The sequence below is a fragment of the Dermacentor andersoni genome, chromosome 9, assembly GCF_023375885.2.
Source record: "Dermacentor andersoni chromosome 9, qqDerAnde1_hic_scaffold, whole genome shotgun sequence".
NCBI lineage: Eukaryota > Metazoa > Arthropoda > Arachnida > Ixodida > Ixodidae > Dermacentor > Dermacentor andersoni.
Window position 1 is genome coordinate 136,101,452 of NC_092822.1, and position 144,179 is coordinate 136,245,630.

The following is a 144,179-nucleotide window of genomic DNA, read 5'->3' on the forward strand; positions in this document are numbered from 1 at the left end:
GTTCTATTTTCATGAAATAAAGGGTATTATTATTATTATTATTATTATTATTATTATTATTATTAATAATATTATTATTATTACGAATGATGTTTATTTACAGGGTGAAACGGTGAAACGAGGTCGGAGAAGGAAGCTACAGGCCAGGCCCAGCCGGCGCAGAGTACCGCGAGATCACGCGCGCACACTCTACTTCTTCTTTCTCTGCCTCAGCCGCGCAGTGCTGCGACATTTTCCCCGGGGGCAGACGAAGCTCGCTGAGCGAGTTAAAGGGACCTGTGATGGCACTGCTTGAGTCTGGCCACGTGAACAACTTGCGTCGCCCGTGAACGCCGATTACTTGCCGTCACTTTGGCGACGACATAGTTCACATCACTCAAGCGGCTGAGTATAACGAATGGTCCGGTGTAAGTGGCGAGAAACTTGCGGTACAATCCCTTTTTGCGAACAGGTGTCCACAACCAAACATAATCACCGGGAGTAAAGCTGACGGGGATATGCCGCGCATCATAGCGAATCTTGCTGTTGCCTTGTGAGGACAACGTCCTAAGATGCGCCAGTCGACGTGCTTCCTCAGCACGACACAGAGTTTGGGCGATGGAAGGATCTTCTTGGCACGATAAAGGTAGAATAGTGTCCAGAAAGCTGTGGGCAGCGCGTGCGTGCAGCAAAAAGAACGGCGCGTATCCAGTAACTTCATGCTTGGCACTAGTGTACGCCTACGTTAAAAAAGGTAAGACGGCGTCCCAATTCTTGTGGTCAGCAGCGACATACATTGATAACATGTTGGTAAGCGTTCGATTCGTCCGCTCCGTGAGGCCATTGGTTTGCGGGTGGTAAGGAGTGGAATGCCGATATGCAGAACCACAAAGCCGTAAAAGTTCTTCAACGACGTCGGCGGTGAATTGCCGTCCACGGTCACTGATGACCACCCGGGGAGCGCCGTGACGGAGTATGACGGGGTGCAACAAAAATGAAGAGTCATCTGCTGCAGTGGCAGATGGAAGTGCCGCCGATTCCGTGTAGCGAGCAAGATAATCTACGCATACTATAATCCAGCGGTAGCCAGCTGACGTCTTTGGGAGCGGGCCAAGCAAGTCGATGCCGACTTTTTCAAAGGGTAACGTCGGTGGCTTAACTGGTTGTAAATGACCTGCTGGGGCCATCGTCGTTTGCTTGTGGCGCTGGCAAACAGTACAGCTGGCGACATACTGTTTCGTCGTTTTCCAGAGCTTGGGCCAGAAAAATCTGTCTAAGTCGGTGTAGTGGGCGTGTAAAGCCAAGGTGCCCGGACGTGATATCGTCATGCATGGAACGAAGGACAGCAGGGCGCAGGTTTTCGGACACAACTAGATGCAATGGGGGACCATCAGCCGAGTAATTTTTTTTGTACAGCAAACCATTACGAAAAGTAAACGGTGTTGTTCCTGCTGGCTCACGTGCAGCTGCCCGTAGGGATCTCAAAGTAGGGTCGCAACGTTGCTCGCTCTCGAAGGTACGCAGGTCTGGAAAGTCGGAAGAGATGGAAACTAGGTAGTCGTCGAAGTCATCATCCTCAGCTTTAGTGTGCGGCGAAGGGAGACGGGATAGGCAATCAGCATCCGTGTGACAGCGTCCGCTCTTGTAGTTAACGGAGAAGCTGTTTTCTTGAAGGCGCAAAGCCCAGCGGGCCAACCGGCCAGACGGGTCACGCAGCCCAACCAGCCAACAGAGTGAATGATGGTCAGTCACTATCGTGAATGCGCGGCCATGTAGATACGGACGAAACTTCTGAATGGCGAAGACGACTGCTAAGCACTCGAGTTCAGTAACGGTGTAGTTTGTCTCCGCTTTTGTAAGTGTCCGACTAGCGTAGGCAATCACATGCTCACGGCCATCGCAGAGTTGAACAAGCACAGCGCCAACACCCACACTGTTGGCGTCAGTGTGCAGCTCAGTTGACGCCTCCGGATCAAAATGCCGCAGTACCGGTCCAGAAGTCAACAAAAATTTCAGCTGTTGAAACGCCGACTCGCAGTCAGCAGTCCACAAGTATGGGGTGTCTTTGTGAAGGAGAGACGTGAGGGGAGAGGCAAGCTGTGCGAAATTCTTGATAAGGCGCCGGAAATAGGAGCAAAGGCCCAAAAAGCTTCGCAGATCTTTCACCGTTTGTGGCTCTTGGAAGTCGCGAACCGCTGCTATCTTTTCAGGGTCTGGTCGTATGCCGTCTTTGTCGACCAGAAAGCCTAGTACGAGGGCTTGACGCTCACCGAAATGACATTTCTTCGAGTTTAAAATAAGGCCAGCTTGCTGGATACAGTCAAGAACGATCGACAGGCGCTGAATGTGCTCGTGAAATGTCCGGCCGTAGATAATGACGTCGTCTAAATAGCACATGCAAATTTCACATTTGAGTCCGCGGAGCACGGTATCCATAAATCGCTCGAATGTCGCTGGTGCGTTGCATAAGCCAAAGGGCATAACGTTGAACTCAAAGAGACCGTCAGGTGTCACGAAGGCTGTCTTCTTCTTGTCTGAGGGGTGCATGGGGATTTGCCAATATCCTGACCGTAAATCAACAGAAGAGAAATACGACGTGGAGTGGAGGCAGTCGACGGCGTCATCTATTCGTGGTAGGGGGCACACGTCTTTCTTTGTGACGGTGTTTAGGCGGCGATAGTCCACACAGAATCTCCATGAGTTGTCTTTTTTCTTCACTAGAATCACAGGAGCAGCCCAAGGGCTACATGATTCCTGGATCACTGCTTTCTGTAACATTTCTTCCACCTGCTCGGCGATGACTTTTCTCTCTGAAGGTGAAACGCGGTAGGGCTTCTGACGAATTGGCATTGCTTGCCCTGTATCGATGCGGTGTTGCATACGAGACGCCGGTGGTATATGGGAAGCTCGTTGGCCTTGAGCAAAATCAAACACTGTGGCGCAGCGAGCGAGCACAGCTTCCAGCAGACACTGATCACTAGAAGACAGCGACTTGTTAATCATGCGCTTAAAGTCAGCAGAGTTATCATGGTTGGAATTGGGGTTGGCTTTCTTTTCGGCAGTTGACATTTCGACCGTTCCGACTCTGACAATGGCTTGTTCATCAAAACTTGCCAGTTTAAGTCCTAGCGGCAATGTTATGGATTGGGTTGAAACGTTCACTGTCCACAAACAAGTACAACCATCAGTGGTGACAACAAGGGAACGAGGGATTATCGCATTTTTCTTGAGCGCATTGTTATAGTCGGGCTCGACTAAACCACAACAAGAACTTCTACGAGGGCGAGAAGTATTCACAGGTGCAAACATTGCAGTCTGAGGGGGCAAGCACACATCTTGTGACACGGAGAGAACGTCGGCGGCATCACTGGTGCTATCTGTCATTGAAGTTCGCGCGTCGCGGCGAAGAGAAATCGCGCAACTTCCACAATCCAAGGTTGCCCCCCACTCACGCAAGAAATCAATTCGTAAAATAATGCCATGCGTTGTACGTGCAAGCACAGTAAATTCACTTCTAAATGTCTGCTCCCCTATCCTAACTGAAACAGAACAGACCCCAAGTGGGCGTAACATTTCCCCGCCAACTCCACGAAAGGTAACATTCCGATCCCAAGAAAACATAACTTTTGGTCCAAGACGATTTTTGAAGGACAGGCTCATAACAGAAACTGCCGCCCCAGTGTCAACTAAAGCAAAAGCACTCACATTGTCAACTAAAACACACACTTTGTTTTTAAACAATTTTACACAAGGGGGTCTTGATGAAGATGAACATATTGTGGCCTCACCCCCGTCGGTCGCACCAGCTAGTTTCCCAGCGGCGGCGGTGATAACGAGCGACGACGAGGTGATGGAGAGCGTCGTTGTCGTGTCGGTGGTGGTGTGAGGCTGCGATCGGAAACGGGGGAGTCACTGCGGTTCGCGCGTCCCTGCTGCAGCCGCTGGAAGGAACTGAGATACAGCCAAGGCTCGTCAGCGGGTACGCGGGGTGTGTAGGAATTAAACCGTGGAGCACGCTGCTGGCGGCGGTGGCAATACCTAGCTAGCAATGTGTCCAGCCACACCGCAGCTGTAGCAAATGCGGGAGTCGCGGCTTGTAGCGGGTGACACCGGTGACATGTGTGTCATGGGTAGAAACGTACTCTCAGGCTGGTTGTAGGAGGGAAGAGCCCGCGGAACAAATCGTTGTGGTGCATCTTGTCGGCGTTTTAGACTTGTCGGTTGCGGTGGCAAATTGCTGCTCTCCGTACGATCAGCATAGGTCCTGCGAGGTTCTCGGAAACTCTGAGGTGCCCGGGTGGACGGTGGCACACGAGAACGATGATCAAATGCACACTGATGGCACGTATGAGCGTCGTCAACAACTTTAAGGCGTTCAAGCTCTTCTTTAACCACTTGCCGAATCACCGAGGAGATGTCGTCCTGGGTTGGGACGGACACACTTGCAATAGTAGTAACATTGTCCAATCGTCCAAACTTTGGCCCAATCCTTCTCATTTTCAGCGCTTCAAACGCCCGGCAGTGTTTCTTCAGATCAGACGGAGTGCTAAGATCTTCCTTCGTTATAAGAAAATTATAAACATCTTCAGCGATTCCTTTAAGCAGATGGCCTACTTTGTCTTCGTCTGTCATGGTAGCGCTGACGATTGCGCATAATTTCAGAACAGCCTCTATGTACGTTGTACACGTTTCGCCAGGTAATTGAGCTCGTCGGGAAAGCGTCTGCTCAGCCTTCTTTTTCTTAGAGATTGGGTCCCCGAAGCACTTGGTGAATTCTTCTACAAAATTATCCCAGCTCGTTAGAACGCTCTCGTGGTTTTCAAACCAGAGGAGCGCGGTTCCAGCGAGAAAAAAAACCACGTTATCGAGCTGCTTCGTAGGGCTCCAGTGGTTGTGGCGACTCACTCTGTTGTAGTGTTTGAGCCAGTCGTCGACGTCTTCGTTGGCCTTCCCCGAAAAGGTGGGTGGCTCTCGCAGCGGTGTCCAGTAGCCAGCCTGACCTGCTTGATTGCTGTCTGGTCCGCCGCAGGTGGGGTCGTCATTGCCTTCTCCGGAATCGGCCATGCCCGCTGCTTGTGGTCGTAAACCAGCCAAGCGTCTACTCCGTCGGACAGTTGGTAGAGCTGGGTCGTCCAGGATCGTCCAAGATTTACCCCGCACGTCCACCAAAGATATTACGAATGATGTTTATTTACAGGGTGAAACAGTGAAACGAGGTCCGAGAGAAAAGCTACAGGCCAGGCCCAGCCGGCGCAGAGTACCGCGAGATCACGCGCGCACACTATACTTCTTCTTTCTCTGCCTCAGCCGCGCAGTGCTGCGACATTATTATTATTATTATTATTATTATTATTATTATTATTATTATTATCATTATCATTATTATTATTATTAAGGCCGCGTTTAGGCAGCGAAGGTTATCTCACCCCGCACTGCACGTAGCTTCTCTGCTAGTGGATTGCCCTTCGGGGAACATGTGGAACGCTCACAGCCATCTAACAGACCTCAAAGACGTAGCAAAGTCCCTCATCATCTAAAATCATCATTTTTAAGTACGCTCGGTTCACTCTAGACATGCAACTCAGCTCTAATACGAAAAACTCGCACAAACACCGTGATTATGCAAAACGGTTCTGGGCGGCCATCTGTTGCACTGAGGCCTTCAGTAACTCAGATCAGTGCATCCGTTCACTTGGTACACATACGCACTCATAGAACGAGCATAACACTGCGAGAGACACCAACAGCGGTCGAAGAAGGCTCCTTTGCTGGCAATGGCGGCCGCTTCCAGCGCGCGCTTGCGCGCTCCGAAGTCCTCCGCGCCTAGTTTCGGCTTTCAGCAACCCCTGCAGCACGAAGGCGTGGCTACTCCGAACAGGAAAACAGCGCGGAAACAGATTACGCGAGATATTTCGAGTCTGACTGCAGAAATAATTGCACTGACATTGCCGCTCAATCGTGACGAATAGCCATGTTGGTGACGGCTGAGTTATTGTTTTCGCTGCTCAGCTCATGTCAGATATGGGCGTATTTCAACACTTGTTATCTACCTTAGGCCGCAGTTATTTTTTGAAAACCCCCATTTCACAAACGCAATGCCACTTAATGTTCCGCTAAATGAGGTCGGGCGTGAAGTAATCGTTCTAACTTATTTTACTTATTCTCGTGGGAGTACTTATCTTGAGCTGAGGGGAGGGGGCATGTCTGCTGTTAAAACGCCCATACGGGCTAATTTGGGTTTACAGTGTTGACTTTTCTGATCTTGGTGCTTGTGGCTTCAAGCATTATTGTGGCTTCGTTTATTACACTCTACATGCCTTCATCGGCATAAATTTCGAAGCAATCTATCGATTTCTGTAGCCTGTGTGCCGGTGCGCTTCGAGATCTTTAAACGAGAACGTTAACCAACTGGCCCGACTCGCCACTTGGTTGCATTGGAAATGGTATTATTGGAAATAATATAATTGGAAAAAATATCGCATATATCACTGTCATTGGGAATGTACTGCGAAGAAAATGTTGTCAATTAGGATGAATTTGATCAACGAACTCATACAACTAAGGTTTTATAAATTCGTTTAAAAACTGTGCGACGATAGAAATTCTAAAATTTAGTGTAGTTTCATATTGAGCAACTATGTTTGTAGCAGCTTGATTTTAATCAACCAGCCAGTAACAGCGGTGTTATAGGCACTTAGTTCTGTCGCGCCGCATAATCACGTGTGTTCGAAATGTACCGAGGCAGCTCGCAGTAATCCAGCTGAAGGAATAGCTGAGTCACGAGGGTTCCGAATCAGTTTTGTTGTTTGTTGAAGCCGAAGGTTGCCATATTGCCATGCTTGGTCATATAACAACATTATACAGGGCGCAAAAGCGGAATTAGGAGGAAGAAACCAAGCACAGTTTTACAACTAATGTTTATTAAACGGTGTTACAACGCATAGGTGACAAAATTACGAAAAAGCATGACACACTCATATAAAAGCGAATGCGATCGTGACACTGGGATCCTTAGCGCACATGCGGAGGAGGCCAGTCATTTAAGTCGTCGAGTAATTCAATGGAAGACTACAGAACCACGTTGCACAATCGTTAAAGCATCGACGACCTTGATAGCTGTGCGTGCATGCACGCGAGCGGCATTGCAAGGCCAGGCCATATACTTCTGTTTTACATTGTTGTCGTGCTCCCGGAGGCAAAAATTGAGGCACTGGCCTCAACTGATTGCCTCGCTTATCATACATGTTTCTCAACCAGCAAAATCGCAAGTGACCGCTTTTGGTGTCACTGCAGGTGGCAGCGTTCGCGGGCCCCAAGGAAATTCGGGTGCGCTTAAATCGCGCCTACGACTTTAATTTAGGTGATACGCCGATCGTCGTCTACGATATTGACCTGGATGACTTCGAAGGAAAGTGTCCCGGTGGTGTCAAGTCTCCACAAATCGAGGCGTACGCCACGGCTCTCTACGATGGCTGACCATATCCTCGGTTCACCGCAGGCACAACTTCGTCGACCTTGTATATGGCAGAACGTGACACCTCGGTATTGCGTACTATTCCACAATAGTTTGTGGCACTTAATTGGTGCTTTACGAATTGTTTGGGATGTTTCCAGAGCGGTTATTTGTATTCTGAAAGTCAAGCATAAAAATGTGCGAGTGTAAAATTTGTATTAAGCTTATAGTTGCGCCAAATACGCGTATAAAAGAGACATCCTTTTCGTAGCGTAGAATGTGTATGGCATAGCATGCTTAGCGTAGGATACTTGACCCGCGTAGCGTAGAGTGCAAGAAACCTGCTGAAAATTCATTGCAAGCCCGTTTTCTGTGCAGCTCCACTGCACCAATTGCCAGAGGAAAAGGTTGTTGAGAAAATTTTATTTATGGCAGCACGACAAAATGAGAAATTCTGAGAGCCTCACCAACAAACATCTTATGAACGGCTTGACCACTGGTGCATTCTCGAACTCTCCGACGAGTGCTGAAACATGTATAAACGATTATAAATGACTGGCTCATTGTGAAAAAGGGACCTGTGCAGATCCAGAAACGTCAAACTTTGTGTCTTTTATTATTGGTTTGAGTTCTGTTGTGCTAATAATGTTTTTACCAGGCCAGATGGTTTTGCGTCGAACTGTTGATTAGACTGGTATGCGAAATCAACATAGCGGCGATGGTGTTGCACTTCTATACACGAGGTCGCGAGATCAAATGCCGACCGCGGCGGCCGCATTTCGATGGAGGCAAAATTCAAAAACGTCTTTGTCACATGCATTGGAGGTGCGTTAATGGTCCCCTGGTGGTCAAAATTAATCCCGAGTCCTCCATTACCGTGTGCCTTATAATCAACTCGCCTTACGTAAAACGACAGAATTAAATTCACCAACCGTTACGAAGATTGCACTGTTCGTAAGAGCGTATTCCCTACTGGTCGCCTTCAGTGCGCACGAGAAATTGGGCTCGACTCGAAGCTTCTGATTTAAAAACCTCTGCGCCTAGGGCCACTGGTAAAGTCTTCCTTTACCATGAAGTTACCTAAGGAGCCAAGCGGCCGCTTCTCCATGCACCCATCGAAGAATGCAAACACAACGTAAAGCGTCTACGGCATCCTTGGGCTATATGTTTGTCCACTGCAGCTCAAAAACGTCTCCCTGCGATCTCTAATTGGCCCCGTCTTGCGCTAGCTAGTTCCAACTTAACCGGCAAATTTCCTAATTTCTTCACCCCATCAAATTTTAGGTCATATTCGACGGCGCTTTTCTTGCCTTGGTACACATAACTGTACTGATACACCAGTTATGTTGTGTCTCGTCCGTGTTACTTTGTGGATGCATGTGTAAGCGCTGTTGCAATTTTCAAACCAAGTTTGCACCAACTCGCCCAGAAAGAAGTTTTAATGAAGTACCCTATGCACTTCATGGCCTGCCACCCTCCATTTCTTTTTCTTAATGTCAACCAAAATATCGGTTATTCCCGATTGCTCTCTGATACATTTCTCTCGTTTCCTGTCTATTAACGTTGCGCCTAACATGCCTCGCTTCATCAGTCGTTGCGCGGTCCTTAACTTGTTTTTGTGCTCCTTAGTTAATCTCCAAGTTTTGGCACCGGTAGAATGCTTTTATTGAACCCTTTTCTCTTCAACGACAGTGGCAACCTCTGAGTCAAGATTAGGTAACACCTGCCGCATGCACTTACAACACAGAATTCAGGAATTTTCCTCCTCATCATCAGGACCTGCTCTGACTAATTGACCTAAATAAACGTACTCCTGCACAGACTCTATAGGCTCAATGGAGATCATGAATTCTTGTTTCCTTGCCAAGCTGCTAAACATTACCTTTCTCTTCTGCATATTAACCTTCGGTCAACTTTCTTGGTTAAGGTCTTCAATTATTCGTTGTAATTCGTCCATAGTGTTCTTGAACAGGACAATGTCATACACAAACCGAAGGATACTGAGAAATTGGCCGTTGATCTTCACTCCTAAGCTTTCCCAGCTTCAGTACTTCTGCTAAGTATGCAGTGAATAGCAGTCGAGAGACTGTGTCTCCTTTCCTGACCCTTTCGTTGATAGGTAATTTTCAACTTTTCTTGTTGAGAACCAAAGCAGCTGTGCAATCTTTGTACATACTTCTCAAGATATTCACGTATGCCTTTTGTACTCCTTCATAACGCAATGACTCTAAACTGATAGTACCTCTACTGAATCAAATGCCTTTTCACATTTTATGAAAGTCATAGAGCGAGGATGATTGCACTCGGAAGATTTCTGAATCACCTGAGCAACGACATTTATGTGATCTATTGTAGGATATCCTTTCCGGGAGCCAGCCTGTTCATTTGGTTTATCGAAGTCAAGTGTTGCCCTGATTATATTGCAAGTTCTCTTGGCGCATATTTTATACACTACTAAAAGCCAGCTAATAGTCCTATAATTCTTTAGCGTGACCCTTCTTATGAATTGGTACACTGTTGGCATTCTTCCAGCTCGCTGGTAAGTGGCGAGGCATCGCGTATGAAGGGTCGTAAGCTTTTCAGGCACGATATCTCCTCCATCTCTGAATAAATGTCTTGGCCATGTGTTTCGAGGCAATTCTAACTCCATCGCGAGTTATAGAACGAGACTGTGTATCCTGTTCATAACATTTCGTGTTCATACTTCGGATGAAGATAGCGTGGCTGCTTTCGGTACTGTGCATGTCGGTATAACATACTTTTGCTGCTTCTATTAGGTCATCGAAACTGTTGATGGCGTATCTTTTAGCGCATGCATGTTGCATTTTCCTACGCCAAGTTTGGTTTGCTCACTCCAGAACGCTGGAGTGAGCAATCGTGTCAGCAGCAGCAGCCGAATTTACCTTCGTGCATCTGTCGGTTCGACACGAACGGAACGTCGAAAGCACAGCGCATATGAAGCTACCGCCACTATGTGCACTCTGCAAACATCGCCTTGAAAATGACGCCCACGCGGGTGGGCACTTTGGCCACGTCGCAGATCGCTTTCGAGATAGGTCGCCCGCAAGGCCGGAGAACGCCCCCCTGCCTCCCCTCCGTGCCTTGCGCGCCCGAGGAGTGGGCGCGCTTCGTCGCTCGCACACGCGAGATTGAGCCGCGTTCGCCGGCTCGCCCTCGCACGCTTTCGCTCGCGCATGTAGCATACGGCGCGCGGCGACAATTTTATCGCCCTTGGACTTTATACGGAACCTTACGGCCATGGTGACGGCGACGACAGAATTGCACCTCGAGAGTCCATATAGCTGCTATCGCAATAAATACCCGCCTAGCAACTGACTTCATTTATGTTCATTTATGACGTCAATATGCACAACGCCTTCGTTCTCAGGCTAGGGAGGATGCAGCGGTTCCTCTTTAATGCAGGAGCCATCGAGCATTCCAGAGTAATCGCTGGGGCCCGCCTGTTTTCAAGAAAGTTCTGCACAATTCGCTTCGCGCATACGTGCAATGGCATTACACAAAGTTCGGCGACAACACACAGCAGATAGAACCATCGCTAACATTCCAGAAACTTCCGATACATGCAGGCGCGTCCTGCACCTAGCTATAACATTTGTGAGACGATGAAACGCGATTTTCGATAGACAAGTACAAGTGTCAATGCCCCGCTCTTAAAACGAAGCATCGTCCCGATGCCGCAAACATAAAGGGCAAGCGAAATGCAAGAGCGCACTTACTGAGAAAAAGGAACAACATAACAAAGTCCAAAGGAATTAAAAAGATCAGCTAGCCAAAATCCCAAAGTCCGTTAGCTCTGATAGAATGGCTTAAGGCGCACAACATGGACTACATCAGGTCGTTATAGAACGATCGTGAGCGGCGCCGCTGTCATGGCGACGTACCGCCTGGCCCGACCTCAGAATCGAGTCGCCAATGCGCCGGATGATCCTGTAGGCTCCGAAATAGCGGCTTAAAAGCTTCTCGCTAAGTCCTCGTCGGCGTATGGAGGTACAAACTCGAACACGGTCGTACCCGACGTGGCGTCGTCGAAGGTTGTAGTGTCGGCTGTCGGTCCTCTGCTGGTTCTTGATCCGCAGGCGGATGAGCCGTCGGGCTTCCTCGGCGCGCTGGAGATAAGTGGTAACGTCAAGATTCGCTTCGGCGCCGACGTGCGGCAGCATGGCGTTGAGAGTAGTCGTTGGTTTCCTGCCATAAACCAGCTTGAACGGCGTGACCTGTATTGTTTCTGGCACCGCCGTGTTGTAAGCAAATGTTACGTACGGCAGGACCGCGTCCCACGTCTTGTGCAGGGCGTCGACGCACATTGCTAGCATGACGGTGACAGACTTGTTCAGGCACTCCGTGAGACCATTCGTCTGCGGGTGGTAGGCAGTTGTCCTTCCGAGGTTTGCCTGGCTGTATTACAGAATGGCTTTGGTAAGCCCTGCTGTAAACGCTGTTCCTCTGTCCGTGAGGAGGATTCTGGGGCACCATGTCACAGCAGGATGTTCTCAACGAAAAATTTCGCCACTTCGGCTGCGCTGCCTCTCAGTAGATCTTTAGTTTCAGCAAAGAGGATGAGATAATCCGTCGCCACGACAATCCACTTATTTCCGGATGTTGACGTCGGAAACGGTTCCAACAAATCCATCCCGATCTGCTGAAATGGTCGCAAGGAAGTTCGATTGGCTGTAGTAATCCGGCTGGCCTTGTCGGTAGTGTCTTGCGTCGCTGACAGTCTCGGCATGTCATGACGTAACGGACGTCGTTGGTGGTCACGCGCAGTCAGTAATACCTTTCCTGTATCCTGTATAGCGTCCGCGAGAATCCGAGGTGCCCAGCGGTCGGATCGTCATGTAGGGTGTGCAGTACTTCTGGACGCAGCGCTGACAGAACAACAAGAAGGTAGTTGGCGCGGACTGGTGAGGAATTCTACTTCACGAGCAGGTTGTTTTGTAGCGGGAACGAAGAAAATCTGCGCTTAAACGCCCTAGGGACAACGTTGGTGTTCCCTTGCAAATACTCGACGAGGCCTTTTAGCTCCGGTTCTGCTCGTTGCTGTTTAGTGGAGTCTTTCGCACTTATTATTCCAAGGAAGGCGTCATCGTCCTCGTCGTCTTGCGGCGGGGGATCGATGGGGACGTGTGATAGGCAGTCAGCATCAGTGTGTTTTCGTAGCCCAAATAATGGCGAGGCATTCCTTTTCAGTCGTAGAATAATTGCCTGCGCTTTTGACAGCGACCGGCTAGCAAAGATATCACTCATTCAAGTCCGCCTTTCATCTGAACTAGGACGGCACCGAGGCCTAGGCTACCGGCGTCAGTGTGCATTTCGGTATCGGCGTCCTCGTCGAAGTCCGCAAGTACCGGCGGCGACTGCATGCTTTGTTTGAGTTCTTGAAATGCGTCGGCCTGCGGTGTTTCCCACTTGAACTCGACATCACATTTGGTTAGATGTGTAAGCGGCTCCGCGATGCGTGAAAAGTCCTTGAAAAAGCGCCTGTAGTAGGCACACATGCCAAGGAATGTACGCACTGCCTTCTTGTCGATGGGCTGTGGGAACAATGGGATGGCAACTGTCTTCTGCGGGTTGGGCCGGGCTCCAGATTTGCTGATGACATTGCTTAGAAAAAGAAGCTCATCGTAAGCCAAACGCCACTTTTCCGGCTTCAGCCGTGATGACTTGTTGGCCTCTAATACAGTTGCAAGCCGCCTAGGGTGATCGCAGAAATTTCCCGCGTCCATGAAGCACTGAAACGTTGCAGGCCCCGAGCGCAGTCCGAATGGCATGACCTTGAACTCGTGAGGCCGTCTGGCGTGATGAAGGTGGCCTTTTCGCGGTCTCTCTCGTCGACATCTATTCGGCAGTAGTCAGACTTGAGGTCCATCAACCAGAAGTTTTTAGCGCTGTAGAGCTGATCCAATGAGCCATCTATCCGTGGACGGGGTATACGTACTTCTTCGAAATCTTGTTCAGCCGACGATAATCAACGCAGAAACACGTAGGGTTCCGTAGGCGCCCACGGGCTTTTCGACGACTGGATGATGTCGCCGCGCAGCATTTCGTCGCCTTGTTGCCTAATAGCGTCACTTTCTGGCGTCGAAACTCGGTAAGGGCTCTGGCGCAGCAGTCGAGCGCAGTCTTCGGTTCTTATGGGATGCTTTGCGACTGGTCTTGTAGAATCCTCGATGGCGTCGAAAAAGCAGTCTTTGTATCGTCGGAGAAGACTTCTGAGCTATAGCTGCTTATTCATGGGGAAACATGGATTTATGTCGAAGTCTGGTCCGGGTACTAGCGTTGTTGGGGTAGATGCGGCAGAATCCAAGAGGACAAACGCATTGCTGGTTTCCACAATTTCCTCGATTTACGTGATTGTCGTGCCCATATTGATGTGCTTGAACTCCAGGCTGATGTTGGTTAGCATCACTTCCGCTTTCCCTGCGTGCAGTGGAGCGATCCCTCTTGCGACGCAAATTTCACGGTCGGGTAGTAGAAGCTGATCGCCCTCGATGAGGCCTTCTACGGCTGCGGGTGCTTCGGTGCCGACTGAAATAACTATGCTGGAAAGGAGCGGGATGCTGACTTGACTTTCAAGCACACTTAAGGCGTGGTGACTACGAGATCTCTCCGGTGGTATCGCTCGATATTGCGACAGCGTTATCGACTTCGACTTCAGGTCGATGATTGCGGCGTGTTGGTTAAGGAAGTCCAATGCCGTGACTGACGTCTCGTGAACACTGTTGGAGGATAACGAAGGTAGCAAGGTAAGTCCGGTCATGAGCCGTGATTCTCGCCGTCCATATTCCAGTCGGCGTTATGAGGTGTCCTCCAGCGGTCCGAATTTGAGGGCCTTTCCATGCGGTCTTAACTTTATTCAACTGGGCGGCGTTGGGTCCACTCATGACGGAGTAATCGGTTCTTGTGTCCACTAAGGCAGTGACTGCGTGGCTGTCGAGAAGCACGTCGAGGTCGCTGGTTCTTTGTCTTGCGTTACAGTTGGGTTTTGGCTTCAGATTACAGCTGCGTCGCTTTGACCTTTGGCCGGTACGAGGCGTCGTCAGGTCGTCTTTCATCGGCGTATTTGTTTGTTTTCGGACTTCATAGGGATTGCGGCGTCTCGTTGGTATGTCGTCGAAACAGGCTCTTCGGCGCCTTCGTCGGCGGTGGAGGATCTTCGTCAGTTTCACGAACAGCAACCGCACCTCCATCGGTTGCTGCTTTTAGTTTTCCAGATATGGGCTTGCAGACCGGCCCCGGGCTGGGCAAGTGTATAGTCGGCGTTTGCAGGGTCAGGTAGCGGCCGGGTGAAGGCGAACGGAACAGTCGTCGTGAGCTCCACTGAGCGGCGGCGAGGTAGTCGGCGACACCGCGAGGGTGTTAACCTTGCTGCGGGCACGGAGCGCTGACAGCGAACCCTCGTAGTCCCATTTCAGGGTATGGGCATCGGTGGTAGACATATCCAGCTTCCCCGTAGTGGTAGCAGAGCGGGTGGTGGTTGGGGGCGCGCCAAATATGTGTCTTCCTCGGGGCGTTTTGCTGGCGGACAGGTCAGCGAGGAGGCGGCGATGGCGGTGTCTGGCGACGGTATCGCGGCGTCATAAAGCACTGGCCCGGGCGGGGAATCTGTCGGCTGGCGACGGCGGCGTATGTCTCTACTTCCGGCTGGGGCGGTTGCACTTCAATAACCCCAAGTGATCCTCTCCTTTCACGATGTCGGCGATCGAGGCCACTTGAGGCTGCACCTTCGTGCGCAATCGCCCTGATGGTCCCTTGAAGGTCGTCGGAATCCAGTCCATGGATGGCGCACTGCGGCGTGAGCACTTCGCGCTTATATTGCCGAGTGCGCATGTCCAGAGTTTTGTCGATCGTCAATACCTCTGTAGAAAACTCAGCTACGGCGGGTTCCGAATCGATCCGGCGAAAAGCGCTTGCTTGACACCGCGCATCAGAAAGCGTACCTTTTTCTCCTCCATCTATCATCATCATATGTACTTTATTTCTCGTCCGAGCGAGGGGAGACTGGGACTAAAGGCACGAAGGCCTGACAGATGTCCCAGACCCCACGGTTACAACAGCGGATAAAATCAGAACAAATGAATACACATATAACGTACATACATTTCGCACAAGAGATCATAATTTCAGTAACAAAAATGTTTAAAATATTTGTTCGTTAGAACCAGTAAGCCGCATAATCATTAGCACAAATTCTATCAGCATGCATTCTTTGTTAGGTCGTACATGCCTACACACAGATGCAATAAAAAGAAAATGTTAATAATTAGCGAAAGCAAATGTCATCGGCGAGTAATAATGCATTAAGCTGTCTTTTGTTGCAGCTTTCTGAAGCACTAAAGTTTAACAGTTCTCCTACCTTGTTTACTATTTCTGTCGACTCATATATGAATGTTTGTTTACCATAATTTGTTCTTGTTTTCGGTAATTGTCTGGTATTCCGGTGCAGTGAATAACGAGGTATTTTATCATTGTCTATTTTGGTGAGTAATTTTTGTTTGTGTATGGTTATCAGAAGTTTCTTATAATATATTCTGTCTGCTCGGAGAAGGGAGTAGCGTTGAAATAATGGAGCTGTTTCAAGGTCTACACAACGGCCATGGTAATTGCAGTATATACGAATGATTCGTTTCTGTAAAAGAATTAATTTGTTGTAGATGGTTTTTGAAGATGTACCCTAAACCAGCACCCCGTAGCAGAGTTTAGAATAAAGGAGAGTATTGTATAACTGTTGTTTGAGCCAAAGCGGAATCAGCTGGGCTATCCTGTTAATGATACCGACAGATTTAGAAAGGTCATTGCATAGCATCCTTATATGCGAACTCCAAGATAAATGTTCGTCAAAGCAAAGGCCTAAGAATTTTTGTTCTTGGACATGGTTAACTGATGTACCATTGTAATTAATGTTAATGTCATTAGGTATGTTCTTGTTACGAGCCCTGAATAAAATCTATGTTGTTTTTGCGGTATTTAATTCAAGACGATTTGCACTCAACCAAACTGATAAGCGATTTAGATACGCATTGACACTGCAGAAATTTCAGAAGTGTCACTGGATGTAAAAAACACGTTGGTATCATCGGCATACATTGCCAAGTCAGGTGAGTCGGGTATTCGTACAATATCATTTACATAAATTAAGAACAATAGTGGGCCAAGTTTTGAGCCCTGAGTTACACCCTGTTTTGTAGGCAAAATGTCAGAGGTAATAGAATTTATCTGAACAAATTGGCTTCGATTCGTTAGGTAACTTCTTATTAAATCATTAGCGACGCCGCGTATTCCGTAGATTTCTAGTTTATGGTATAATATTTTATGATCGATCGAGTCCAAAGCATTCCGCAAATCTAGAAAAAGGCCAAGTGTAACCTTCTGTTTTTCAATGTTCTCAATTATTTTATCCTTGATATCTAGAAGGGCTTGCTCTGCTGGCTTATTCTTTTGGAAACCATATTGGTACTTTGAGATTACACTGTGTTTAGTCAAGAAAGACCACAGCCTGTCAACAGGTCGGCGCGGCGGAAATGACGCGCCATCTCCTCCGAGAAGATCGCTATGGTCTCATTTGGCAGTGTTCTGTCATACTACGAGCACCACGTGGCGACCACGAGGCGACGGGGCATACCATACTACATGCACAACGTGGCTACCACGAGGCGACGAGAGCTCCCACTCCTCCGGGTCGAATGAAAAATTCGACACGGGAGGCGACTTCAAGAAGCGCCTAGCCGTCTCCGCGACGAATCAAGAATTCGACGCGGGCGAGGCCATCACCCTGCCCCGCCTGGTTCCTGCCGAAGAGAACTCGCCCAAACCGGTTCCTGCCGACGAGGGGTCGCCAAAGGGATTTAAGGGAGAACCGGCCCATTGTGAGAAGAGAGAGTCGCTTGCAGCCGCCCAGTCGGTCTGATGTGCACCTACGGCTACCTGTACGCTGTCATCCACTATCTGTAAATATAGTACGAAGTTTCTCGTTTCTTCTTCGTCTGCGAAAAAAGTCCGCCTTTCGTCCTTCACCCCAAAGTCACACGAGCAGCTGTACTCGGGTTTCTAGCATAGCTTCGGCCCTTTTTTTGCGCACGACGCTCATAAATGTCCGCAGGAAGCCGCTACGGAACAGGTCCCCGTAGTCAGGGCCGACTACCTGTCTAAACTAGTTAACTCACAAATGAGCCCTGCAAATCTGTAGCTGCCGGCCGGGAAAGACTCGGTCGTTTGGTCACTGACCTGCTCTTTCATGGGCACTTCACCTGAGTAGCCTGCATCTAAACCCGCCGTGGTTGCTCAGTGGCTATGGTGTTGGGCTGCTAAGCACGAGGTCGCGGGATCGAATCCTGGCCACGGCGGCCGCATCTCGATGGGGGCGAAATGCGAAAACACCCGTGTACTTAGATTTAGGTGCACGTTAAAGAACCCCAGGTGGTCGAAATTTCCGGAGTCCTCCACTACGGCCTGCCTCATAATCAGAAAGTGGTTTTGGCACGTTAAACCCCATAATCTGCATCTAAAAACTGTCCTAAATCTAAATTCTCAAAATAATAAAGCAATCATCATCATCGTTAGCCTGGTTACGCCCACTGCAGGGCAAAGGGCTCTCCTATACTTCTCCAACTACCCGGGTCATGCACTAATTGTGGCCATGTTGTCCCTGCAAACTTCATCTCACCCGCCCACCTAACTTTCTGCCGCCCCCTGCTACACTTCCCTTCCCTTGGAATCCAGTCCGTAACCGTTAATGACCATCTTCCCTCCTCATTACATGTCCTGCCCACGTCCATTTCTTTTTCTTGATTTCAACTAAGATGTCATTAACTCGCGTTCGTTCCCTCACCCAATCTGCTCTTTTCTTATACCTTAACGTTACACCCATCAATCTTTCCATAGCTCGTTGCGTCGTCCTCAATTTAAGTAGAGCTCTTTTCGTAAGCCTCCAGGTTTCTGCCCCGTACGTGAGTACTGGTAACACACAGGTGTTATACACTTTTCTCTTGAGGGATAATGGCAACCTGCTGTTCATGATCTGAGAATGCCTGCCAAACGCACCCCAGCCTATTCTAATTCTTCTGATCATTTCAGCCTCATGATCCGGATCCGCGGTCACTACCTGCCCTAAGTAGATGTATTCCCTTACCACTTCCAGTGCCTCGCTACCTATCGTAAGCTGCTGTTCTCTTCCAAGATTGTTTAACATTACTTTAGTTTTCTGCACATTAATTTTTAGACCCACCCTTCTGCTTTGCCTCTCCAGGTCGGTGAGCATGCGTTGCAATTGGTCCCCTGAGATACTAAGCAAGGCATCAGTGAATCGCAACTTGACAAACTGTTGGCAAAGCCTGGGTTCTCTTTCGTCTTGATTATAATCCAGTTTAGAACGCCATTTCGATTTTGGAAATCGCGGGGCTCCAACTTCCGCCGCACCTGCACGTTGATTCAATGAAGTTGCCTCTCCTTAAGTGCTCTCCATAGTGAAGACTTTGACACTGCAGCTTCAGCACCCACACTACGCTTGCATGTCGCTATGAAGAAAACTGGCTGAATACCTGTCCCCACGTCCTCGCCCAGGATTAAAGATTTACGCCGTTTCTTCGTAAAAGTCCCAGTCTGTCTCGGCGTTTCATATGCACCCACAATCGTCATTGAGCTCGGACGCGTACCTGGATGCCAGCGTTGATAAAGCACAACTGCGCGCCTTCTATGTCCACTTGAAGTACCTAGAGCCAAAACCATATCCGATCTTTGCTCATTGCAGTAAGCCATATCTGCTGCTCAACGTTGGTCACAGCCAAATAGTGTTGCTGTAGAGAACACGCAGGGATACGGGCGCCTGAGGAGCACTGGATATATTACAGTTCGCTGGGATTGGTTCAAACGAGGTACCACATAAGTTAAGATCTACAACCAGTAAATTGGAACAGCCTGCGGGCGCACTCGCTCATGGACTAACACGTAGCGCTGGATTAAGTGGGGCGGGGGGGCTAAGGCGGCTGCAGCCCAGGGCCTCACCGCGGACAGTAGCAGAAGGGGGCCCATTTACTCTAACCTGCTTAGTGTATGGAACCATGGACAACGGAACTTCGAGCAACCTCAGCCTCCATAATATCGCTCTGGCGGGGTGACACCCGGTACGCCTTGGATCGTACTGGCTCTGGGGAGGTAAGTTCTATGTCATGAGTAAGGACAGAAGTCCTACCAGGCCTCTCAGAGAACAGACCTTGAAACTCTTGTAAGAGCTGGTGTAGTTCGGTTTTCTGCTCAGGCGACAGCGATGCTTTACTTATTAAGTCACTAATGACTTGATCGGTGTCTTTCCTGTTCGTCACTGAGCCTAGTCCCGGAAGCTCGACCGGAAGCTCTTCTAACTTTCCCGCATCGGGAATTTCCTCTCCAGTATCTGGTGCCTTTAACGCTACAGGCTCAATTTTATCCCGTTCGGGCGTGCTCTGAATACTAGCTTGCTGCGCCTCTGACCCTTTCTCATCGTTCAACAACGTCGGCCCCGCAACTACCGCCTTTGCAGCGAGCTCCCGAACCTTCGATCTGGTTAAGGCCTGAACGCTAGCCTCACCAAACAAAAGCCCCTTCTCGCGCAGGAGGTGATCGGACCTGTTCGAAAATAGGTACGGGTACTGGGGGGGCAGCATAGATGACACTGCGGCCTCCGTCTCAAGTGCTCCGAAAGGTCCTTCAATAAGCACTTTTGCTACCGGCAGACACACGCTATGAGCTTCCACTGCTTGCTTGATCCATGCGCACTCGCCCGTGAACATATCGGGTTCTACGTAAGAGGGGTGAACTACATCCATTGTAGCTGCGGAATCGCGAAGCACTCGGCACTCTTTCCCGTTCACGAGGAGGTCTCGCATGTAAGGCTCGAGAAGCTTCATGTTCTCGTCAGTGCTGCATATAGACAAAAACACGGCTTGTGTTTTTGTTTCTGGACACTGCGCCGAAAAGTGACCCGGCTTCTGGCACGTATAACAAACGCGCGCTTGCCTCGTCTCGAACCGCTTTCTGCGTTCGGCTTCGGTTGCCGCCGTCTCCTTACGTTCGGTCGGACTGCTTTCACTCGCATCCGCGCTACGTGTATCCCCCTTTGCTCTCATGGGTGTGAACTTCGGCCTCTCAAACTTGGAGCCAAATTCACCCTTTTGACCGTCCTTAGCTCCGCGAGCCCGACGCGTCACAAACTCCTCGGCTAACTCAGCGGCTCTAGCCACCGTACTAACGTCTGGCCTATCCAAGACCCAGTACCGCACGTTCTCAGGTAACCGACTATAAAACTGTTCTAGCCCGAAACACTGCAGAACTTTCTCGTGGTCACCAAACGCTTTCTCTTCTTTGAGCCACTCCTGCATGTTTGACATAAGCCTGTACGCAAACTCTGTATATGACTCACTTCTGCCTTTCTCATTTTCCCGAAACTTCCGACGGAACGCCTCCGCTGACAGCCGGTACTTTTTTAGCAGACTCGATTTCACTTTGTCGAAATCCTCTGCCTCCTCTCTCTTCAAGCGAGCGACTACGTCGGCCGCCTCGCCGGGTAGCAAAGTGAGCAAGCGCTGTGGCCACGTTTCCCGAGAGAACCCCTGCTTCTCGCACGTTCGCTCAAAGTTAACCAGGAACAAACCAATGTCCTCTCCAAGCTTAAACGGCCGCATCAGGTCAGTCATTTTGAACAATACTCGTTCTCCTGCACCGTGTGCCTGACTTCCATTACGAGCGCGTTCCATCTCTACCTCGAGACGCTTCATTTCCAAAGCGTGTTCGCGCTCTTCTTTTTCTTTCTGTTCTTTTCGTTCACGCTCATCTTTCTCTTTCTGTTCTTTAAGTTCACGCTCCCTCTCCTCAATGGTCTCAAGGCATTCCGACAGCTCGTCATCCTCAGCTTCTAACTCAAGAATAGCCCTTAGCAGTTCTGGTTTTCTGAGTTTGTCTGAGACATCCAGACCCAACTCTCTTGCAAGCTCCAGCAATATCGGTTTGCGCAACGACTTCAAATCCATGGCTGCTCTGAATGCTGCTTTCTCTACTGTCTACTATTGTCTTGCCGCAACTAACCCGGTAGCAACGACAACCACAATTACCAGCTCTGTTTCTAACACTAACAAAAGCCTGGCAAAACTCAGAAGAAGAAAGTCCCGCACTCACCAAACCTTGCAGCCAAGACTTCAGCGCAGTCGTTCCGCTGCAGGCAACCAGTCATCACACAGGGCTCGTTGCGCTGCTCCCGGATGGTCGTTGTGCTGCTCAGCATACAGTCAACCGCATCTCTTCGCTGCTGGCCTCCGTTGTCGCGATCTCACCGCTGGCAACCAGATGTTGTAATCGCACCGATGGCACGAGTTGTTGGGGTCTCGGTGCTGACGCCCGTTATTGCCAATGGGTCGCAAGCCCCAAGGGTAGCGTTGGCCTGGCGGCCTGGGGCACTGGAAGCATCCGAAGGTCCCGGCAAAGCATGAGAAGACTGGTAACAGAACAACTTGTTTATTCTAACATAGCAAAAGAGCGGCCGGTCAGTTCGACCGAAGTGGAGAGACGGGAGAGCACGTAACTCAACAGTACAAATCGGAGCCTCTCTCCTGGCGTCCGGGGGCAGCTGCTCTTATACTCCCGGCGTCGCGGTCCAAAAGGGAAGGAGGGAAGGTCACGGGATGAAGGTCACGGGACGGCGCAGCAGGAGCCCACGACGGCGCGAACTGTCGGGCCGAGAGACCTGCTGAACCGAGAGTAGTGACGCATCGCCAACCCTCACCCACACGACGGCGCGAACAGTTGAGCCGAGAGACCTCCAGGCTCCTCATTCGGGGAACTCCGCTCCCCGGCTGCCGCGCTTTGACAAGCGAGGGCACACACACACACACGCACACACGAAGACACGTGGCACTGAAACACGCCTGGGCACGCTTGGCGGGTAGGCGTTGCGGCGGCGTCGGACGGGCCAAAATGTCCGCCGCTTTGAACAAAGCCCCGGCGTCCGTTGTATCCGCGCCGGCATTACCGCGCGTTGTAGGCGAAACGTAACAGAATCCAGTCCGTAACCGTTAATGACCATCTTCCCTCCTCATTACATGTCCTGCCCACGTCCATTTCTTTTTCTTGATTTCAACTAAGATGTCATTAACTCGCGTTCGTTCCCTCACCCAATCTGCTCTTTTCTTATACCTTAACGTTACACCCATCAATCTTTCCATAGCTCGTTGCGTCGTCCTCAATTTAAGTAGAGCTCTTTTCGTAAGCCTCCAGGTTTCTGCCCCGTACGTGAGTACTGGTAACACACAGGTGTTATACACTTTTCTCTTGAGGGATAATGGCAACCTGCTGTTCATGATCTGAGAATGCCTGCCAAACGCACCCCAGCCTATTCTAATTCTTCTGATCATTTCAGCCTCATGATCCGGATCCGCGGTCACTACCTGCCCTAAGTAGATGTATTCCCTTACCACTTCCAGTGCCTCGCTACCTATCGTAAGCTGCTGTTCTCTTCCAAGATTGTTTAACATTACTTTAGTTTTCTGCACATTAATTTTTAGACCCACCCTTCTGCTTTGCCTCTCCAGGTCGGTGAGCATGCGTTGCAATTGGTCCCCTGAGATACTAAGCAAGGCATCAGTGAATCGCAACTTGACAAACTGTTGGCAAAGCCTGGGTTCTCTTTCGTCTTGATTATAATCCAGTTTAGAACGCCATTTCGATTTTGGAAATCGCGGGGCTCCAACTTCCGCCGCACCTGCACGTTGATTCAATGAAGTTGCCTCTCCTTAAGTGCTCTCCATAGTGAAGACTTTGACACTGCAGCTTCAGCACCCACACTACGCTTGCATGTCGCTATGAAGAAAACTGGCTGAATACCTGTCCCCACGTCCTCGCCCAGGATTAAAGATTTACGCCGTTTCTTCGTAAAAGTCCCAGTCTGTCTCGGCGTTTCATATGCACCCACAATCGTCATTGAGCTCGGACGCGTACCTGGATGCCAGCGTTGATAAAGCACAACTGCGCGCCTTCTATGTCCACTTGAAGTACCTAGAGCCAAAACCATATCCGATCTTTGCTCATTGCAGTAAGCCATATCTGCTGCTCAACGTTGGTCACAGCCAAATAGTGTTGCTGTAGAGAACACGCAGGGATACGGGCGCCTGAGGAGCACTGGATATATTACAGTTCGCTGGGATTGGTTCAAACGAGGTACCACATAAGTTAAGATCTACAACCAGTAAATTGGAACAGCCTGCGGGCGCACTCGCTCATGGACTAACACGTAGCGCTGGATTAAGTGGGGCGGGGGGGCTAAGGCGGCTGCAGCCCAGGGCCTCACCGCGGACAGTAGCAGAAGGGGGCCCATTTACTCTAACCTGCTTAGTGTATGGAACCATGGACAACGGAACTTCGAGCAACATGAATGAAGCGAGAAAACCAGAATGAGCAGCGGGGCCCCCCGCCTAATGTAACAGCATGCGTTTAGCCTGATCATTTGGGGAGAGCTTGTCGAGCTGCAATAACAGGAAATCCCCCGCCACGCCGGCGGGGCTCTTTCTTAGGAAGCGAGGTGCGTTTGCTTGGCAGAGTTTTCGTGGTTTCCTGTCAGTCCGACTGTCCACTGCTCTCTGGAGAGCAGGGGCAAGAGGGAAACACCAAAAACATGTAATGTGGGATGAGGACATAAATCTCCCTTGCCCCTCGACACCACCACGCCACCCTCCACCTCTCAAATAGTTCCGCCGCTGTCCTTCTCATAGAAAGGATGTGCTGCAGTACCTAACATTGCCTCCCATTCGACTTTGCTTTACCGTGATGGTAATTTTGGCGGGGGAGGATTAGTCCGATATCAGATGATGATGAGTCTGATGGTAGAGTCTAGGCAGGAAAGGACAGAAGAAGTCACACGTGCTTTTACCCGCGTGCCGTGAGGCATGGAATGCTCACTGTTCGGGCTAGAGTTGTAGAAGAATGAAAGGGGAAGTTGGAGAGCTGGACACAAAGGCCTGTCTCCAGGGCCCATTCCTACCTAGTGGCTGCGCACCCTCGCACGCGCTCGACGGAAAAAGTAGGTCAGACTGGCCGCTGAACTTTCCAGAAAGAAGTAGAAAAAGATGACTCAGAGGCGACGGAGGGCGCGTAACTTCGCCCGCGCTATAAGTCGTCCTCTCCCCTTCGTTCTCGCACTCGGCGTCGATGGGGCGAAAGAAAAATCGAGAACCTCCCAGAACAGACGATTGCTCCTGGCCAATAGGAAGGCGAGACCGGAACAGGATAAGGAGTGAGATCCGTATGAAGAAGGAGGGAATTTGTACAAGGAACTCTATGTGTATGCGAACGCCTGCTTTGGCGCTAGTAAGACAGACGCGGCACGCGTTTATAAAAGGAAGTTGATCGCGGGCTGCGATTCAGCCCCGAGACGCCGGTTAAGCTTGCATAAGCCCGCCTGCTGAGGAGCTCCCGGGGGACACACCACTCTCGGCCAGCCACGGACCATCCAGGCACCGTGCGCCAGTCATCGGGCCGGCCACCATTGGACACCTGCGGTCGCGTCGGACTGACAAAGTGCCCGATTAACAATTAGCGTCCATTCATGTGAAAATGCTCGGTCGAAAGCATCAAAGTGGCACGTCTAAAAGAAGGGCAAAGTAGCAAGGTTTGAGTGATCTTGGTTGTCTGGATCCTGTGAAAACGGTGTCAACCTCGGTCATCCATATTTCTGAGCAACCGACGCTAACCGAGCTCTGTCCTGTTCATGAGTCAGCAACGTCTATGCTACGGCCGGGCCCCTGCCACAGAGCTCCAGGTGTCCGGTTCGCCACGCCCGATTTCTACTACTGCTGATCCACAGGTGCCAAACCTCCCCGATGAGCCTCCTTCTACTGACGATCGCCTGGAAACAACACTCCAAGAACCGACTCATTTGTTTCCTGTTAGTTTGGCTTCAAATAATCATGTTCCCACCCACAAAGTGTGCCTCGAGAGGACGAATGAAACAGCTTCTCGTTGCGGCGACATAGAAGTACAGACACCCTCGCAGCAAGAGGTACGCTGCGACATTCTCCGAAGTGACCCTGCTAAGTGGCCGGACGTTATTACTGACAGCTTTCGGAGTGTATGCCTCGAGATAGGGCCATAGTATTTTCAAAATGGGGCAGAAAGTTTTCCGTCTTCCGAAAGGCAATAGAATACTCAGAAACGCTATATGTGACCTCATCTTTTCGTGAGAAAGGCTGTAAATTGGAGGGCATACGAGCGACACTGGTTAATGTACTCGGAGTACAAAAGTTCCGTTTACTGTTTCATGTGCAAACTATTTTCGATTTCAAGCAACCCCAGTGTTTTCCCCACGCACGACTTTTCTGATTGGAAAAGAGCAGGTTTGCGCACATGAAAATAGCGTCGAGCACTGGAACTACGTGGCAGCATGGCTCGCCCGCTCTAGCTCGAGCAGCACAATTGACAAGGAGCTGGTTAAGCATCTTGTCAATGAGACCGCTTACTGGACAGAGGTGTTTAAGCGCGTAGTCGTTGTAGTTAAGCTTCTAGCTGAGCGCAACCTAGCGTTTAGGGGCAGTGAGGAGATTTTTGGTTCACAGAGAAATGGCAATTATATGGGAGTGCTTGAGGCCATTGCCAAGTTTGATCCCTTTCTAGAGGAGCACATCAAACGCTACGGGAACAAAGGAAAAGGTCAGCCATCGTATCTGTCAAAAACCATTTGTGATAAATTTGTCGAGCAAATGGCAAAGGCTGTCAAGGAACGTCTCGTTGACGAAGTGAAACGCGCAAAATACTTCTCTTTAATTGTTGATTCGACTCCAAACCATACTCACGTTCATCAGCTGTCAGTTGTTTTACGATACTATTGAAATGGGAAAGTGTACGAACGCTTTCTTGGATTTCTTCCAATTGAATCGCATACCGGCTTTTATCTTTTCGATACCGTGATGTCCCTCTTGACGTCCAATGGCATCTCAATTGATGATTGTAGGGGCCAAGCTTATGATAATGCGAGTAATATGTCAGGAGAATACAAAGGGCTGCAAGCTCAAATCAAACACCTGAACGAATAGGCAGTCTACGTCCCGTGTGCTGGTCATTCACTGAACTTAGTTGGCGCGTGTAGCGTTGACAGTTGCCTTGGGCAGTCAAGCGGGCACGTCCTGTGCTACCGGGGCTTAGCGGAGAGGCGAGAACTAGGAGTCGGATTCCTGATTAATAAGAATATAGCTGGTAACATACAGGAATTCTATAGCATTAACGAGAGGGTGGCAGGTCTTGTTGTGAAACTTAATAAGAGGTACAAAATGATGGTTGTACAGGTCTACGCCCCTACATCCAGTAATGATGACCAGGAAATCGAAAGCTTCTATGAAGACGTGGAATCGGCGATAGGTAAAGTCAAAACAAAATACACTATACTGATGGGCGACTTCAATGCCAAGGTAGGCAAGAAGCAGTCTGGAGACAAGGCAGTGGCGGAATATGGCATAGGCACTAGGAATAGTAGGGGAGAGTTATTAGTAGAGTTTGCAGAACAAAATAATATGCGGATAATGAATACCTTCTTCCGCAAGTGGGATAGCCGAAAGTGGACGTGGTGGAAATAGACTTCATACTCTGCGCTAACCCTGGCATCATAGAAGATGCGGACGTGCTCAGCAAGCTGCGCTGCAGTGACCATAGGATGGTAAGAACTCGAATTAGCCTAGACCTGAAGAGAGAACGGAAGAAACTGGTACATAAGAAGCCGATCAATGAGTTGGCGGTAAGAGGGAAAATAGAGGAATTCCAGATCAAGCTACAGAGCAGGTATACGGCTTTAACTCAGGAAGAGGACCTTAGTGTTGAAGCAATGAACGACAATTGTGTGGGCATCATTAAGAAGTGTGCAATAGAAGTCGGTGGTAACTCCGTTAGACAGGATACCAGTAAGCTATCGCAGGAGACGAAAGATCTGATCAAGAAACGCCAATGTATGAAAGCCTCTAACCCTACAGCTAGAATAGAACTGGCAGAACATTCGAAGTTAATCAACAAGAGTAAGACAGCTGACATAAGGAAGTATAATATAGATAGAATTGAACGTGCTCTCAGGAACAAAGGAAGCCTAAATGCAATGAAGAAAAAACTAGGAATTGGCAAGAATCAGATGTCTGCGTTAAGAGACAAAGCCGGCACTATCAATACTAATATAGATGAGATAGTTCAAGTGGCTGAGGAGTTCTATAGAGATTTATACAGTACCAGTGGCACCCACGGCGATAATAGAAGAGAGAATAGTCTAGAGGAATTCGAAATCCCACAGGTAACGCCGGAAGAAGTAAAGAAAGCCTTAAGAGCTATGCAAAGGGGGAAGGCAGCTGGGGAGGATCAGGTAACAGCAGATTTGTTGAAGGATGGTAGGCAGATTGTTCTAGAGAAACTGGCCACCCTGTATACGCAATGCCCCATGACTTCGAGCGTACGGGAATCTTGGAAAAACGCTAACATAATTCTAATCCATAAGAAAGGGGACGCCAAAGACTTGAAAAATTATAGACCGATCAGCTTACTGTCCGTTGCCTACAAAGTATTTACTAAGATAATTGCAAATAGAATCAGGAACACCTTAGACTTCCGTCAACCAAAGGACCAGGCAGGATTCCCTAAAGGCTGCTCAACAATAGACCATATTCACACTATCAATCAGGTGATAGAAAAATGTGCGGAATATAACCAACCTTTATATATAGCTTTCATTGATTACGAGAAAGCGTTTCATTAAGTCGAAACCTCCGCAGTCATGGAGGCATTGCGGAATCAGGGTGTAGACGAGCCGTATGTAAATATACTGAAAGATATCTATAGCGGCTCCACAACCACCGTAGTCCTCCATAAAGAAAGCAACAAAATCCCAATAAAGAAAGGCGTCACGCAGGGAGATACGATCTCTCCAATGCTATTCACAGCGTGTTTACAGGAGGTATTCAGAGACCTGGATTGGGAAGAATTGGGGATAAGAGTTAATGGAGAATACCTTAGTAACTTGAGATTCACTGATGATATTGCCTTGCTTAGTAACTCAGGGGACCAGCTGCAATGCATGCTCACTGACCTGGAAAGTAATGTTGAATAGTCTCGTAAGAGAACAGCAGTTTACGATAGGTAGCGAGGCACTGGAAGTGGTAAGGGAATACATCTACTTAGGACAGGTAGTGACTGCGGATCCGGATCATGCGACTGAAATAATCAGAAGAATTAGAATGGGCTGGGGCGCGTTTGGCAGGCATTCTCAGATCATGAACAGCAGGTTGCCATTATCCCTTAAGAGAAAAGTTTATAAGAGCTGTGTCTTACCAGTACTCACGTAAGGGGCAGAAACCTGGAGGCTTACGAAAAGGGTTCTACTTAAATTGAGGACGACGCAACGAGCTATGGAAAGAAGAATGATGGGTGTAACGTTAAGGGATAAGAAAAGAGCAGATTGGATGAGGGAACAAACGCGAGTTAATGATATCTTAGTTGAAATCAAGAAAAAGAAATGGGCATGGGCAGGACACGTAATGAGGAGGGAAGATAAACGATGGTCATTAAGAGTTACGGAATGGATTCCAAGGGAAGGGAAGCGTACCAGAGGGCGGCAGAAAGTTAGGAGGGCGGATGAGATTAAGAAGTTTGCAAGGACAACATGGCCACAATTAGTACATGACCGGGGTAGTTGGAGAAGTATGGGAGAGGCCTTTGCCCTGCAGTGGGCGTAACCAGGCTGATGATGATGATAATGCTGTCTACTATAATATTCGTACACCGTGGTCCGTAGAGCTAGCAGCGTGAAACCAAATAACCTATCTCAATAAGTACGACAGAATGTACCTAAAGATTTGACCTCAACTCAAATGAGATTTAGCGATGACGGATTTTGGTTTCTCGCTGACAGGGCGGAGCAACGCGCGCGAATTCGGTTCGAAGGTCGGCGTTGCACGGGTGCTGCCACGGTTAGAGCGGCCACTGTGGTTACCGGCGGTAATTGCCGCTGTAATTTTCGGTATATGACGTGCATGCGCAAATGTACCAACATGTCACTAAAGCCGTACGTAGCGAGCGAAAACATATTCATAGATGTCCTTAGCTATCGCCTAAGAAACGCGAAAGCCTTGTAAAGCCAACTGTAGTCCAACTTAATCCACCCTAATCCTCCCCCATCCACCTTAATCGGTCTTAATGAACCTTAATCCTCCTTAATACAATCCACCCTTTTGCTTCATTATATTTATTAATTTACTTGTACATACTGCAGCCCGATCGGGCTATTGAAGGAGTGGGTGTGGAAAGCAAAGCAATGACAAATAATAAATAATACAGGCAATACGTACAATACAAACCAATACAAGCCAAAACTATTCAATGGTCGTTAAGAATAAGTTTAAAGGAAGAGAACGACGACCAGGCAAACAATTCCAGTATTCGTTACACAGGGAAATAAACTGTATTTAAAAGTGTCCGTACGGGCAAAATGAGGTGCGATGTTTAGGTGATGGTGACTTCTAGTATTAGATGTATTAGAACCCTAATGGGTCTTAATTCACCTTAATCCTCCCTAATCCTCCTTCATCCACCCTAATCAGTCTTAGTGCACCTTAATCCACCCTAATCCTCCTAATTAAACCTTAATTCACCTTATTCCACCTCAATCCTTCGTAAGACATCTGAATGCACCTTATTCCACCCTAATCTATCTTATTGCACCTTAATCCAGCCTAATTCACCTTTATTCTCCTTCACCTTAATTCCTCCTAATTCAATCATTATTCAATCAATAATTAACTTTACTAATCATTAATCATCTCTTACACAAGGCTGGACATGCTTTCGTTCTCTTCTGCCCTTCCTTGGGTAACGTGATATTTTCTATGCCTCGCAACGCGACCTCGAAACAGAGATCTAAGGCTTTCGCCTTAAAACAAAAATCTCTAGTGCAGCCTATAATCAGCCACTTACGCGCGGAACTATATACCGCTGCGCAAGAATATTACCTGTGTACGCCTCGTACCCTCGGCAGTGCTATAACCAGCTTGTAAGATGGAGTATAGAAAGTAAATAAATAAATAAATAAATAAATAAATATTGCCTGCATACAGCCTCTAGATGCCAGCCCACCACATCAGGTTTGAGTGTTGACATACTGATATCGGATACTAGATTTTCATTTTATCTCACGGTATTTGAAACGCACATCATGGTTGCTTTACTTCGTCTAGGATGACACGGCGTTCTAGATCAAATTAAGCATCATGTTCTCTGCAGCTCGCGTCAAGAATATGTTTAAATCATTTCCGTATAGAGTGGCATGCGTCTCATTTCATATCCTGAATGAATATCTTACGTAATCGCCTCCGCGTTAGCGTTAGAAATGGTTACAGGTAAGTGCAACTTAACCTAAAGTTGGTCATAATACGATATTTGAAGAAGTTCGTGAAAAGAAGCGGTAATCATGCGTGAAGACCTACGTCGTTTCTGGTCGCAGTTTCTGTATTGCTCTTTGTACAACACCTGACTGAATTATCAAGCAAATTTTACACATGTGATGGTAAGAAACATTTATTAGTTTCAGAATGTAGTCGCAAGCAGCAAGAAACTTCGTGCGAGCCAGAGGTGCGGTCTTCGACCTGGCGGGTTGGTTCATCGTCCGTATGGCTGGAGAGCAAGTAAAAACAGAAATGGTCACCACATTAAAGGCCAACAGCAAAGAAATTCTAGACCGCGGAACAAGCCCGTTTCAAATAATTTAGACCTACACACTCTTAAGCAAAATTACACCCTTTTGCGACACAACGATAATCGCCGTCTGTCGTGTCCGCATTTCCTTTCTTTAACGCGGCGAGCCAGGTACTTTCCAGCAACGAACGACATGCGCGTTATCATCATGACATAGCATTCCCGACAGGAAAGTAGCGGGCGCGGCGTTTTCAAGAAAGGAAACGCAAGCAAGGCAGATGACGATTATCGTTGTGTGACAGAAATACACCCCAAAGGGTGTCACTTTGCCTAAGAGTGCAGCAGCCTCTGCGGAAAAATTTACGCTTGCAATGCAGCTGGATGCTTCCAAAAACGCTCGCAAAAATCAATGTTTTTCACATTGAAAAGGAAGAAAAACGCCGTCATTACAACTCGCCGGATGTGACGTGCTATTCACATTGTAGAGAACCAGCGCCCGAATCCTAAACACACTATTAAAGAGTTTACACCTTTTGGGGCTTGTCCCAGAATGATAATCGTCATCTGCCTTGCTTGCGTTTCCTCTATTGAAAACTCGGCGATCGCTTCTTTCCTGTCGAGAATGCTGTGTCAAGCTGATGGCGCGCGAGCCGTTCGTGACTAGGAAATACCGAGCTCGCAGCGTCAAAAATAGGAAATGGGGGCAAGACAGATGACGATTATCCTTGTGGGAAAAAATACAACCCAAAGGGTGTAAACTTTTTCAACAGTGTATTCCCCGAATAAAAGCCTGTTTTCTATATCTGGTCGTCTGCGTTTAGCAAGCAAAGCCTCGATAGGTTCTGTCTCCGCACGGAGCATTTACGCTACGTCGGCGAAAATGGCTGGCGCGCGAATAGAGCGCGTGCAATCTCACGCCACTAGTGCATCGCGTGCTTGCTCGGCCGGCCAGTTGGTGCGGCCGGCCGCGGTTTCGCCCATCCAGGCGGCGTTCGTGACGAATGCAGCTTGCGATTCCTGGTGGCAGCGGTTCTGGCTCCATGTCAGAAAGGCGTTCGCCTACTTCGATACGTCCGGTGTGGAGTCGCTACAAGTGTCTCGAAGATGATCGACCACCGGATCGCTAAATACAACTTTGCCTTAAGTGCGTCATCGCGGGATATGGTTATAGTCATCCCGAGAAAGCGTTCGCCAGAGAGAGAGAGAATGAACATTTTTACTGGGTGCAAGCAATCTTGCACGAGTAAGTGAATGTGCTGGTCAAATGTAGCTCGTGCATCCGGTGCAGTTTACGTGCGCGCGTTGGCTGGTCTGCGTCGCACTTGCTTGCTGCGCCGCGCTGCACCCATTCAAACGCACAAAGAAATTACGCAATTACCAGCCCTACGGCCCTGTCAAGATTAATAGTATATGCAAAGCAGGGAGCACAGACGTTTTGGTGTTGGTGACCTAGAGTGCGGATCTAGCTGGCTCGGGGTCCTTTTCTTCTTTTCAGTTTTTTTTTTTCGAATCCCGGTTACAGCGGCGGCATTTCAACAACGCAAAATACAAAAGCCCCCGTACATTGGGTGCACATTAGGAACCCGTGCTCAGAATTAATCCGGAGCCCCCCTCTATGGTGTTCCTCATAATCACGTCGTGGTTTTTTTTTTTTTTTTTTCGCGTAAGACACCAGAATTCAATTTTGTTTAATAGCAAAAAGCGCATGCATGCTTCGTTCACAGCTAAAGCAAAAGCAACTGCGGCTTGAAATAGTTGCGAAAAGTAATACGCAGTCACGTAAGGCGAACTTCTGTTGGGAAAGAAACCAAACAGAAAAGAATTAATACTACCATCTAAATTACTTGCCTTTGTTTGGAGGAGAAAAAAAAAGAAAAGTAAATGAGCGCGTGGCAATCTCGTCCTTAAATCAAGTCAACCAGTCCCTGTATTTGCGTCTCTTACAAAGCTGGCGCTATTTTAGTTATTCAGCGGAGTGTAATCTACACATCTACTTCCTTTTATTGCAAAAAGAAAAAAAAGGAAAATGCATACTCACTCTGGGCTCTGTGAGGAAAAAGAAAAAGAAAGAAAACAGGCAAGCGGTGCGTCAGTTGGAAGCCGCATGGGATAACCACAGCCAAATTAGCTACATGCGTACTGGCGATTGCACAACGCCATGAATCCTGCACGAGATCTCATTCGCTCTAAATGTTACAAAAAAGCTCACGCATCCCGTCTACACTCTGATAAAACGAAAGCGAAAGAATTCAAGTCTTACTGACAAATCAACTAGGCTGATTCCCTATAACGAAGATGTTGGGCACATAATGTGACTAAGGGAAACAGCGCTAATAAAACGCAACGTGGACCCGTCATTTTAGACAGGCTGCACACTGACGACGAGACACCGCCTCTTCCAACGAGCCGCACCCACACGGTAGCTGCACGCAGGCGCACCTCGGCCACACACGGTGCGTGCCCAGGGTGCCAGTCCTCTGGGCGTCAGTTGCCGTGAGGAATGGCAGGTCGATGCGGTCAAGCGGGTCGCGGCTGCTGCTTGCGTTTCTTGGCGTTGTGTCGAGATCCGAACCACTGAATGCGAAATTAGCTGACCCGGTGTCATTTTTGACGATGAATATCTCGGAAGAGAAGCACTCGGCAAATTCAAAGTTGTGTTCAAATACGACCCCGTTAGCCTTTCGAACACTAACACGAGTTTACAGGCTCTAATGCGTCGCGATAACTATGCCCGCCAAAGCCCATAAGCTATCAGTGCAGGCAAATGTTGTGTAGATACCACAGCGTTCTTATTAAAATTACCGTTACTTTAACGTTGAAGATGCTGTCTATCGACACATGTACTTAATTATCCTTTTGTGGAGGATTCAATTTCTCCAGCTAACAGCTTAAATTTATCGCGCAGTGCAAGACGCACCTGCGTAATTTGGAACTTACGCTAATGCTACCGTTGCTTCTATGTGTTATCTATGTTCTCGCCGAACCTAATGTAATTCGATTGTATGCACGACATGACTTGTGTAGTATTTTCTTGAAGGCACGCGGGCACGATAGATTAGCCTTGAACCTTCGACGAGACCGGCATACAAAAAGCCCACGCTTTTGAACCGCAGATCAGATTGTCGACGATCGCTCACTGCGCTCGCCACTGTCATTGTTCTCGACTGTTGCTGGTGCTTTTATTTTTTTTCTCGGGACAGATTCGCCCAATAAATGGCTACTTTCGTGATTCAGTTTTAGCGAGCTGTGTTCTTCACGGTCACTGCAACGTGGCAATATACAGGGTGTCCCAGTTAACTTGGACCAAGATTTAAAAAAAAAAACTAATCAAACGAGCTTGAGAAATTCTACCGGCTGCATAATAGCGGCAGTCGTGCGTACTTACCGGCAGTATTTTTTTTTTTCGTCACGAAGTATTAATTTATATATTGCTTTTAATTAGTTAACTTTCTAACTATTGCTTGAATTGCAAACATGTCGATTACGAAGTTGTCGTGCACCTTAACCTCCGAATCAAGCATTTATTTCGTGCTGAAGTTTCCACGAGCCCGCGAAATACGAGACCGACGCGCGCTAACGCCACGCTACTCGAGCGCCTGTGAAGGATGCACGGCGTTGATCGACGTAGAAGGCCGTGTAGGATGGCTCGAGAGGTGTCGCGGCTCAACTGGCGTGATGCGATAAGCTTCGGCATCTGCGGACGCACGAATGCTGTGCGCCTTCATGAGGCCCTCGGGATCGCGTTAACCTTCGCGTATCATGAAACAAAGCAACGAAACAAATTCAACCAAAGTTAAAAAAAACAGTGAGCAAAGGAGCACGAGAATAAAAAAAAAGGCAGCTGTCGGAAGAGCCACTTAGTAGTTCATTTCAATAAAAAATAAACGAAAAGCACGTAAGGCGTCTCAGCCACCCACAAAGAAACATGCAAACGTGAAACTGGTTTACCATTTACCCCTTCTGTTTCTTCAACTCCCGAAAAGACGCAAAAGAAAGCAGCTTTTTTTACCTATTTCTATCTTTGTAGCAAGCTTTTTCTATGTAAGAATAGGGTTACATCATGAAGGTGCGTTAAACAGTCACGTTCCACACCAGTTTGGAGCGGTTACTTTCCGCTGCCACTTGTAGCACGTGCTCACACGGTCACCGTCTGAATCAATACAGCATTTCCTTCTTTCCAACATTTGTGCTGGTGCGGCTTTGACCAACAACGGTGGAATCTCGCGTTAGACCGTTTATTTTTGCCGTTAGGGCGCTAGCGTAAAACTGTGAATCATTTTACTCTAATGAGAACCAATGATTACTTACGATGGTAAACGGGTCTCGGTTGATCTATGTGCAGAAGGAACAAGAAAATAGTTTTGAACATAATTTATTACGAGCAAGAAATCACGCGGGCTTGCATGATGATCTGTCGACAGAATTTGAAAAGAACAGTGTTACGTTTCGCCTACAACGCGCGGTAATGCCGGCGCGGATGCAACGGACGCCGGGGCTTTGTTCAAAGCGGCGGACATTTTGGCCCGTCCGACGCCGCCGCAACGCCTGCCCGCCAAGCGTGTCCAGGCGTGTTTCAGTGCCACGTGTCTTCGTGTGTGCGTGTGTGTGTGTGTGCCCTCGCTTGTCAAAGCGCGGCAGCCGGGGAGCGGAGTTCCCCGAATGAGGAGCCTGGACGTCTCTCGGCTCAACTGTTCGCGCCGTCGTGTGGGTGAGGGTTGGCGATGCGTCACTACACTCGGTTCAGCAGGTCTCTCGGCCCGACAGTTCGCGCCGTCGTGGGCTCATGCTCCGCCGTCCCGTGACCTTCATCCCGTGACCTTCCCTCCTTCCCTTTTGGACCGCGACGCCGGGAGTATAAGAGCAGCTGCCCCCGGACGCCAGGAGAGAGGCTCCGATTTGTACTGTTGAGTTACGTGCTCTCCCGTCTCTCCACTTCGGTCGAACTGACCGGCCGCTCTTTTGCTATGTTAGAATAAACAAGTTGTTCTGTTACCAGTCTTCTCATGCTTTGCCGGGACCTTCGGATGCTTCCAGTGCCCCAGGCCGCCAGGCCAACGCTACCCTTGGGGCTTGCGACCCATTGGCAATAACGGGCGTCAGCACCGAGACCCCAACAACTCGGGCCAGCGGTGCGATTCCAACATCTGGTTGCCAGCGGTGAGATCGCGACAACGGAGGCCAGCAGCGAAGAGATGCCGTTGACAGTATGCTGAGCAGCACAACGACCATCCGGGAGCAGTGCAACGAGCCCTGTGTGACGACTGGTTGCCTGCAGCGGAACGACTGCGCTGAAGTCTTGGCTGCAAGGTTTGGTGAGTGCGGGACTTTCTTCTTCTGAGTTTTGCCAGGCTTTTGTTAGTGTTAGAAACAGAGCTGGTAATTGTGGTTGTCGTTGCTGCCGGGTTAGTTTGCGGCAAGACAATAGTGGACAGTAGAGAAAGCAGCATTCAGAGCAGCCATGGATTTGAAGTCGTTGCGCAAACCGAAATTGCTGGAGCTTGCAAGAGAGTTGGGTCTGGATGTCTCAGACAAACTCAGAAAACCAGAACTGCTAAGGGCTATTCTTGAGTTAGAAGCTGAGGATGACGAGCTGTCGGAATGCCTTGAGACCATTGAGGAGAGGGAGCGTGAACTTAAAGAGCAAAAAGAGAAACAGGAGCGCGAACTAAAAGAACAAAAAGAGAAAGAAAAAGAAGAGCGCGACCGTCAACACGCTTTGGAAATGAAGCGTCTCGAGTTAGAGATGGAACGCGCTCGTAATGGAAGTCAGGCACACGGTGCAGGAGAACGAGTATTGTTCAAAATGACTGACCTGATGCGGCCGTTTAAGCTTGGAGAGGACATTGGTTTGTTCCTGGTTAACTTTGAGCGAACGTGCGAGAAGCAGGGGTTCTCTCGGGAAACGTGGCCACAGCGCTTGCTCACTTTGCTACCCGGCGAGGCGGCCGACGTAGTCGCTCGCTTGAAGAGAGAGGAGGCAGAGGATTTCGACAAAGTGAAATCGAGTCTGCTAAAAAAGTACCGGCTGTCAGCGGAGGCGTTCCGTCGGAAGTTTCGGGAAAATGAGAAAGGCAGAAGTGAGTCATATACAGAGTTTGCGTACAGGCTTATGTCAAACATGCAGGAGTGGCTCAAAGAAGAGAAAGCGTTTGGTGACCACGAGAAAGTTCTGCAGTGTTTCGGGCTAGAACAGTTTTATAGTCGGTTACCTGAGAACGTGCGGTACTGGGTCTTGGATAGGCCAGACGTTAGTACGGTGGCTAGAGCCGCTGAGTTAGCCGAGGAGTTTGTGACGCGTCGGGCTCGTGGAGCTAAGGACGGTCAAAAGGGTGAATTTGGCTCCAAGTTTGAGAGGCCAAAGTTCACGCCCATGAGAGCAAAGGGGGACACACGTAGTTCGGATGCGAGTGAAAGCAGTCCGACCGAACGTACGGAGACGGCGGCAACCGAAGCCGAACGCAGAAAGCGGTTCGAGATGAGGCAAGCGCGCGTTTGTTATACGTGCCAGAAGCCGGGTCACTTTTCGGCGCAGTGTCCGACCGAACGTAAGGAGACGGCGGCAACCGAAGCCGAACGCAGAAAGCGGTTCGAGACGAGGCGAGCGCGCCTGTGTTATACGTGCCAGAAGCCGGGTCACTTTTCGGCGCAGTGCCCAGAAACAAAACCAAAAGTCGTGTTTTTTTCATTAGGCAGCACTGACGAGAACATCAAGCTTCTCGAGCCTTACATGCGAGACCTCCTCGTGAACGGGAAAGAGTGCCGAGTGCTTCGCGATACCGCAGCTACGATGGATGTCGTTCACCCCTCTTACGTAGAACCCGATATGTTCACGGGCGAGTGCGCATGGATCAAGCAAGCAGTAGAAGCTCATAGCGTGTGTCTGCCGGTAGCAAAAGTGCTTATTGAAGGACCTTTCGGAGCACTTGAGACGGAGGCCGCAGTGTCATCTATGCTGCCCCCCCAGTACCCGTACCTATTTTCGAACAGGTCCGATCACCTCCTGCACGAGAAGGGGCTTTTGTTTGGTGAAGCTAGCGTTCAGGCCTTAACCAGATCGAAGGTTCGGGAGCTCGCTGCAAAGGCGGTAGTTGTGGGGTCGACGTTGTTAAACGATGAAAAAGGGTCAGAGGCGCAGCAAGCTAGTATTCAGAGCACGCCCGAACGGGATAAAATTGAGCCTGTAGCGTTAAAGGCACCAGATACTGGAGAGGAAAATCCCGATGCGGGAAAGTTAGAAGAGCTTCCGGTCGAGCTTCCGGGACTAGGCTCAGTGACGAACAGGAAAGACACCGATCAAGTCATTAGTGACTTAATAAGTAAAGCATCGCTGTCGCCTGAGCAGAAAACCGAACTACACCAGCTCTTACAAGAGTTTCAAGGTCTGTTCTCGGAGAGGCCTGGTAGGACTTCTGTCCTTACTCATGACATAGAACTTACCTCCCCAGAGCCAGTACGATCTAAGGCGTACCGGGTGTCACCCCGCCAGAGCGATATTATGGAGGCTGAGGTAACGAAAATGCTACAGCTCGGTGTTATTGAAGCGGGTGAGAGTGATTATACCTCCCCTTTGATTTTAGTTGAGGTACCGGGCAAGGAACCTCGTCCTTGCGTCGACTACCGCAGGCTTAATTCCATCACTAAGGATCAAATTTATCCGATCCCTAACATCGAGGAGCGCCTTGAGAGAGTGAGTAGCGCTCAGTTTATTTCCACCCTAGATCTTGTCAGGGGTTATTGGCAGGTTCCACTTACAGAAGAGGCTAGTAGGTATGCGGCATTCATTTCACCAATGGGGACATTCCGTCCTAAAGTTTTGAGTTTTGGTTTGAAGAACGCGCCATACTGCTTTTCAAGCCTCATGGATAAAGTGTTGCGGGGACAGCAAGAATTCGCTTTACCGTATCTAGACGACGTAGCGATATTCTCCGCATCCTGGCCGGAACATATGGCGCACTTGCGGGCAGTGCTAACCCGCCTGCGCGATGCGGGCTTGACAGTCAAGGCTCCCAAGTGCCAGTTAGCACAGGCCGAGGTTGTCTACCTCGGACACGTGATTGGTCGGGGTCGTCGCCGCCCCTCTGAAATAAAAGTGGCCGCTGTGCGAGACTTCCCGCAACCGCGCACGAAGACCGATATTCGGTCGTTCTTAGGTGTCGCCGGCTACTATCAGAGGTACATCCCCAGGTACTCTGATATCGCGGCTCCCTTGACGGATGCTCTGAGAAAGACAGAGCCGCAAACAGTAGTCTGGGACGAGACAAAGGAAAGAGCTTTTAGCGCCCTAAAGAGCGCCCTAACAAGCCAGCCTGTGCTACGATCGCCCGACTACTCAAAAGGGTTCGTTGTTCAGTGTGATGCTAGTGAGCGAGGCATGGGCGTTGTACTGTGCCAACGGGAAAATGGAGAAGTAGAACACCCCGTCCTGTATGCTAGTCGTAAGCTGACGAGTCGTGAGCAGGCGTATAGCGCCACCGAGAAAGAGTGTGCGTGTATCGTGTGGGCCGTTCAGAAATTGTCATGTTACCTAGCCGGCTCGAGGTTTATCATTGAAACGGATCACTGCCCTCTCCAATGGCTGCAGACCATCTCTCCCAAAAATGGCCGCCTCCTGCGCTGGAGCCTCGCTTTGCAACAATATTCCTTTGAGGTGCGTTACAAAAAGGGGAGTCTCAACGGTAACGCCGATGGCTTAAGTCGAAGCCCCTAACGTGGGAATCAGCCTCAAAATTGCTTGTTACTGATGTTTTTCTTCCTGAGGCAGGATTTTTTTTTAACTTATTGCTTTTGTGTAGTGTTTCAAAGTGATGATGTGCTTTTTAGTGCAATTTTTCCGATTTGTGGACGCGTTCTGAGTGCTGCTAAACTACTGTAAGGAACTAGGCAGCAGTATAAAAGGGGAAAGAGCCTGGCAGGGCTTAGTGAGGGTTGTGCCGTGCTTGCTAACTGAGCGGTTGACTTTTGGCGTGGTTCTAACGCTTGCCGGAAACGAGAACAAAAATGTCACCTCTCCCGAAGTCACTTTGCAGTGTCCTGTGTGCACCTGAACGTGAGAACGAGGCCTTCTCTGTGCGCTGCGCTCAAGAAACGCCCAAGGACGCCCAACTTCGGTTATGAGCATCATCGAGCGACATCCCTCCGGACAGCGGATGCAGTCCCCTGACCATCGGGATCTCCTTCCCCCGGCGGGGCGGTCTGTTACGTTTCGCCTACAACGCGCGGTAATGCCGGCGCGGATGCAACGGACGCCGGGGCTTTGTTCAAAGCGGCGGACATTTTGGCCCGTCCGACGCCGCCGCAACGCCTGCCCGCCAAGCGTGTCCAGGCGTGTTTCAGTGCCACGTGTCTTCGTGTGTGCGTGTGTGTGTGTGTGCCCTCGCTTGTCAAAGCGCGGCAGCCGGGGAGCGGAGTTCCCCGAATGAGGAGCCTGGACGTCTCTCGGCTCAACTGTTCGCGCCGTCGTGTGGGTGAGGGTTGGCGATGCGTCACTACACTCGGTTCAGCAGGTCTCTCGGCCCGACAGTTCGCGCCGTCGTGGGCTCATGCTCCGCCGTCCCGTGACCTTCATCCCGTGACCTTCCCTCCTTCCCTTTTGGACCGCGACGCCGGGAGTATAAGAGCAGCTGCCCCCGGACGCCAGGAGAGAGGCTCCGATTTGTACTGTTGAGTTACGTGCTCTCCCGTCTCTCCACTTCGGTCGAACTGACCGGCCGCTCTTTTGCTATGTTAGAATAAACAAGTTGTTCTGTTACCAGTCTTCTCATGCTTTGCCGGGACCTTCGGATGCTTCAAGTGCCCCAGGCCGCCAGGCCAACGCTACCCTTGGGGCTTGCGACCCATTGGCAATAACGGGCGTCAGCACCGAGACCCCAACAACTCGGGCCAGCGGTGCGATTCCAACAACAGGATTCCATGAACTGGTCCACAGTGCAAGAGAGTGCAAAGTAAAATCTGGCCCACAAAAGACCTCCTGACTTTTGTTGAAATGTAATTACGACGCGGCTGGCGTACAATTTTATGTTCTACATCGGTCACAGAAAATAATTACTTACGGTGGAAAACTTGCTTGGGTGGGTCTATATGACCAAAAGAATAAGAAAATGATTTCAATTAGAATTTACTAAAACATACAAGCACTATCAAACGGTGTCAAAATGTATTTGGCAATATCTAAAATAATGTTTCTATGCTCTTTCTAATCAACGTGCAGAATTCAAAGAAAGTGCACAAATAAAAATTTTGTAGCTAAAGAATCGGTATTTTTTTTTTTTTACTCGTCCACCGTTTCTCCCAAAATAAGGGTACTACATGGGACAACGTTAGCTATTTTTGGCTGAGCAGCACACAATTTTTTTTATTATCAATAAATACCAGCACGTCACTCCATTAATTCTAGAGTTGATTCTCAACAAAAAGGCATTTGCATTATTTCCTACTAAAGCTCGTTTCTGACAAGTGAGAACTGTTCGGGCATTCTTGTTCTTGCGGAATTAACATTAGCTAATCCGCACAAAATTATAGAAGTCATAGTTTGCTTCACTCGGCACAGTTTTATTGAGATGCGCATAAATGTAATGCAAGGAAAGTTTCCTATCGGAACTTATTTCAAAAAGCTATTTCATATACGAAACCACTCTGAACAAGTTGACATTCAACACGACACCCTCAAAACGCAGCATCAAGCGCGCGTTCAGTGTTTCTACTTACGGTGGTAGACAGGCTCTGCAAAATAATAATAACAACAAGGGTGAAGTGGCATGTGCAACAAGTCCCTCCCCCCATAGGCACAGACGATATATTCTCAAAGTCCTAAATTCCTTAAACCGTTCAACCACACATGATAATACTTTGTCGATCAATTTCTTCAGCAACTTACGAGGTGGAGCGTATTGTCTCTGAGGCTCTGGAAAAGAAAAAGAAAGCGACAAATCATGACGCAATTTACGAGCGTCAAACGAACACCTGCACCTGAGCTGTGTATCGCAGACTGCGCCAGCCGCTGAGCCTGCTGGCGCCAATAGCGTGCACGAAGCGGCGTGTCCAGTCGCGGCCCTGCGTCGGTCTGCACATGCAGCCGTGTAATTACTAGAGAGGACTCTGGCGCTGCAAGGGGAATTACGTGCATGGATTTGTCTGGTATTTCTGCTTGTGGATTCAGAAGTTCTTGTGGCGCTGTTTATTGCGCTTTATCTGCCGTAATTGTCCTACATTTCTTAGCAGTCTGTGTTTTACAAAGTGCAGAAGACTGCGAACACACACAATCGCTACTAATTGCAAGGCTTGTCGAGGTGGCAAATGGAAATGCGCCACGGCTGGCTCGCGAGAAATTCACGAGGGCGTTCTGTGCCGCTTGTCGATGCGTGCGCGCGTGGCGTAATCGCTTCTATATCGGGCCTCTCTGCTAGGGGTACAGCGTTCGAATCCTGCCCTGGGACAATTTTAATAATGTTTATCCAATTATTCGTTACTCTGCTGAAAGTGACGAGCTTATAAGGTCACGAAGCCGTTCGAGGTGCATAGGCTGAACCGCCCGCAGACACGAGTGACCAGAGCTCCTTCTCCCGTGCATGCAGCGAGCAAAGCGATAGGCCGGTTCAGTTGGGGAACCGTTCGTTTGGCCTCACCTGATTGGCCAAAATTTTGGTTACGTCAGAGGCCGCGGGGCGGTATCGCAATTTATGAATACGTCACGCATCTGTCAATCATCTTCAAAGCGAACCGGTCGTAGGAACCGGCGAAGGGGTAGTCCGCTTTGGGTTCCGTTGCTGGGGCTTGGCTGTGGGCTTGCGACCCTGGCCACGCGCGCCGGTCGCACGACCCCGGAGACAGGCGGGCGTTGGTTTCTTCGGAGGCTATATACACTTGCCTTCGTTGTCTGCTTGGCGTTGCTGTTTCGGTGTCGACCACGGATGGAAGTGCGGTACGCGTTGGAAGAAGTGACGGATAATGAGTTGCACCGCCCTTGCCGGCTTTCTAAGTAGACTGTTTGCTGGCTGCGCTATCAAATGGACGAGACTCGGGTGCAAGCGTATCAGTGGTCATTCCACGCAGAGGAAGGAATATATTGCGCGCTGCGGTTCATCGCCACCGGCCTGCAGCTCCCAAGGTCGGTCGGCCGCGAAGCATTCATCGTAATGGCCTAGATCTCTGCTGCCGACACTGTCCACGAAGTTGCTCTCGCAATTACAGTGTTGGCCGGTAGAAGGACTGGGTCAGCTCTCGCGTGACCTCCGCTTCAAAGCCAATGCCAAGGAGATATTTGTATGGTGAGATCGAATTCCCAGTGCTATCACCGGCGTGAATAGCTCGCAGATCACCGTTCAGCAATCAGAAGAGTTCAACTAGGCTGGCTCAGCGCTTCTTTCGTTCGGCTGATAAAACTATGGAGTCAGGATGGGAAGATATTGTGGAGACCTCTTATTTGACTGCCCTTCTTTCTCCAGTTCGGGAGTGCCGCACTTTGTTCCTCAATTTCACGGCACAGCGCGCACCGTCAGCGCGGCACTCTTCAATTTTGCTTCGCGCAGGCAATGCAGGGCCCGTGTATCGTAATGCTCGATTTCAAGTCCCATTGTTTTTATCAAGCGACGCGCCGTGGGGCAGATCGCAGTGATAGCGGCAGCGCGGCGGCGAGCGAGTCATGTACGAGCCGATGACGAAGGGCGAAAAAAGAAGGAAAAGTGATATAGTCGGCTAGTAAAGGTGTCCCTAAGAACCAGTTCACGGTTTCGTCGCGCTCGCTACTTAAGAAGTGCTGGCAGTGCGTTCCTGTTGCGTGCATCGTGCCAGCTACTAGTAGCAGACGACATAGCGCTGCGCTCTGCCAACTCATTTACGCTTGCGACACCGCCTGTCGGCTGAGAGTGAAAAATAATGATATTAATAAATTACTTCTGCATTGCTTAAACGCCCGGCGCCACACGTTTATACTTCAGAACTAGGCCTATAATATTTAGTTTATATTTTACATTGATTTAGCAAGCAGAAACATTCTGCAGTTCCTCGATTAGCTCGTCATATAATGACGTACACTTCAGAGGTGGCACCCTCTCATCTATTGGTCGCGTCCACCCTTCTACCACCACCAACTTGGGAGTGGCACATTTAGTGACGTAAGTGGCGAAGCGAACGGTTCGTATTCCGAACCGTAATAAGATTCGGCCCCTGGTCGCCAGTGCTCGCGTGAAGATGGCCGACAAGTGGGCACGCCGTGCGCACGCTCCGGGCCAACAGGTCGCAGTAGCTCGGCAGGCCGCTCAACTACTCCACACATGTGAAACTCGCACTGTGCCGCACATTTTATTTATTTATTCATTTACTTACGTACCTACATGTCTCCCGGGAGGCATTGCAGTTGGCGGGTGCGGAAACATCACGAGGTAGAGCATTTACGCACACAAAGCAAAAGAGCGAGACAAAAGAAAACATTTAAAAAGTTGGGCAGAACTCACCTCACGATGACCGTCGACTGCAATGTGTCTAGCCACAATACAGCGACAAAGGGCACCGTGGAAACAAGTTATGTACGAGCTGTGCACAGCAACGGGATTTCGCGTTTACGTAGGAACACGCGGCGACGCGCACGGCGCGACGCTGCACGGCTGAGAAGCGCCGGGCTCGCGCTTCTCGCAGGGAACGCCGCCGAGTGACGCCGCAGCTGCGAACGCCGAGACTCGCTTGCCGGCACGTAGTCAGCGACCCAAGTTGACGTCACTGAAGAGCGGCCCCGGTGCATTTGTGTATCCTAGCAGATCGGGTTGCTGTCCTTGAGGAACCCTTGCGACGTGGGTTCAATTCCGCTAATCATCGCAGAAATTTAAGGGACCTTTTTCGTCCTTGCAGAGCGACACCATCTCTCAGTGGCACATACCCAGCGCTCCAAGTGGGCCTCAAAGAGTTTCTTCGAGTAGTGGTACTCAGTACCGCATCGTGGCGTGAAAGAGGTTCGCTGAAGAGCGGCACACACTGACACACACTCTGCGACCCAAGTTGGCCTGATGGCTGGTCTCGAGCGCTGTTACCCCACTGCAGCAGCCCGACTCCACCACCGACTTCCCGGTGACCCAGGTAGGTGGAAAAAGACGGTTAGACTCAAACACAGATAGATATGAACATACATTGATAGATAGATAGCCCCCGTAAAGTACGTCGTGTATCCTACGAATGCTAGCACATTAAAATGTAACGGTAGCAGAACCAGGACGACATCGGCTGGCAACAAAAAGGCTGTCAAGTATACAAGTACGTAACAGCACAGACGCCCAGTCTACCCCATTAGCAAAAGCACGCAGATCTCACATACGATTGTTCCAACAGACATTATCGGGCAATTAAATAAAGATGTATAAATGTACAAAAGCTGTATATGAGCTCTATTCTTTTTTTTTTTTTTTACTCTCGACGAGTCTATCCTGCGAGTGAGTGATCGAATGCATTTCTCAGATGGAAGAAGGAACATTACAGGCAAAGAGGGGAAAGCTAGTTAGCGTTAGGACCGTGCGGAGGTTAAGGGTTGGTAGTACTGGCTAAAATGCTCTTCTGTCGTACTACTTCAACGAACGCAAAGACGACCTCAATACACAACAAGAAAGCCCAACTTCGGCATCGGAATAAATACAGCGGCTTTTCATGATTGCTGACGGGATGGCATGCAATAAAATCCTTGTCCCGACATCCAAGGTGTTTCACACCAGGCTCTAAACGTGCATGCGGTTCACAACTATCTTTGGCAAGTAAAATTGAGCGATTATTCTATTAACCACGCGTTTGTGGGTGAAACCTTTACGCGAGCAGACAAGTCATGGCCGCTCACAGCAGTAGTAGTTTCGCACACTTATATATTATAATGACAGTGTGTCTTAATCCCCACACCAGCCATGCACGCATATTGGTTCACATTCGCCCAGCCGCAGAGCCATGGAAACATCCTGAAATATAGGCGCGCACTTGCGCTGCCGAGGGCGCGGAATCGAATCCCGGCCGCCGCGTCTCGATGGGGGCGAAAGCAGTGACGCCCGTGTCCCGTGCATGTTAACCCCAGGTCGTCAAAATTAATCCAGAGTCGCCCACTACGGACTCCCGACACATAAGCATGTCGCGGTTTCGGCATGTAAAATCCCAGAATTTAATTTGGTAGGCGCACAAGACCAATGGTGCGAACGCGTGAATATTGGCAGTCGGTCGTAGACGTCCCTGCATTGCTGCCAGCGCTCTTACAGCTCTGTGACTTGGGGTATTCTGGGAACAAGTGAACCTTTTACTTGCAGGTTGCAGGTAAACGTACCGTGCCGGCAAGTATACGATCCCGTTTTTCCAAAGAACCTTGTCGGTAGAAAGAATTGCTTTCATGAATTGTTGTCATGACTAATCGTACATTCCAGCATAATCACTGATGCTCGCGAATGTAGGCCACTATTCGCGTCGCAATCTGGTTGTATATATATATATATGTGCAGTGAAAGAGAGAAACTTTATTGGACAGGAAGCGAATTTCGGGAGGCGTTGTCGGAGCCCCCACTGGCCTCTACCGCCTGCCTGGCCCGGCTTAAGGACTTTTGTCCTGCGAAATCGCAACGGGCGAGCTGTGCCTCCCACTGCTCCATTTTATCATTGCTATTTGGCCTATGAGTAGTGCACTCCCAGGTTACATGTATTCGGGTGAGTATGGCGCGGCACCAAGGGCCCTATAACGAGTGGGATACAGGGCGTTTAGAAACTTTAGATGGAGGAATACCCCGCTCTGTATTTTGCGCCAATCCGCCACCTATTCCCCGCTAAGGTGTAGGAGAGGCGGCGGGCATTTTCTGCGGACTTCGCACTGAAGAGCAAGGATGTCTTCTGCATTTAAATTGATGGGATTTTGAGAGGGACAGTGCGAGTGGTTGGGGTTTGAACAGGATGCCGTCACTCAGTTGGTACAGCCTCGAGCTAACGCCTGTTCATTCCCTTGTACTCCCGCGTGTCCCGGGCACCAGAGAAGGTGATGATGGTGGTTAAAAGATTTGGGAATTATCGCGAAGCTAGCCGCAGTCACGTGCCCCTTGAGAAATATGCGACATGTCTCCCGGGAGTCCGTGACCACAACCGAGTCCCTTTGCGAACGCTCCGCCTGAGCGAGGGCGATCGCCACTGCTAATATTTCGTCCGAGGTGGGGGATCCCGTCGTGGCCGACGCGGTTATTTGATGATGGCAGAACGCGTTCACCACTGATGGGACGCATTGGTGGTGCTGCCCGGTCGCCTCTGCATACGCAGCTGCGTCCGTGTAGTACGTATATTGCTTAGGGTTATTAGAGCACATCCATTGAATATGGTGTCTGCGTGCTTTGCGCCTTTCCTTGTACTGCATGTTCTCGGGAATTGAAGCTACTGTATGTTCAGGGATCGCCGAAGCGCAAAGTGCCGCTCACTTGGAAAGACTGCCATCAACAGAGGCCGCCAGAAAGATCCTGTGCAATCTAGACATCGGTTATCACGAACAGCAAGGACCAAAATCCCCCGACCACGTACGATGGAACGCGCGGGTTGACCCCTTGCCGAGGAACATGCACCCGGAATTCAACGAAAGGCAGAAGACGCGCTAGAGCCAAGGTACTGCACGTGGAAGACCCCGGCGCCAGATACGTGGACGTGCGGGCGACCGCCATCGTGCGGGCGACCGCCAGCACATCGAGCAAGCAAGTGGAGGAAGCAGAAGAAATAGCCATCGCCCTGGCCATCGTAGACCGAGAATGCAACGTAGAATCACTGGAAAAAATTTCAGAGTACCGCATTCGTTTTCCCAGCGCCACCGACGCGTTCATTGGCCGAACAGTACCACGTGACTTCGGGGTGCCTTCCAAGCGCCGGGCGGGCCGGCTGAGTTAGAGCGCAGGCAGCGCAGGTTCCCTACGTTTTTTGTGTTCCGATTGTCGCGCTCGCATTTGACTGCAAGGAAATCATGCCTGGCTGCTGGTCCTTCCGATGTAGCAACCGAACTGAGTCTGGAAATACTTTTTTCTAGATTCCGACCGAGAAAAATGACCGAGAGCGTCGTTCTGCGTGGTTACACAGAATCGGCCGGGAGAACTTCAAGCCTACAAAAAACACCCGCATGTGAGAGGTCTAAGTGCACCTTGCTTGTGCTTTTCGGCACTGTTTTAGAAGATATTTAAGCGAAGTGCACGCGATGTTAGCGATGCTACGAAAATAGGAGTTCATTGCAGGGATCGTTCGTCTCTTGCACGCTTGACGCGGGTACACGTGTACGCGTTTGTTGCTCAACACACGCGGTTATTCCGTGCTCGTGGCACGCGAAGGCGCACTTGTCGCGCGAGAATTCCGCGTCCTTACGCGCACCAGATACTCGCATGATTTCTCCGTGCACGTGAGCGCGCTCTCGCCTTGAGTCGCTCGGCCCATATGGCACTTGTTTTTCGCAGATCGTGACGATCGCAGTCAATAAAAACATAGTCAATACGAGGCCCATGACACTTTCTTTTTTCCACTTATCCTTTGCTCATTTATACATACGCATTTCGAGTTTGAAACCAACGGCCAAGTGATATTCACAACACATGCTTCAAATTTTGAGCGTGTAAGCCGAGCACATGCAATGAAGCCAGCATACATATTATGTTTTATGTTGGAATGCTACGGTGCATACCCAAATAATGTTGCGCTTGATGCACAACAAGAAATACAAAACAGAACACCCAGTAGCTTTAGTTTTACTCTGTCACTATGCATGTTACATAAACCGCTCTAAAAGCCCAAGATTTTTATACATCGCCTATGTAACTTAGAAAAAAAAGTGCTGCGCCACCAGTGGGCGTTCCTGCTTTTCTTTTTTACACAGGCAGCAAATCTTGGCAGTCTAAAAAAACAGTCATAAATAAGTTCAGAAGAGTAGCCGCTCATGAACGCCCTAGACAGCCGCGTTCATAAATCGCAATGTAGCAAACTCTCGCTCATTATCAGTGTACAGAAGTACATATACGTTGCTGTAATCACGCAAATGGCTCATATTGGCCTTCCACAAGATTTAGTGCGCAAAATGGTCATCGAAGTTGGTTTTCACGCCTGCTGTGCACTGGTCGTCTTACGATCACGGCCAAACCCCGGTGCGCACACGGCAGTGTGTCGCGCGTATACGGCAGACGAAGTAGCCCGGCAGAATCGAGAACGCGCGGTATCCGTTTACAAACTAAATTAAATGTACCCGATTTAGCTTGTGAAATTATACAATGAACGTACGTGCCTGTGATACTGTCAGGTGTTAGTTTCGTCCTGCTTGGAAACATTCAATAGAAGCCGACGGCGGTCCACGTTGTTCATGCCCAAAAGCACAAGCTTGCCTCATTTAGGCTCAAAGTAACGAAATGTTTCCTTCGTAGCTCGCTCCGCGGAAGGGAAAAAAAAGCGTGCATAAGCTCCCGATAGCAGCAAACAATCGTCGCACAGTTCCAGCAGTAAACACAATAGGCGTGCACAACAACCACCGGCTGCATTACTTCGCATAAAATAACGTTTTATTTTCGTTCTTAGCAACCATTATCGCCGAGCACAAAGTATTTGTACTTCAGTAAACACTCAACCCGATGTGTCACCGAATATCAAGCACTTCCAACACGGCGGCCTTCCCGCGACGCAGTCGGCTTGGAAGGTATATGGCGGTGGCCGCTCAGTGTTGTCAGTCAAATCCCGACGTTTGCGGTACTCTGAAATTTTTTCCAGTGACTAATGCCACGCGATCCTCAGCGACTCGAGACAGGCGGTGAGCAACTACGCCAAAACAAGAATTGCCCCAACGGCGGCACGCATCCTGCTCCGACAGGCAGACCGCGACAAGAGGGCTCGCATCAAGTGGTTCCCGGCGCACGCAGGTCAAGCGTCGGAGAAGATTGCCAATCGCAACGGAACGGCACACGCCCGAGTGCGAGGACTAACCGACCGCGCCCAAGGCAACCCCGCTGTGGTTCAGCGCCAAAGACAGGAGGACCAGCTATAACGAACTGACCAAGGCCTTTCGGCTGGACTTCTCCCGCCGCCCTGCAAAGGGCTGAGCAGGTCGGAGGCCGTGCTGTTCAGGCAACTACAAACGAGAACGCTTCCAAGCCCGGGGCTATTGCATAGGATGTACCCAGAATCGCACCCCGATGACAAGTGCAGAGCGTGCTGCAGGGAGACGGCCACTTTCGAGCACATGCTATGGGATTGCTCCAAACATCCAAGCGAAGCTAACTCAGGACGTATACCGCCGCAACTCGAGAAAGCAACGCGGAGCGACGACCAAGAAAAACAACTCCAGGCCGTCCAGCCGGTCATCGAGGCGCTGGCTAGGTCTGGCGAGCCGGTAACGGCGAGTGGGGATCCTCGCAGAGCACCCGCCACGATGACGACGTAGGCCACGTCCTTAGCGCGCCTGCACGCTTTACTGCAGGCTCAACAAATCCCAATCCAATCTTCCGTTCATGTTCGTTGTCTGCAGCTCAGATCTGATGACCCGCGTCCGTACCGGATGACATCGCCTACAAGCCTATAAGCTCTTAGATGTAAAGCTTGCTGCATTAAATATAAACGAAAACGTTCAAAATTGGATACGAAACTACCTAAACGGAAGAACCCAGTCTGTCGTCCTAAACAACGCCGCATCTTCACCAATAACTGTTTCTTCGGGCGTTCCTCAGGGAAGCGTACTGGGCGCCTTGTTATTTTTAATCTACGTAAATGACATTGTGGAACTAATTACATCACCCATAGAACTATTTGCTGATGACTGTGTGATTTACAGGGTAATTACCACTGAAGATGACATAGATACATTGCAAACAGATTTAGATAAGGTAGCGATCTGGCGTAAAAAATGGAACAGGAATTTACATATAAAAAAGTGCAGTAGTGTGAGTTTTTCCAGAATATTATCCAAATTTCAGCACCGATATAACATCAATGGCACGTTTATCGACATACAGTCGGAATATAAGTATTTAGGAGTCTATTTTACCAGTCACTCACTTGGCATAAACAGTTTGACACTGTCATAGCAAAAGCTAGTAGGATGTTACATTTTATTCGCAGAAATTTTAAGCAGGCAACACGCAAAGTTAGAAACTTTATATTTCTTACATGTCAGAAGAATACTTGATTATGCTTGTGTAATATGGGATCCCTATCAAGATTACCTCATTGATAGACTGGAAGAACTACAGAACCAGGCAGTAAGGTTTGTTTGCAATAATTACAGCCCGTACTCTAGCGTTTCCGAAATGAAGGCCACTTTAGGAGGGGATCTACTACATATGCGTAGGCAGAAGTTAAGGCTTAAACTATTGCACCGAATATATAATAATCAGACAGGTATTAATCGCTATAACTATCTCCTGGAACCAGATTACATATCGACTCGCTGTGATAACAAAAAGATCTCAGCCTATAACCTCAGAACAAACACTTTTTACTACTCTTTATTCCCCAAATCAATTAGACAATGGAACAGTTTATCAAATGATATAGTAAATGTGTCAAATAACGAACCATTCTATTCTATGCTGTGAAGGCGCTCTTGTAAAACGAATCTATGTGTTATATATCTTGAAACCTGTTTGTTTCACATTACTTGTATGCCTTTCTGTAAAAGCTATTGCAGTGCTTCTGTTTGTGAGAATATCTTTCCAAAAGCTTTTCTGTATTACTGGTTATATTTTGTTCCCCCCTAAGTAATGCCTTTATGGCGATGTAGGTACTCTGTAAATAAATAAAAACTATTATCACAATAGTGCCGCTTGCGGGCGACTGCCCGAGTAGAACTAGTGCGTACGTGGCGTATACGTCCTTGGCTGCTGCTCGGTTCGTTAAAGGGCAACACCTGCGATTTTTTGACCTTGTCAAGGTAATGGAATATTTAGGTTCCCGAGACTGTCACGCGTCTGATAGCAGAATTGTTCTGCAAATTCGCAAGCAATTCTCAAACAACCATAAAGGCACAAAACCGAAACGTGACTGAGAAGCCGAGTGAACCGTTTTGTGGGACGTCATAAACAGCACACGAGCGAGGAAGACGCGCAAGGCATGCTGGTCTCACCAGCGGCAAGAGTGAAAGCGGCGAAGAGCCGAGGCTGAGCTGATTCGTGGCCACGCCGGACCTTCGGGTGACAATGTCAGTTGCAGCAGCTCTCGGCGTCTGTCAAGCATTGACAGCTACGATATTGGCGAATAGCCGCAATTCGCCGTTCGAATTCGAACGCCACCACGAGAACTGGCACCCATGCACAACATGCTGCGCTCCAGCAGGAAGACCAAGATTGACCACCGATTTGATATCTTCCAATTTAACGAGGGACACGGCTCACGAAAGTGAACTTTTGGACGCTGACTTGATTTTGACAAACATTAGAGGATGTGTTCAGGGCAATATTATAAGGCCACGTGCTAAAATTACTATACTAGAAGGCTTTTCCAAAGAGTTACTAATCTTTAAATGTTGAAATGGCTATGGTTAGTTGCAAGAACAATCATTCAAAAATGACGAAAATTTGGAATACTTCTTACTAATATCTTATTAAAAAGACCCAACCTATGGTACTGTGGAGCTGCTTTCTTCAATTTGCGCAGTTTTTACTGAGAAAGACATCGCATAATTCGCGCCACTAAGAAATGAACTTCCAGCTTGCGGCCAAAATTTTGATTTTCATATAAGAGAATCGCGTAATCTGAAAATTTCAGTCAAACAGTTGCACTCTCTATAAAATTCTACCCCTGTTATCAGCCTACGGATAAGTCTCCCTTTTCTTATGCAAGAACGGTGTATTTTGCAATCACGAACTGAGAAAAAGGGTACCAAAAGTTCTGAAGTGCGTCAGCTTATTCAAATTTCATCTGTCGTAACCAAAATTCTCCTGCAGCATACGTTCGGCCTTCTTCAATTCGGCTTTGCTCTGTTGCAATAGCTGCAAGAGCTCTTTTTGTCCGAGCCACTTTTGAACTGTCAGGTAAGTACCCTGGCTTTTGCACGTGGCAAGCAGTGTCTGGTGTTTCCAAGCAATGCCTGGCGAGAATTGCGCAGCAATCGGATAACGAGCACAAAGCAAAGCCAAATCCAAAAGCGGAGCTTCGAGCGGAATGAGCGCCGAAAGAAATGGCGCGACATGGGCTCTGGGCGAAGAGGAGCGAAAATAGCCGTCGCGGCCTTCATTTTGCGTGATTCTTCTTATCGCTGCGACCTTCAGTTTGCGTGCGATATTCCTCCTCGCCCACTGCAGCTACGTACGAGTGAACAGCGGTGATTCCGCGACATTCGGGACGTTCTCTTTTGCTCGGAGTCACCGGATTCCGAAAAAAAACGCTATTTTGAGCCCTTCTACTGCGCTCATGAGGACAAATTTTTATTGCGATAGCAATTGTATGCAAACTCCAGGCGCATTTTTGCCGTCGGCGTGATGTCCCGCATAGAGTCCAAGGGCGATAACGCCGCTCGTCGTGTGCGAGTGGAAGCACGCGAGGAAAGGAACTTTCGAGAAAGCGGAACTTCGTCGCGGGATAAGGCCGTGGGAGAAAGGGTTGCGGGGCTCTGGCAGCGAGTGGCGTTTCGCGACCGCACGCAGACTCCGCCAACAAGGGCGCGCGGCCGTGTGCGCCGTATCTCGAAAGGGCCTCGTGCGCACTGTGTTTTCGCCGCTCTTGCGTTGAAGCGATGTACCGAACGAAGGTCACTTCGCCCGCTGCTGCGGCCGCGCTTGCTCAAACCATAGTTTTGACAGCGAGTGTCCGCGCTCATCGATTCTGGTATGTACATATTTTCTTTTGCGCGCTGACGCCATGCTTGTCAATTCAGTTAGTAAGCCAATTATTACAAAATTATACGGCCGATAAAGCTAGTATCTTTACTTGGTATAGTTACCTACTAATTTGCTATTGCAATCGGTGCTTCGGCTTTCGGACGGAACTGCAACTTTTTTTTGCACATTCTCGGACAGTAGAGGAACTTGAAACCGCTATAGTATGTAAACACCTTTCTTTCGGCGAAAATCCCCGTGTCCCCCCTTAAGTGCTTTAAACCATTTCAGGGAAGCGCTTCGCACACTCACTACAATATGTTATGAAGCACTTCTTTCCGCATTTGTATCCCGGAATAACACCACTGACAGTCCAAAGCACTGACCGGTGCTGGCATCGGCAGCTGTAAACCGACCGTTCATTGTTGGCTTGCAATATGATATGGTACAATACAATATGGCTTGCAATAGTCGGGCGCGCATCAGTGACATCAAATAATGTCAGAAAAGAGCGAAACACGCAGGTTATATGCACGTAAGCGCCGTTGCATCACTCCCGGTGATATGAGCGACCACACGCATTCGAAAACAGCGAGCGGGGCACGGTAGTGCGTGAGCGTAGTTGTGCTGCCTAATTATTATTCGTACTCGTTTCGTGCATACAATTAATTTCTACCGTAATGTAGACAGATTAGGACCTTACGCGTGCGATCGTTTATTCGGCGAAGGCGTGGTTTTCTTTCACGCATTCACTGGCAGCTCAACGAGGCGGATGTTTACGCTAGCCTGTAAAGAACAGGCCTCCGCTTGCTGCCCATTTGGGATGCAATGCAGTGTAGCTTGGACACTATATAGTAAGACAGCATACCAATACGTAAATACATACATCCATATACGTAGCCACATTTTATTTAGGGTAGTGCGCCCGAATGCGACTGGCCGCCTTGGAGAACGCACCGATGTTGATAGTGCGCCGTTTCGTCGCTTCTGGCGTTTTGTGCATGCATTGTATGAAATGAAGAATGGCTTATTTGAAATAGGTATGGTCGAAGCTCATCTACAAAAGCAGTTCGCTTCATCCTAACGGCTTCACTAGCTTCAGGCCAGTCGCTCGAGCTCCGCTGGTAGTAGACGCATGAACTGGGCAACTGCGATAGGCCTAATGTCGGCTGAACACGGTCGACATCGGCTCAAACTGTAGTGAGGGCTGAAGTTCATAAATCCAACGCAAGACCGATTGCCAACCATGTCTCAATTTACCGCCCACACAGAACGTAACTTTTCGCGACGGCCACTTAATTCTCGGGCCATACACTATAGTTCACTATCACTAGCTCACCCCTTAACCCTGTCGTCTGCCATTAATTCCCAGCATGCTCTGAGCATGCCACCTATTACGTCATAACACAACGGGGCCAGTAGATGAGGAGAAGGCAAAACAGGTGGTTCGAAGAAATTAACGAAATTAATTTGTAAGAAATCTGCCCAACTGTCAAGCCTGATATTTCCAAGAAATTATGGTAGTGTGAAGAACGCGCTTAGCTAATTTCATCGAGATCCGTTTACCTCGAAAAATCGCTGCAGTTGCTCTTTACATCCATGGGCACACGGTAGCCACAAGAAATCGCTCACTCTAAGCACGGATCCGGATTTCGCAGCCCAGTTTCTTTCTTTGAAAGCAAAACTGCAGGCCTCTCACTCATGTCATTTGGCCCAAATAACGACAATCTATGGTCCACAGAACGTTCAATATAACTTGCCTCATGGTGTCTGTGCCTGGGTTACTGCTCTTCTTTTTCGATTACCGGGTAATTACTGACAGATTTAGCTACTCAATTGTTAATATGAAAAATGGCGTTGTGAATAAGCAGATTCTTTACAAATACTACCTCTATAGTTCCCGCCACAAAAACAAGCTCTAGTTCTTTTTTCTACACATGCATACAAATACTAAAACGTTGCGCGCCATTTCAGGACCTCATTTGTCTAAGTCCTTTGCTAAGAAGTACGATGTTATACTTACGGATATATACGGGGTAAGGCACTGTAAAACAAAAACAAAAATAAAAGTAAATGCGAGAAAACAATCCAACTCTCAACGCTAACATGCTGACATGCTCTGGCGGACCCCGCATTACGGGCCGACGAAGATGTTACGTCGTCAAAGTGGGAGGCTGCCCTACGCCGTCACAATCTTGAAGCCCAACTATGGGCACTCCAACGGGCCCGCGGCGTGGCGGATCTGTCCCGACGTGGGAGCGGTCCACTACGTGCGGGTTGCAGTGGACCTCAATAACGCTTTTCCATCCATCCATCCATCCATTCATAGGCGCACAGAAGATTATTCTTCAATGCTTTCTAATAACGCGTTGAAAACGAGACAACACATCCTAGCCTAGGCGAGAAGGAACTACATATGCATGCTAGTCACTGGCAGCTTGAAAACGGATGAGCAGAGGGCCTCTGTTTGAAAAGCAGCCGTTTTAGAAAAAGGTGCCTTAGCGTTCCGCGTGAAAGAGATCACGTGATGCCTGCGGCAGAAAGGATGTTCCACATCAGCCGCCAAGGTTTGTGAATGGTGGCGCTGGCTAACACTCCCGGCGTCAGTTCTAGTAGTGATACACAAATACCCCCGAAAGTGGACAGGAAGACGTGGCCACGTCTTATTATATAATTTATAATTTCCTTAATTCAATTAGTAAGTACAAGTAATCTCCCTTGTGTTTTCCTTGGTGTCTATGTTCGTTGGCTTCTTATGATATTGTTACGGTGAAGGGAACGAAGAAGTTGAATTGGACTAGACGAAGACGAAGTCTGGCAGTTGCCTGAACGCGATATACGCCAGTTGTACATATACGTTATTTTACAATCGTGGGCCTGCTTTCTTCCTGCAACATTTTGGTGGAAGGTGCGGAGTACAATCACGGAACTTCGCAGCGCATGTCATTTACCTGCCGCCACAATCGCAAATCAACCTACACAAGCGACAACGCCTCAGCAGCTCGTGCCAATGGTCATCCTCACTCATCCGCAGGACCCAGGGACATTTTGTGGCACGGACAACGCCGACGTCGATGACTGACTTACGATGTACGAACGAGTGTGCGACAAGAACAGGTGGGATCCAACAATGATGCTGGCAAACGTGATATTTTACCTAAGAGGAACTGCGAGGCAATGGGGCGACACACACGAAGCTGACCTAACAAGCTGGGATGTCTGCAAAGAAAAAATGCGAGACCTGTTTGGCAGACCTGCCGGTCGTCAGCTGGCGGCAAAAAAAGAACTTGCGTGTCGCGCTCAAATGTCCACAGAATCCTATGTCGTATACAAACAGGATGTGCTGGCCCTCTGTCGCAAGGCTGGTAACAACATGACCGAGGCAGACAAGATTGGTCACATATTGAAAGGTATTGCAGACGATGCCTTCAATCTCCTGATGTGCAAGGATTGTGCCACTGTGGATGCAGTTATAAAGGAGTGCCGGCACTTCGAACACGCGAAGGGCCGCCGCGTTGCTCAATACCACCGCGACATCTTCTTGCGAAGACCCGCCTCGCTTCGTTCAGCCCACAGGACCGGAAGAAATCACGCGCATCGTTCGCCGTGAGCTTGAGGCCATGGCTCCGGCTCCAGTTCTTTCTGACTGTCGGGAAAGCGTGCCCACTATCTCCCTTATACAAGCGGTCGTTCGGGAGGAAATAGCAAGTTTGGGCATTCCATCTCTCTGCTCGGTCCGCCATACAAACACCTACCAGATTTCCCCGGCCGCTCGCTCCCAGACGCAAAGCTTCCGCCCCCTCGTCGCAACCCAGCTGACTGGCGCACAGCGGATGATAAACCTATCTGTTTTAATTGTTCCGGTATTGGATACATCACCCGTCATTGCCGCAACCATCGGTCGTCGCCTCCTCGGTGGTCGTCTCCGAGTCACTACCGCCAAATACCAGACAATCGTACTTTCTCGCCCTATACGCCGACTAGGAACATCAACGCCGACAGTGCTCCACCAAGATCCAGCCGCTCCCCGTCTCCGCAAGGTCGTAGGTCCCGTTCGCCTCTCGTTCACCGCTCTTCGTCCCCTTCTGCAACCGATCGCTTCGTTTCGGGAAACTAGGCGGTGCAGCTCCCGGAGGTGAAGCTGCAACTCCGACCCGGACCAGAAATCCTCTGTTGACCTTGCCTACATGTGGAAACCTACTGGACATTGAAGTTGATGGCGTTCCTGTTAGATCTCTCGTTGACACAGGAGCGCAGCTTTCAGTTATGAGCGCTGCTCTCCGCCGAAGGCTCAAAAAGGTTCTGACACCCGCCGTACCGTGCACTGTGCGAGTCGCCGGTGGGAGTACTTCACCTGTCCTTGGAATGTGCACAGCACGTGTGACCATTGGGGGCCTTTATACCGTTCTTCTATTTATCGTCCTTGAACGCTTTCCACACGACCTAATTCTCTGCCTCGACTTCCTTTCGAAACACTCTGCCCAAATTGACTGCTCCGCAGGTGTTGTACAGTTGGATCTGCCGCTTCCTACCGACGCAAAAACTTGTGCTTCGCACCGCTTATGTTCTGCTGAGTTTGCAAGGCTGTCTCCACAGGCGGCTACAAATGTCCTCCTGACGCCCTGTCCTCCCGTACCTGATGGCTAGTACGTCGTGTCGCCGCTTACTGACGTGGTTTTGTCGCGCAATATTGCCCTACCGAGCACCTTAATTCGGATCCGTGAAAACTGCGCTCGCGTGCCCATCCTTAATTTTGTATTTTCGTCGCATGTGCTGCCACACTGTATCGCCATAGCGCATATCACTCCTTTGGAAGAATTTGAGATTTCTTCTTTGACCTCTGAATCCTTCGTCAGTACCAACGGACCTTTGTCACCCACTCCTCCGTCTTCGACGCCTGCGGACGATGTTTCTAAGATGATCGCCCCTGACCTTCCTTCTGAGCAAACAACAGCTCTTTGTCACCTTCTGTCATCTTTTCGGGACATCTTTGATTTGGACGATCGTCCACTTGGCCAGACATCTGTTGTCACGCATCGCATCAACACCGGTGACGCCAGCCCCATTCATAGGCGGCCATATCGTGTCTCCGCAACAGAAAGGGTCATCATACAGAAAGAAGTAGACAGGATGATGGACAAGGACATCATTCAACCTTCCAGTCACCCGTGGGCATCACCGGTTGTCTTAGTAAAGAAGAAAGAGCTCGTGGCGCTTCTGCGTTGACTACCGTCACCTCAACAGGATAACAAAGAAAGATGTTTATCCCCTGCCGCGCATTAATGATGCTCTTGACTGCCCTCCCGGATCACAATACTTTTCATCAATTGACCTCCGCTCCGGCTATTCGCAGATTAGCGTCGATGAGATGGACCGCGAGAAAACCGCCTTCGTCACACCGGACGGTCTGTACCAATTTAAAGTCATGCCCTTTGGATTATGCAATGCGCCAGCTACATTCGAGCGCATGATGGACTCTCTCTTGCGCGGCTTGAAGTGGTCTACATGCCTCTGTTACCTCGACGATGTGATTGTGTTTTCGCCGAACTTTGAGAGCCACCTGCGGCGCCTCACTTCTATACTGTCACGTGGTAGTGACGCCAAAGAACACAGTAGCAGTACTGTGAAAGACAAAACTAGCTTTTATTGGGCGAACCTGTGCCCACAAAACAGGCTAGACTTAAAGCACAACGATAGCGGCGAACACAGTCGGCGATCGTCGAAAATCTGATCAGCGGGTCAAGCGCGTCGGCTTTTATAGAGCAGTCGTCGAATGTTCCAGACTAATCATTTGGACCCGCGTGCCTTCCACAAAGTTCTACACCATTCGCGTTACGCGATGAAATCAGATAACAAGGTTCGGCGACAACAGACAGCCGGGTAGAAGCATCGATAACTTTCCAGAAACATCGGATACATGCAGGCGCGTCCCTCGCTGTGCGATTTAAGCGGCGAAACGTGGTCGGCCGATAAAGATAAGCACACGTGTCAATACCCCCCTCTTAAAAAGCATCGACCCGATGCTGCAAACAAACGAAGGTAATAAACAAAAGCACTCGTAGCAAAGAAAAGAACAAAAATGACGAAGTTCGTCAGCGTCCGTAAAAGGGTTTAAGGCGCACCACGTGGACCACTTCAGATCGTGCGCGGCGCCGCTGTGAATGCGAAATGCCGTCTGGCACGACCTCATAGTCCAGAGCGCCAATACGTCGGATCACCTTGTAGGGTCCGAAATAGCGTCGGAGTAGTTTCTCACTGAGTCCTCGTCGGCGTATCGGGGTCCAGACCCAAACACGGTCGCCAGGCTGGTACTCGACGAAGCGTCGTCGGAGGTTGTAGTGCCGGCTGTCGGTCCTCTGCTGGCTCTTGATTCGCAGGCGGGCGAGCTGTCGGGCTTCTTCGGCGCGCTGGAGATAGCTAGCGACGTCAACATTCTCTTCGTCAGTTACGTGCGGCAGCATGGCGTCAAGCGTCGTCGTCGGGTTCCTGCCGTAGACCAGCTTGAACGGCGTGATCTGTGTTGTTTCTTGCACCGCCGTGTTGTACGCAAAGGTTACGTACGGCAGGACCGCGTCCCACGTCTTGTGTTCGACGTCGACGTACATTGCAAGCATGTCGGCGAGGGTCTTGTTCAGGCGCTCCGTGAGACCATTCGTCTGCGGATGGTAGGCAGTTGTCCTCCTGTGGCTTGTCTGGCTGTACTGCAGTATGGCTTGGGTGAGCTCTGCTGTAAAAGCCGTTCCTCTGTCGGTGATGAGGACTTCTGGGGCACCATGTCGCAGCAGGATGTTTTCGACGAAAAATTTCGCCACTTCGGCTGCGCTGCCTTTTGGTAGAGCTTTAGTTTCAGCAAAGCGGGTGAGATAGTCCGTCGCCACGACGATCCACTTATTCCCGGATGTTGACATCGGAAACGGCCCCAACAAATCCATCCCAATCTGCTGGAATGGTCGGCGAGGAGGTTCGATCGGCTGTAGTAATCCTGCTGGCCTTGTCGGTGGTGTCTTGCGTCGTTGACAATCTCGGCATGTCTTGACGTAACGGGCGACGTCGGCGATCAGACGCGGCCAGTAATACCTTTCCTGTATTCTCGACAGCGTCCGGGAGAATCCGAGGTGCCCAGCGGTTGGATCGTCGTGTAGGGCGTGCAGTATCTCTGGACGCAGCGCTGACGGTACAACAAGAAGGTAGCTGGCGCGGACTGGTGAGAAGTTCTTCTTCACGAGTAGACTGTTTTGAAGCGTGAAGGAAGATAATCCGCGCTCAAATGCCCTGGGGACAACGTCGGTGTGCCCTTCCAAATAATCGACGAGGCCTTTGAGCTCCGGGTCCGCTCGTTGTTGTTCGGCGAAGTCTTCCGCGCTTATTATTCCAAGGAAGGCGTCGTCATCCTCGTCATCTTGCGGCGGCGGGTCAATGGGGGCGCGTGATAGGCAATCGGCGTCTGAGTGTTTTCGTCCGGACTTGTATGTTACAGTGATGTCGTATTCTTGTAGTCTGAGGCTCCACCGTGCCAGCCGTCCTGAGGGATCCTTTAAATTCGCTAGCCAACACAAGGCGTGATGGTCGCTGACGACTTTGAATGGCCTGCCATATAGGTAAGGGCGAAATTTCGCTGTAGCCCAAACGATGGCGAGGCATTCCTTTTCGGTTGTAGAATAATTGCCTTCCGCTTTTGACAACGACCGGCTAGCGTAAGCTATCACGTGTTCATGTCCATCTTTTCTCTGGACTAGGACGGCACCGAGGCCTAGGCTACTGGCGTCAGTGTGGATTTCGGTATCGGCGTGCTCGTCGAAGTGCGCAAGTACGGGCGGCGACTGCATGCGTCGTTTGAGTTCTTGAAATGCGTCGGCCTGCGGCGTCTCCCACTTGAACTCGACGTCACATTTAGTTAGCTGCGTCAGCGGCTCTGCGATGCGTGAAAAGTTCTTGACAAATCGCCTGTAGTAGGCACACATGCCAAGAAATCTACGCACTGCCTTCTTGTCGATGGGCTGTGGGAACTTTGCTATGGCAGCTGTCTTCTGCGGGTCGGGGCGGACTCCAGATTTGCTGATGACGTGGCCTAAAAATAGAAGCTCCTCGTAAGCGAAGCGGCACTTTTCCGGCTTCAGAGTAAGTCCTGATGACCTGATGGCCTCTAGTACTGTTTCAAGCCGCCTAAGGTGAACGTCGAAATTTCCGGCGAAGACGACGACGTCATCCAAGTATACGAGACAGGTCTGCCACTTCAATCCTGCTAAAACCGTGTCCATCACGCGCTGGAACGTTGCAGGCGCCGAGCACAGTCCGAATGGCATAACCTTGAACTCGTAGAGGCCGTCTGGGGTGATGAAGGCGGTCTTTTCGCGATCTCTTTCGTCGACTTCTATTTGCCAATAACCAGACTTGAGGTCCATCGACGAGAAGTATTTAGCGTTGCAGAGCCGATCCAATGCGTCGTCTATCCGTGGGAGGGGGTATACGTCCTTCTTCGTGATCTTGTTCAGACGACGATAATCGACGCAGAAACGTAGGGTTCCGTCCTTTTTCTTCACCAGGACAACCGGGGATGCCCACGGGCTTTTCGACGGCTGGATGATGTCGTCGCGCAGCATTTCGTCGACTTGTTCTCTTATAGCTTCACGTTCTCGCGGCGAAACTCGGTAAGGGCTCTGACGGAGTGGTCGAGCGCACTCCTCGGTGATTATGCGATGCTTGGCGACTGGTGTTTGTCGAATCCTCGATGACGTCGAAAAGCAGCCTTTGTATCGTCGGAGCAGACTTCTGAGCATCTGTTGCTTAATCATAGGGAGATTTGGATTAATGTCGTGGTCTGGTTCGGGAATCATGGTCGTCGGGGTAGATGCGGCGGAATCCGAGAGGACAAACGCATTACTTGTTTCCAGAATTTCCTCGATGTACGCGATCTTCGTGCCCTTGTTGATGTGCTTGAACTCCTGGCTGAAGTTTGTCAGGAACACTTCAGTTTTCCCTCCATGCAGTCGAGCGATCCCTCTTGCGACGCAAATTTCACGGTCTAGCAGTAGACGTTGGTCGCCTTCGATGACGCCTTCTACGTCAGCGGGTGTTTCGGTGCGGACCGAAATAACAATGCTCGAGCGAGGCGGGATGCTCACTTGATCTTCGAGCACACTCAAGGCGTGGTGACTACGAGGGCTCTCCGGCGGCATTGCTTTATCTTCCGACAGCGTTATTGACTTCGACTTCAGGTTGATGATTGCGCCGTGTTGGTCCAGGAAGTCCATACCGAGAATGACGTCTCGTGAACACTGTTGGAGGATAACGAAGGTGGCAGGGTAAGTCCGGTCATGAATGGTTATTCTTGCCGTGCAGATCCCAGTCGGCGTGATGAGGTGTCCTCCAGCGGTGCGAATCTGAGGGCCTTCCCACGCGGTCTTAACTTTCTTCAACTGCGCGGCGATGTGTCCACTCATTACGGAGTAATCGGCCCCTGTGTCGACTAAGGCAGTGACTGCGTGGCCGTCGAGAAGCACGTCGAGGTCGGTTGTTCTTTGTCTGGCATTGCAGTTAGGTCTTGGCGTTGGATCACGGCCGCGTCGTGTTGAACTGAAGTTGGAACGTCGCGTCGTCAAGTCGTCTTTCGTCGGTGTAGTCTTGGCTTCCTGATTTCGGCGGGACGGCGGCGTGTCATTATGTCGTCGAGATGGACTCTTTGTCGTCTTCGTCGGCGGCGGAGGATCTTCGTCAGTTCGACGAACAGCAACCGCACCTCCATCGGTTGCTGCTTTTAGTTTTCCGGATATGGGCTCGCAGAGCGGCCCCGGGCTGGGCCGGTGTATGGTCGGTGCTGCGGCGGCAGGTAGCGGCCTGGTGACGGCGAACGGGACGGTCGTCGAGGGTTCCACTGAGTGGCGGCGAGGTAGTCCGCGATATCGCGAGGTCGTTCGCCAATCTGTGGTCGCGGCGCGTTAACGGCGAACCCTCGGAGTCCCATCTCCCGGTATTGGCATCGGCGGTAGATGTGCCCGGCTTCTCCGCAGTGATAGCAAAGCGGGCGGTGGTCGGGGGCGCGCCAAACGTCAGTCTTCCTCGCGTAGGTGCGCTGGGCGACGGGTGGGCGTGCTGGCGGCGGCGGCGGTGGACGACGGAATTGCGGCGTTACAGGGCCCTGGCGTTGTCGCGGAGGGGGACCTTGACGGCGGGCGACGGCGGCGTATGTCATCGCTTGCGGCTGAGGCTGCGGCGATTCAGGGGCTACTCCGAGTTGCTGTTGGAGCTCTTCACGTACGACGTCGGCAATCGAAGCCACTTGAGGCTGTGATGACGGGAACAGCTTCTGTAGCTCCTCCCGCACGACCGCTCGGATAGTCTCGCGCAGGTCGTCGGTGGCCAGTGACTGAACTCCGGCGTAGCTTGTTGAATTCGTGCGCCGGTTGAATTGCCGGTTCCGCATTTCCAGTGTCTTCTCGATGCTAGTGGCCTCGCGAAGAAACTCGTCGACAGTCTTCGGTGGGCTTCGTACCATACCGGCGAAAAGTTCCTCCTTTACACCGCGCATCAGGAGCCGGACTTTCTTTTCCTCTGACATTTCCGGGTCAGCGTGGCGGAATAGACGGCTCATTTCCTCCGTGAAGATCGCGGTTGTCTCATTAGGTAGCTGCACCCGGGATTCTAATAGCGCTTGGGCTCGTTCTCGGCGTACGACGTTTGCGAATGTCTGCAGGAAGCCGCTTCGGAACAGGTCCCAGGTCGTCAAGGTGGCTTCGCGGTTCTCGAACCACGTCCTGGCAGCGTCTTCCAATGCGAAGAAGACATATCGCAGTTTGTCGTCATTGTTCCAGCTATTTAACGTAGCGACCCTCTCATATGTTTCCAGCCAGCTTTCCGGGTCCTCAAATGTGGAACCGCGGAACGTCGGTGGTTCCCTGGGCTGCTGCAGCACGATGGGGGACGCTGGGGCTGCCATTGGGGTTGCTTTGGCCACAATCTTCTTGGTCTTCTCAAGTAGAAGTCCGTGCTCCGGGGGTAGCTGTTGAAGACGGCGGCTTGCTCGATGGTCCGGGACTACGTTGGTGTCCTTTTTGCAGTCCGGGCTTGGATCACGGCTTGTCGGGGGCGTCCGGTACATGGACAAAAAGCACCTCCACCAGATGTCACGTGGTAGTGACGCCAAAGAACACAGTAGCAGTACTGTGAAAGACAAAACTAGCTTTTATTGGGCGAACCTGTGCCCACAAAACAGGCTAGACTTAAAGCACAACGATAGCGGCGAACACAGTCGGCGATCGTCGAAAATCTGATTAGCGGGTCAAGCGCGTCGGCTTTTATAGAGCAGTCGTCGAATGTTCCAGACTAATCATTTGGACCCGCGTGCCTTCCACAAAGTTCCACACCATTCGCGTTACGCGATGAAATCAGATAACAAGGTTCGGCGACAACAGACAGCCGGGTAGAAGCATCGATAACTTTCCAGAAACATCGGATACATGCAGGCGCGTCCCTCGCTGTGCGATTTAAGCGGCGAAACGTGGTCGGCCGATAAAGATAAGCACACGTGTCAATACTCTCCGTGTTTCACAGGGCTGGCCTTCAGCTAAACTCCAAGTGCCATTTCGGTCGCCGTGAAATTAACATGATCGACCATCTCGTAAACGCCGCCGGAATCCAACCTGATCCACAGAAAGTTCACGCTGCGCGAAATTTTCCTGTACCTTGTTCAACAAACGATGTCCGTAGTTTTCTGGGCTTATGCTTTTATTTCCGGCGATTTGTGAAAAATTTTGCCGACGTCGCTCACCCTCTCACTGACCTTCTTAAGAAAGACGTCTCTTTCTCTTGGGGACCACTGCAGGAGAAAGCCTTTTCTACCCTGATTGAGCGGCTTACAACTTCCCCAATTCTGTCACACTTTGACCCTTCTGCGCCCACTGAAGTACGAACTGACGCGAGTGGTCATGGCATCGGCGCTGTCCTCGCTCAGCGTCAGCAGGGCCAAGACCGTGTCATCGCTTACGCTAGCCGCCTTCTTTCCAAGCCCGAGCGAAATTACTCCATTACTGAGAGAGAATGTCTCGCGCTCGTATGGGCGGTCGCGAAATTCCGGCCGTACCTTTTCGTTCGGAGCTTCTGCGTCGTAACCGATCATCACGCCCTCTGCTGGCTGTCCTCTTTGAAGGACCCAACTGGACGACTTGCACGTTGGGCATTGCGTCTACACCAGCAGTAGAGCAACCGAACGGTACACTAGAAATTTATCAAGCGTGACAAGGCTCCGCGTGAGAGTGACGGCGAAGTCTGGCGTCACCCGGTGCACTCTCGCCGTCAGCGCGCGGAGCGAGATAGCAGCGCCCCGGTGTGGCCCCGCAGCCGCTCCGGCCACCTAAGCTGTGGTCCGTTTACTTTTTTGGCCGATAGTACGTTTCCGACGATCACCGTGACTGGGACGTCGCTTTACCATACATCACTTTCGCATACAACTCGTCCCGTCACGACACTGCCGGATTTTCACCATTTTACCTTTTGTATGGCCGCGACCCCACCTTGGCCTTTGACACGTTGCTACCTTCCGCAGTACAATCACCCAGCACTGGTTACGCTCGCGATGCTATTGACCAGGCCCGAGATGTCGCCCGTCATCGCCTCACAGTCTCGCAAGCTTCTCAAAAGCGACGCTACGACCTTCGGCACCGAGACTATCATTTTTCACCTGATTCCCTTGTCCTTCTCTGGACGCCTTCACGTCGCGTAGGCTTGTCGGAAAAACTACTTTCCCGGTATTCTGGTCTGTACCAGATCTTACGCCAACTGTCTGACGTGACATACGAGATCGCCCCAGTTGGTCAGCCTTCAGTGCATCGCAACGTCACCAGCGATGTTGTTCATGTCGCCAGGCTTAAGCCCTATGTCCCCTCGTTAAGTGAGGCTCTATAACTTGCACCGGGAGGAGCTACTCCACCGGGAGGGTGATGTTACGGTGAAGCGAACGAAGAAGTTGAATTGGACTAGACGAAGACGAAGTCTGGCAGTTGCCTGAACGCCATATACGCCAGTTGTAAATATACGTTATTTTACAATCGTGGGCCTGCTTTCTTCCTGCAACATTATGGTTAATAAAGCTTGGGTCCCTCGGTTATTGGGTTCCTCGGTATATATATATATATATATATATATATATATATATATATATATATATATATATATATATATATGTAATGGGTAGAGAGGGAGACATGAAGCGACGCTGCACAGTACACAGAACCAGTGTTCCATTTCCAGAGTTTCGGTAGACCGGTCTTCTCTCTCTCTCTCTCTCTCTCTCTCTCTCTCTCTCTCTCTCTCTGTGTGTGTGTGCGTGTGTGTGTGCGTGCGTGTGCGTGTGTGTGCATGCGTGCGTGCGTGTGCGTGTGTGTGCGTGTGTGTGCGTGCGTGTGTGTCATATATACCTGCTAAAAGCTGTTGCGAACACTTTGACTAGGACGACAATCCATTACAAGGCGCGCATGGCGGCACAGTAGGATGCAGCACTGTTCGGACACTTGAAATAATGATCAATACCAATCACAACAATTAATTCAAGAAAATAAGCAGGATTAATATAAATATTCGAATACGCCTTCAAGACATAAGCATGTAAACAGAAGAAAAATGCAACACTCTTGGCTCTTCAAAACGAGAGGAAAAAAATCCAGAAGATAGAAAGCGCTAAAAGAGTTCAAGGACTACAAAGCAGTTAGGAACAAACGAAATTCGATGGTTACCTCATCTTTACAATATGCGTGTGAAGCTCTTCGAAGGAAGAAGCAGTTATATATTTTGATGCTCACTTAAAATGTATGGTGTTGCGATGGCTGTAACTTATACTTACTACTAAACCTCGGGACGCACGATATATCACGTGTAGGTAGAACTATGTTTCTGCGCCGCGGAGGCAGTAGCCACTAGAAAACTTCGGAAGGCAGCGCTCGAAAAAGTAACATGAACCCAGAAGACAAAGTGCATAAGCTTTGCTTAATTAATGACGTTGTACTTTAAGAAGGCTGGCCGTCTTGTCTCTAGAAAACCCATGTTATTGATATGCCGAGCCATTTAAATATTTTCACAATATTCGTTTTACCTGTAGCTTCCCACACTAAGGTACAAATAGCGGCACTGAAACCCTATTTTTGAGCAACACAGGCATTCACAAGCCCAGAATTAATTCTTTCAAATGGAGTGCGTCTAAACGGAACTCATGCGCTCTAATGGTTAATGGTACTTTCATAGCGAGGATACTAGCAAGCTGAAGGCTTTCTTGCCAGGCTTTTGTCACTTCGCTTTTTTTTTCTATTTGAAGTACGGCAAGCGTTTACTAGATGTAGGATATATATGTCATGCTGCTATTAATATGTATCAATAACCCTTGCCCTCCTCCATCCCAAAATGAGACAGAAAGTTGCCTTGAATACATACCGTTTTGATAAACTGGCACTTTCTCTGCGAATGAAGCATAAAAGAAGGAAGATTATTAACCTCATTCCGGTAAACCGTCCTGTGTAACAGCACTTGGGGTGTCTTTTCTTTCCCTGATGGGTATTATCGGGTGGTCAGCCTGACACCATTCGAGTTGCGGTACAAATAACCTAGCTGCCACAATGTCACAGCGACTGCGAGTGCCGAAGATATGCCTAACCGCATTTTTAGGAAAACGTATATTTATTTTATCGTGCACCAAACCGCGAGAATCTGACCATAATTATACAGGATGCTTCTCTCGATGTCCGAAGATATATGCAGTCATCCATATTATTATACTTTAACAAATCCGAGCGCCTTCAATTGGCATAAAATGCACGACAGCTAGAGAGAGACATGAAATAGCGTTTGCCTCAGTTTAATAAAGATGCACATCAACTCGCGCCTAACAGCAGCCGTGCGAGGGGAAGCTTAGTACGCGGACACATTTTTTTACAAGCTGAGAGTTTTAGTTTGCAAACATTTTTATTATAAAGCTCAACTGGGAATGTTACGTCATACATGTCAAGCTTGACGACTGGGCGTGTTGGTATAGCATACCAGAGGCTTAGAGGTCAGCGCTCTGTGGTGTGCGCTTCTCTTCTGTGTGTCTCGTCAAAATGTTGCGCAATCCAACCTCTATTACGTCATACGCTGTACATTACCTAACGTCGAATACTGCTTCACAAGAAGCATAGAATGGAGTCCGATTCTAGTTCGTGATTTCGTCGTCCAGAAGCAACAGGTTTACTCGGTGCGGATTTATTCTGCTGCGTCCCGTCTAACACACGCTCCAATGGCTGATCGACGTCAAGAGGCGTCGCTTATACCTGTGCAGTTTAACCAGCACAACACAACAGTTACAAAGGATAGTCGCATTCGATTGGTATAGCCTTGGCAGTAAGGAAGCTTCAATTATATTAGGACCAAGAGCGACAATTAGAAATAGGTTGCACGCTGTTGAATATTGCTTTCTAGCGTACTCATCGCAGCGTAATCCCTGGCTGTATCCCAAATTGCCACATTTGTTTAAGTGAAACATTGTACATTAGGAATAATTTCATGTAGGTGCATGCGCAAACGCTATATAGCCTAAATCAAACTTCCAGCTGCTTCGCTGCAAGCAGATAGCACGTTTATTTTACTTTTTCTGAACTCGAGGGGCGACATCTGTCGTAATGCTCCTCCTCCTCCGTGATAGCCACCTCGCTGATATCTATTAAACAAAGTACACGGTGTATTCCATTCCAGTATCCATCAAACAAAGTACAACGTGTAATCCCCTCGCCCCTCCTCGATAACTAGATCATAATAATTAGAGGAAACAGTATACGGCCGCAACAACTGGACCCGACATTGCGTTAGCACCAGTTCGCTTGAGATGCGCATCAAATTCCGCTGAGCTGCATTCAGAGAAGCAAGTACACTTACGTATGCGGTCCCTGTACACCGCTGAAAAGAAGAAGTACGTTCGCGTTAATCCGGTGCATGAAGATCGCAGCCCTTACACATCGCAACGAACTCCGAGCTTCAACTGCGAACTATTGCAGGCGTCTTGATCCCAGCTTATGAAACGTAAAGTTAACTTCTGCAGGTACACTTTCACACATCATTACAGCGCCAACGTGTGCAGTTAGTTTCAGTCAGAGAGAAATAATATGGCGTCGAAAGACACAGTGTAATTTTTTTTTTCGCAACGCCACGTCTGTGCACTGTGCATACAAAAGTGCCTCCCCGGTTACGTGCTGTCAGGTCACAAAAGTGTCACGAAAGAGTTGTTCGCGACTGATGCTCCTACGTCACGATGAACTCGAAGCTAAGCACAGAGAAAAAAAAAGTATTGATTTGTAAATATGCCCACACTTGCGCTGCACATTCGTCCCCCCTGTTCACGCAAGAAACGCTCTCGCTTTTCGTCCACTCGTTTATCATCCGTCCCATCATGGTCCCTTTATCGCCTCGGCGATAAAGGGACCAAAGGATCACCAAAGGCAAACAGATCGGAAAATGAAAAAAAGAAAGAAATGGCGCCCCAAGTTTGGCGCCTCCTTCGCACACCGCGTGCATCGCGCAGCCGTCGCAGTGAACGCTGCTCCGCACTGAGGTACCCGGACCCAGCGCGCCCACATTTGCGTACCACGCGTCTTTCCAACCGACAGTCTGCAAGTTACGATACGCTGACTGCGAGAGAGCTACGTACTTCTGTAGCTTTTACAGGCTTCTTCGCTATTTGCTCGCGTGTTGCCCTGTGCGCGTAGATCGTTTTCATTTGAGGCGGCGTTAGCTTTCTTATATTATTTACTTAAGCAAGACTGCGAGTCGGCCTAGTTGGAACAAATTCATCTTAAAACTTATTGTGCGCAACGAACAGGGACGAAGAAACACAAGGAAAGCGCTCGTCCTTGTGTTTCTTCTATTCTTCGTCCCTGTTTGTTGGGCACAATAAGTTTTAAGATGATTTATTTACTTCTTTCACTTCTATGAAGGCCCCGGGGTAATACATGCGGGAGTCAATGGCTGTCGAAGACATTTTTATTGCGATTTGCATGGGCTCAGAACTAGCGTTCAGCTTCTGCAAGAATCCCGCCTCATCCCGACCGTCTTCACACGCCCCGCTACTTTGCGACAGTTCCATTGCGTCGGCGAAAGTGAGACAACGAGGTACTCTACCCAAACACGTAACCAAATAAGCCTAGAAAGTGAAGAAACTGACTTACGGACTTCCACCGGCACTGCGCAAAGCAAAACGAAAATCGCCCGTCAGTAAGGAGGTGCAGAAAGCGAGAGAAGCGATTATATTGGAACAAAAAAGTCCAGCAGCGCTCACCTGGGTAGCCTTCTTTCACTGCAGATGAGCATACAGAAGCATACGTTAGTTTGCGAGTGTGTCCATTGATTCGAGCTCACTGAGTGTATTGATTCAAGACGCACGCGAGTGCATTGCTTAGTTCAAAGACCAAGAGCTTATGGCCTCTGGAAACAGTAATGTGGTACCTTTGGCAGGAAACCCGGCTTTAAAAAGATACGGCAGACTACACCTTTCAGAGCGAACGAGATGCAATAGTGATAGCTAACGGGAACCCACGTTTTCTCTCGTGAATGGTGTTACACGAGTACATACACTTCACAACGTATTTATGTTACATGCAACGCCCCGTTACAATGTGCAGAAACGTCTTACTGACATCACCTGTAACTTGTTTATTTTGGGGGGCTTGTAATATTCATCACACGCATAGTATGGCTGACATACAAAAACATTTGAGCTTCTTATGCCCCGCGATGACCATGTTGAAATGTTTGCAACACAAAGTGCTACACTCTGAAAAAAAATGTGCACCCTTTGGCGCTTATCTTGTGTCCCAACAGTAACGGTAATCAATTACAAACACTTCCATTAGCGTTAACCCAGCGTTCACTGCTTCTCTACTAAAAACGCTGTGTCACGCCACTACGTGCATTTAATTCGTGGCCTCAAAGACCGAGCACTAAAGGAAGGGAACGCACGGCACAGTAGATTATTGTTAGGGGACAAGATAAGCCACAAAGCGCGTGTTTGTTCTTTTCTTCATTATTATTATTTTTTTTTTTGCATACAGACTTCGGCAAAGCAAGCGCAAAGTGGCGCGTCTCACAATCTTGCCGCACGCACGTGCAAATTAGCAGCATTCTGCGACATTTTAGCGTAACTGACAGCTGTCGGAAAGGCGACGAGTTCGAAGCGCGCCCGTACACGAATGATAACTCTCTCGATCAGGGGCATTCTTTTGCGATAGCAGACAGAACGATTGACCGACCGGCGCAAGGAAGGGATTAAAGAAAGCAGTTTGCGATGCGCGCGCGCACACACACACACACACACACACACACACACACACACACACACACACACACACACACACACACACACACACACACACACACACACACATATATATATATATATATATATATATATATATATATATATATATATATATATATATATATATATATATATATATATATATATATATATATATATATATATTCTTACGTGTAGCTGATGTCCAACGCTATTTACAATTTATTAACAGGGGAGCTAACGGAGGGCAAAATGGCGACGCTATATCCAGCGGGCACACCTCGTCTTCTTCCTCCTCACTGCAGCCACACTGTGGCGGCTTTTCCGTATCATCCCCGCCGGCAGTAGAGGCACCGTCCCGGTGCTTAATCTACACATCCGCGGTGAAAGGTGTGTGGTATGGCTTTAGTCTCGCCACGTGAACGATGTCACTTGCAGCTGACGATGACGCTGAGAGGTCGGCGGGGGTGATTTCATACGTGACATCGGTCACTTGTCGCACCACACGGCATGGGCCAGCGTAGCGCGACAGCAGCTTTTCGGAAAGGTCTACGCGTCGAATGGGTGACCAGAGAAGCACCAGAGAACCGGCAGAAAAGTGCACGTCGCGATGGTGGCAATCATAGAGGCGTCTATGATGCTCCTGTGAAGCCTCGAGACGGGTGCGGGCGAGCTGGTATGCGTGGTCGGCGTGTGCGATCGCGTCGCGGGCGTATTCAGTGGCTGAACGTGGGACCGAGGGCAGCGAAGTGTCCAAGGGCAACGCGGGTTCTCGGCCATATAGGAAATAGAATGGTGAATAGCTGGCGGTGTCGTGACGCGATATACGCGAACGTCACATATGGTAGATCCCAGTCGTGGGGGTCGGTCGCAACGTACTTCGAAAGCACGTCGGTGATGGCCCGGTTGAGGCGAGGCCGCTGGTGGTAAACCACACTGTGGCGGCTGTTTCGTGTCAATATTGATCGACAGGAACAGGAATTGCTTGTCGTATTGGCGTACGTTTGTGACAGGCTGCCCAGTGAACGGAACTACGAGAAAGAGATTGGTTTTTGAGACGAACGCATGGCTCGAGACTTACGGGAAAACGAGGGCTCTTCGGAGTAAGCTATATAAAGACCACGCATCGAGAGATGCGGCGATAAACGATGAACGTATCGACATACAGGAAGGAAGACGGCAGTGCGGATCGCAGATTAAACCTGGTTTTCCAGTTGACATGAAGCGGGAATGGAGTTGCACAAGTCTCGTAATCTGGGGCGCCCTGTTTGAACAGCGCTGCGAGTGATGATAGCGAGCGAAGTGAACCTATGCGGCGGAAAAGCATTACAAGTGCTCAACTTAGACTTGCCTAACCAGAATCGGTTTGGACAAAGCAAGGAGTGTATTTACCTATTAACCTTAGAACACTCTCAATCACCCGAAAACTTTAGAGAGGAAGGGTGAAGTCAGATACGAGTATTAGCGCCTGTTTAAAAGTATATTAGCTTCCTAATGAATTCTGAATAAAACAGGGAGATATCAGAAGGAGACGGGAAAAGAAGCTATCGTACGCATTGCGTATTTGACGACAGAGTTATTCACCGGCAGCTAACTTAAATACCCTACGGCAAATGCGAATCTGCAAATGGTTTTCGAAGCGTTATTCGGCATTTTTTTCAACGAGAGCAGAAAAAGGCTGCTTTCCTGCCGGACACGAGCGTCGCTTGCGCCACGTTCCCGGCAATTCGTCGATCGGCATAACGAACGCCCTCTTATCTCAAACCACAAAGGGATAGAAACCTGTAGTAAAGAAACATCTGGAATATTTTTATAGCATTTGTAACAATGAGTGATTATATTCAAGGGCACCAGAAAAAAATAAAGTCACAGTGTCTGTGAAAGTAACGTGCTCATAAATAAAAAACACGAAAGGATGGCTTACCTTTTTCTGCCTTTTCGTTTATTACTGCAACGATTGAAGATACAGAATTACCAAAGTGATATATTGCAGCTATTATCGATGCAGACATATCGATGCAGAACTCAAGTTTTCCCTTTACCTTTGATGTGAAGATCTGTAAGCAAAACAAGAAGCACGCCTTTAATTTCGGAATTTTAGCAAAACCTTGCTTTGTTTGCACACAAGAAAAAAACTCAAAAGATAACTCACTGATTGGCCGCTCTGCAGTTGAGAAAGAAAAAAATTGGAATGATTACAGCATTTGTTTAACGCAGATAGTAGCTGCATGATGAAAGCGTACAGCTATCAAGAACTTGGAAAATTAGCTTTATGTAACAGAAGCACTGTGCAGTTTTTCGAAACCATTTTGTCCACAATCTTCCTGCACCCGCACTAAAATTATAGCACTGACGACAATTTTACGTCCACTGATAATGGCGGTAATGCTCCAAAGGGACACGTGCTGGCTTCGAAATTTTTTCATAATAAACAGAAACATGCGTTGCATTAAGTGCATTGCAATGAAATACCACATTCAATCATTACTCAGGCACTCACAAATGTCAAAACTATCACAGCGCCTACGCAACGGTACTGGAAAAATGCCAGGAAACCGACCCTAATAAAGGCAGTGCTTGACTTTTTTTTTTTTTTGTCGTAGGCTATGTTCAAGGTTGCATTTGATATCTAATATTCAGATGTACGGGAGTTATGGTACTATAGTATAGACTGCGGCGAGGAGGGCAATATGTCGCCTTGCAGAAAAGTACACTTGTCGATACGTTGGCTCCTGCTTTCATCTCGTTCTCGTTTTGCTTATCGTGTTGAATTTTCATCCCCCTTCCCCCTGTTGTCCCCTGTCAGTAAAATACAGGCATTCAACAGCTGCAGATGGGAGGCAATCGAGTCTGAGCGCTGCCAAAATTTATCTAATCAGTATTAAATTTATCCTTTCATGTAGCAGTAACATTTCTTGCAATTACGAAATACGAAAAGATGTCCCTCGGTCAACAACTGCATCGAGGCAAGACGTTTTACTGGATTAGTTGTTTTTCATTGCTTGCAAATGGCACTAGTAAACAGGAAATCAATAAACGAGAGTGTGCTTGTCTCGTTGTCGCCTTTTTCTTTTTGTCCTCCTTACTAGCTATCGCCGTTCGCAAGCCCTTTATTGGGAACGCCTGCCAAGGAGGTTCTGGCGGAAGTACAAGCGGAGGCGACAGGACAGAGCGCTATTATGCAGGTATATAGCCAAGGAAGTTACTGGAATGTTGTCGGAATGCGCAAAGTAAATTCTATTCTTGGGCACGATGTATATTTGCCGTTGAAATTCTACATATGCGGCAAAAATGACCTCGATCCGCAAAACTTGAAGCAATATCCCTGTTCTTGGCTCATTGGTATCGCCATTGACGTTTTCGTGCCGCATAGCTCACCTTTCTTGGGCTCATCGTAGTAGACAGGCTCCCGGTATTGCCGGTAGGTCTTCTTGACGTGTTTGGCTAGAGACAAGAAATGACTGTTACTTCTCCGGGTCACTTTTATGCGAGTGCAGCAGATCTCCAATGGAGAACCACGGCTACATTCAGCGACGCAAGCACGAAGCGTTGCTGGACGCATTCGTCGAGCAGGGGTGCGCTCGTGCGCGCGCTGCGGCTCGGGCTTGCGCAGCCATCAACGTGCGCTTTCATCCTAATGCTTTAAACGCTCACTATTCTTCAAAGTCAGTGTTGTGCATCCAGGGCTCTTCACAGTTACCTCTTACAGTACTCTACACGTGTTTGCTCCACCTGCCGTGGTCGCTTTCTGGAGCCACGCATTGCAATTCTTAGTGAGCACGATCAGTTCGATTGGCGCACGAGGCAGCCGCATTACATTGCGAGCGAAAAAAAGAAGGCGCGCGTGTACCTAGGCGCACCTTTTAAAAAAAGCGAGTGCACCATGTTAATCTGGAAAATAGCTGCTTCACCGTCAATTATAGCTCTCTCATCACATCCTAAATGTACAGCGACCCATTCGTACAATAACTCCGCGTGCCTCGTTTTCTGCCTCGCACCAACTACACGGATACTGGTCATTGCGAGAGTGATCACCATTCATCGCGCCATTTTATAGCTTTACAAACTGGGAGCTCTTTCAGGCCGCCGATTTACGTCGTTCGAGCTCCGTCATCGGAGTCGCGCCTTATAAGCGGTAATCATTTCTTCGTTAACATTGATGCTTAACGCGGCCGCAGCCACGATCTTGGTTGCACGCGCGTCGACACTTCAAAACAGAACAACGTGCGAAGGCTGAAGCATCTCACGATTACACCACAGCAGTCACGGAATAAATGGAATCAGTGCAGACTCAGCGATTCAGTATTCTCTTTATATATATATATATATATATATATATATATATATATATATATATATATATATATATATATATATATATATATATATATATACACACACACACACACACGGGCACAACTTCCTTTCTTTTTTTTTACGAAACAATGCGGCACCCAGCAACATTTTCGGTTATGGGTACATTAATTTAAATAAATTGTTCGGTTTCGCGTGCCAGCACCCCCATTGGTCACGAGGGCGACTCCGCCGCCGGAACGCGGCCGGGAGCGAAGCCGGGCAGCGGAACGCGGTGGTTGCGCCGATCGGAAGAACACTCGGGAACGAAACAAAGCTTTCTAGCCTTACGATAGCGGGTTTAATTCCTGCGCTTGCCTGTTACTGCTATATCATTCTTTTATTACCAGGCGATCTGCTTGCTGGTACCACCACCCCTTTCTATGTGAATGCACGGCTTCGCGTTAAGGAATCAAGCTGCCGATGCAACCTGAAGAAGCATCCCCCCAGAAACCGCCTCATGCCCCTATAACGCAGGAGGCATTCTTTGCCTCGAAGGTTCCGTGGGGCGTACACGGAACGTGCGGCTAGGAATTAAAAGTTTCCAGCATTGCTTACAACGTGTGGCTACTTATGGGGAAAGTAAGTGCGGCAGTGACCTTCAAAAAACAATTGCAACGCCAATTTATGCAGCCTTGTCTATACAACCACACGCAGCTTGTGTCCAACTGTAGCGTGTCGCTATCAACATTCTTTAGGGCCTCCTGTCAGTGCGTACCTAAAACAATGAGTGAATGATCTACACTGGAACCATGTGTCCACAGAAGGACGACGCAAAATCCGTAGCAAAAGATGCGTTTTGCACAGCAGGCAGCAAGCTATGCCGAAGCGAAGAAAACACACGTATCTAGCACTTGCAGCGTATCTTTAATGTACTAGAAATGCCCATTTGTAAATGGCTCTGAATTTTGCAAACCCCTATAGAAAGTTAGGCTCACTTTGACATCTGCTCGCTGTTTGTAGTCGTTATCGCACTTACTGGACAATATCTTCGTTTTGATTAACTATATTCTGCTCCCCCATGGACGGCCCAAGTAAACCATTCCGTATGAAACGTTATTAACCGGTATGTGATAAATGCGTGAAAGTGTTAAACGATTTGCAACCCCGAATACTGCGCTGAAGCTGAATCGCTAAACACAGACGCTTACATGAGATAGAAATCTTCTAACAGCAGGTATTTGCTGTCAAAATAGAAGATCGATCATCTACTCACTCTTCTTGATTTTAGGCACAACTTCGTAGTCATCTGCGACAATGAGTTAAAAAGTCGGAATCGAAGTATTAGCATGATTGTCACCATTTCCTTTTCTTAAGTAAAAAGAAAAATCTGAAAAGGGAAAGTTGCAAACTGCTTCGGCAAGTCAGCGCTCCGTCACCATTCTAGCGCCTCCAATTCGTACATGGAGCAGCCGCGGCATTTTCGCTCGTTGCAGAAAAGCTCACGAACCTCGTCTAGTATTTCTGACCACGTGTGCGTTAGTGCGCGCACATTATCCAGCTACCGATCTTTTTCCGAAGCACTTTCATTCTTTTTTTATTATTGCACTATCCCGCGCTTTGACGTAACCTGTCCCAGTAAGATATATTCCTGATGATGCGCCACTATGGAGTAATTCTTTCTTTAAATGCGGTACGTCGGAAAATATAGCTTTACTCGCAAAAAATACATCAAGACCATCAAAACCGGAATAATTAGCAGCGACAGTTTCTAAGCACGAACTGCGCTGCACAGAATAAGAAGGGACGCGCTTATTAAGTATGTTTTTCTCAAGCGAAGTAAAGCAAATAATCCAGACACACAACACTGTTGTCAAACCTCGATTAAATTAATAGGCCCGCGATATCCCATAATATTATGCATGATTCTCACCGTAGTTATTATAGGAATTTCCGTAGTCGTAGTAGTCATACGCCGGTCTTGCTTGGACAATGGTAACTGCATGTACGCGCAAGAAAAAAGTATACCTGTATGCTTGCACAGCAAGCATAGACTTTTCCGTCAGCTATAATAAACTTTGGACACTAACCTTTTTGCTTCTTTGCCTTCTTGGGCTCTGCAAATCACAGTAAAGGCTGTCAGCAACGCCGCGCTTTCGTGCGCAGGCTGACGCAAAGAGGGCAGCTTCAAATGTCTCACTGCTTTTAGTTTGCGCATTTTCCGTTCTAAGGTGCTATGTAAGTTATTAAAAATTAGTAGGGATAGCTGACAGAGTTGTAATAGATGAGTTCGCATAGCAAGATACGAACCAACCAGCGCTATCATTGTGTTGTAACTGCATGACAGCCTAAAAGTATAATATACTAGCACTGACACTAGTACATGGACAATCTTATCTCCACATCTATGCAAATGACATGTTGTACAGTATTATCCGTTAGAAAGGTTATAAAGACTTTGTCTCAGACAGTTATGCCTCGGAGTAAGCACCAGCTAGGCGAACAAAATGTCCTTCCATGGGTATAAAGTAAGAAAAGGCGAAAACCTCAGTGCCACGAAGAGTGGGACCAAGGAAGCTAGCGTACAAACGTCGCCGAACCTACATGTGAATAGGAAGTAGCTGATAGTATAACACGCTGATATCCGATGCGACAATGCGATTGGTACTCACTTTTTTTTTTTACCTTCAGAGGGACCTCCACATATTCGGCTGTAACACAAGAGAGCAGTTATCGATCTGATCGTGACAAGTAGCACCAAATGGCTTTCCCAGATAGCTGACACCACCAGGATTTCACCTTAAAAGCGCTGTTCTTACAAGGCTTCACTTACACGCAGAAGTAAACAATGTTCGATGTCGTAGCAGTGCCTGTAGACTAGTCATACACGGTAATTTTACCGAAGCTGATTTAGCGCCCACAAATTAAATATAGCTCTTCGCACAAGCACGGAGTTCTGGTCGACACCCGAAATTTGTGAACATCTGATTGCAATATACGGGGTGTTCCATCTGACTTTTGTCAATAAGATTTAGAAGCGCTTTAAAACACCTTTGCCTCACACATGAAGGGCATGATGGAATGACTGCGCTGCAATTAAAAAAAACATGTCCTCGACAACCTTTTCAGTGTTTTATATTACCGTAGATATTGGAAGTTTTGCTGTGTGCATACCTCCTCAGTTCGTCTGTTCTCTTTCGATTGCGTCACCTAGCTCATTGTTTTGGGTGCGCCAATGGCGACTCCCAGTGCAGGCAGTAAATAGCTGCCACCGATCGCCGTGTACGCAGTCCTTGCTCGGCTCTCGCTGGCCGGGGAGGATCTATCGCTCACTTCAGGGAGGCTGGCAGGAAATTTCATCTTTCTTGAGTGTTTTGTCAGCATCAGTACACCAGTTTGTTAGACTCACATTGTGCTAATACGCCTTCTTTTTTGTGCGTATATGCGATATACGAATCGTTTTTATATGTCTTCTCAAAAGCTGGAAGGTTTATTTGTTGTAGAAGACCTATATTTAAAGTGATATAAATATGCGCGTAACAAAAAGGTTTTTCGACCAATTATAGAAAACCTAGAGAAACAAGGTCTACCGTTATACTGAAGTTCTTGCGCTATTATCTTCGCATGTCAAGTTCACTACGCTAAGTCAAGGGGCAAGTGCGCAACTATAAAGTAAACACTGGCATCCTTTGCACAACAAAGAATGTTACTTCAAACACAAATAAATAATTATACAGGTTTAAAGAAGTACTACCACATTTATCATTCAAAGGAAATATTCATGCCCTAAAACACGCCAGAAACAAGAATTATCCTATAGCACAGTCATGAAAACCAGTATGCAGAGTTGCTATAATCTCTCAGAATTCGTTAATATAATGCAGAATGTAGAGACATCGACGGAACCACCCTCCGGCGCTACAGGGTCCGACCAGTGGAAGAATGACGCAGGTGTGATTTTTGGGGAAGCATATTCCAAAAATACATATTTAAGCATACATTCCAAGTTTAAGCGTTCGTACAGCGGTTTCATAATCCCGCCATTGTATAAGCATCCCCAAAACGCTTTCCATTTTAAAGCTTCTCCTGCTCAAACCACTCGGGATGAATTCTTAGCTGGTATGATGTCAGAATTCATCTCACTGAATTATACTATCGTCCACCGTTCCCAGCCCCCGGCGAACGCCGCTCGCACCACTGACGACACATGAACAAAAGAACGAGCACTGGAATTGACGCTACCATGTCTTGAGCAAGATCGCTACCTTCTCGGTATTAATTTAGACGACCTAGCCGTGTACGTATCCCAACATAAATTCACTTGACGCCACAACCGCGGCTGAAAGAAGGCGAAACCCACATTTACATGGACGCACAATGGCATCTACGCTTCGGCAGAGTGCTTCCCGTGGCGGTTCAGTTGCACTGTTTGTTGAAGATTTATTTTCACCTTCTTTCGAGGAGCTTCTAGCTGATGCACTCTGATGAGGTGTGGCGTCACAGTGGGTGGCCATCCGCTCTCTTCGTGTGTTGGTGCTTTCCGCTACACTATGGAATTTCTCATGTTATCTCTAACAGCTTCCTTTGATTCCATGTAGTAGAAATAATAATAATATATGTAAATATAGGTCAGATTTGTATTTTCTTGAGCCACCTAACCTTAAAAATGGTATTTCCACTGCAACCCTAACCACTCAGAATAAATTATTGACCTCATGCTATTTAACAACGAGGGGGAAGTATGTGCAGGGGTTTATGAAGTGAGCGTAACTCATCACAATCCAATATTTCTATTTTTCCGTAAATACCTACAACTAACCAGCATCAAACGCTCAGTCTTTTACCGCGACTGCTGCAGCTGGGTGCTGTCGTCTGGCGGAATAACTCACGCGCACAAAAAACAAGTCAATATAGCTCCTCCTGTACTACGCCCGCAGAAATGGCTGGCTATCTTCACTCTGTATTTACGCAGTGAAACAGCAAAGCGTACCTGAATATCATAAGTGCGACAAGCATACGACTTGAAGCGCGTAGTTACCTAACTGATGATGATGATGTGTGGTGTTTTGTGGCGCAAGGGCCAGGTTTGGCCAAAGAGCGCCATTGAAAGTGGTAATGTTGAAGATGTTTTATGGAAGATGTGACTTGGCTGTAAAGTAGCCTAAAAATAGTCGCTGTAAAGTGCGTAAAATCTACGTGCTATAAAATTATGGCGATGATTAATGACGAATACTATGAACATTAAAATCCATCGTAGGAGAATGATGCAAAATAGAAAATATATAAGATAGTAAAATTACTTGGAGCACTGCTGCCTCGCCAGAGCCCTTGAAACACAAGGGCCTAGAGGCACGTGCTATACCAAAGAACTATCACAGCGCCATCCTCTGAAGAGAGCAGGCGCTACGAACATGTGGGGCTAACAACATGCAAAACAACATCTTTCAGATAACTTAGGACTGCGTTGGTGTCAAATAGCGGTTCTGGGCCGAGTAACATTACTGGATGAAGGGGAATGTGCTGCCGGTATGCTAAGGGAAAATGTTTCTTTCTTTCAAATTCGGCTTTCCGGCACTCCAGGAGGACGTGGAGGACGGTAAGCCTCTCCTCGCATCTACCGCAGGTTGGAGGGTCATTTCCGGTGAGTAGAAAATTATGGGTGCCGAATGTGTGTCCTATTCTGAGACGACAGAATAGAACATCTGTTCGGTGTGATTTTGTTACAGAGGGCCAGAATCCTAACTGTGGCTTTATCACGTGGAGCTTATTACTTGTTTCCGCGTCCCATAGGCGTTGCCAATGGTTCCGTAGTTTCCTCCGTAACAAGGGCTTCAAATCTGTGACAGGAACTGCAGCGGTGGGATTAGCAGAATGCGATGCAACTGACGTGGCCATCTGGTCCGCCAGAACATTACCTTCGATGCCCCTATGACCTGGCACCCAGCATATGATGACATGCTGGTTGGACATATACGCTCTACAGAGAATGGAATAGAGCTCAGTAATTACGGGGTTTCTGTGTTTACAGTGTGATTTCAAGGCTCTCACGACGCTTAGGGAGTCTGTATATAAAATTGTTTTTTTAATATTTCATTTTCTGATATGTTTCACAGCCGACAATAGCGCATGGGCCTCAGCCGCAAATATACTTGTTTCAGGGTGCAGTACACCGGATTCCGAGGAGGATGGACCAATGGCTGCGTAGGACACCCCGGCATGCGACTTAGAAGCGTCTGTGTAATACTCTGTGCACGAGTACTTGTACTGGAGCTCCAAGAAATGCATTTTGATATGTGTCTCTGGAGCATGTTTAGTGACCTCTACAGAGGATGTGTCACACTCTGTCAGCTGCCACTCCCAGGGTGGTACTAGCTTAGCTGGAGGCATTAGGCGTTGTTCGAGAACTGGGACATCCATTTCCGCGCAAAGTTCTCTTGCACGCAGTGAGAAAGGAAGTCTCATAGAGGGTCTGTTACGAAAAAGTGTTTCACACGTCAAGTCGTTAGCGGTTGCGAAACACGGATGTTCCTTGTTAGAGCGAACCTTGAGAAAATACGTGAAGCTGATGTTTGTTCTCCGAAGATGGAGTGGCCACTCATCTGACTCTACATATAGGCTTTCAACAGGGCTTGTCCTAAATGCGCCAGTGGCCAGACGGATACCCAGATGGTGAACGGGGTCTAACATCTTAAGTGCGCTCGGTGCGGCAGAGTGATATACTACGGCACCATAATCTAACCGTGATTGAACAAGGCTCTTGTAAATATTCAATAAACACTGTCTGTCGCTACCCCACGTTGTGTGGGATAGGATTTTAAGTAAGTTCATTGTTCTAAGACATTTTTCTTTAAGATGTTTTATGTGAGGAATGAAAGTAAGCCTGGAGTCAAGTATAACACCAAGAAATTTGTGATCTTTGTTTACAGCAATTTGTTGTCCGCCCAGTTCTACGCAAGGATCTGGGACTAGGCCTCTCTTTCTTGTGAAGAGAACACAAGAACTTTTGTGGGGATTGACCTTAAATCCGTTTTCGTCTGGCCACTTGGAAACCTTGTTCAAACCCTGCTGTACCTGTCTTTCGCATACTGTGAGGTTGCAGGATTTGAAGCCTATTTGTATATTGTCTACGTATACGGACTAAAAGATGGCAGGCGGTAGTGAAGCACGTAGTGTGTTCATCTTAACGATAAAGAGAGTGCAGCTGAGCACGCCTCCCTGGGGTACACCAGTTTCCTGCGTAAAGGGACGTGACAGGGCATTGCCGACTTTTACACGGAAGGTACGATTGGACAAATAGCTTTCAATTATTTTCAACGTATTTCCACACATGCCCATTCCCGACAAGTCTCGCAGGATCCCGTAACGCCATGTTGTATCATATGCCTTCTCCATATCGAGGAATATGGAGAGGAAATACTGTTTGTGTACAAAGGCATCGCGAATACATCCTTCAATGCGCACAAGATGATCTGTTGTTGACCGCCCTTGTCTGAGGCCACACTGATAGGGATCGAGTATATTGTTGAATTCAAGGAAGTGTACGAGTCTGTGATTAATCATTTTTTCAAAGAGCTTACACAGACAATTCGTAAGAGCTATCGGACGATAACTTGCTTCCAAGGAGGGGTCTTTTCCCTGCTTCAGGACAGGAACCACAATCGCCTCTTTCCATGTAGATGGGAGGTATCCCGCAGCCCACAGAGTGTTAAAAAGTGTAAGTAGTGTAAATTGCGTGTCAGTATGTAAGTTTCTGATCATGTCATACATGACTGTCAGGTCCCGGCGCAGTGTTTTTGCATGTATTCAAGGCAGCTCTCAACTCGGCAATACTGAAAGGCCGGTTATAGGGTTCATCCTGTCTGGATTTTCTAATTATTGGCTTACATTCTTCTGTTTGTTTATATTTGAGAAAGGACTGAGAATAATGGGTTGAGCTCGAGACGCTCTCAAAGTGCTCCCCAAGTGAGTCTGCCTGATCTTGCAGGGTATCGCCTCGTGTGTTTACCAGAGGGAGTGATTGTCCTATTATCCTAATAACCCTGTTCCAGACTTTGGCCTCATCTGTGTACGAGTTGATGCCCGATAAAAACTTCTGCCAGCTTTCTCTTCTGGCCTGTCGGCGGGTTCGCCTGCCTTTGGATTTTACTTTTTTTAAAGTTAATAAGATTCTCCGCAGTGGGAGAGGCGCGTAGCAACCCCCATGCTTTGTTTTGTTTCTTACGGGCGGTCCTACATTCGTCGTTCCACCACGGGACGCGTCGTTTGCATGCGAGACCACTTACTTCAGATATGCATTTAGATGCTGCATCTATAATGAAGGCTGTAAAATACTGCACAGCAGCATCAATTCCTAAAGAAGACATGTCATTCCATGAGATCCTAGTGAGAGTTCGGAATTTCTGCCAGTCGGCTGTATCGATTTTTCACCTAGGAGCCTGTGGTAGATATTCGCATTCTTTATATGTTCTTAGGAGTATGGGGAAGTGGTCGCTCCCTTAAGGATTGTCGTTAACTTCCCATTCAAGTTCGGCCAGTAATGACGGGGAGACTATACTAAGATCAATTGAAGAAAAGGTTCTGTTTGCGAGACAGTAATAAGTGGGTTCCTTCTTATTCAGCAGACACGCACCGGACGAAAAAAGGAATTGTTCAACGAGGCGACCTCGCGCATCAATACGAGAGTCGTCCCACAGGGAGCTGTGCGCATTGAAATCGCCCATAACAACATAAGGTTCTCGCAATTGATCTATATAGGATTGAAATTCATGTTTCGCTAATTTGTAATGTGGGGGTATGTAAAGAGAGCTAATGGTGATCAGTTTGTTTAGGAGAACAGCTCGAACCGCCACTGCTTCGAGAGGCGTTTGTAGCTGTAAAAGTTGACACGCAATGCTCTTATGGATAACAATGGCGACACCGCCCGATGATGCGAGAGCATCATCGCGATCTTTGCGAAAAGTTATGTACTGTCGGAGAAAGTTTGTGTGTTTGGATCTTATGTGTGTTTCCTGTAAACACAGCACTTTTGGATTGTGTTGGTGGATGAGTTCCTGCACATCAAGGTTCCTAAGAAGACCTCTGACGTTCCATTGTATGATTTGTGTATCCATATTGGAGGTCAGTAGGTACTGTGTGTACAGAAACAGAAGTAGTGATTATGTAAATTACAGAGATTAAATTACAGAGCCCTTTCGAGGTCCTGTAACGGGAGTTCTGCCCTTTCTGGAGCGTTAGAGAGAGCCTCGGCGCTCCTTAGGCGCTTGGTGCGCCTTGAGGATAGGTGCTGTGTCCATTGCCTCTAGTGAGGCTCCGGACTCGTGCTCTTGCGAGCGAGAGGTTTTCAGGGGGAGTCCCGCCTTGGAGGGCAAGACCCCTGCGCCCACCAGCCCGGAGGTCGATGGGGCTCCCTGAGGGATTTGGCTGCGCCGGCTGTTGCCAGCGCTGGAAGGGGCTGAGGGGGTTGGAGCAGCCTCGGCTGCGCCCACCTTCGGGGTCGATGGTCCCTTCTCGGTTGACGGAGCAGCGCTAGCTGCAACCGCCGCGGGAGCAGATGGCGTAACTGCCCACTCACGGCTTGTGGGTCGGACAGCCGCCGGAGGCCGGCGTGACGCTGCCCCCTGACGCGCCACTTCGGCAAAGCTGGCCTTAGGAAGGTATGCAACCCGCCTGCGTGCCTCTTTGAAGGTGATATTTTCTTTTACTTTGATTGTGACTATTTCTTTTTCTTTCTTCCAAGACGGGCATGACCACGAGTATGCGGCATGCTCGCCATCACAGTTGGCACAGCGTGGGGTATCCTGGCATGTTTCAGAGGAGTGTTCGTTTTCACTACACTTGGCACAAGTCATCCGGCCTCGACAGTTCTGTGAGCTGTGGCCGAACCTTTGGCACTTAAAGCATCTAAGAGGATTGGGCACGTATGGCCTAACACGAAGTTTGATATAACCGGCCTCGATGGACTCGGGGAGGACACTTGAACCGAAAGTGAGTATAAGGTGTTTCGTCTTGATCTCTTTACCGTCTCGCCTCATCTTAATTCGCTTAACATTTATGACATTCTGTTCACTGAAGCCCTCCAAGAGTTCAGCTTCAGTGAGCTCTAGCAAGTCATCGTCCGAAACGACGCCGCGGGTGGTGTTCATGGTACGGTGCGGGGTTACTGTCACTTGGGTCTCCCCAAATGACACAAGTTTCGGCAGTTTCTCGTACTGCTTCTGATCGTGGAGCTCCAAGAGGAGATCACCACTTGTCATTCTCGACGCCTTATATCCTGTTCCAAAAACATCAGTCAAACACTTCGAAACAAGGAACGGTGAAATGTTACGCACTAGTTTGTGTGGCTTTTCTGAGTGAATAACGTGGAATCCGGGAAAGTTATGGACTTGTCGTCCGAAAAATTGAGAGATCTTCGGTGCGCCCTCGTTTCTGACGGCGATCAGGAAGTTTGGGGAAAGAAGTTTCCATGAAAATATATCAAAATTCGGCAACAGCGCCGACCGCCCACCAGGGAGCCCAACGAGGGGACGCGGCAGAGCTTGCATGCAAGTCTGCACGACGCCAGCCGTACGCCGCCGCTATAACCAAATATGGTGTAGCCAAGGTTGGATAGCCACACAGGGTTAACCCTTGCCGCCAGGAGAAAGGAAGTAAATAGAAGAGAGAAGGAGACAGGAAAGGTCAAAAAGTGAGAGATAAAGACGAAGATTTGAGGAGGGAGAGACAGGAAAAGGCGACTGCCGATGTCCTCCAGGTGGGTCAGTCTGGAGGTGCCGTCTATGTGAAGCAGAGGCCAAAGGGGTGTGTTGCCTCCGCAGGGGGGCCTTAAAGGTCCAAACACCCAGCATCGGCTCAACCCCCAGGATCCCCTTTTCCCCAGACACGGCTAAGCCGCGCACGGCTACACGCGGGAGGGTCCAACCCTCGTGTGCGCGGGTACGTGGTGTCGCAACACACCAAACGCCTGCTTGCGCAGACGCCCCTGCGGGGAGTTACCTAACTAAAACGTACCTTCCTATGCCCCCGGGATCGCCGCATCTGCTCGGTCGTTTTCCCGCCGAGTGTGCCGACGCTAGAAGCAGAGCGATAGCAAAGTGGGCCGATCCCGGAGACAGTTCATCCGCGGTGACGCGGCAGACGCATAATCGCTGTTTCCGAAAACGAGCAGTTGTACAGCGTTTGATTACCCGCTTCGCGAGATCATCGCGTCACACCGATTCCGATGTATGCGCTGGATCTGCATGGTTTCCTTATATATGTTAGTTTTACACGCACTAGAGTATAAACAGAGCTATTCCTTTTTCTAGCGTAGAGTTTGCATGCCTCGATATAAATACGTCGCACGTGTCAATTGTTCCCAAGCTCCACGCAACGCACGAACGGTGCCTTCAACTCTAAATTCTCTAATGCCAATATCATGTGTAAAATGCTCTACCGTTGGTTGGCGATTGTCTAGAATTGGTGAGATAACATTCCTAAGTAATGATTTATTGCGAATCTCTTACTTCTAAAGTGGAGAAGCACAAGACCTCTGAAAAGAAAGGACAGCCATTGTAAAGGTCCGCTTAGTCCCAAGACAACGCTTCGGCCAAATGCTTGTGTTCGCCTTCCCTCGATAATTGAGTCCAACCGAGACGAAAGGAACGCGATAGCAAAAGAACGGACCTGCTTTCATCAAGTCGTAAGGCTTAGTATTCTTCCGAGCGGTAATCGTTCTTGGGAAATACTATTGAGTTCATTCTACTTTTCTACTGGAATAGCAAGCCCTATCGCCTCTGGAATCTCCACGCGTTGTTTTTGTTTTACCTCTGCATGTACTATAATCATGCTCTTACGCAATTTATACGTACGGACAGAAGAGAAGAGTGAGCGCTGACTGACAAGCGACACGTCTACTGAAACCGGGTGAAATATATACATAGGTTCTCACAGATGAGAAATTCGTAAGCATATGCACAAGATACTTCGGTATGCGAGTGTGAATAAAGACGATGATGATGATGTATGGGGTTTTGTGGCGCAAGGGCCAGGTGTGGCCAAAGAGCGCCATGTCTGTGGTAGTGGGTGTGCAGTGTAACTATGATTACTATGAAATTGGTGTGACGTGGCTGTAAAGAGGCCTTAAAATATACGCTCTAAAGTGCGTAAAATATGTGTAATAAAATTATGGCGATGACGTATGACTTGTACTATGAACATATAGATGCATATAAAAAGAATGATGCGATAGGTAAAATATATCAGTATATAAGAAATGCTAGAGCACTACTACCTCCTTAGAGCCCTTGAAGCACAAGGGCCTGGAGGCATGTGCTATTCAAAACAATTATCGCAGCGGCATCCTCTGGAGTGAGGATGCTCTACGAATTTAATGGGCTTATAACGTGTAGAACTACATCCTTTAAGAAGTCGAGGACTGCCTTGGTGTTAAAAAGCGGTTCCTTACCAATAAACATAGCCGGGTGTAGAGGGATGTAATTACGGTATGCAAGCGGAAAATGTTTCATTCTTTCAGGTTCGGCTTTCCGACACTCCAAGAGGACATGGAGGACGGTCAGCCTCTCACCGCATCTACCACAGGTTGGAGGTTCAATTCCAGTAAGTAGAAAATGATGGGTCCCAAATGTGTGTCCTATTCTGAGGCGACAGAATAGGACATCTGTTCGCCGACATTTCGTTGGGGAGGGCCAAAAACCTAACTGGGGCTTTATGACGTGCAGTTTGTTATTTGTTTGCGCGTCCCACGTGCACTGCCAGTGATTTCGCAGTTTATTTCGTAAGAAAGGCCTCAGGTCTGTGACAGGCACATCAGCGGTAGGGTTAACAGCTTGCGATGTGATAGACGTGGCCATCTCGTCCGCGAGAACGTTACCTTCGATTCCCCTATGGCCAGGGACCCAGCATATTATGATATTCTGGTTAGATGAGTAGGCTTTACATAATACCGAGTACAGTTCATTGCATACGGGATTTTTATGTTTGTAGAGTGACATTAAGGCCTTCACGACGCTTAGAGAGTCTGTATAGATCGCTGCTTTTGAGAGTTTTGATCTTCTTATGTGCTTCACGGCAGAGAGTACTGCGTAGGCCTCAGCCGTAAAGATGCTTGTTTCCGGATGTAGTACATCGGATTCCGAGAAGGATGGGCCGACGGCTGCATAAGATACCCCGGTATTTGACTTTGAAGCGTCTGTGTAGAAATCTGCGCAGGAGTGTTTGTACTGAAGTTCTAGGAAATGCATTCTGATTTCGTCCTCAGGAGCGTGCTTTGTAACTTTTATGAAGGATATGTCACATTGTATCACCTGCCACTCCCAAGGAGGTAAGAGCTTGATTTTGTGCATTAAGCGATGCTCGAGGAGTGGGACATGCATTTCATTGCTAAGCTCCTTCACACGCAGCGAGAAAGGCTGTCTTATAGAGGGGCGATTGCTGAAAAGTGTAGCGCACGTCATATCGGTAACGGTATCAAAACATGGATGTTCAGGATCTGAGCGTACTTTAAGGAAATACGTAAAGCTGTTGTATGATCTCTGTAGGTGGAGAGACCATTCATTTGATTCGGCATATAGACTTTCAATCGGGCTTGTTCTAAAGGCGCCCGTGGCTAAACGGATGCCTAGATGGTGAACCGGGTCTAGCATCTTTAGCGCGCTTGGGGCGGCAGAGTTATATACCACGGCACCATAATCTAATCGTGACCGGATGAGGCTCTTATACAGATTCATTAGGCACTTCCTGTCACTACCCCACGTAGTCTGGGATAGAAGTTTCATTAGGTTCATTGTTTTCAGACACTTTTGTTTGAGGTGTTTAATGTGTGGGGCGAACGTGAGTCTATTGTCAAGTATAACACCTAGAAATTTGTGCTCTTTGTTTACAGGTATCTGTTGTCCACACATTTGTAAGCAAGGATCCGGAACAAGGCCTCTCTTCCTTGTAAACAGCACACAAGAACTCTTTTGAGGATTGATTTTAAAACCATTTTTCTCTGCCCACCCTGACACCTTGTTCAAACCATGCTGTACCTGTCTCTTACATACTGTGAGGTTACAGGATTTGAAGCCTATTTGAATGTCATCCACATAGACGGAATACAAAATGGCTGGTGGTAAGGAAGCACGAAGCGTTGTCATTTTAACAATAAAAAGTGTGCAACTGAGCACGCCTCCCTGGGGTACACCTGTTTCTTGTGTAAAAGGACGTGACAGCACATTGCCGACTTTCACCCGGAAGGTACGATTGGACAAGTAGTTTTTTATTATGTTTAGCATATTACCATGAATGTCCATTTCCGATAAGTCTCGCAAGATCCCGTATCGCCACGTCGTGTCATAGGCCTTTTCCATATCGAGAAATATCGAGAGGAAGAACTGTTTATGTATAAATGCGTCCCGGATATTTCCTTCAATACGTACAAGATGGTCGGTTGTGGAGCGCCCTTCTCGGAAGCCACACTGATAAGGATCAAGCATTTTGTTCTGTTCAAGGAAATGGATCAATCGCCGATTTATCATTTTTTCAAATACCTTACACATGCAACTTGTGAGGGCTATCGGGCGGTAGCTTGCCACTGAGGAAGGATCTTTCCCTTGTTTTAAAACAGGGACCACAATGGCTTCTTTCCATGCGGTCGGAAGGTACCCTGCGTCCCAGAGAGTGTTGAAAAGTGTAAGTAGTGTCACTTGCGTGTCATTGTGTAAGTTTTTCAGCATTTCGTACATGATTCTGTCAGATCCTGCTGCAGAGCTCTTGCATGAGCTCAAGGCAGCTCTCAACTCTGCAATAGTAAAGGGGCGGTTGTACGGTTCATCCTGCCGACACTTTCTTATGAGTGGCTTGCATTCTTCTATTTGTTTATATTTGAGAAAGGGGTTTGAATAATTGGTGGAACTTGACACGCTCTGAAAGTGCTCCCCAAGTGAGTCTGCTTGTTCAAGCAGGGTATCGCCTTGAGTGTTTACCAGGGGGAGTGAATAAGTTTGTCGTCCTTTTATCCTGTTAACCCTGTTCCAGACTTTCCCCTCCTCTGTATAAGAGTTGATACCCGATAAGAACTTCTGCCAACTCTCTCTTCTGGCCTGTCGGCGCGTTCTCCTTCCTTCGGATTTTGCTTTTTTAAAGTTAATGAGATTCTCCGCAGTGGGAGAGGTGCGTAGCAACCCCCACGCTTTGTTTTGTTTCTTACGGGCGGTCCTACATTTGTCGTTCCACCACGGGACGCGCCGTTTGCATGCGAAACCGTTTACTTCAGATATGCATTTAGATGCGGCATCTATAATGAAGGCTGTAAAGTACTGAACGGCAGCATCAATTTCTAAAGAGGACATGTCATTCCATGAGATCCTGGTGAGAGTTCGGAATTTCTCCCAGTCGGCTGTATCGATTTTCCACCTGGGAGCCTGTGGTAGAGATTCGTTTTCTTTATATGTTCTTAGTAGTATAGGGAAGTGGTCGCTCCCGTAAGGATTGTCGTTGACTTCCCATTCAAGTTCAGACAGTAGTGACGGGGAGACTAAGCTAAGATCTATTGAAGAAAATGTTCTGTTTGCAAGAGAATAGTATGTCGCTTCCTTCTTATTCAGAAGACAAGCACCAGAAGAGAAAAGGAACTGTTCGATAAGACGTCCTCGCGCATCTATACGAGGGTCGCCCCACAGGTAGTTGTGTGCATTGAAGTCGCCAAGAACAACATAGGGTTCTGGCAATTCATCTATAATGGACTGAAATTCATGTTTAGTTAACTTGTAATGTGGGGGTATATAAAGCGAGCAAATAGTGATGAGTTTGTTTAGCAGAACAACTCGCACCGCCACTGCTTCAAGGGGCGTTCGAAGCTGTAAAGGCTGACATGCTATATTTTTATGAGTGAGAATCGCAACACCACCCGATGATGCGACGGCATCATCGCGATCTTTGCGAAACGTGACATACGTACGGAGAAAGTTTGTGTGTCTGGATTTTAAATGTGTTTCCTGTAAACACAGCACTTTTGGATTATGTTTGTGGATGAGTTCTTGCAAATCATCAAGGTTTGTAAGGAGACCTCTAATGTTCCATTGAATAATTTGTGTATCCATTTTTAATGTAAATAAGTGCTGTGTGTACGGAAAGGGAGGTGATGCCTTAGGTTACAGGGCTCTTTCGAGGCCCTGTAACGGGGGTTCTGCTCTTTCTGGAGCGTTCGAGGGAGCCTCGCCGCTCCTTAGGCGCTTGGTGCGCCTTGAGGATAGGTGTTGTGTCCATTGCCTCTTGTGAGGCGCCGGACACGTGCTCTTGCGAGCGAGAACTTACAAGAGAGAGTCCTGCCTTGGAGGGCAAGACCCCTGCGCCCACCAGCCCAGAGGTCGATGGGGCTCCCCGAGGGATTTGGCTGCGCCGGCTGTTGCCAGCGCTTGAAGGGGCCGGGGAGCTTGAGGCAGCCTCGGCTGCGCCCACCTTCGGGGTCGATGGCCCCGTCTGCTGTGTTGGCGTAGCAGCGTCAGCTGCAGCCGCCGGGGGGGCGGATGGCGTCGCTGCCGCCTCACTGGGTGTGGGTCGGACAGCCGCCGGAAACCGTTGTGGCGCTGCCCCCTGACGCGCCACATCGGCAAAGGTGTGCTTTGGCAGGAAGGATACCCGCCTGCGTGCTTCTTTGAAACTTATGTTTTCTTTTACTTTGATCGTTACAATCTCTTTCTCTTTTTTCCAAGATGGGCACGACCGCGAGTACGCGGCGTGCTCCCCATCACAGTTCACACAGTGGAGAGTGTTTTCACACGATTCAGCGGAGTGCTCATGAGCACTGCATTTTGCACAGGTTTGGCGGCCGCGGCAGTTCGATGAGCTGTGGCCAAATCGCTGGCATTTAAAACATCTCAGAGGGTTTGGAACATATGGTCTGACCCGGAGCTTCACATATCCTGTCTCAATACTCTCAGGGAGCACACTTGTACCAAAGGTGAGAATTAGATTTTTTGTTTTAATCTCTTTTCCATCGCGCCTTAGCAGAATTCTCTTAACATTGATTACATTTTGGTCGCTCCAGCCTTCTAATAGTTCAGCGTCCGTAAGTTCCATCAGGTCATCATCCGAAACTACACCACGGGTGGTGTTCATCGTGCGGTGCGGGGTAACTGTGACTGGGATATCTCCAAATGATAGAAGGTTAGGCAGTTTCTCGTGTTGTTTTTTGTCGCGGAGCTCCAAAAGGAGATCACCGCTAGCCATCTTTGATGCTTTATATCCTGGTCCAAATGCCTGAGTTAGAGTTTTTGAAACAACAAAAGGTGAGATTGTTCGAGCTTGTTTTCCTTGTTTTTCAGAATGGATTACATGGAATCGCGGGAAAGTTTCTTTTTGGCGTCCAAAAAATTCAAAGATTTCTTCGGTGCGCCCCCTTTTCAGGGAGCGATCAGATAGTGGAGGGAAAGAACTAGCCATAAGTGGGAGTGTATTTTTCAGCAGTAGCGCCAGCCACCCACCATGGAGCCCAACAAGGGGACGCTGCAGGGCCTGTAAAACAGGGCCTACAAGCGCCAGCTGTACGCTACCGCTATAACCAAATATGATATAACCAAGGTTGGCTACTCACACAAGGTTAACCCTTGCTGCCTGGAAAAATGGAAGTAAACGGAAGCTAGGAGGAGACAGGAAAGATGAAAAAGTAAGAGAAAGACGAAGATTAGAGGAAGAGAGAGACAGGAAGAGGCAACTACCGATTTCCCCCGGGTGGGTCAGTCCGGGGGTGCCGTCTACGTGAAGCCGAGGCCAAAGGGGTGTGTTGCCGCCGCCGAGGGGCCGTAAAGGTCCAAACACCCGGCATTGGCTCAACCCCCAGGATCCCCTTTTCCCCGGACACGGCTAAGCCGCGCACGGCTACACGCGGGAGGGTCCAACCCTCGTGTGCTCGGGTACGTGGTGTCGCAACGCACCAAACGCCTGCTTGCGCAGACGCCCCTGCGGGGTGAATAAAGACGTAACGCAGGGTTAAGTGTGCTCTGCCTATAAATAAGACTATAGATACGACTCAAGTATAGAATATCATGGAGATCTTACGCACGGCGCGAATGAAATTAATTTATTTGAAGTACTCGAATAAACATTCTGCAAAAGTTACGTAGAGAATATCACGAAGTCTATAACATGTAACGCGGTGCTGCATATAGCGGGCCATGAATAAGCCCTGCGAAGAAGGTTCCACCAAAGACCACAGCGACAGATGCAGTTGGAACAAGCGAAGAATGTCTCAGCCAACGTCATCCGCCCGAAGAATGCTTACCGTAGGTCGGCCCGTAGTCGTACGACGGCCGAGGAGCTGGGTAGTCGTACACAGGTCGCCTTTCCGGGTACGCATCCACAATCACCACTGCATCAACAGAATTTTCCGTTCAACAGCTGCATGCAAACCGCACCGTTACAGAGTGCCGCCGAGGACACTTCCTTTTGACGCAGTTTTGTAAACAGCTCAGCATGCAAGTGTTCAAGTGGATTCCCGCAGTGTGACTAACTGCTGTGACCTTTACCGTAAGAGTAGGAATAAGCTGCATCGCATTCGTCGTGGCTACGACGCCGTGGTGGTGTTGGCTTAGCCGCAACGCCGCCCCAGTGGCAGCGCTCTGCTGAGGCTCGCACGTTCGATTGGGCTGCATGGTTCGCTGGACTCCACACAACGCCTCATCATCAGATCGTGGTTGTTTTGGTAGGTAAAACCAGACAATTCAATTGATTTTACGTGTGATGTAGATGTTAAGCCCTTGTCAAAGGGAAGGATTGTGAATATTGTGCAGTCCTGGCTGCTTCTTGTGGCACCCGTTGAAGTTCGTGAGCTGCAAGTCACTGGCTGATAAAGGGAACAGCTTTCCGCCCTCTCCGTATCTTTCGAGCAGGGAAAATGCTCCACGACACCGACTCCACATCCTAATTAATTTATGGCCCCATGTATAGTGTAGAGCCTTTCGATTAGTAGCCTCCAAACTGGAGGCACTGGCAGCGGTTTCGCCAGATTTATCGGGAAACGCATACAGGCTGCAATCCTACCGCCAGATATGGCCTCTCTCTCAATGTTGTTGCAACAACTGTAACTAACAACAATAACACCGCGTGTTGTCATGGATGTCATGTCACCGCGTGATGTCATGGATATCCATGACATGTGGATTCTATGGATGACTCATTCCGCATATACTTGTCTTTTCTGTCTCTTTTTGCTTTGTCGCATCGATCTCGTTTATGCAGGTTTTCATCCGCTGCCCCCAAAGCAGTTGCGCTGGTTGGGTGGTTTCGCCGCCGACATTGGCGAAGTCATCCGTCCCTGCTTGTCGGACATCGAGAGAACGATTGCGCTCGCAAGGCAGCTGCGCGCCTTCTTTTTTTGCGTTTCTCACATACCCCGATCTGTTCTACACGCGGCAGTCACCCGTCACACTGCAAGAAACACGGAGCATTTGCCGGCCTCGATCGCCAGGCTGAACCCACCTGCGGCTACAACGCGCAGCACCACCTACACCACCACTAAACAGACGTCTCTCATAACACATTTATTTTGGACTCGAACTGTTCACTGTCGCATGACCTCCACCAGAAAAACAATATAACATGGCAAAAACATAGCAATAATATTACTTCGGCGAATAAAACGTTGCGCCCCATTACCTCTCTAAACTGCACAATCCCCGGTACAAAATCCGTACCCGTTATTAAGGTAAATCGCAGGTTCCTAATAAAAACTCAGGGGCGTGCTAAGTGCACTGGACAACATGAAGTGATGTTGCAATCTGAGCACATCACTACCGGCGTTCTCTCTCTTCTCTTCAGTGTTACTTTTACCTGAAACCCAACTTGCTTGCACGTTCAGAGAGGCCCACGCTTCGCGTTTCTTAAAGCAATGTGAATGAGTTGCCGATCACATTAATGAAGTCAATGACAATCAACCATTGTACCCACCTTTTGCTTTTCCCTTGCCGTGTTTTGCCTCTGAAAAAAAGAAGAGTGCCAAATACTTTATTTTCACAACAGCAAACCCAACAGTACACTTTTCCACGGAACGATTCACGGCGCCGGAATAGTTGTACTCGATCATTCTTTAATTGGCGTGACTATCCGAGAAACTGCTATTGGTGATATAAAAGTTATCTTACGCTTATTTTACGCAACAATGGCGTCTGGCAGAGTACAAGTTGCTCGCAAGTCTCTAAAGTAAACAAATTTTGTTGGATTGGTTCATTTTCATTGCCCAGTGCCGTTGTTTTACATTGCGCGAGGTGGCAGCATTTCTTGAAAACTATTTTGACGTACAGTAACTTCAGATGTCCTGTTCATTGAAGTTTTCTGACGTAATATGAACTTTTGCGAGATTTCTGTCCTTTCTTGCTTTCTTAAGCAAAACCAGACCAAATTATATGGCTGGACGATCTCTTAGTACTAGAATAAACCTCAGCGCATGACTACGGCAATAAACATTTCTCTTAATTATTGTAACTACTCCTTGTAGCAACAGTTATCTGTGATCACTGTTTTCTACTACTACTGTTTTCCTTTGCTGCTACTTTACATCTTTGTGTATTCTACCATTGTCTAGATTCATTTCGACATAGTAGTCAACCTGCTTCGGTGTAGCTTTTTCTCCTATAATCTCTCACGTATCACACGCATGACGTAAACACAGATTTGAATTCAAAATTCAGAAACAAATAATAGCGGGCTTCTGCGGTTTCTGAATTCATTTCTGCTACACCAGCAGGCTGCTCTGGCGGCAGACACCGTCACACGTTCTAGGGGACAACTTTACGGCGGACGCAATGTCGTCGCTTGCAGCACGGCCTGTGTTTCGCATCCGGAATATGCACGCACGGGCGTCAGCGCTGTGACGGCACGCGTGGCGCTCAACACTTCGGGCGCAAATTCCCTAGCGCAGTGATTACTGCGTCCAACTGCAGGTGTTGGCGCAGTCGGCAAAATTTTGTTTTTGCCGCATTGTTGTTTGTGTTTTCTCAACATGGCTATGAGAGCGAAGCAGAGGATTCGAATATCGCCTGGCGACGAAGTCGCTGGCGGTGAATGGAGGGACACATGAAACTCATTTTCCATCTGATACTTGCAGTCATAGTAAGCAGAACAGTATTCTAAAACGATAAGCAACGTCTTTGAGGGTGAAACGTAACAAAGCAAAGCAAGTCATTGTTAGGCAGCAGTAACAGGGATGGCTAGTAGCAGTACGTGCTTCAGCGAAACGGAAAATTTGCCGAGTAGGTACTTGTTCACCCTGCAGGGCAACAAGACTGAGCACAAGACATGAAAGACACACACACACAGCGAGTAACATAGCATTAACTATGTGCTGCCTGATTTTTCGAATGCCATAGAATACGATTACCCCGCACAACTAGAAAGACACCTGCCTGCCCATTTCTTTTTCTGTAAATTTTTTCGTCACCCTCCTCCAAGGCAAAGGCTACAGAAATATTACATCGCAAACGGAATACATTTTCCCTTCCAAATTGTAAACATCGAAAAGCAAACACGGAAGAAAAAATGCGACGAACATTGTTCTTACACGTTGGCGGGCTAGTTGGTTAGAATCCCTGATAGAGTGTATAAGCGCTACTGAACGCGCTAATATATCCTTCACCCTGCCTTGCACACGTGTAGGTTCATGGTTATATTGCGCTCAGTTTTACACAGACGATATTAAGGAAGGACAGGACGTGGACGGACGTAGCGCAAACTACCAACTGTTTATTACTGTTACATAACGCGCTTATATACAATGAGATATGGCGGGGGGGGGGGTATGAAAGATATGACAAGTTCACGAAATGTGATCATAGTTCGGGTCAGGCATACATCGTTCACTTGCACCCGTTCGCCCTGGCAAACTCGACCTCAGCTTTGATAAGCGCGATGGACGGAGTGCTTACGCACATTTCTTTTTCTTTAGCTATCGCAAGCGCCTCCCATATTTCTCCCTCCGTTTTTGTTTTTGATGTGCGTAAGCACTCCGTCCATCGCGCTTATCAAAGCTGAGGTCGAGTTTGCCAGGGCGAACGGGTGCAAGTGAACGATGTATGCCTGACCCGAACTATGATCACATTTCGTGAACTTGTCACATCTTTTATACCCCCCCCCCCCCCACGCCATATCTCCTTGTATATAAGCGCGTTATTTAACAGTAATAAACAGTTGGTAGTTTGCGCTACGTCCGTCCACGTCCTGTCCTTCCTTAATATCGTCTGTGTAAAACTGAGCGCAAAACAACCATGAACGTTCACCAACTAACCCCCTTCATTGCTTTACTAAATGTTATTTCGAGTACATCGGGCTTCTACATCCCTAACCTTCCTCCGCTTCCTCGTACTTTATATTTACAGTTCCTGGCCATGGTACGCTCAGTCGCGGAAAGAACCCCTGAGCCAGAAAAAGTGACTTGCATCCAAGAAGTTTTGACGGGAGTGTCGAAAAAGAGCCTAGTAGAAAAACCCAAGCCTGCAGGAACAAGCAGAGTGACTAGGTACCCCAAGAAAGAAAATCTAAAACTGCTCCTCTCGGACAAAACAGGCGTGTTTCTCGTGATGAACGCTCCTGAATACGAAAAATCTGCCCAAGAAGCGATCCGTAAGAACTTCGCAAAAAGCGACATTACGTACAAAGCAATTGCAAAACTGAAAAATGAAGCAGGCAAAACATGTGAAAGCATGGGCTTGACAAGATTGGCAAAGCGCGTGAAAGAAAGCAAAGGACTCACTCTGAAGCCATTTTTTCACGGTAAAAACCCACAAAAAGGTAATCCCTTTTAGGACGATTGTTGAAGACCGCGGAACCTGGCAAAGATGCATCGCGGACTACCTTCAGGCCTGCTTGAACTCCTAACCTTTCGACGACCCGTTCTTGATCCGCAACTCTGACGAAGTTATTGCAACACTGAAGAGTAGCCCGCCGACGTCTTGTTTTTCAATAGACGTGAAGGACTTGTTCTACAGTGTCCCGAGGCCAGCGGTGGTACAAGCAGTAGAAGAAGCCATCGACACGTTGGGCTACACCAAATTTCAGGACGTGTGCAAGTGCAGTATTTCTAGTTTTGTGAACTTGTTAAAACTATATCTACATGGTGCGTTTATCGAATATGGTGACAGTGTGTATGAGCAGAAGGATGGCATCGCTATTGGTTCTTGTATAGCTCCCGTGCTTTCCGACCTATTTTTGAGTGTGGGAGACAGGAAACTTGCCACCTTGTTTGAAGAAACTAACATAAGTACCTGTTTCAGATATGTTGACGATAATTTGGTGTGCATGAAAGAAGACCAAACCGATCCATTCAGTGTAGAAACTGTCATCAGCATGTTCAAGAAAGCGCATGAAGGTTTAGAGTTCACGTACGAGACCCCTACCGAAGGTCGTTTGCAGTACCTTGATATAAATATTAGGCTCAGAGACTCCCACATCTGCTGGTGCTAGAAAACTAGAGGAGAAAAAGAAATCCTGAGGGATGACTCATGCCATTCTGAAATCATAAAAGAGGCATCGCCAAGGCTTGCATCAGTCAAGCAATTGAAAAATCATGCCGCCATGCTGTCAGGGAGAGCATCGATTTGCAAGTAAGCCGCTTAAGAAACAGTGGGTACCCGAATGGCATGGTGGTGCAAATCTGTGAAAACTTGTTGCCCGAAATCAGAACCAACAGGAAAAGGCAGAAAACACAGGAAAACGAAAAATCGAAAAAACGCGTGGTGTTGCCTTACATTCATGGCTTGTCACATAGGATAAAAAAGACAGCCCAACGCCATGACGTTCAAGTTCTGTTCTCCGCCCCACAAAAACTAAAAGGCATGTGCAAGAGGGTGAACGCAGGATCCAAAGAGGCAAACCCTAGTGCTACGGTCTGTCAGACTAAGCACGTGAAAAAGTACGTGGAATGTGCCACTTCAGTTGTTTATCAAATCCCACTAGATTGCGGGAAAGTATACATCGGGCAAACTGGACGTTGTCTAAACGATAGGCCACGGGAGCACAAATACACGTGCCAGCTTCTGACAGCACCTAGCAACTTGGCTGCACATTGCAAACAATGCAAATGCTCTCCGCTACTAGAAAGCACCACAGTGATTGGCATATCAAAAACAAAAACGGAGCGAGAAATATGGGAGGTGCTTGCGATGGCTAAACAAAAAGAAATGTGCGTAAGGCATCCGTCCATCGCGCTTTATATATATATATATATATATATATATATATATATATATATATATATATATATATATATATATATATATATATATATATATATATATATATATATCGATACGTACGAAAGGAAAGAAAATCTGTCGTTAACAGTGAAGCGCTGTCTCTGTGTATCTGTTTCTTTCTACGTCCTCGTTCAGTCGCACTTATACACTCCATCATGCGACGAACACCCTCAGTAAGCGTGTTTCATTCCTCAAACTAAGCAATGCTGTTTGGTAATTCGTTGAACTGGACAACTTGAAGATTACCATAAACTAAAATGTCTCGTCATTTTCCAGGACAGGCTAAGTTCCATATTCTCTGTAGGTAGGTATATTGTGCGGCAATATCGAGTATTCGAAGCAACGAACTATCTAATTTTCGTGTGAAAATATTTCAGTTACAAGCAGAAGTATTAGATTCTCATTCGAAATTCAAAACAAACGTGCAGTGGTATTGGCAATGTGCGATTATCTATCAAATATAAGTAATGTGCTGCGCTCGATAATTCAAGAATCTCTTCTTTCTTGTTCCGTTTTTCACGCAGGTTCTTTATAGGCGACGCTTGTGTATATGTCTAGCCTGAACGTCCGTGTCTGTTCGCAAAAATCCAATGGCTCGTATGCCCCGTGAGCGAGCAAAACACGCCGTGGCCCACACGCCCGCAAAGCAGAGGACTCGAACGTTCCCAAACAAAAACAACAGTGGCTGATTACATTCGTGTTTCAGCGCTTCTCACTTCGGTGTTGCACTCATGTGAACGTACCCACTACCATAAGACGTACGTGTGTAGATTCGCAAACGACATGTGTCACATCGACATGACCGAACCCGTTGCAGCGATCACAAGGCTACTCTCCTCACTTGCAAAAAAAAAAAGTTAATGGGAGAAGTTTCCAAAGTTCAATAAACATGCGTTTCACTGCCAACTTGTCTTCACGTATGCCACCAGTACACATCTCGTTAATCACAAGGGCACATTCAAGTAAACATAATATTGACTGCAAAGGGGATGGTTAGGTATTTAAATGACAAGCTTCGCTTATGATTCATCTTCACTGAGTGGAAGGGCCGACAATTTTTCTTTTTTTTTTCATGATAGTTCGTGTATAAGCAGAGGTTGTGCATTCTGTCTTAAACGACTATAGTCTATAGTCCAACACAATGCGGAAGCTGACACAAGACAAAGTGCTGAATCCTTGCGAGCTGTGCCAGCTACGCGCTTTTCTCTCAGCCAACGTGCACACGAACAGCCAGCCGAGCCCAATCGCTCGTACGACACGTTTGCATCGTCCTCCATCACACCCTGTTTTGTCCCATTCTTTTTTCCCCTGTGCGGAGTAGCAAGCTAGTGCATGCTAGCCCGGGCTAACATCCTTGGCTTTGCTCTAATAAACTCTCTCTCTGTCTTAGGCTGCTGTGTCTCACCCAGGAATGCGTGTCGATCAAATATCGTATTTCCTGTCACAATGGCGGCATAATAGTAATTTTACTCTATAGTAAAATAAACTAAATCCTGGGGTTTTATGAGCAAAAACCAGGGTCTGATTATGAGGCACGCTGTACAGTGGGATGAATGCGGATTAATTTCGACCATCCGGCTACACCCAATGCACGGCTCGTTCTCTCCTCCATCGGAATGCGGCCGCCATGGCCCTTAATTGGCACTGCGCCAACACGGCGGCTTTTCCTCTGTGGACGTGCCTTGCTTAACGGCGGCATAAGAGAACTACGTAAAATATTGGGGGCGAGGAGTTACGGTGTCGCCATCTGTCGGAAGCGCCCCCCTTGCGTAGTATGAAGATTCACGCGGAGCGCTCCTCATAAATTTCGCTTACGGCGCTCAATAAAAACAACACGCGGCAGCCCTCCTGGACATTTATGTAAATACACTCAATGCGAGATAAGTTTTTTACTGCCGATACCTTGGGCAAACTGAAAGCACAGAATCATTTACCATCTATTTACCAAATACGTACAGTGATCGCCACTGCGCGTGGTCACCACGACGGAGTCTCCCGAACCGGCTTCTTGCGTTAAAGGTAGGCAAACGCTGAGAGTAAATTATGTGAAATATGTTCTTTTAGTGGGCTGTCTGTATACCCAAATGGGGCACAACAGAATGCAGCCTCGATGCAGCTATCGCACGGGTTCGCGGAGACCGACTGCGGGTCTGCATGCATGTTCGCGCACAATGCTTTGCTTTCGCTGTGAACGCGTTTTTGCATCGAGCCGTGAGCTTTAGACCACAGGATATGCGCATTTGACAGTGAGTGAGAGAGTGAGTCAGTGAGTGAGTGAGCGAGTGAGCGAGTGAGCGAGTGAGTGAAGAAACTTTATTGCAGGTCCGGCGAGGACGCGAACTCGGCGCGCACCCGCCTAGTCCCACATCGGGACCGGCAGGTTTAGCCCACCGGCCCGGTCGCGGGCACGCCGGAGGGCCAGGATTTGCTATTCTAGAGCGGGGCTACGCAGAAGCGAGTCCCACTCCTCCTTGATGAACTTGGGGTATGTCGACCCGCACTCCCAGAGCATGTGCGCTAGAGTGGAGGTCTGGCCGCAGGACGGGCAGGCGTCGTCGCGATACACGTCGGGGTAAGCCTCGTGCAGAGCGGACAGACACGGATATGTGCTGGTATGTAGAAGTCTAAGCGAAACGGCTTGCGCCCTATTCAACTTGGAGTGAGGGGATGGAAAGACTACACTAGCAACTGTTGTTGCGTGGACGCTATTAGAACCGTTCAAAAATAATTTCGTTATAAAGAGAAAGACGCCTACGGCGACTGTGATGTGCCATCGCGACGATTTAATCTTTTTCTGTCTTCTAAATTCTTGAAAATTTCAATGTTATTTCTCAAGTTGCGTCGCACGGTATGTTTATCAGTCTTAGCGTGCGATTTCCCTCTGCTCCTTTTCCTAATCCAGAGCATTAGTTCATAACACAAACATGAACTTATGTCATGCCTTTTTTTTAATGTGCGTCTTACTCCCTTTCCGTTCCAGTGAACTTGCGCAGTATCTAGCATCAACGAGTTCATAGACCAAACCGTCATGACATTAGCCGGGCAGCGGGTGCGGGCGAGCGTCTCAGTGCGCGTTTTCTGCTACTCACCGAACATCGCGAAGCCCCGGCGCCATAGCACAAATCTTCCTCGCGTCTGTGCTTGCTGCATACCCGAGTTGTAGCCAATGGCTGTCTGCCGGTTCTAAGTTTTGCGAGCCAAGCTTCACGCAGCTCCTTGCCCTGAGGCTACGTGTGAATAAAGCTGACACCGGGCTCCGTTGCGTACGTCCGACACTGCGGCCCCGAGCAGTAGCCTACCATGCTGCACGCCTCCAAAGGCAGTCACTACCTATTTTGGTACTTTCAAACGTTGTCAAGCAGACCCCCCCCCAAGGCGGTAAAGCCTCATCACCTAATCAGAACCGCGGCACAGGTGGGACTTTAAACTTTCGTTTTCAGCTCGCTTCGGCGCTTCCGAAGCAGCCGACGCGGCCGCTGTGTCCACGTGATCCCTAATTCCACGTCACGTCGACGGTGGCGCCAGCCTTTCCAGCGGTGGAGCTCGCCCCAAATAACCACGCACACTACTACATCGGACGTTTCGGAACACTTATCATCGTAACTGATGTCTTCAGACAAATATTTAGGTGTTCGCGCCATCAAGTGCCCTTGCTTAGCTGACTAAGCGCAGGGCACAAGAATATTCGTGGTTATTTGAGGCTGCTGCTGCGGATATGCATGCCCTTGTTCAGTTTCACATACGATCTCTAATTTCCTTTAATATTTTTTTTTTGTGTGTGTACTCGAACCCGAAACTTACGAATAGAAGGAATTGGGAAAACGCCGGTATTTCTGCGGCCTGAGCAGCCAGCTTGGTATTCGTATGTGCATCCTTTAATAATGCGTAAGAAAAACGTAGCGTTGTACAGTTTTACTGCACGGTCGGAAACTGCTCCAAAATTATGCTTGTTTATTTCTTTTTTTAGATCCCGGGGTACGCATAATCTTGTGGTCGGTTGTACACGTCCGCGTGTAAATTCCTTGTGTTTTACTTGACAAAACCAGCGCAGGTGAGCGCGTAGCGACGCAGAGGGCAGCTCCGGCCCTCGCGTCCAGCAGTGTGGACGACGGCACCTTAACTGACAAGACGATGACACGTCATTACTTTCCCCAGAATTTTTCGCACCTTTCGCCTTTCCCTCGAAACTCGGATTCATGCGACCACTGTTACGTGATGGCGATAAGTGGTGTTCAATGGTGAAAGGGCGAGAAATGGTCAAATAGCAGCCATCATGTTCTTATTGGCGTCGACTTCCTCTGCGTGACCCTAGATGCACGTTCCCATGTCCCCTTCTCTCCCTCTTGTGCCTAGTCGAAGCTGTTCCATAATGAAAGCACTTTATGCTGTGTCGAAAACGACCCAGTTGTGCGAGCGCCTCTGAGTGCTTGGTCCGGTGCGCTCACGTGTGCACAGATTCACCCCTCTGCTGTCTCTCCGTTCGTTGCATTCCCATTTCTCCAGCGTGGGAAGCCAACTAGACGTGTTTCTTATTAACGTACCTAGCTTCTTTCTTCTGTTTCTACCTCTCTCTCCCTCTCTCTCTCTCTACATTCCATGCCATACAAACTGACCTGACGGAAATTTCTAGAGCAGCTCTTTTCGCAGCACCCATTTACCTACAGACAAATATCCGCGAACGAGGGGAGTTCTGGAGCTACATGCGATTACTGCAACATCAAACGGGAGGTTCTTGGCGTTCTTCAAAATTATTATTTATTATCAAAAATTTATTGCTCTTGTGTTGGTTACAAAACCAGCTCAGTGAGCCTATTTCGCTAATTATGTTGCCTGAGAAGTCTGCGTATAGTATTTTTTTTTAGAAAACACGCATTTACTAAGAGCTCGGCGCACACACTAAGAGTGGGCTTGGCGGCACCGCCATGAGTAGCCACTTCTTTGTCGTGCAGATGCTGCTTGGTATGGCTGGCATCGCTGGCCATTCTGCGCGTGCACCAGTTGCCCACCATCACATGCAGGGGACAATGGCTCTACCACGCACAAGTACGCACAGCGCCGTTGTGTTATCGCTGCACCTGGCTGCGACAATCACAGCGCACGTGGAGGGCGCACCAACCATGACAGCAACCACGATCCCAGATGAGCCATTTGCTCAACGAGCGACAACATCGACATCAACGGACGCTTATAAAAGGCCGCAGCAACCGGGGGCTCCCTTCAGTGGGCTTGGCGGCACCGTCGCAGACGTCATGAGTAACCACTTTGTCGTACAGGGTAGTAACAAATTGTCAATTGTTGAATGCGTTAGAAGTAATAGCGCCTGTTCAGTGGTGCTGCTGAGCCCCCGGTGCATCATGTCTTCCTTATTTGAATCCTTCAACACGATCCGCTTGATTCTGCTGCTCGGTGGCGACGTTGAGCAAAATGCAAGCCGGAGCACAATCGAATAAATATTAGAACATATTAAGGAACTTAAAAGTTTACAGAAAACTTTATAAAACGGATTTCATAATGTTCAATCTCGGCTAGCAGAAATTAAAACCTCGTTTGCTTCTTTCAAACAACACAGTGAAACGTTGATAAAGTGTGAAGAGAAAGTTAATGTTGTACGTGCGCAAATGGAACATCCGAATAACAAACTTGACGAGATATAAAGTAGGAGACGCCGTAATAATATTGTCATTTATGTGCTGACAGAACGAGTTGACGAAACAGCCGCTAACTTGAGGCAAGTAGTCATTAATAACATTCTAACAATATTGGTGCAGACGTTCAATCAATTGAGCGTGTTCACTGTATAGGTAAAATAACAAAAAACCGAGTTCGACCTGTCATTCTAAGCTTTTATAACTTCGCTGAAAAAATGTCCGTGCTTCAAAACTGTTTCAAACTGAAAGGCAGTTCTTTATCTATTTCGGAGGATTTTTCGGCATCCGTTCGTGCTACTAAAAGCTTAGCTTAGGGCAGTAAGCTTTGGCAGTCTTGCAAAGCTGAAGAAAATGGTGATAAGGTTACCCTTGTCTACAGCAAACTTAAGGTAAACGACAAGTTGTACGTTTGGGACAAGCAAAAAATTCAAAACTACTCCTCAAAGAAACCCGTCAAGCAGATGCCGGGAAATCCAAAGCTGCCCGAATGTGGCAACGTAAAAGTGTAGATTCATTGTCCTTGATATGTTCTAGTGCGCGTAGCATAGTCCGCAATATTGAAAAATTTGAACAACTAATACTCGTGTACTCTCCTCACATTACCGTCATTACTGCAACATGGCTACATTCCGGTATTCATGATTCTTCCAAGTTACTCGATCTTACGCCGATCTGATTGCGATATTCGTGGGACGGGTCGGTGGCAATTGCAATAAAACAGAGTTTGTCTTTTCGTGCAGAGGAACGCATTGCAAACCACTAAAGTGTTTGGTGTACAGGGCATGAGATAACAATACTAATAGGAGGCATCTACAGGAAACCAAATGCTTCTTATGAGTACATTACACGAATTCACGAAGCAAAATGGTCTTTATAGGCAATGTTAATTTTCCTTCTAGCAATTGGAACAAATTAGAAATTACTAAGAAGGAGTCGCAAGCTGCCATTTACTTCTAAACATTTTCTTTAGCTTTTCATTAAACCCGCTGGTGAAGGTGCCTACACGCATTCAAGGACAAAGCAGTTCAACACTGGACCTTGCATTTGTCTCGCATAACTTGATATCGCAAATAACAGTAGAAGATGGCATATCAGACCACAAGCTACTAGCATTAAGGTCGGGTGCAAGAATATCAGGCGCTCCACGCACGGAAAGCACATGGTTGTAGAAAATTGTCAGAGCTGATGACGTCGGTGTCATCGGTTATTCAGAAACACTACCAGGTGGCTTCAATCTGGAAAGATACGAAACTGTAGACAAGCTATAGTATAAATTTAAGGAAGGAATCGCATTCTGTGAAAGTAACCTTATCCCAGCGAAAATAAAACGTATAAAGCGTAAGTAACCGTGGATAACACGTAACATTATTCACATGAAAGGAAAATTACAGCGTGTGCGCAGAAACCGAAGTAACCCGGACGACACTCACGGACTTTCCAGTGAACTTAAGGCTGCAATGACGTCCGCGCGTAACCATCTTCTTTTCTACTTCACCGACAACTCTCATGACGCAACAACCACAAATATTTTGGCGCTGCCCATCCAGGCCTGCATGCTCCGCTATTCAATTAGAAAATGATGGTGAAATTACTGACGGCGCAAGCGTAATAGCGAGCATCTTCAACGCGTATTTTCAGTCGGTTTTCACGCGCTCTACTCCACCTATAGAACAGGAACTTAGCCTCGGGATAACAATGGCACCACTGTTGTTCACTGAACAAGGAATTGTGAACTTGCTGCTGCAAATGGATGTCAAAAAGTCTTCAGAGCTGTACAATATTTCTAATACGCTTTTAAGGTGCTATGCAGAAGAACTGACGCCTTTTATCTACGAAATATTCACCGCGTCTCTGCAAACCTCTACGCTACCAACAGACTGGTTAAGTGGAAAAGTCATCCCTGTCCGCAAAGGCGATAACAAGTGGAGCGTTAACACGTAAAGGCCCATTTCTCTAACCAGCTCTTGCGGTAAGCACATGGAGCATATAATTAGCAAAGCAATTATGACCTACTTGGACGAACACAACTTACTGTATTCCAAACAATACGGGTTCCGCAAAGAAGTTTCTGCAGTCACGCATCTAGAAATTGTGCACGACTTTGCGGATGTGATTAACTGTCCATCTTAAACTGATGTAATATTCATTCACTTTTCGGAGGCGTCCGACAGGGCATTGGAAATTAATTAAAAAACTTAGTGGCATGGGCATTGAAGACAAAACAGTATTATGGATAAACGCATACCTTTCTAACCGAAGGCAGTACGTTAAGGTGGACGAAGCAGAATCCGAATGGTTAAAAGTCTATCCAGGGGTTCCGCAAGGTTCTGTATTAGGTCCTATTTTATTTATATATGTATGTGATTTGCACCTTCATATTGAGCCGGGAGTGACATTGAGACTTTTCGCAGATGATTGCGTCATATACACGACAATGCGAGCACAGGCCGCTCAAGTAAAATTAAATTCTTCGTTGTCTCGCATTGCCAGTTGGTGCCAGGAATGGGGCATGGGCGTAAACTTAAGAAAGACTGCCTGTATGTCGATGACGCGTAAAAAGAAGCGATTACAATTCCACTACAAGATCACGGGATCACCTGTTGCGCGCACTCAATCGTTTAAATATTGGGGGGTAACAGTATCAACGCCGCTGAAATGGGACACACATATTAACAATACATGCCAGAAGGCGTTTAGACAGTTAGGCTTTCTTCGTGCGGATGGATGTTATTAGCGTCCCCTTTGGAACGGCGCGGTGGATTGCGCCACCAAGCTATTATACTGCCTAATGCCCTACCTAGTTCAAAAAGAAAAAAAAAAGAAAAAGAAGAAAGAAACCACGATGAATTCCCCCAGCCAAATTTTCTGGCCCCCTATTGCGAACTTTGTTTTTGTAGGTCTCCGTTTTTGGTCGTTTCCCTACTTTTCTTCCACCAATCTTCCAAGCGTCTCTTACTAGAAAGCTAGGAGAAACCTCTCGTAGAAAGCTAGCAACAGCGCCGCCCAGTGTTATCAAGCTCCAAATCTGTCGTCCGTTCCATCCTCGAATACAGGCACATAGTCTGGAATCCACGTCCAGCTTATCTGACCAAACGTTCAGAGACAAACAAGGCTCTCCGCTTCGTCCATCGCAAGCACTCCGGGAGTGACTGCACCGCGGAACCGCGCCGCCCCGCAAAGCCGCCGACGGCTCCGAAATTCCTGCATCTCCTTTATCACGACAACATAGCTATCAACAAGAGCGGCTACCTCAGACCACCTTACCAACACTCCAGCAGAACCAACCATGCCAAGTGTATAAGGCCTTTTTTATCGAGCTCAAATATTCCCGTTTTCCATCTGCCATAGAACTCTGGCATAAGCTACCACGTGATGGCATGGGTTCATCATCAACGAATGCATTCACCGCTAAACTTGAATTGTTTCGCTAAATGCAACTGGGAAAAATTTGTCACTCCCGAGCTGTTGTCCACCTTTACCGTTCTCCGATTTTATTTATTGATCTAAGCTTTTCATAAATGCCTTTTGGAATTGGTTTGTTTATGATCTACCCGTGTATGTGAACACACAGGTGTATCCGTTCGCATATATATACTTTTCTTTTTTGGCCTTTTCTTCTCTTCCCAAAATAAAATAAAAAGGTGCTCGCTTTTTAAAAAAAACAGTTACGTTAGGAATATTAACTGTGCTAGCGTATGCCAGGCCTTCCTTTTATATGTTTTGATATGTTTTGTTTGACGTTCTTTGTCTGTATTACACTTACCCATTCCTGTATGAGCCTGTGTAAGGCTTACAGTACGAAATTAAAAAAAAGAAAGAGCAGAACCTATAAGCGCACGCTGTCTGTTTTATTAACTTGCGGCAGCATGAACCTGGATCTCTGCGGACTGCCAGTGCTTGTGCAGTTTCTAACAGAAGGTCACTGTGGCCAGACAGCTGCACCTTTGTAACGGTAAAAAATATGAAGAAAGGAGAAGAAGCAAGTACGTTGCACTACATAGGTCCCTAAGGAGCAAGAGCAAGCAAATTCCACGTTCACACTAAAGCGTTCAATTTTCCGCGATTCTTGATTCGCTAAATTTTCCCACTAGCAGCAAAGCACGTCGCACGGGAAGGAGCGCGCGGTACGCGATTCGTCACTGATGAAACTCGCAAGATGGAAATTTTCATTCTTTCTTCGTCAGAAATCAATCCAAACTCGAAGCGCTTAACGCGACGTGAAATATACAGGTTGCCTCATTGCGCTTTAGAAAATGATAATCTGCAAAAGTTGCGTTAAGCGACCATTCTTTCTGTTGTCAGCTATGCTAGATGCCCGGCCGCAGTAGCTGGAGTGCCTCTGGCGCACATTAAAACAACTGCGCAATCAAAATTAGCGACCCATGATTGAGCAGCGCGTGCCGCCCGATCTCAAATGCATTATCGAAATGAATCCGGAGTTCGGGCGTCCCTCGTAAGTTGTTGTTTTGGGACTCAGACAACTTAGCCTTTCCTCGTTTAGTGTTCTAAAGGGAGCACTTGCACTTTACAGATAGCTTTGGCCGCAGCACCACAGAACCGCAACTCAGAAGCAGGAAATGTCTTCGTGAGAAACGCGTTCATTTCCTAACCTGATTAGCTATGGCTTTCATGCTTCTGTGAAAAGCTCGTGTATAAAGAAAGCCTGCTACCATTCAGCAATAATATTCCGGAACGAAATGCGGCTGCCCGGCTTGGGACATATTTATTGATTATAAAGGCGAAAAGAGAATGCGCACTACCTAATGACGTAAAGCAAGAACATGTACAAATTTGTTTCCGAGTCTCCGTGTAAGTTCTCACTGACGATCAACTCGCACTCCCTAGATGAAGCATCTTAGTACTTACTGTCTTTATGGGCCGCTGTCAGTGCGACCAGGGTGACCAAAACTACCACGGCGAGCTTCATGTTTGCCGCAGGCTCGTCTGGGGTCTCGTTCCTTCAGCTGCTGCGTTCAGGCCAGCTTGTTGAGGGTGGGACCACCGCTTATATCGCAGCCCAGTCGTGCACCGGGAACAAAAGGCGCCCAGCAGCGCCGAGATTTACGATCTCGTCGCTTTGCACGGCCTTTGTCTTGGAAGCGTCGTACGAGTCTGTCGTGCAAGTTATGCCTGCAACATGCGGGAGTTAATTCCGCTGCGGAACACAATGGAACGAACAAACACTCTGCACTGCGGCTGTTTCTTTTTTCTGTCGTCGCTTCTCTGGCGGGCAACTTTCAGCCTCAGAGTAACTTTGCAAACAACGCTTCGTTATAATCCCAAAGCGCAGTGCTTACCCAGCAGTTGCGGCCCTCTGCTGCGGAGCAGGAGAGCGTGACTCCCGCCCGTGTCGGCCTGTGCATCACTCTCTGAACAGAGCGCAGCAATAACCGGCGTGACGTCACACCTGTCAGCTAGCCAGCGCCCCTCGTGGCGCACGAATTTCGGAGAACAGTTTCGCACAGATAGACGGGACCACAGCTGCTGGCAATAGCCTTTCTTCAAATAGTACGGCTTAGCAGAACGTGTTGCTCGACTAGTTTGTTCATACTTGGAGGTTCAAGAAAAGCACACACCTTACACGGTAGGAGCACGTGAACACGCGATAACCGCTATGGCGCTATTAAAGTTTATTCGTATGCGTACAAAGAAACAAGAAAGATGCGCACTGATGCGGGCAACATCGCTGTCATCTTGCAATGTCCGCGAGTCCTGGCCCAAAGTGGAGACATCCTCGCGCGCAGTTTAATGGAAGCTTCTTATAGATCGGACAGAACGAGAAGACGTGTATCACTGACACATTTGTACTGCTGCACAGCAATGACGTACAGTTTGTAAAAACAATGAGTGACTTCGTTTTTCTTGTGCACTTGCGATGTTCCTTCAATGCACCGTGCGCGGTCTGCGCACCGTCCTTGTTCCTTTGTTTGTGCGCAGTGCATGATTCGAATTGCGTTGAGTTGCGAAATTTCGCTCGTCTCGCGTGTACGTTCTTCTTAAGCTGCAAATTAATTGGTGCAGCACACTAGCGGTCATATGCGTAATGCGTATGTTCAGCTCTTAGTGGCGGCGAATTGCCTTTTCTTCTACTTTCATTTGTCTTTTAAAGGGAAGCTGAATAGTCTGTCGAATTCAATAAGACGCTCATATACGGATGCGGGAACCTTATAAACCATGAAGATAAAATTTTGGGGGGGATTTTTCACTTAGGAACGACGCAATCGTCGGTTGAAATTGCGCTGTAGCTCCGCCTCCCGTCGTGCGCCGCGCGCTACTGCTGACGCTGACGATGCGAGCGGAGACCGGAAACCGCGGCTTAGTGACGTCAACACTGGTGTTCCGCTCATTCGCAGTCTCCGCGACCGTGCCTGACCGGGCTTATTTCTGCGTGTGTGCCGTCCTAATCTGCTTCGATCGACCCTACATTGCTTTATTTGTGTGTATGTAGGAGTGGTAGTTGACGTGCGCAGCATCAATTGAATTTGTAGGCCGATTATGCCGGCGTTCTGTGCAGCTTACGCTTGCACGAACACCAGCGGCCGCGACGATGTTCCGATGTTCCATTAGTTCCTGCAAGACAAGGAGCTTTCAGCTAAGTGGGAGGCTGCTGTGAAGCGAAACAACTTCAAGCGCTCAAGAACAAGTGTTGTGCTCTAACCACTTCCGTGACGTATACTACCGGAGTTTATTAACAATGCGTGCTTTCGGTTCTCCTAAAAAATAGTTAGCACGCTGAACGGAAGGTGCATGTTTATCTCCCACCCTTGACGCAGGTTTCATCGCCAAGCGCTGCGAATTTTCTATTCGCACGTGTGTTGTGAAACAGCCTGCATGCAGCTACCATAACGCAGTGCAAGCGTAAACTTTGCATGTGTTGGAAAGCCTGCTCACGCCAAGACGCTGCACTCCCCCTTCTCTCGCACACATATGAAACCGACCATCTCACGTAGCCGACGGAATTCGCCGGTTACGAGTAGCGTGCGGATGGCGCGGTGATGAAGGTTCTATACTACACGTGCTACAACAGCCGGTAAACTTTTCCCGCGTTTATACCGTCTGTGTAGATTGCCGACAGCTTTGGGGCAGCGCACAAATGCTGAAGATCGCATCACCGCTTACGTTCTACGAGGAGGCATGCAGGAACATAGCACTACAGTTGTTTGCCCGGAAACGTACTCACTGGAACGCTGAATGCAGCTTAGCAAAAAACATACTCGCTAAAGAACATTTGCAACACAAGGAGATGCTAACAATTCGCCTTCGTTCGTGTGGAAAGCAGTGCTTGCATCAGCATTTTTTGCTTCTTGGAGAGGCCGGCTCTTCGCAATCGGCTCGTACATGTAGTATGTACAAGTATGTACGTACGTGTAGTATGTACAAGCATAAACCCCTTACAAGTGATCTTGCACGCGACAGCGACAGCGCTACAAGCGAGGCCATGGCTGTCGCGTTCACTTATCGTCTGCAAGGCGAACTCCACGCGAGCGACGGCTTTGAGCGACGGCTTCCCGGTATGAGGGCAGCAATATACGCGCCGAAACTAACTAGCGTGACGCAAGCTTTATCAATTTAAGTTGATGTATTTTACTGAAGAAGGAGCATAAAATATTTCTGAAGGTCTTGCACTAGGTTCTTATTCTTGCACGTGTAAAATTCAATAGTTTGCTCGTTTCGTGCGACAAACAGCAGTATTTGAGTTATGTACATCCAGTTTCGGCTTCGCACAAGTGGCTAGTCGCTCATAGCTTTTCTGGGCGACGAGCGACGAGTTCTAGGTTTCTAGAAACTAGCGATCGAGCGACAACACCGAGCGATTTGTTCAAGCGACGGCCCGTTTTGTCGCTCGAAGCCATCGCCCGTCACCGTCGCGCGCAAAATCGCTCTCGTAGATTTTGGACTTAACGCCGAACTCTTCAGAGAAACGCAAGCTCTCGAAAATTTCCATGACCGTCTCAGCAAAACACCACCAAACTATTTTGCACCGTGCTTCGTGTGCAGCGGCAGCAGTCGGTCCGGACGAACACCAGTGTTGACGTCACGAGGCGCCCGACCAATCACAGGCGGAAACGAGGCGCGCGATTTGGGCGTGTCTGCTGCTGCATTTTTCGTCGAAATAAAATATGTTTGCGCTTTCTTTCACTCAATTTCGTTGCGATATTCGAATTCAGAGGGATGAAAACCACGGCGTACTGCTCTTCACTCATTTTTTCTGGGAAACCTTTCAGCTTCCCTTTAACCATAATTGTTCATTTAATCTAAAAAACCACACTCAGTTTCTCCTGCATGATTACTTGGCTTCCTTTCATTTCATCTCTACACAGAGATTTTATTAAAAGAGTCCCTTTGTTCCCACCTTCTGATGCACATTCTACAACGCGTACTGTGGCGCTTAGAATTACCGACAGGTTAAGCCTCTTATCAACTTGGTGCTCGATGAATTTTTGCTCTTCGCTACGCAACAATTAAGCGTGCGTTACACTATGACCAACCTACATGCTGACCAAGTTTATTTTTCTTAAGATCATTGGCTTGACTCATCATCATCATCATCACCACCATCACCATCATATTGACACGTGTACTTATCTTTATCGGGCAACCACGTTTCGCCGCCTAACAAATGTAATCGCACAGCATGGGACGCGCCTGCATGTATCCGAAGTTTCTGGAAAGTTATCGATGCTTCTATCCGCTGTCTGTTGTCGCCGAAACTTATGTTATCTGATTTCATCACCTGACGCGAATGGTGTAGAACTTTGTGGAAGGCACGCGGGCCCGAACGATTAGTCAGGAACATTCGACGACTGTTGTATAAAAGCCGACGCGCTTGACCTGCTGATCAGATTTTCGACGATCGCCGACTGTGTTCGCCGCTTTCGTTGTGCTATAAGTGTAGCCTGTTTTGTGGGCACAGGTTCGCCCAATAAAAGCTAGTTTTGTATTCCACCGTACTGCTTCTTTCGTCACCGTCACTACCAGGTGACAATATTCTATGTCCACTGCAGGCTGAAGGCCTCTCCTCACGATCTCCAATTACCCCTGCCCTGCGCCAGCCGATTCCAACTAGAACCCGCAAATTTTCTGATTTCGCCGCACCACCTAGGCTTCTGTCGTCCTCTACTGCGCTTCCCTTCTCTTGATACCCATTCTCTCGCCCTAATGGTCCACCGGTTATCTAAATTGCGCATTACATGACCTGCCCAGCGTATTCTTTTCTCTTAATGTGAATTAGAATGTCGTCTATACCCGTTTGCTCTCTGATCCAAACCGCTTTCTTTCCGTCTCCTAAAGTTATGCCTAGCAGTCTTTGTTCCATCGCTCTTCGCTCAGTCCTCAATTTGTTCTCAAGTTTCTTTGTCCGTCTCCATGTCTCTGCCCCATATGTCAGCACCGGCAAAATGCACTGATTGTATACCTTCCTTTCCAATGATAACAGTAAACTTCCAGTCAGGAACTCACGATGTCTGCCGATGTCTGCCGTATGCGATCCAACCCATTTTGATTCTTCTGTGAATTTCCTTCTCATGCTCACGGTTTCCTGTGATTAGTTGACCTAGGAAAACGTACACCTCCACAGACTCTAGAGGTTGACTGGCGATCCTGAAATCTTGTTCCCTTACCCGGTTGTTCATCATTATCTTTGTCTTCTGCATATTAATTTAAGCCCCACTCTTACACTCTCTCTGCTAAGGTCCTCAATCATTTGTTGTAACTCGTCTGCAGTGTTGCTGAATAGAACAATGTCCTCGGCAAACCGAAGGTTGCTGAGGTATTCACCGTCAATCCTTACTCCCAAACCTTCCCAGTTTAATCGCTTGAATATTTCTTCCAAGCACGCAGTGAATAGCATTGGGGAGATTGTGTCTCCTTGTCTGACTTTTTTCTTTACAGGTATCTTCCTACTTGTGTAGAATTAAGGTGACTGTGGAATCTCTGTAGATATTTTCCAAGACACGTAAGCGGTCTGTACTCCTTGATTACGCAATGCCTCAATGACTGCTGGTATCTCTACTGAATCAAATGTTTTCGTAATCTATAAAAGCCATATAAAGAGACTTATTGTACTCTGCGGATTGCTCAATAACCTGATTAATGACGTGGATGTGATTCATTGTAGATATTCCTTTCCTGAAGCCCGCCTGTTCCCTTGGATGATTAAACTCCAGTGTTGCCCTTGTCCTATTGGAGATTATTTTGGTGAATATTTTATTTAATACTGCGAGTAAACTAACAGGCCTATTATTTTTCAGTTATTTAATGTCTCCCCTTTTGTGGATTAGTATAATATTTGCATTCTTCCAGTTTTCTGGGACCCTTGTAGTTGATAGACATTTCGTATAGAGAGCTGCCAGTTTTTCAAGCATTATGTCTCCTCCATCTTTGAATAAATCGACTGTTATTCCATCTTCTCCTGCCGTTTTTCCCCGTTTCGTGTCTTCCAAGGCCCTTCTGACCTCATCTCTAGCTATAGGAGGAGTTTCTGTATCCTGTTCATTGTCGTTTCTAATGGAGCTCTCCTGAGTCCTCTGGGTACTGTACAGGTCAGTATAGAATTCTTCCGCTTCATTTATTATACCTTCGAGATCGCTGATAATAGTACCCTGCTTATCTTTCAGTGCATACATCTTGGTTTGTCTAACGCCAAGTTTCCTTCTCACTGATTTCAGGCTGCGACAATTTTTTACGGCTTCCTCATCTTTCTCAGTTGTAATTTCTAATATCGCTTATTTTCGCCTTGATGATCAGTTTTGGCAGTTCCCCGAATTCTACATTATCTCTTGAATTGGACACTTTCATTTTTTATCGTTTCTTTATTCGGTCCTTTGTTATTTGGGAGAGCTTGCCTACTGGTTGCCTTGGTGCCTTGCCTCCCACTTCAGTTGCTGCCTCTGAAGCCAGCCTCCTTACGGTTTCATTCACTAGCTCTATGTCATCGACATCACCTCTCTGTTCTAAGGCTGCAAATTTGTTTGCATGTACCAGCCTAAATTCGTCTGCTTTTACTCTTACTGCCTCTAAGTTGACCTGTTTCTCCTTGACCAATTTTACTCTTTCTTTCTTCAAACTAAGCTGAATTCTAGCCCTCACTAACCTATGATTACTGCACTTTACCCTACCCCTATCACTTCTACATCCTGGTATTCTGTGTTCTCTGATTTCTGGCGAAATATTCGGAATTTCCTGGTGCCTCGGCTCCCGGTCTTGTGGCCATGGACGTAGAGCCTTCCAGAGGCTCTCCTGGCCAGAGGTCATCAAGGCCGTCCTACACGAGGAAGAGAGGAAGCGTGCTCAGTGACACCGAGGACACCGAGCTGTACTCCGTGTCGGATGATGACTCGTCGGATGATAGCTTCATCACTGTCCGCAGAAAGAGGGCCAAAAGGAGGACTATCAACGCGAATATATCAACGCAAGCGAGCACGGCGACTCGGAAGTCAAGGCCTGAACGCTGGCCTCACGCCATCGTGTTCGTACCCGAGGAACCCTCAAGCAACCTCCGACTGCTAACGAGGCAAGAACTATCCGTTTTCTTGGAAGGGGTCGAGCCGAATGAAATTAAGGACATTCGGATAAATACGCGAAAAAATGTCCTCGCAATCGATGTTTCGAAAGGGAGTGCGCTCGAAAAATTGAAGCAAATCTCGGAGCTAGGGCGCATCAAAGTGCGTTCCTATATCCCGATTGATGATGCACCCACAGCAGGTGTAATTTATGACACAGATGTCGCCATTCCCAACGCGGACTTGCCCATCCTCGTCAAACCAGCGAGTCAGGGTGTTGTAATCACGCGTGTGAGCCGCCTCGGAACTTCGCGCTGCGTCAAAGTGATTTTCAAAGGAGACTGCCTACCATCTCAAGTCAAAGTCGGTCACTTCCGACACCCTGTTCGGCCCTTCGTACAAAAGCCTCTTCAATGTCATCAGTGCTTTAGGCTTGGACATGTCAAGGGGGTCTGTCCAAACTCGTTGCTGTGTCCCCGGTGTGCTGAACCTCACGCGCAGAGCACCTGCCGGACTACTGTCCTAAAGTGCGGCAACTGTAATGTTTGCCATGCTGCCTCGTCTAGGGACTGTCCTCGCATCAAAGAGGTCGCTGTTCTCAAGCAAATGGTTCGAGACAATTCGACTCACAGGGAGGCTGCTGAAACGATCCGGCGTCGACGTCGGCGTCACTGAACCTCCTGAAAAAAGGCAGACACACGAAAGGAGAGGGCTCCTTCCAGTGTAGCATCGACATTCTCCAATCAGGCCAAAAAAGGGCTGAACAGCACAAGAAAGTCAGCTGAAAACAATCCTTCTCAGGAAGAATGGCCTGTGCTTCCGAGCCAGCAACTTACCGCAGAACCACAGATTGTCAAGGCCTCTCGGGAGCCTACTCCTGCCGCTGATGACACGCCCAAAGCAGATCGACAAGTCATTTCAATGCTGCATCCCCTCATAGATGCAATTCGAGTGATCCTGTCGAACCTTGGAACGCCTGCTCGAAGTGCACTGAAAGTACTGGACGCCTTAAGCCCAGTGCTTGAGTCTCTCGAGTAGAGACATGGCCAACCATCGCCCATCCTTTCGAGAAGTCAAGGCAGCGTCAATCATGCAGTAGAACGCAAGAGGGCTAAGGTCACGCCTTTCAGACTTTCGTCAGTATGTATATACTAATTTGTTCCCAATCATTGTCATATGTGAGCCTAACGTGTCAAAACCAGTCAAATTATTGGGATACGAAGCTGTTATATCCGCAACAACTGAGGCATGCAGCAAAGTCATCGTTTTTATTCGCCGAGAACTGACCTATGTTTGCCAGCCGATTCCGCCTCATGATAACAATAAATATGTTTGCCTTACAATTAAAAAGGGCAAACTCCTGTTTACACTTGTAGGCGCTTATATATCGCCTTCAAGTAATTTTGATCTCTAAAGATTAACGAACATCTTGTCGGCGTGCCCTACTCCATGTGTCATTATCGGAGATTTTAATGCGCACCATATGGCATGGGGAAGCACAAGGACAAATGCAAAAGGGCAAACACTTGCAAGTTTCACCTGCAACCACGGCCTTTCACTAATGAATGACGGCAGCCCAACGTTTATACGAGGCGTGAATTATGGCAGCTGTGTTGACCTGTCTTTCGTCTCCAGCTCTTTCACAAGATGTGTAAAATGTTTCCTAGGTATACTTTGTGGCGCAAAATACATTTCTGGAAAAGGGACAGAAGAAAGGGAGACAGTGAAGCGCCAAACTACCAACTGTTTAATGACAGCCTGAACAAACGTATAGAAGAAAATACAACTTCCGCTCATGCGCAGGGAGCCAAGGTGTGACAGAACAACGTGGTCATGATAACATACTTTGTATGAAGCATATTTCTGCGGAATATAATACGATAGACGTATCGCTGACACAATCAGACCCTTTCTTTTTAATATAAAACGCTTCCAACAACTCCCTTGCAGTTTTGTCCCTACTTCTGCCAAGAATCAATACTCGTTCAAAGCATGGTCTACAACGACAGGCTTTACAGTGCGCAGGAAGATGCGCGTTCTCACTCTTGCCGATGCTATTAGCGTTTGGTTTTCGGATATCAAGACACACGGAAGTGATCATATTCCCACGTACCTTGTCATCAAAGTGATGTCCAGGTCCTTCCCACGGAACACCATTCGATTAATTGATTGGACTAATTTTACTTCCACCTTGGAAGAAGCATGTCGGGAGGGCTTGCCCTCTGGATTAGAGGAAACAATCAAGTCTGCAATACGAGATGCCACGCGCACGGCCACGGTTTCGTCGAAGCACACGGAAGTTGATATAGAGTTGGGGCGACTTCGTGCGCTCCGTCGTCATGCGGAGCGGCGTTACCAGCGTACAAAATCCGTCGAATACCTAAGGACAGCCAGACCACTATAAAATAAAATTCAACGTCGCATGGATAGGTTGGCGTCTCGACGTTGGACAATGTTTTGCCAGTCACTAGACCCCCGAAAGCCACTTTCCCACATCTGGAGAACCATAAGTGGTCTGCGTTCCCTCCCTGAACAACGCTTCCCATTCAAAGCGCTGGCGCTCTTCCAGAGGCGACTGGATGCTGATGTTGCGGAAGACTTTTGTGCAAGGATCGCTGGCCAAGCAACCGGTCCAGGCTTTCCAGCCCCCAGTCACATCCCTGTTTCACGTGACTGCCGCATGGATCTTCCTTTCATAATGGAGGAACTAGAAGCGGCTCTTGCTCTACGCAGGCGTTCTTCATCCGCGGGACCAGATGGAATATCCTACCGCGCCTTGAACAACCTGAGTGATGGTGCACGGAGAGAACTGTTACATCTATACAACGTATCTTGGCAAGATGGCATCGTACCCGAAGAATGGAAGACAAGCCGCTAGGTACCTCTCCTGAAGCAAGGCATGTCCGCACTTGAACTCAACTCATACCGCCCAATAGCGCTAGCTAGCTGTCTGGGAAAGATAATGGAAAAGATGATCCTTGCCAGCTTGGAGTGGTACCTGGAACGCTACAACCTGTTACCAAATTGCATGGCTGGTTTTCGCCGAGATCGCTCATCTGTAGACAATGTGTTGATCTCGCTACGTATGTCCAGCATCAAAAGTCACGCAAAAGATTATCTGCTGATTTGTTCTTGGATATCAAGGGGGCATACGATAACGTACCTCACGAGGCTATCCTCGATGCTCTTGAGATGGTTGGCCTAGGTGGTCGAGTTTTCCAATAGATTTCTCATTACCTTTTTATGAGATCTTTCTTTGTGTGTACCGGCGATGATAAGACCGCACGACACTACACCTACCGAGGTGTTCCTCAAGGCGGCGTACTGAGCCCTACCCTATTTAACCTCACTCTCATTGGTCCCGTTGATCATCTGCCAGCAGCGATCAAGATATCAATGTACGCAGACGACATATGTATATGGACTTCAGGTGTGACACGTCCTCAGATACGTGCAAGACTTCAAAAAGCTGCTACTCTGACAGCTATATACCTCCGCAACCAAGGTCTTGAAATTTCCTCAGACAAATGTGCACTGATGGCATTCACTAGCAAAGCAACGGCACCCTACGCCATTTCAATAAATGGCCAGATAATTTCTTACGAGAAGACTTACAGATTTCTTGGAATAATCATTGATAGAGATCTCTCATGGAGCCCACACGTGACCTACTTGAAGCAACGTCTGACAGGAATTTCCCAGCTTTTTCATGTTTCTGGGCGGAAAGACTTGGGGAATGTCAGTGCATGCAATGTTGGAATTGTACAGGGCTCTTTTTATGGGCGTCTTGAGATACAGTTTGCCCGTACTGACCAACACTTCTCAGACAAATCTTCGTGCTCTACAGGCTATTCAAGCTCGGGCTCTCAGGGTTTGCCTTGGTTTGCCAAAATGCACATCGACAATAGCGACTATTGCAATCGCCCGGGACCAACCCATACAAACATACATTGCGGTAGAAGTGTTGAGAGTGCCCATTAGGCACGTTGCCCATGCCCGTTCCCACCATCTGGCAACACTACCGTCAGAAAGGCCGCAGGCATTATTTTGTACCACGATTTCGGATTATTACACCTGCCTTCCATCAGGCTTCACCCCCGCAACTAAGCAATCGATTACTCCATGGTGTTTGGCTCGACCTGTAGTGCACCTCACCATACCAGGAATAAGGAAAAAATCTGAGCTGTCATCATCTGCTCTTGAACAACTAACTCTGCTCCTTTTGCACGAGAGGTACGCCGACCACATACATATTTATATTGATGGATCGGCAACTCTCCAGTGTTCCTCTGGAGCCGTGGTTTTCCCAGCGAAAGCCACCACCATCAGTTTCAAGACATGCCACTCAACGACACCGATGGCTGCGGAACTTGCAGCTCTTCGGGCTGCACTTCGTCTCGTCAGCCAAGAACAACCTCGAAGATGGTCAATATTCAGTGACTCGAAGGCAGCACTGCAGTCTCTGCTATCAGCCCTGCGGCGTGGACCACACGAACAACTGGTATACGAGATTAGAGAACTAATCCATACCTTGACTGAGAAAAGACACCACGTGACATTTCAGTGGGTTCCAAATCACTGCGGCGTCATAGGAAACGAACACGCCGATAACGTGCTCGGTCGGCTCTTCAAGGCGACGAAGAGGAGCCGATACCATTATCAAGAACAGATGCCGCAGGAAAACTTCGAATACTCAGCCGAGATATCACGTTCTCCTTGTGGAATGCAGGAAGTTTTCAAAACAACCGGCTGCACAACCTAGACTCTTTCTCTACGCCTTTGCATTCCAGCTCCACTCTGCCGTCACGAAGCTACCCTGCTTTGTCGAATATGGCTAGGGGTGACGTTCACCAAGTCTTTTGCTTTCCAAATCAGATGGGCCGACGACGCCTCACGTGATAACTGTGGTAACGAGGAGACTCTTCAGCACCTTCTCTGTGACTGTCCTCGCTATGATTTACAGAGACGATCGCTGGCAAACGCGATAGGGCGCTTTGACGGAAGGCCTCTAACAGAGGAAGTTATATTAAAATGCCGCCATCACAAGCCATCGCAGCAGAGGGCGATGAGGGCACTGTTGCAGTATTTAAGGGCTACAAAATTGGACAAGCGGCTGTAGCATGAACAGATGTTCATAGTGCTGCAAGTGCTACTGTGCTGTGCGGTGACAGTGGCCAACTGTGATTGTATGTCTGTGCTCCTTTCTTTCTTTATCTCTACTTTCTTATCACTTTACCTCACCCTCCCCTCTTTCCCCAGGGTAGGGTAGCAAACCGGATATTCCCCTCTGGTCAACCTCCCTGCCTTTCCCTTCCCTCTATCTCTCTCTCTGCACTATGCTGGGATCGGCACAAAGTATGAAATCAATTTAATTTCTTGTTTCGCTATTAGGGCTTCTCCAGGTCAGCTTTCTGTTGTTACGCTTCCTGAAAAAGCTGTTCATTATTCTCAGCTTATTCCTTTCTGCGAATTCTGCCAGCACCTCTCCTCTAGGGTTTCTAGAATCGATGCCGTAGTTGCCAATTGCCTGTTCACCCGCCCGCTTTTCCCCCACTTTTGCATTGAAGTCGCATGTTACTACTGTATATTGAGTTTGCACTTTTATCGCTAATTCAACATCTTCATAAAACTGATGTACTTCCTCATCGTCGTGGCTGTATGTTGGAGCGTAGACTTGTACTACGCTTAATCTATACTTCTTATTAAGTTTGATTACGACTACGGCTACCCTCTCATTAATGCTGTAGAATTCGTCAATGTTACCCGCTATGTCCTTATGCATCGAGAATCCTACTCCGTATTGCTTCTTATCTGGCAGACCTCTATAGCAGAGGGCATGGCCGTTATTCAGCAACGTATAAGCCTCACCAGTTTTTCTAACCTCACTAAGGCCGACGATATCCCAAACAATGTCTGGTAGTTTCTCGAACAGTGCTGCTAAGCTAGCCTGACTCGACAGAGTTCGGCAATCAAAGGTTGACAGGGTCAGTTTCCATTGGCGGCCTGTCCGGACCCAGAGATTCTTAGCACCCTCTGCTGCGTTACAGATCTGACCACCGCCTTGGACAGCTAGCTACTCCGTAGCTGATGGGCACTGAGGGCCGTGAGTTAATTGAAGATATCATTGGGGAAGTTGTGGTCGAATACTGCACCAGGGAGGCGAATTCCTGTTCTGGTGAGGGAGTGTCTTTGTTCAAGCTTAGTGGGCCTTCCTAATTTGGTTGTACCTGAACAAGTATAGCCCCACTCGCTCTCGGCATCGTTCGCCAGTGGGAGGCGCCACTCTAAGCCTGCAGATGTAGTGCACTGGAGGATGTCATACGCAGATACACCATCGTAAATTAAAGAAGAAAGAGGGGAGGGAGAGGGTTTGAACTTCCGACTACCGCAACCGAGCATAAGGCATAGCTCAGTAAGATAATCCCTCAGGCGGCTAGGCTACCTTGTTGCCTAGAAGTGCGGCCCAGAGGGTCCTACGTGCCTAAGAGATCCGCTGATTTGCCCGCCCTTTGCAGGTTTTGCTAATCGTCATAGGTTGCACGACATAGTGTCAATTCTTGGCTGCCCTAACCTCTTGTTTCCCGAATGTCACACATGCACGCGGTCTTGAGCGCACCTAGGTACACGATATATTTTTGCTGAATTTGAACAGCACTTGACATTTGTGCGCAAGAATAAAGAAGGGAAACGTTTTTCAGCGCTTACCGAGAGGCCCCGAGTTGCGTATGATACGCTCGTCGCGTCTGCTTGCCCCTTGGCGTCCGAAAAGTAGCGCACCCGTGGGTAGCCATTCAGAATGGTCACCAGCGTCTCAATACCGCTCTGAGTCTCACGCGAAGGGAGCGAAAGCTCCCAATGGTGGCTACCTGCCTTGACTACCTGTCCAATAAACACCGTTTTTCATTTCAGAAACTGAGGCGATTCAATTGCCTATACTGGGCATGACACTATCTACAATTCAGCTCGGGTACATCTACCAGCGCTGCATTCATCGTAACGACTGCCGATTAATCGTGCATTAAATATTACTGAGGCTTCTAGTGCTGAACGCGCAGCACCTCTGGCTCTCGCGAAAGCTATGCAGCACATGTCGAGTGCCGCCCCCTTCCCTGCCCTTTCCCAACAGCCACTCATACGACGCAGTCATTGGCTACTGTTCGCACCTGTGGTATTGACATCAAGAGATGACATGTAGTCGGAACTATATTTGGCAAACGTATCTGGCCAATGTGACGTCGTCTTGTACCAATTGCAACGATGAAATGGCTGCGTGGTGCTAACGATTCCTCATGGCTTCGTTTGAATGTCGTCGGCCAAAATTATACAGGGTACCCAAAGCAAATGTGCAGATATGATCGGCGCACGAATTATGCTGATACAGAGTTATGTAAAAAGGGAGGAAAGTTGTGCGAGTCGGTGTTTGTGTCCGCTGGCGCTGTTATACTTCTATGTCCGAGATACATAACTGACTACAAAATCCCAACATCATCCGTCCTTTTTTTCTTTCCTTTCTCCACACATCGATATGCTATACAAGTTGCACGCGGTCGTGGCCACTTCACGTACCACTTCTTCCCGTTACTTTTGGCGCCGTGTACGGAGCCGCATTGCGCGCAATGCGACTCTTAGGCAAAGAATATTTTTTAGTGTGGCACAATAAAACAGCTAGTATAAGTAGCTGCGTTGCAGTTGTCGCCAACAATAATTACTCGCGTCTCCTCTATCCCAGCCATAGGACAGAAGAACACTTATGTGGAAAAAAATCACGTAGCAGGCAGGTGCGACATTGCATAATTACAACTCAGTTTCAGCGAATCTGTTTCGTTACAGTTGCAATAGCGAGTTAAGTTAACCTGTAATTAAATCACACACTTTAAAATATTGCCCGTCTGCGACTGGTTTGTTGGAAACCTCGGCTGCATGTAACACTTTCGCGCACTTAAGGAACTTTTACAAAGCCAGTATTGCATCCGTACGCATTTTACCTCCCGTAGACACAGGGCCCAGACCTCCACAATTTTCCGCCGCCAATTATCATCTCGCTTGCGTTCATAGTTTTCCTAAGGTCACGGGATAAATTCTGCGCAGTTTGTAAAACACAGTTGCAACGTTTACATGCGTAATTCACTGCTAATGTATAATTGGTCCGCACACTCTGAACCTTGCTTATGCATTACCCATAACCTGCGTCCAATTTTTCACAGAGAAAATAAACAAGGTGCCCTGTGTAGTAGTCACCCACGACAGCATACGGAAACCAACAACAAATCTCGATTAACGCACACGAAAAATTGAGGGTTTACTGATTACTTGCATTGCTCCTAATTAGGTCAGGAAAGTTAGTTTCGCAACACAATGCAGTTAACAATACCCCTATTTCCTCAGACTATAAACTTGGTGTAAGTTAAAGTTTTCCCAGGACATTGGCAAACATAGCTCGAAGCGGCTGTATGACACTTTTGAACACTTGATGAAAATATTATTTTTTGCGGAAGCTGCAGTTAATCCGCACGCATCTACCTCGGCAGGTAAATGGCCCCCATTTTCGCTTAGTTTGATCTCGGTGGCCTTTGTGGTCCTGCCATGGCAACGAGCTAAATTATGCGCCGCTCGTAATACACATTCGTAATGCTGCCGAACGCTTGCCTGGCTATTTTCTGCCGAAGTAGCCAATTAAGCCACGCATATGAAATTTGGCCTACGTGTCACTTCATTCTTGCATTGACCAAATGCTCAGCAATGTGCCTCGTTTATTTAAACATGGATATCGGGAAAAGCTCATATAAGGCATTAACAAACCGAAAAAAAAACCCCCTAACTGAGCCAGAAGCGTTCAAATAGCTCGAATTTCAATTCAATAGAAGGTTTCCGTAAACTATAATTTTCTTGGGACATTGGGAAATGTAGCTGATAACGGCAGGGTGACACATTCGAACACTGCTTAAAGGGGCACTAAAGAGAAAAATTATGTCTTCTGCATCGGTAAATTACCTTTCTATAACACCAAAAGCACCACTCTTTCCACGATGAGACACTTGGTAAACCATAAAAAGCTCGAGAACGAAAGACGGGTGGCGACGCCTCCTTGAAGTTTCCGCACCTAGTCGCTGTGACGTCATGAATTTGGATGGCATCTTATAGGGCCTACTTAATTATTAGCGCTATAGATTGGCTACATTGTGTTCTAAAGAAAGCAAATATTAAACATGGCAAGTTCCGGGAACCTTTACTGAGCCAACACGGCCCTAATGCGAAAACATACTTTCGAATCCTTGATGTAACACTGGTATACCGGCGTCGGGATTTCGGCGCGAAATTCAAATACTAATACTTCGACCTTCGTTTTCTAACTAATAATATAACTATTACTTTGAAATGACCGCCTGCAGAGTCCTTAAACAAAGTCTCAACTGATATGTTGTTTCGCTTTAGCGTCCCTTTAAGCGCGTTTTCGCAAGCGCTGCACTTGATCCACGAGCGTCGCATTCGCATGCAGATTCGCCGTTGTAATCATCACCATTTTTCTTCTTTTGATCTTGGTGGTATTTGTAGTTATGCCACAGCAGCGCGCTCAAATTCCTGCGCCCATAAAATACACCCCCAACGCTTCAGAGGAGCTGTTCCCCACGTTGTACTTTGCCTACATGTTGATACGGAAAAGCCGCCACAGTGTGGCTGCACTGAGGAGGAAGAAGACGACATGTGCCCGCTGGACATGGCGTAGCCATTTTAGCCTCCGTTAGCTCCCCTGTAAATAAATTGTAAATAGCATTGGGCATCAGCTACACGTTACATTAATTTGGTGGAGGTGCGGGGAAGTGCGGGGAATACCGCCGTCTCGAGCATGCTAAAAGCCACCGGGTATCCCAGCACATCACGCGACTTCCCAACCCAACTGCTACGTCATCTTGTGACGACCTCTTCCACCAGCCATCGGGATGTGACAACTTGACCCGCATCATTCGTCGTGAGGTCGAAGCAGCCCAACCGGCGGCCCCTTTATTCCCGTCACCTGATCATACTCCGTTGATAATCTCCTTGATCCAGGCCTTTGTCTGTCAAGAGTTGTCCAACGTCGGCCTGCAATTCATTCGTTCCGTACGCTCGGAACCTATCTCCACGCACGTTCTCACCCCGCTCTTCTTACTACTCTTATGGACAGCGCAACCCCTCCGAATGGCGAACCGTGGGCAACAAGCCGATCTGTTAACTGCCGACGCATTGGACATGTCGCTCGCCACTGCCGCAGCCGCTGGACTACTCCGTTGCGCTATTCTCCTGATTACTACCTTCGTCCCTCTAGTGCGTCCTTTCCCTTCGCTCCTTCTATTCCCGCCCCATCATCGGACCCTGCGACACCTTTGATACAACCCTGCTACTCCCGCTCTCCTTCACCCTCCCGCCGTCAATCTCGTTCGCCCCCGCCACGCCGTGCTCCTTCTCCGACCTACTCGCCGCACCCCCGACCGGAAAACTAGACAGTGCAGCTTCTGGCTCTGAAGCTACAATGACGACATTGGCACGAAATCCTCGCTTCACCCAACCCACGAACAAGAATCTTTTGGACGTTCACGTCGACAATTTCCTGTGCGCGCGTTGATTGACACCGGGGCGCATGTGTCCATTATGAGTGCTGTTCTTCGCCGTCAGCTCAAGAAAGTTCTGACGACTGCCCCTAACCGAGTTGTACAAGTCACCGACGGAGGGACTGTCGCTATTGTTGGCATGTCCTCTGCCCGACTCACCACTGCTGAGGGACACACCGTCGTCCTCCTCACCGTCATCGAGGATCGCCCTGACGAACTCATTCTCGGTCTGGATTTTCTTGCCAATCATTTTGCCCTCATTGACTGTTCGGCCGGCTCACTTCGTCTTGACTTGCCTCTTCTTGCTGACCCTGTGGACCCGCCTCCAAGCCATTTCAGCTGAATGAATTTTATTTGCCTTCCGTTTCACACTGTGACACACGTCAACTTGTTGTCACCAGCTGTACATGACGCTATTTACGTGGTCGCACCGATTCCAGCCGTTCTACCTACACATGGTGTTACCATGCCGCATACTGTGCTGACAATTGCTGGCAACCGCACCTGCCTTCCCCTTGTCATTTTCGCGCTAACCGCGCAAGTTCGGCCTCAGGGGATCTCATTGGCTATAATTAGCGCTTTGCATGATTATGAGGTCGAGCCATTCACAGCGCAATATCTTTACAGCTCAGCCCATACCGTGACGTCATCGCACGGTACTGACGTCGACATTGAGAAGATGGTTTCCTATGACCTTACTCCTGCTCAAGCTGAAGCTCTTTGCCGCGTTCTTGCAGGCTATCGCGACATTTTTTACTTTGAAAATCGACCCTTTGGTCGAACGTTCGTTGTGACCCATCGCATAAATACTGGCGATGCGAACCCTATTCACCGACGTCAATATCGTGTTTCTGCGTCGGAACGAGCTGTTATCCAACACGAAGTAAAAAAAGATGCTTGAAAAGGACATTATCGAGCCTTCCTGCAGTCCCTGGGATTCTCCAGTCGTACTTGTCAAAAGGAAGGATAGAACGTGGCGCTTCTGTGCATATTATCGCCACCTGAACAAAATCCACCAGAGAAGGATTGGCCACCCTGGTGCAGTACTTGGCCACAACCTCCTATATGAATACAACAATAAAACCTTGGCGCTCAGTCCCCAGCAGCTGCGAAGCAACTGGCCACGGCGGTGGTCAGATCTGTGACGCAGCAGAGGGTGCTAAGAATACCTGGGTGCGAACAGGCCGCCATTGGAATCTGAACCTGTGGTAGTTTAACGCTAGAACGCTATCTAGTGAGGTGAGTCTAGCAGTGCTATTGGAGGAATTAGAGGGGAGTCAATGCGATATAATAGGGCTCAGTGAAGTTAGGAGGACAAAAGAAGCATATATAGTGCTAAAAAGCGGGCTCGTCCTGTGCTACCAGGGCTTAGCGGAGAGACGAGAACTACGAGTCAGATTCCTGATTAATAAGGATGTAGTTGGTAACATACCATTCAAGAATAAGAATGGGCTGGAGTGCGTTTGGTAGCCATTCTAAGATCATGAACAGCAGGTTGCTATTATCCCTCAAGAGAAAAGTTTATAACAGCTGTGTCTTACCAGTACTCAGGTACGGGGCAGAAACCTGGAGGCTTACGAAAAGGGTTCTACTTAAATTGAGGACGACGCAACGAGCTATGGAAAGAAGAATGATAGGTGTAACGTTGAGGAATAAGAAAAAAGCAGATTGGGTGAGTGAACAAACGCGAATTAATGACATCTCAGTTGAAATCAAGAAATAGAAATGGACATGGGCAGGACATGTAATGAGGAGGGAAGATAACTGATGGCCATTAAGGGTTACGGAATGGATTCCAGGGGAAGGGAAGCGTAGAAGGGGGCGGCAGAAAGTTAGGTGGGCGGATGAGATTAAGACGTTTGCAGGGACAACATGGCCACAATTAGTACATGACCGGGGTAGTTGGAGAAGTATGGGAGATGCCTTTGCCCTGCAGGGGGCGTAACCAGGCTGATGATGATGATGATGATGGTAACATACAGGAATTCTATAGCATTAATGAGAGTGTGGAAGGTCTTCTGAAACTTAATGCCAGGTAGAAATTGAAGGTCGTACAGGTATACGCGCCTACATCCAGTCACGATGACCAGGAAGTCGAAAGCTTGTATGACGACGTGGAATCGGCGATGGATAATGTCAAAACAAAATGCACTATACTGATGGGGGACGTCAATGCCAGGATAGGCAAGAAGCAGGCTGGAGACAAGTGAGTGGGAAAATAAGGCAGAGAGCAGCAGTGGAGAGTTATTAATAGAGTTTGCAGAACAGAATAATATGCGGATAATGAATACCTTCTTCCGCAAGCGGGATAGCCGAAAGTGGACGTGGAAGAGCCCGAATGGTGGGACTAGAAATGAAATAGACCTTATATCTTATTTTGTTATAGCGCAAGCTTGGCACGGACAACAGAAGACACATATGACACACACAGAAAATAAGATATGGAGTACCAAGAAGCCCCTATTGCTATCCTCATAGACCTTATACTCTGCGCTGACCCTGGCATCATACAATATGTGGACGTGCTCGGCAAGGTACGCTGCAGTGACCACAGGTTGGTAAGAACTAGAATTGGCCTAGACTTGTGGACGGAACGGAAGAAACTGGTACATAAGAGGCCGATCAATGAGTTAGCGGTAAGAGGGAAAATAGAGGAATCCCGGGTCAAGCTACAGAACAGGTATTCGGCTTTAACTCAGGAAAAGGACCTTAGTGTTCAAGCAATGAACGACAATCTTATGGGCATCATTAAGGAATGTGCAATAGAAGTCGGTGGTAACTCCATTAGACAGGATACCAGTAAGCCTCTGGTGTTACGTTTCAAGAAAATTTAAACTGGTCCAGTGATGTCGGCAACATCAAAACCAGCATTGCAAGATTCATCGGTGTTATTAATAAATTAAAGCGTCTATTACATTCTACATTAAAAAAACTATTAAACTATAGCCTAGTGCATTCGCGCCTCCAATATTGTTTATCTGTCTCGTGAACCACGACGAAAACCAACATGCATTCTGCAGAACCTTGCGGAAACGCATGATTCGGGTAATTGAGAATGTGCCCTATAGAAGCCACTCCGTCCCGCTTCTCAAGAAGAATTGTTGTTTAACAATAGAAAACATTATTAACAAAAAAACAGCCATTGCAACATTTAAGGAGGTAAGACTCAATGAATGCGCCTTTTTTAAAGCATACCTCCCGAATGAAGATAAATACAACACAAGGCAGTTAACTTACAAGGGCAAGAGCCGTACAAATTACGGCTTGCAAAAGCAGGCATTCATAGTTGCACATTTTCTAAATCATCACCCTTGCTTACTCGCTATAATAAATTAATCACCGTCCCTAAGCACGTTAAAAAAAAAGTGAACATGTATTTGCTGCCGCTTCAGGTATGACTGTTGATTCTTTTGTACACAAATCGCATTCAATATATCTGTTATCTATTTTGACGTACTTTTCTTTTCTTTATGTATGTATTCACTTTGTCTACCATGCTTGTCCTCTGTGCTTGAGTGTTTTGGCACTTGGAACGGATCGGGGAAGGGGCTGACACTTAGTCAGGCATTCGTGCCTTTTTGTCAGCCTCTTTGACAGACATTCCTTGTATTTTTTCTGTCAAAATAAACATTCATTCATTCAGCTATCGCAGGCGACGAAAGATCTGATCAAGAAACGCCACTGTATAAAAGCTTCTAACCCTACAGCTAGAATATAACTGGCACAACTTTCCAAGTTAATCAACAAGCGTAAGAGAGCTGACATAATGAAGTATAATATGGAGAGAATTGAACATGCTCTCAGGAACGGAGGAAGCCTAAAAGCAGTGAAGAAGAAACTAGGAATAGGCAAGAATCAGATGTATGGCGTTAAGGGACAAAGCCGGCAATAATATTACTAATATGGATGAGACAGTTCAAGTGGCTGAGCAGTTCTATAGAGATTTATACAGTACCAGTGGCACCCACAACGATAATGGAAGAGAGAATCGTCTAGAGGTATTTGAAATCCCACAAGTAACGCCGGAAGAAGTAAAGAAAACCTTGGGAGCTATGCAAAGGGGGAAGGCAGCTGGGGAGGATCAGGTAACAGCAGATTTGTTGAAGGATGGTGGGGAGATTGTTCTAGAAAACCTTGCCACCCTGTATACGCAATGCCTCATAACCTCAAGGGTACCGGAATCTTGGAAGTACGCTAACATAATTCTAATCCATAACAAATGGGACGCCAAAGACTTGAAAAATTATAGACCGATCAGCTTACTGTTCGTTGCCTACAAACTATTTACTCAGGTAATCGCAAATAGAATCAGGAACACCTTAGACTTCTGTCAAGCAAAGGACCAGGCAGGATTCCGTAAAGGCTACTCAACAATAGACCATATCCACACTATCAATCAGGTGATAGAGAAACGTGGGGAACATAAACTACCCTTATATACATCTTTCATTGATTACAAGAAAGCTTTTGATTCTGTCGAAACCTCAGCAGTCATGGAGGCATTACGCAATCAGGGTGTAGACGAGCGGTATGTAAAAATACTGAAAGATATCTATAGCGGCTCCACAGCCACCGTAATCCTCCATAAAGAAAGCAACAAAATCCCCAAAAAGAAAGGCGTCACGCAGGGAGATACGATCTTTCCAATGCTATTCACAGCGTGTTTACAGGAGCTATTCAGAGACCTGGATTGGGAAGAATTGGGGATAAGAGTTAATGGAGAATACCTTAGTAACTTGCGATTCGCTAATGATATTGCCTTGCTTAGTAACTCAGGGGACCGATTTCAATGCATGCTCACTGACCTGGAGAGGCAAAGCAGAAGAATGGGTCTAAAAATTAATCTGCAGAAAACTAAAGTAATGTTTAACAGTCTCGGAAGAGAACAGCAATTTACAATAGGTAGCGACGCACGGAAAATGGTAAGGGAATACATCTACTTAGGGCATGTAGTGACCGCTTATCCGGATCATGAGACTGAAATAATCAGAAGGATAAGAATGGGCTGGGGTGCGTTTGGCAGGCATTCTCAGATCATGAACAGCAGGTTGCCATTATCGCTCAAGAGAAAAGTGTATAACAGCTGTGTCTTACCAGTACTCGCCTACGGGGCAGAAACCTGGAGGCTTACGAAAAGGGTTCTACTTAAATTGAGGACGACGCAACAAGCTATAGAAAGAAGAATGATGGGTGTAACGTTAAAGGATAAGAAAAGAGCGGATTGGGTGAGGGTATAAACGCGAGTTAATGACATCTTAATTGAAATCAAGAAAAAGAAATGGGCATGGGCAGGACATGTAATGAGGAGGGAAAATAACCGATGGTCATTAAGGGTTACGGACTGGATTACAAGGGAAGGGAAGCGTAGCAGGGGGCGGCAGAAAGTTAGGTGGGCGGATGAGATTAAGAAGTTTGCAGGGACAAGATGGCCACAATTAGTACATGACCGGGGTAGTTGGAGAAGTGTGGGAGAGACCTTTGCCCTGCAGTGGGCATGACCTGACTGATGGTGATGATGAACAATATCACAAAAAGGACGTGTACCCTTTGTCACGTATTGATGACGCTCTAGACTGCCTGTACGGTATGGTATGGTATGGCAAAACTTTAATGAGATCGTCTTCACGAAGCGGGCCACTCCTACGTGGCAACCGGAAGGCCGAGCCTCTCGGCCGCATCGAGGGCCTGCTGGACAGCCCAGAGTTGGTCAGCCAAAAGAGGGCTGCGGAGAATCGCCTCCCATCTGACCGAGCTGTTATCGATGATAGAGCGTAACCGGGCACACCGCCAGAGCATGTGGTCTAACGTGGCTATTTCTCCACAATCGTGGCAGGTAGCATTGGTGTAAGTATCCGGATAGATTTCATGTAAGAGCGACGGATTGGGTTACGTATTCGTTTGTAGTAGAGGGAGCGTTAATGCTTGAGCTCTATTGAGCTACGGATGAGGAACAAAGTCGGTTCTACGGCTTAGATAGTACTGTTTAGTAATCTCGTTGTAGGTGGAGGGCGTGTCCCTGTTCTCTGGGGAGCCGGCTTCCGATTGGTCGAGGGTAGCGCGGTGGGCATATTCACGCGCAGCCCCGTGAGCCGACTCGTTGAGGTTGGGAGGAGCACCCTTTATCTTACCCTGATGTGCGGGAAACCAATAAATGAAGTGGTGCGTGATTGCCTTGCCCCCGAGAAATCTGAGGGCCTGTTAGGAAACAGTGCCTTTTTCAAATGCTCTGACTGTAGATCTCGAATCACTATAGATGACATCCCGTGAGCTATCCAGCACGGCTAGTGCTATAGCCACTTGTTCTGCAATTTCGGAGTCCCTCCTCCGAACCGAGGCAGCATTGGTGATTCCTTGCCGACTATCGACAGTGACGACGGTGAATACCCGACGTCCCTTACATGAAGCGGCATCCACAAAGCTGACCTGTCGCTGATCACTGTGTATTTGCCTAAGGAGGTTGGCCGCCCTTGCCCTCCTTCTATCGCGATTATGTTCGGGGTGCATGGTCCTAGGTATGGGCGCGGCCGTAATGTTCTCACGAATCGACGGAAGACCGTCAGAAAACTCCTCCGCTACTCTATCGGGGTGATATCCGAGTTCCTGCCAGATGGATCTCCCTGCCTTCGTTGTAGTGAGGCGAGTTAGCTGCGCGTGCTCCTGGGCCTCTGCAATATCTTCGAGAGTATTATGAATGCCAAACTGCATTAAGCGCTCTGTACAAGTGTTTAGGGGTAACCCGAGAACCCGCTTAGTAATCTTCCTAAGCTGTGCATTCAATTTATCCCGCTCTGCCCGTTTCCACCGATGCATGGCTGCCACGTATGTAAAGTAGCACAGAACGAAGGCATGCATTCGTCGAATCAGGTTATCCTCCTTTAGTCCATGATGCCGATTTCAAAGCCTCCGAACCAAATGAACAGCACTTTCAGTTATAGCAAAGGGCTTGCGTATAGTCTTGCCATTTGTACCCCCTGACTCAACGATCATGCCCAAGACCTTGACTGAATCGACTCTGGGTATGCGGCAACCATTTCCTGTATATAGGTTAATGTCTCTGTCTTCTAACGATGTCCACCCCTTGGGCCTTAGAGCGCGTTTCTTGGGACTATACAGTAAGAGTTCCGACTTCAAGGGGGAGCATCTGAGACCGGTGGGTTCGAGACAGGTTTCGGTAGTGTCTATGGCCTCCTTTAGGACTCCCTCAACCTGACCGTCATTCCCTCCTGTGCACCATATAGTTATATCATCAGCATACATAGTGTGTTTGATGCCTTCAATCTCGAGAAGCTTTCTGCTTAGGTCGACCATGGCTATATTGAATAAACAGGGGGAAATGACTGACCCCTGTGGGGTGCCCCTCTCGCCAAGTTCCAGCAGTTGTGATTCGAGATCCGCCACCCGGAGGGTAGCCTTCCTATCCAAGAGGAACGATCTAACATAGTTGTAAAATCTCTCACTCAGATTGAGCCAGGATATCGAGGCTAAGAGATGCGAATGTAGAACGTTGTCGAAGGCCTTCTGAAGATCAAGTCCCACAGCGGCCCGAGTGTCGGTAGAGTCGTTGTCTATGATTTGATACTTAATCAGTTTCATTGTATCCTGTGTGGATAGGCCTGGTCTGAATCCTATCATAGGTTTCACACCAGGCCTATTCAGATTCAAGGGGGTAAATCACGTTATTCTCCAGGAACCGGAAGAGTCGATTCAGGATCGCGTGCTCTGCTACCTTACCAACACAGGATGAAAGTGAGATGGGCCTCAAGTTGGCAATGCTAGATGTTTTGCCAGGTTTGGGGATGAGCACTGCGAGAGCAGTCTTCCAAGGTAATAGGACGGTTCCGTTCCTCCACATTTCATTAATTTCCTCTGTGAGGTATGCGACTGGTTTGACATCCAGATTTCGCAACGCCTTGTTGGAGATGCCATCGGGCCCTGGTGCGGATCTACCATTGAGTTCATGTAGAACCGTACGAACCTCCTCAACGCCAAACTCCGCATCCAGGTAGGAATTTTGCTGGCCCTGGTAATCGAGATATCCAGGAGACCACCCTGAGCCGACTGGGAGATATTTGTCAGCAAGCGTTCGGATTAATTCATCCTCAGAAGTCATTCGTGCGGCCTCATGTATGGTTCTACCAATGACATGTCTCTGATTAGACTTAGTATTGCTCTCGTTAAGCAGATGCTTAAGCAAGCTCCAAGTTTTACCATCGCGCATATGGCCATCCATCGAATTACAAACCTCGTCCTACTTTGTTTAGAGAGGGTTACACAATGCTCCTCAATGTGTCTGTTAATCTTAGATATCTTTTTGCGTAGCCTACAATTAAATCGTTGACACTTCCATCTGTTGAGAATGGGCTGTTTGGCCTCTAACAGATGGGCTAACCTGCTGTCCATTTTCCGAACAGGAAGGTTGGTGCAGACCTTAGAGGTTGCACGCCAAATGTCCTCTTGGACCTGAACCATCCATTGCTCTATGGTAGGTCGGGAATCTCAGGCAGGCCTCTCCTCCCGAAGCGTGCGAAATTTATCCCAGTCCGTGTACGAGAATTCACGCTGTTTTTTACCCACGATAGGAAGCTGCGCCTCACAAATATAGTGGTCACTACCAAGGTTCTCAACCAAGTCATTCTCTTTGGCCTCAGTCACGTTCTTGACAAAGATGAGATCAGGGGTAGCGTCTCTACACGTGGATGTCCCGATTCGAGTTGGAAAGTTAGAGTCAGTGATCAGCGTCAGGTCCAGATCCATGGCATTCTGCCAGAGATGCTTACCCTTATTGGTATCATATTTATAACTCCAGACATGAAGCGGGGCATTAAAGTCACCTGCGACAATAAGAGGGCTTCAGCCTGCCAGGTCTACGGCCTTGCGGAACAGAGTCTTAAATCGTTGCCTTTTTTCGTTGGGACTACTGTAAATGTTAAGAACATATACACTGCCTCGGTTGACCCGACCAGTTATGATCTCTACCATCATGTGTCACATGAGTGAGGTTCTTACTGATGAGAGTACATACCCCCTCCCCCCCGACTGCACGGCGACCGAGCAAAACCCAGTCATCGAGACGACAGGCGAGAGGGTTTCCTGTAATAAGATAACCTGGGGCATCTTTTCACAACTGCGTAGATATTGCTGTAGAGGAGCCTTCTTCCTAGAGAAACCCCTACAGTTCCACTGCCAAATTCGGAATGTCTCAAGGGGCAGAGCCATCCATCTTTTACGAGCTGGACACCGACCCTAGGTGGGGCTACAATCGTGGTTACGTTGCTAGCTGCTGGGTCATAAAGACGTATCGGTAGGTTCGGTGGCGCTACCGGGCAAACAACAAACTCGAGAAAGGATTCCATTTTGGCCAACCGCTGTTTGGTGTTTGCTTCTAACGTCGTCATCTTGCTTTGCATCTCAGTGATCCTATCACCTAACTGTTTCAAACTTTCGCTGAGAGCGGTTAACATCTCGCGCACCTTTCATTTAGCTCTACGTGTCACATTCTACTGATCACAAGCTGTTGCCCTCTTCTGCGGTGGCCGTGACCCGTCGCTACCCTCAGCCATCGGGACTTTCAGAATTTCCGCGTTGACGGTAGCGGCGGGTTGCGCGTTTCTAGCGCCCTTAATCTCTGCTATCTCAGCCATTAGCTTATTAATTTTATCTCTCGTGGCCGCGTTGTCGCGCTCTAATTCCGTGATTTTTTCCAAACTATCATCATGCTCTGGCAGCGGCCTCGACATCACCTCCGCTGGTCCTCCACAGACCCGATCTGCCCAAGTGGGGCGGCCCTATTTTTCTTCTATCGACTTACGGTCTGGCTACTGGCAAATATCCGTCAACGACATGCGCCAAGAGAAGACTGCATTTGTTACCCCTGACGGCCTTTATCAGTTCAAGGTGATGCCTTTCGGTCTCTGTAACACGCCCGCCACCCTCTAACGAACGATGAAATCTTTGTTTCAGGGGTTCAAGTGGTCCACCTATTTGTGCTATCTGGACGACGTCATCGTTTATTCGCCCACATTCGACACGCAGCTAGACCGTCTTTCAGCGATTCTTGACGCGTTCCGCCGCGCCGGTCTCCAGTTGAACTTGTCAAAATGTCACTTCGCTCACCGCCAAATCCCCATTCTTGGACCCCTCGTGGATGCCAGAGGCGTGCGACCTGATCCGGACAAAATTCGCGCCGTTACGAACTTTCCTGTTCCGAAGTCTACCAAGGATGTTCGTAGTTTCGTAGGGCTGTGCTCATATTTCCGACGCTTTGTGAAGGATTTTGCAACCATCGCACGTCCCCTTACCGACCTCTTGAAGAAAGACGTCCCTTTTCCTTCGGGTCCTGACCATGCCACATCTTTTTCGCAGCTCACAACTCTTCTTACCACGCCTCCAATTCTGGCCCACTTTGATCCGTCTGCCTCAACGGAAGTTCGAACTGATACCAGTGGTCACGGCATAGGAGCAAAGTTAGTACAACGCCAGCGTGAACATGATCGGGTTATAGCCTATGTCAGCCGACTTCTATCACCCGCCGAGCGCAGTTATTCAATCACAGAGCGCGAGTACCTCGCTCTGCCGTGGGCTGTTGCGAAGTTTCGTCCATACTTGTAGGGACGCCCATTCTGTCATCACTGATCACCGCACCCTCTGCTGGCTATACACGCTCAAGGACCCCACGGGACGACTCCCTCGCTGGGCGTTACGCCTGCAAGAATATACCTTCTCCGTGGTATGTAAGACGGGGCGCTTGCTCCAGGATGCCGATTGTTTGTCCCGCTACCCCGTCGCCGAACCGGCTGATGCGGACGTTATCGCTTGCGTTTTCTTTGTGTCCCAGTTGCTTCAAATCGGCAACGAGCAACGCCGCGATCCTTCATTACGAGCCCACATCGGCCGTCTGGAGTCAACGGCTGGCGACGCCTCTCTACGGATGTTTCTCCTCAAGGAGGGGACATTATACAGCCGCAATTTCGATCCACACGGCCTTGACCTTCTGCTCGTCATTCCATCGCACCTGCGTTCGACTGTCCTCCAGCAACTTCACGATGCTCCCTTGGCTGGACACTTGGGCATCTCGCGCACATACGGCCGTGTACGCCGTCGATTCTTTTGGCCGGGTCTCGCCCGCTCCGTGCGGCGCTACGTTGCCGCTTGTGAGCCCTGTCAACGCTGGAAGAAGCCCTCCACACCTGCAGCTGGATGCCTCCACCCGATGGACATCCCACCCGAACCCTTTTTCCGTGTTGGTCTAGACCTTCTTGGACCATTTCCTCTCTCGGGCTCCGGAAATAAATGGATCGCCGTCGCTACTCGTTATGCTACGTAGTACGCAATCACCAGAACCCTCCCGACAACTTGTGCTACTGACGTTGCTGACTTTCTTCTCTGTGACATCATTTTAGTCCACGGTGCTTCGCGCCAATTACTCACTAAGCGTGGCCGCAGCTTTCTCTCGGCAGTCGCCGAGGACATCCTCCACTCCTGCTGGACAAAGCACAAGTTCACCATGTCCTACCACCCACAGACAAACGGCCTCACGGAGCACCTCAACCGGACCATCGCCGACATGCTTTCGAAGTACGTTGTGACCACCCCCCCGACTGGGATCTTCACTTACCATATGTGACATTCGCGTATAATTCGTCGCGTAACGACACCGCCAGCTATTCACCATTCTATCTCCTATATGGCCAAGAGCCCGCGTTGCCCTTGGACAACTTGCTGCCCTTGGTCACACGTTCAGCCACTGAATACGCCCGCGACGCGATCGCACACACCGACCACGCATACCAGCTCGCCCGTACCCGTCTGGAGGCCTCACAGGAGCATCATAGGCGCCTCTATGATTGCCACCATCGCGACGTGCACTTTTCTGCCGGTTCTCTGGTGCTTCTCTGGTCGCCCATTCGACACGTAGGCCTTTCCGAAAAGCTGCTGTCGCGCTACGCTGGCCCATGCCGTGTGGTGCGACAAGTGACCGATGTCACGTATGAAATCACCCCTGCCGACCTCTCAGCGTCATCGTCAGCTGCAAGTGACATCGTTCACGTGGCGAGACTAAAGCCATACGGCACACCTTTCACCGCGGATGCGTAGATTAAGCACCGGGACGGTGCCTCTACTGCCGGCGGGGATGATACGGAACAGCCGCCACAGTGAGGCGGCACTGAGGAGGAAGAAGCCGACGTGTGCACGCTGGATATAGCGTCGCCATTTTGCCTTGCGTTAGCTCCCCTGTAAATAAATGGTAAATAACATTGGGCATAAGCTACCCGTAACAATATTGCTCAAAATATGCTCCTGATCTTCCACAAATATAAACAAGCTGTGTTGTTTAGTTCATCGAGGATAACGGAGAAACCAACCGCGAGACCTTTCCGACGCATGAAAACGGAAAAAAAAGGTGAGTTCGGTAATTATGCCCAACACCTAAAATTAAGCCAGCAACGTGAAAGTTTTACAACACATTAAACATGAAATTCCCCTTATGTTGATTGAATGTAAAGTTGGAGCCTTCTAGGGTAATCTAGAGACGCCACGAAATAATTCGAGTAACGGCAGTATGACACCTACAAACCATTAGGAGATTTCTTTTTTTGCAAAGGGGGGCATTTGATCTACACGCATTGAACTGCGCACAGAGATTTGCCGTAGACGTCTCCTACTTTTCGCTAAACGTGACTATGGTGGCAATTGTAGTTACACTCTTAAAATTTTCACGCTCTTATGGGTGTAATGCGCGTGTATTTATCTTTTCACCCTTGTAAACATCCTTGAAACACATTTTCTCAACAGAAAAAAGTGTTCAACAAGAAAACACCCTTGGAACACCCCAGTCTTTCTTATTTACACCCTAATTATAAGGGAGTAAGTCAACAAGCTTACAGTATATGATAAATGAACATTGCCAGTTAACGCGTTGATATTGGCTATACATGAAACGCGCGCTACCTGCGCTTGAATCAGGTAGCTGGAATGATTAGATCGGGGCACCTAGGCAGCAGCGCACTGACTCCGAACAGTGGTCAAAAATGAAGTGTCCCACGAATGTTAATATCGAACGGATGACACTAACGCGCAGACTTTGCATAGCCAGATATCTGCAAAACGCTTCATACGATCAATGGCAAAATATTTACAATGCTATCACTGAATACTTAAAGGTGTGCGACCAGTTAGACTGGGAATGGTTAGGAGTGAGGGCTAACGGTAAATAGCTCCCCAACTTACGGTTTGTAGATGACATTGGCATACTCAGCAACGCTGCAGACTATTTGCAACAAAGGTTTGAGGACCTTGGCGAAGGAAGTGCAAAAGTCTGATTGAGAGTTAGTATGCAGAAGAGAAAAGTAATGTTCCGCAGCCTGGGGAGAGAACGAAGGCCATGGTCGGCAGTCAGCCTCTAGAACCTGCGCAGAAATACATTTATTGACGTTAATTACTCGCAGGGGCCTCTGATCAAGGAAATTAACAAAAATTAAAAAAAATTAGCTGGAGAGCTTACCGCAGGCATTACTAAATCATCACCAGAGAGCTTACTGCTAATCATTGCTTTCTACCATTACTAACGTATGGGCCCGAAACTTGGAAGTTCCCAAAGAAGCTTGGGAAGACGTTGAGGACCGCGCAACGAGCGATGGAACGAAAAATATTAGGCATGATGATAATAGACTGGAAGACAGCGATGTGGATTAGAGAGCGAACGGGGATAGCTGATATTCTGGTTGACATTAAGAGGAAGAAGTCGTGCTGGGCAGACATTGCAATGCGTAAGAGAGAACTGCTGGTCTATTGCAGTTGCACAATGGGTGCTAAGGGAAGGCAAGCACAGTCGAAGACGGCAGAAAATAATGTGGACGTGATAGAATTAGGAAACTTGAAGACACGTGGAACCAGTTAGCACAAGACAGGGGTATAGGAGATCGCTGGAGAAGCTTTCGTCCTGCGATGGACATCAAAATAAGCTGATGATGATGATGTGACCACATCCATGCCAGAATCGCGGCATGTCGTTCATGCTATGTAATGCATGCGTGTCATGCACGTTCTGACAGCTCGATTTGCGTCGATTGCGGGGGGGGGGGGGGGCGAGTAGCGCCGTAGCGAAGTGGGGTACGTCGGGCACTTGTAACGCTCAATAACAGTAAATTTATTGCGACTATGGCAATGGCCCCGCTCCTTCCCATTCCACGGTCAATTGCGCCCCCCCTCCCCCCCCCCGGCACGAAAAAACCTTAGGCATCCCAATTACCGGCCGCATTTTCCTTTGGACGTGAATACTGCTCTAATGTCATTAGACAGTAGGATTCGTGGCGGTTCGAGGGCATGCGACAATAAAAAAAAACGTACAGCCATCAGCAAGTCTTAGCTTGAGCAGATCTTTGGGAGCTGGGCAAGACTCTCATAAAAAGAAAAGCTTGGCACCCCTCTTGCACGCATTTTAAACTCTGCATCACCGCTGACTGCACATTTCCGGTAAAAAAAAATCACACTGGAACTCCTCTGGGATTTGTCTGAGTATGCGTAAGCATTGTGACTCTTCCTCATCTACACGCAGTCCATGTCGTTATCGATGTTATGAGACTTGATCCGACGATATAAGCGACAGCGCTGCGGCGACACCAGCTGCTGTGGTCGGCGGCGCCAAGTGAATGGCGCAAGCAAAGTACTTCAAATGGCGGGGCCAGGTGCGCTGGTGACGTTCCGTTCGTTTTGAGCCGTTATCGCTCTTTAGCACTTCTCATCCGCGTCGAACCATTATCAACCGTTCTCCGGCGGCGGCTGCTTATGGTACGGCCGCGCGAACCGTATCTTGAAAGCGTACTGCAATGTGGACAGAGTGTGCCCACTGCTGAAAACTTCACGCGCTGCGTTCTTACCGTTTACTTCGCTTTGAAAACAGACGCGCGTACACCTATCTTGAAAGTGATCTGCGAAATGCGCATAGTGCGGCATGAGCTGAAAGCTTCGTGAGCGCTGTGTTCTCGCCGCTTCGGTCGCGTTGAAGCGAGAGCTAGCACTAAGGTGAATTCACTCAATGCTGCGGGTTCTATTTTGAAAGATATCGTGCGGTACAGACTGACGGACGGGTGGTTTTTCTTGTTGGATAAGTATAGAAATGCTTACGTTATAAAAAAATCGCAGGGATCTCGAATTTCGCGATAACAACCAACACCAACACCAACCTACTCCCCCGCCCCCACGCTGAGCGATGCCGTCTTGATCGTCCCCTCCCCACCCCCGGGAAAAGGAACACTACCCCTCTATCTCAGTTGAAGAAACGATGATGAAACGTTAACAACGACAAGAACGGCATTTCCTAACGCGTAGTCTTATGGCTTCCGAGATTTGCGCGCGAAGCTGGCGCGCACGAACCTGGAAGGCCATCATTGGCCGCTTAATAGTATAAAAAGACAAAAAGATAATGCCAAACGACACAGTTAAAAATTCACACAAGGACCTGATCTTAGCTATACTGTTTGGGGAAAAGAAATAAAAAGTAAGACAGCCGCAACACACGCCACTAAAGCCACCACCGCCGGCATAACGCGGAACCAACAGTTGGCAACATTCATTCGCGCTTCATTGCTTCGTCCGCTTCGTCTCCGCAACGAGAGCCGCCATCCTGTCGCGCCTGCCGTTTTATCATAGTTCTGTTTTTCTGCAAATCCGTGCACGCAGCTCACCGGTAGATGCACGGGTGCACGGAGTCGCATTGCGACCTGCGGCATTTTCTCGTGTTCGTGCAATCGGTGTGAAACATGTCG

The 144,179-nt window shown here is 48.3% G+C and overlaps 1 protein-coding gene across 1 annotated transcript; it reads right to left on the reverse strand.

Annotated features, from left to right (window-relative positions):
• Nucleotides 1-35,420: 35,420 nt before the first annotated feature.
• LOC126529785 (uncharacterized) lies at nt 35,421-111,684 on the reverse strand. The gene is made up of 20 exons (XM_055069897.1): nt 111,626-111,684; nt 111,195-111,458; nt 96,383-96,412; nt 94,719-94,805; nt 79,135-79,173; nt 78,553-78,579; nt 78,396-78,461; nt 77,739-77,771; nt 75,548-75,613; nt 74,212-74,226; nt 74,094-74,117; nt 71,153-71,170; nt 71,043-71,057; nt 69,757-69,777; nt 68,284-68,307; nt 55,892-55,912; nt 41,994-42,020; nt 41,825-41,839; nt 41,170-41,193; nt 35,421-35,452 (listed from the first exon to the last, which is right to left on the reverse strand). Exons 2-20 carry the CDS (start codon nt 111,253-111,255, stop codon nt 35,421-35,423), a joined length of 645 nt encoding a protein of 214 aa, XP_054925872.1. The 5' UTR covers nt 111,256-111,458; nt 111,626-111,684.
• Between the last annotated feature and the right edge of the window lie 32,495 nt (nt 111,685-144,179).

What these genes read in the sequence shown, in the direction of transcription:
- LOC126529785 (XM_055069897.1), bottom strand. Translation starts at nt 111,255, where the DNA reads ATGAAGCTCGCCGTGGTAGTTTTGGTCACCCTGGTCGCACTGACAGCG. An exon ending in TGTGCCTAAAATCAAGAAGA is followed by an intron (nt 75,614 to 77,738) that starts GTGAGTAGATGA and finishes TCTTGTCTCTAG; the next exon opens with CCAAACACGTCAAGAAGACC. An exon ending in GCCTTACCCCGTATATATCC is followed by an intron (nt 42,021 to 55,891) that starts GTAAGTATAACA and finishes TTTCTTTTCCAG; the next exon opens with AGCCTCAGAGACAATACGCT.